Here is a 142,723-nt window from a genome sequence, read left to right as displayed (position 1 = left end):
ACATCCTAGCATCCCGATCCACACACTTAATAAAGCCAAAACCATCACGTATAGCTGCAATCACCCCCTACAAGACGAGATAACAGTTTGTCTGTGAATAGGTCTTCAATTCAATAAATGTGGATGCTGCATCAAGACAGCCATTTCTTTCAGCTCAAAACTTATGCATCAATTACCATTTCACGGGTCTCCTTAGTAAAACTGAAGGTGTCTGGGAGGATGTCGATGTTGGTAGCCCTCTCCAGTTTGTCTCTGCGGTCAGTGGAGATGTTGAAGTGTATGTGGTCTCCCTCCAAAAGGGTCACCTTAGACTTTGTGTCTTTCTCACCAAATGGCAGTTCTTTGTCAGTGAAACCAATCCGAGCACTGATACGACCTGGGAGAGGATCATTCTGTGGAAGCAGGAAGGCAAGACTTGTCCATTATATATATTGTTGGTTAGTGTGTTACTGCTCCATGCCTGCTTTTCTAGCCAAAAGTTCTTCAAAACTATACAAATTCAACTTTATAGACCTATTCCCTACTTGCCTGGTTTTTGGTGGGAACCTTGGGAATGACCTTGACAACTGTGCCTTCAAACTGCTCAATGCTTATATCTTCAAAAATGACCGTTCCTTGGGGAAGCAGCCTCACATCTGTGGCTACTTCTTTACCCTATTGCCACACAAAAATAATGTCAATGTTATATGTACATTCAGTCATAATTTTAAATAATCACTGGTGTCAAAAAGGTGGAGCAACCCAAAGATCAACATGCAGTCAGGTTTTGTTGGATGCTAGAACGTACATTTCTGTCTTTGATGGTGAACTCAACATCATCTCCAGCCTGCAGAGCCTCCAGATCACCCTTGAATTCGCTGTAGTGAAAGAAGATCTCTTTCACTACATCAGCTCTTTCAATGAATCCAAAGGCCTCCTGAAAGACAAATCATGGTTAAAGACCTACCAGTCAAATAGAGTCAGGGCCTATATTGAGAACACTTAAAAAGGAAATAGTGTAGCTATTTTTCCTTGATTATTCTGGATAGCACATTAATGTCACAGAACCATATTATGTCCAATTTCAATAAAGATTTAATTGATGATTCTAGGGGCCCTTACCTTAGTAGCACACACTACACCCTGGCACCTCATTTGCTTTTTCTTCACAAGTTGAATATTACGGGCACTGACTGCTCCAGTACTGAAATGCAAGAGCAATAAATATGAAGTCAAGTACAAGCTAGAAATCAGGAAGAGGATACTAACATGATAAGAAGACTTACTGCTTGTTCGTTTCCATGTAAAAGCTGACTTTGTCACCTGTGTCCAAGTGGATATTACCCTCTACATCATCAGGAGTATAGGTAAGGTAGAATACTTCCTGTAAAAAGTCACTAGTATCAAAGTTTTGAAGGGTTTGGAAAATTAAGTTTTGAGCTATTTTTTTTTTTGTAATAACGTAAAACTGCGCACGCACACACACACACACTACAGATAAAAAAAAGAATGAACAAATAAATATGTTAGTGTTGTCTGCACAAAAATCTTCAAAAGTGAATGGGTGTAATTACATTAACTTTTTTAGATTTTTAGAAGCAACAAATATTGTAAATCAATGTCATTTCTTACCCCATTTCTCTCATAACAAACACTTCCAGTAGGCACTTGGCCAGGAGCAGACTTTCCATCCAAGTGCACTGGGATTGCTGAGACAACCTACAGAAAAGAAGGGACATTAACACAATGCTTTGCTAATTCTAGGTTCATTATAATGAAATTGTCCAGTTAAACCATTCCCAGAAATGCAATAAATGAAAGAGCTGAATTTCAAATGTCACAGTAACAGGTATATCAAGTGTCACCCACAGGTTAGCAGAAGTAGACGTGCATGACTTGTCTTCAGTGTGCAATCTATATACACTCTCATGCCTCATGTTTATATCGTGTTAACCTGATGTGATTGTCTCTTTGTAGCTGGCTTTATTATATATATTTATGCATAACCAGCCGCACCAATCATTGTACAGACTACGTGCTAATAAGCACATCAGTCTAGCATGGCACATTTCTGCACTTCCATGCTGAGCTCAACTTAATGATGTATAAATCAGGTTCACCGATTCTTTACAGCCCTGTACCAGAATGACACACCAGATTTTTTTTTTTTTTTTTAAGTTTGTCACAGTGGCTGAGCTATACTAGTTGCTGTGAGCATAGAAAGAAATTAATCCCACTGGGCAATAATCACTTGACTTAATTTGTTTTGCAGTTTAAACAACCTGCAAACATGGATGATGGCAACATCAAGCCAATATGAAAATCAAATATATTTTAACAATGCTACTTCTTTAAAATGCAGGATTAGAAAAGGATTGAATTGTATAAAACAAACTAAGAATAAAATCCCCTGCCCCAAAACACAACAGGCTATACAGAGTTAAGCTGACAGACAAGGACAGAACCAAAAATAAAATGGTGTTCCTTAACTGGATGAATATAACCATGCAGCACAGTAAATGGATAGGCGTGCAGGTCTGGCCCCACCTGGCCCAAGATGCGCTCCTCTGGCAGCACCTCTGGCTTTATCTTTAGCAGCTTCACTGCTATGGGCTTGCCAGTGCGCCTGTCAGAGGATACCTCAAACTCTACATCATCTGAGGAGAGAGAAGCAGGAGAAAACCAAACAGGATATTTCAAATGATTCACAGACAACTTAGATTTCAGTTTTTCTTTTGAACATTTATGACTTTGTACACAAGCTTCAGGCCTCTCACCTCCTATTTTTAGCTCCTGCAGGTTGCCATTGTATTGGGAACAGTGAAAGAAGAGACGAGCCTGACGTTCAGAGCACTGGATGAACCCATAGGAAGTCAGGAGCTTCTCCACCACACCAGTCTCTCTAATACCAGGGGCTGTGCCATTGGCGTATGCAGTGTGCCCATTATTATGGAGCATACCTGGGTCAAAACTCATCTGTGGAAGAGCAGAAGCAAATGTTAAAATGCATCTAGTAGTGGATCAAATGAAACGAACACACCAAAAATTAGCTGCAGTTCAAGGCAGTGTCTTGATGCGCAAAACAAAAACAAAAATAAATAAAGCATACATGCAGGTACAGCACACTTTCAAGTGGGGAGGAAAAAGCAGAAAAGTGAAGCTACATCAGTGTGTTCTAAGTCTATCTGGTCATCAGCATAGGGGACCACACACTGATAATACAATAATTTCCTAATAATTTGTTCCATTGACTGAAAATAATACATAACTTCTTTCCTTACTTAGTTTCATGCACTCAAATATACAATTCACACAATTTATCAAGCAATATCAGGACCAAATTATGAAACTTTACAGAAATTCCATGCAAACCTGGCTAGACACAGCAAAAACCGTTTACGTCCCTGCTCCAACAAACCAGTTCTTATAATGCAAAGCAATTAAAAAGTCACTTCTCAAACCTGCCATCATCAAAATTGTTTTTGACAACTACAAACCGTGCTGTTAGCTAAAATCACATGACAACAGCAGCCCAAATGGCTGGTGGGTTACTGTGGGCACACATGAACACATCCTCTTACTGATCTCCGATACAAGGGAGTTCGCTTGTGTTTTTTGCTTCCTGGGTGGGGATGACAAGAAACTGAGGAGGAGCGAGGGATGGGCATGGGACCAGTAGAAGTAGATGGGGCAGAGTCAGTGGAGCGAGCCACTGGAGGTTCTGAGGAGCCTCTTTCCATTTCTGACACTGAAGAAAGGACTTGAATGTGCTGTTGGGAGGAGGTCACAATTTTTTTTTTTTTTTTTTTTTGTTACAAGAAGCATAGTAATAGTGTTTGTTTTACTTACTCTGTTACACAGATATAAATTGAGGCATTATACAAAACCAGTTGTTATACTTTATAACAACATAACTGCCGTATCCTCTAATCGGCCTTGCTCAGCAGTTGATATTAAGATACCCAGTGTTTGCCCATTCACCAATATACACATTTCACACCAATTACAACAATATTCTACTAATGTACAAAAATGACATTTTATTATACAACCACCAACATGAAACCCACATGAGAAATCCTCATACCAAAATATCACACAACTATAGGTCCATTCAATAACAGATCTGCTACCATGAGAACCTCAAGTCACAGGGTCAATAAACAGCACTACCAATTGGAAAACGCTTGTGCATTCAAACGAGAATAGCTCTACAGAAAAGAGGCTTCAACGAAAGGGATGGCTTAAATTCTTAAAACTAGTTAACACCAAGTACTTAAGTGAAATGTTGCATGTCACCTAAGAGTAAAATGGAACTACTGAAAACTGACAATCAGAAAATGCAAAAGACAGGTCAAATAGCAGTGCATCTACAGTGGACAGAGTTGGTGATGGGTTATGGGTTATGAGAGGGGTCCCAGAGCAGCCTCTTCTGGCAGGTCTTGTACTATAAAATGAGCTACTCCTAACAAGACAACATATATAGAGTTCTTTTACCTTTATACCCTTTAAGACAACATTAAAAATCTCAGTACATACCTTTAGTTGCCCTATACAGTGGTCACTCAGATATGCAAGCAAAACACATTTGTCTCCAAAATAATGAAAGTTTTTAGTTCAATGTTGTTGTCTAAGACTTCAAATATGATCCTTTTAATAGCTATTCTTAATGTAGTCCAACATGATTTGCCATTCTGAAAGCCCAACTATGGTTTTACAAAACTGGGACGCAAAGGAAAAATAAGGGGCAAAAAAGGGAGGGGGAAAAAAAAAAAAAAAAAAAAGGGCTCAATTTGATTTGTAAAAAGAGCCAAACTTCTGCAGCCTAATCAGCAGAACACCCCTTACCCTGCAATCATATAACTGAGTAGAGGCTAATCTTGGGAGCCCGAAAAGGATGAAAGAGGTTAGGCCATTCACAGCAGAGAGATGCAGGGCAAGGTGGGTGGATGGGTGTTCGATGGGGTGGGGCACGTAGAAAAGAGGTGGGGAGGTGAAACTTACAGATCGGCCATATGGCGACAGGCTGAGTCCAACAGGGGAGGTGCTGCTCAGGTCAGCGCTAACAAACGCGGTGGGTGGTGACGCAGGCAAGGTAAACTCAACAAAGCCTTTCCAGGGGCTGCCCATATTTTCCCATAAACTTGGACCAAACTTGCTTGAGCACTTGCTGAACTTGATTAAGTAATTAATTGTTTTGCTTGATTGTTAAATACTACTGTTATGAAACCACCCAAAGATACACCGCTGGATGTCTGCAATGGTGAAGAAAGGAACAAACATAACGGGTAAGGCAAACAGGTCAGCCACTGTGCCAAGTGTCACAAACAAGGAACATAGCTGTGGGCTTCTATCTCCCAGGGTGGGAGTTGAAAAGGCAAACAGGGAGTATACGACTTAAAAACAAAATAGCAAAAGGTGCGGGCTGGGTGTGGAAATGCAATCAAATCATTCTCTAAACTGAAAACCCAATTTAACTGCTTGGAGGTAGTGGTGGTTTAGTTCAGCTGACTTATCTTCAGCAAATGAAAATGTAAAGGTCAATGGCCTGACGGAATTACAACTTCAATCCAGACAGCAAAATGTGCGATGATGTGCAAAGAGCAATATGTAACTTTGCATTTCTAAACAAGCAATGCAGCAGCTACTTTTCTCTGACATCTCTTCGGTTGATGGTGACACCAAGTGCTGCAAACAATCACTCATGACGCTAAAGATCCAAAAGTTTCAATGAAATCCTGTTTTTTTTTGTTGTTGTTTTTTTTAATATACAGTTGCACATGTGCTTGTCAAAAAAGGATGCTGGTCAAGATAAGGAGGACAGATGCACAGTTACGTTTTCAGCAGTTACAAGAAGAAAACCTCTGCATTGCTTCCCAAAAATCAGCAGTCGGCAAACTGAATCAGAATTGAGTGTTACACAACTTGTATTTGTACAACTGCACATTGGAGTAATGTATACAAACAGAATTTACCACCTATTGTCTGAACTGAACTAGCTGTTTTTTTTTTTTTTTAAATCTGTACTCAACCCCTAACATTTTGAAAACATTTTGTCAGTATATTACGGGGGTGAAATTCTTCAAAACGTGATGTATGACGTAAGTGACTAAGCAATCAAAAAACACAATTAACATTCACAATACAGACTTCACGATATAAAGGGACTACACCCACCTTTATTTGTTGTCTTGGCTCTTGTAATTCTCTGGACCTCTGACTATGCAGTTCCTGCAGATCTCTTCACTCACACAGTTGAACACACACACACTTGTTACAGGTTTCTGGCACAAGTTCTAGATGGTTGCATAAAGCAAAAAAAAAAAAAAGGGGGGGGGGGGGGGGGAGAAATCTAGCGCAAAAAAAAAGAAAAAAGAAAAAAAAAAAGAGCCAACACAGGTGCAATAACACTGCTTAGAAAAAATTACAATGAATACAGTGGGAGGAGAAGAGTGAGGGAAAGATGGGGTACTATGGGGGGGAAGAACACAACTAGCAAATAGCAGCCCACACCACACCCCAGTGGTGAGTCGGTGGTGTGGTGAGGATGAGGAGGGCTAGGAGCAGCGTTGGGACGTGTGCTTTGTCAAAGCTGTTGAGTAGGCACAAACTTCTGGTTTCAGATCAGTTATTGTCTTCTCAGAATATGTCTGGGTATAAGATTGTTTCTTTTCTGCTTTTCAGTTGGGCTGATGTGCGTCGTCTTTGGTCATTTCAGGATTTGGTTACTTCTTGTGTTCTAAACCCTTGAAGTGATCCTTTTTTCCCTGCACATCTACAGTGTTGCAACTTTGCTTGTTTTGGGAGGCTTATCTTCAGTTTCTTTATGATGATCTGAACTTGAAGCAGTTGCGGATGGTACAAAAATTCAGTTCCGTTTCACTTCATACTGTTGAGAAAAAGCAGATTAGGTTGCCTGAGCAAAATTGATCACTTTAACTTCATTTTTTGTTATTGTCACAGAAAAAAAATTAAGATTAGATTAACACAAGACAGGCTGAATGAAGCACTCCAGGGATTTGCAGTGAGGCAGCGAAATGTAATTGCAGCTATTAAGAATTACACATTTTTTGACACTTTTGTGACACACAAAAAAAACAAAAAACAAATAACCACCCTTAGGATGAGATTTTTTTTTGTGGGGGGGGGGACACGACAACACTAGATTCTTTGACACCAGGCACAAGGAATAAAAATAGATTTTCCTCTGATGCCTCTGGATATAGCCCATAATGCCAGACAGCTGACTAGCAAACAAGAGCTGTGGATCAACAAGTCCCTGCACATACCTTCAGCACAGGCAATGATATCCATGGCACAATTTCTGACCAAGGCCCTGGTTCTGTCATTTAACCCACAACTGTCTTGCACAGGGTCCAACCTGGCAACCGTGACAAAATTGTGTGTGTGTAAAATTTGCTAAATTTAGTTATAACCCAGTGATCTGATCTCCATCAGCAGGTTAGAACATAAGTATCGTTGACCTAAATACACTTCTTTGAAAACAAGCTGTGTGAGCCAACCTGGGACATATGATATCTACTCTATGTTGCAATGACTTACTTCCCAAGTGCTTCCTGGTAGTTTAAATAAAACATAACAATGCTCCAAAAGTAGTGAGGGTTCTTTTTTTTTGGTTTTGTTTTAAATGTGCCTACTTGGTATTCATAGCTAAATGTAAAATCCAGATTGACCAACAAGCATACTGTGATGAATACTAGAGCCACAGGAACTAAAGCGGTAAAGCCTAGGGGTAGAGCAAACAAAGAAGTCAGTTATCACGGGACGGACTGGGCAAGTGTGTTAAAGGTTATGAGCAATGAACAGATGAATGCTAAGTGAAAACAACCTTGGAGGAGAAGGGCTTTTCGGCTTGTGGTGACGCAGAAAGAAAAAAAAAAGTCCACACACAAGCAACAAACACCAGGACAGATTGGCCATTTCAGTACTTTCTAATCAGAGTTAAACTGTACTTTATTCTCGATAATCATGACACGAACCAAACTGGGAGCCAAGCAGTTACGACTGAATAGCTAATAAACCTGCGATAACATTTACACTCGACGGTCCTACTCCGGTCTGGGTCCAACAACTGCCGTGACAGGACCGACCATGTGACTTCCTAGCAATCCGTCAACCTCAGCTGCAACTGCTAATATGGCCTGGTCCAACACGTTGCGGCATGTAACGCTGTCGGAAACGTAACAGCTGGGCTAGCCAGTTAATTTAGAACACGTCAGACTCTCTAATATGTGCCGAAAATCACTTACGTGTTTCCTCTCCCTGTTTTACAGCGTGTACGCCTGAATAACGCACATGTTACCAGTTTAACAAATCTTAATCGTCTTAATGACCTTGTGTGGACAAAGCGAGCCATGAGATGAGCCGCTCGCTAACGGTGAAACCGTAAACAGCCAAGACCCAGGACGTGTCCGGCTCTTGTCATGGAAAATAATTCACTGTAATTGTTCATACTTAGCTCAAATAGTTAGCACATCAGGCGTTCACAAAGTAAGCGCCCAACCAGGCCATTAAAGACCACCGAAACACAAACAAACACACACGCATACTAAACTCCTTCCGAAAACGGAATTCCTTTTATTTCGTGGGTTTATTGTAGGGAGTAACGTTATACACTTGGTAGGAACTTATTTGAAGGCTTTTACAACGCAAACGGGACTCCAGACCGATTCGGCACCCATGTGATGAACGAATGACACTGGGTAAGGTAACGCTAATAGTGGTAGACCTCGACCTGACAGTTGAAATCAGGACTTGCCTTCGACAGAAATACCACCCGTTAACTATCCCTTTTAATAAGCGGTGGCAATGATGTGCGTTACACTTGCGGCTCATCAAGGTCAAAATACCGAGTGTTTTCTCGTCATTCAACGACCACGACAAATCAACGTTATCGGAGCTAACGGCACGAGGACGGGACAACAAAGAAGCTAACTGTTAAGTAAAAGCATTCAGAAGCCCGCAGCTAATTCTACTAAATAATCGCGTCTTTAATTAGTCTCTACGACAGAAACTCCACACAAGTGCCATCGCTTTGATATATCGGAACACCTTTTATAAAAACACAGATGTTTATTCGGTTAATTTAGCTAGGCCGTTCAACGTGCTATAGTGCTAATAGCGGCTACGGTTAGCTAGCATGCTGGTAGTAATTTATGAAGAGGAAAAACACGGCTGCCCCCACCCAGGCCCGAGCTCTGCGTATGTCTAAGCGCTGGCAAAAGTGTCAACTTCTAAATGTCTAAAGAATAACAAAGACATCATGTGTTACTAACACATTACAAACAAATATTTGAACTGTTATTGGAAAAGGGAAAATTATAAAAACTCACCCCAACAGCTTTCAGCACTGTCACCAGCGCCGCTAGAAGCAGCACGGCACATTACGTAGTGACTAGGGAGGCGGCTATCGCGATATTTGGCAACACTAGGTTTGTATCAGAGAGCATGAAAGAAAGAGTGGCCACAGCTGCGCAATTGCTTATGAGTAACCGCTATTGTGGTATCGCAATGAACTATGGGAGACCTAAATATACTGGAGATAAAGTATCCAGGCTCCAAATTCGATTATCTGTATTTCTTCTTAAGTTTATTGTATGTATTGTTTGATTTTTAGGTATTTTATAGACGTCCCCTAATCGCTTCGTTAGGGAATAAAGTTGGATGATGGTGAAGACGATGTCAGTCATAAAAACACTTAGCTCAACATTTGCTCCCTATTTAACTCCCCGATAGTGACGTTTCTTCTCTTCAAGTAGAGTTTCTGAGGCTACACGTTGCAGTTTGGGGGTATATCCAAGAATCAAATCGATTGTATGGGAAATGTTACATGATTCTTATTTGATTCCTCTTATGTTTATTAATTTTATTGTTTAAACCTATGGACCTTATAGCCTTATATAGTAAGCTCTGTACATGCGGATTAGTTCTGATCAAAGTGAACACTCAAAATTTTAATGCACATAAAGTGTGTTGGTGGGAAATAAAACATCATCATGGTAGGGACTAAATTCATTATGACTCGAGGAAAATTACAAAGCGAGGTTTAAAACCCAGGTCTCTGGTGTCAATTACAACATTTGAGGGGCTCATTGTTGTCTACAAGTCGTTAAGTTTTTACTGCTTTCCAGACAGGATTCTTACAAACTACCCTGGGTTTATTGTGCTGCTGCTTAGTTTTGTTGTTGCTGTTTGAATAATGACATTTGTTTGGCACAACTACTAAAATATCTTAGTTGCTACAACCAAACTCCTCTAGGTGGCGGTGTCCACCTCATGGTTTACAATTTGTGATATACATCCAGAGAAGAGGATACGGAAGTGACGTTATTTTTTAGTCTCACACGGAAATGACAACCTTGACAACAAAATAGTGACATTTTTTTTAAATTCATACCTTAAGTACTTTTCTTATATAGCGTGCACACTTTGCTATAAAGGCATTGAAGCTGTGTCGGCTAGGTAGCCTACGAAGGCTAACACTGCGAGGCATTTCTTACCTAGCTGGGACAGTGAAGCAGTTCGTTTCCGCTGACGACAGGAGTTGTCACTTTCCAGTAAATGGCCTGCACTTTAGAAAAAGTGTTGGGCGATGCTCGGACCCTTCTGGAGAGGCTGAAAGAGCACGACACAGCCGCCGAGGGACTTATAGAGCAGTCCGGGGCCCTCAGCCAGAGAGTGCAGAGCATGAGAGAGGTGGGAAATGCCCTCCCAGACAAGGTAGGACCAAGAATCTAAACACTGAAGTAGCTAATACTGAAATATATATTATTGTGTGTTGGGTCTCTTTACCAGAGAGATCAGAGTGTATGAAACTGTCCAGTTTATCCTTTAGTTTATGGCTTACATATGATGAAATACGTTTTATAAAAACATTATGGTGTTTTTTTTTTAATGGAAATTAAAAAAAAAAAGTCAATTGCTTGCCTCATGCCTTTGTAGCACAATTGTCCATTAATTGTTCCTCATTCAGAAGCATACTTTAAAATGTTAAAGTACACATCTACACATCATGGTTGATTTGCTATTCAAATAGAGAATGCAGTCTTTGTATCCCTTATTTTTTCTTTACCCTGCTCTTTATTTGTTTTCTCTCCTCAGCACACAGAAGACAGTTCAGAAATTCAGGAGCTGACCAAATACAAACCTCATGTCCTCCTGACTCAGGAAAACACTCAAATTAAGGAATTACAGCAGGAGAATAAAGGTAAATCCCTCACTCTACTCTGTTGTTAGTGAGGCTGGTGTTTTCAATCTTTGCTAACACTTTTCGCCTCTGCTCTTTGCAGAATTATGGTTGTCTCTTGAAGAACATCAGTATGCATTAGAGTTGATCATGGGTCGATACCGCAAGCAGATGCTTCAGTTAATGATGGCAAAGAAGGAGTTAGACACCAAACCTGTGCTCAGCCTCCATGAAGATCATGCAAAAGTACACATTTTTAAAATGCTCAGTCATTTATTGGATAGATTACACAGTAGTAGATGTATATATGTCTTGCTTTCTGATTTTCCAGGAATTGCAGAGCCAGGTGGAGCGGATATGTGAGATGGGCCAAGTGATGAGAAGAGCAGTGCAGGTGGATGATCAGCATTACTGCTCTGTTCGAGAGAGGCTAGCTCAACTAGAGGTGAGCTGTCTTATCTGAGTCTGTTCACAGAAACAACAACAATCTAGTTTTTCTCTTGCCTCTAGTGATATCTAGTCATGTAAAACATTTTGCTGTATATCCCCTGGTTGTGTGATCCCTAGCTCTGATTTCTAGTGCCATGGAATTACATTCACAGCACTGAAAAATGTCCTTACATGTATGTTTACTCCATCATGTTAAGATTGAGAACAAGGAGCTGAGAGACCTCCTGTCAATTAGCAAGGCTTCTGTGAAGACAATGAGAGAAGAAACCCACCAGCCAGCAACAGCAACACAGGCCCCTCAGACAGGGTCCAATGAATAACCAGAACAGCTTCAGTGTGGACTGTGATTGGGGAAACAAGTCCCCCAGGACCAGGAGACAGGGTTGATGATCTCTTCACCCCCTGTTCACTACACCACATTATTTTTTTTCTTAAGATGGAATGCATTCAGGCCACAGCATATGTTTTGTAGTGAAGGCCACTTAACACAACATTCTGACTGTCTGACATATTCACCTGTGAGTATATCTAGATAGTAGCTGTTTTAGTACAGTACTATACATTATCACTGCAGTTGTGTTGGAGTGAATTCCATGACTTTTAATGAAGTATCTTGGTTGTCACTGACATGAATTCAGTGTGAGCCAAGGTGTGCATGTACTGGTGTCAACGTAAGCAAAGCAAGATTTATTTTGTTTCTGGCCAAAGATACATTTACTCTTCAAGGACACCATTTCTACCTCTTTGGTGCCCCTTTGCTGTTCACACACACTCACAGTGAGTAAAATGCTCATAACCACCCCTTGTGTGAGTTCACTTGAAGTCTAATAAAAAGCTAACTCATAGGTAGCACCATTTTAAGAGTTTGTGCTTGATAATCATTTTGCCAACATGATAAACTTTGGCAGTTTGAAACAGTTTGTGTTATCATTTATATTTGATTGTCATTTTATGAATTCCAAACATTTGTCTGTTTATACTATTCATATGTAACATGATTTCCTTGTCCTGGTCTCTTGATTGCTTGTATTTAACCTTGGTTTTCTAGATCAGATTTGGATGGAGAATAACCAAGTGTCCTAGTTGATGACACATCTTTATTTAATGGTAAAAGTTTCAAAATATGCCAAATTTTTGTGTAATGGATATAAAATGTCAGAAAATGTCATCTCAGGAAATGATAAGGTAAACATGCTGTAATAACTTCATGGCAGTGTACTGATTTGTGTCAAAGGTTATTGAGAAAAATAAATTTGCAGTTAAAATTGTGTTTTTGTACTATGCTGGACATAAACACTAGGTAGCACTGGCAAACTAATGTGGTAACAATCCTGCAATAAATATTGTCTCCATAAAGATGTTTTTGTTGAAACCTTTAGGGCTATTGTTTTGATGGATTACATGGCTGTTGAACTGTATTACATTATACTATTCTTTAACCTAGCCTCAGTGATATAAATGATGTGGACAAAATAATGGAAACACTAAACAATTCAGCAGCACCACAAGCTATATTTCCCAAAATGACCATACCCTTGAATCAGTACCTTTCTAACAGGGTACTATTGCAGGATTGCTGTGTTAGACTGCTTTTAGTTGTATACCGAAAAAAAAACCGCCAACTGTGTCTATACCCTACACTGTTGCATATTCTGCGTACTGTTTAGATTATTTTAGTTTTCCACATGATGGCAGCATTAAACGCGCTGAGGTGCCGCAACGCGAGATTTACAAGTTTGGCTTTTTGTTGCGTTCATGTAAAATGGAATAAGCAAGCTTTGACCTGTTGGGCCGTTTTCCCCACATACCTTATGTCAACAACACTGAGCTGATATAATAACATTTTAAATTAAGTCGGCAGAAAATTCACTGTACTTAGTTATATGGTGGTTTCCGTTCCATTCAACTTGTCATAGTTATGCATGTCCGACAGCACTTGAAAGTAGCACCAGACCTGCCTTTGACAGTTACCTTCTTCCAGCTAGCCTGACACAAACTAACGCTAATGTTCAGCATGTCTGAGAAGGAGCTTGGGAAAAAGTGGGACCGGTGCCTGGCAGATGGTGCCATTAAACTCGGTAAATACCCCAAATTCTTCAGCACATAAATAGACTGTAATTCCCAGATTAAGGACCACAGTTTTACTGTAGCTATTCTACAGTTAATTGGGCGAGAGGCTAACTAGTTAGCTAGCTAGCCACAAAGGTTAAAGGACAACTGAATGAACGGTCAGATTATCTGTCATTTACGTGTTTTTGTAGGTGAAATTGGGATTAATGCGCTTGTTTAATTAAAGAACACGACTTTCAGTATGTTTGCAGTAAAGATACTCTAGTTTTTTGCGTTTCTCTTTGTCGTAGGAAAGAACATAGATGGAACTTCATTGAAGAAAATACTAATTTTATGCTTTTTTCCTCTTTCCGATATGTAATACCTCTGCTAGGTTATTAATTAAGATATTTTATGACAAAGTATTGTCATTTTCTGAGTTCGGCCTACATACTAAACACCAGCAAATATTCGTTTTCATGCCATATGAACTTTCCATTGACTCGGCTTAAAGTACAATGCCATAGACAGTTGTCCAGAATGAACATAGTTAGCTAGATATTAGGTTAATGGTGGTAGGGAGCAGGACAACGTTAAGTTAAATCATTGAAATAATGTAATGTTATTGCTTAATTAATTACTGGTCCTGTAAATCAGTTGATTCAGTAATATTACAAGACGTATAGTCGTGTACTTACAGCTCATAAGCAACACGTCATAAAAATTTCAAATGTTTTAATCGAGTTTGGTTCTTGGTCATTGATATATAGGATCAGTAACTGGAGCAATATAACAGGTCCACATTTATCGAAGGGGGCTGTGCATTAAGTGTACATGTGTTTTTTGAAACAGGAAATCACTCCTCTTTTAAACTAGCGAATGATATGGGCAAATTAACTGCCCTGCTGTATGAATGTGTTTGTGTGAAAGAACTGTATCAGAATACAGTAAAAAGCTTGCACTTTTGCTTCATGAAAAAAATATTCAGTACATAATATAAATACACATAAGTCAGAGGCCGTATAAGACAGCATGTGCACACAATAAATACATATAAACAACTTTCTATATTAATTACATTCAAATTGCTTGTGATCTTTGTAATTTTGTCCTCTTTTTTTTCAGGCACTGGACTAGGGTTGGGAATCGTGTTTTCTGTTTTGTTCTTCAAACGTAAGTAAATGGATGGATTGTTGCTGCACTGCATCTTGAACCTTAGATTTAGCTCAGATGTTAAGCTACTGTAAAAGTCATGCTCTGGAGTCACAGCTGCACATACAAGTAGTTATCTACTACTGCTAAAGCTGTGTCTTTTACAGTCACTGGCTTTGAGTGTATTTTGTCTAACTTGATACCTAATTTTTTGTGAAGTTATAATGGAGAGTATTTAGATTTTTGTTCTTAGAAGAGGAGCAACAACATCCATCCTTTAAAACACAAAAAGGAACAAGAATATTCAAGTACAGAACATTTTGAAAACTGATTTGAATGTGAAAATGAATTTGTACACCATCTCTTCAATGTTTTTACACCCTTCATGAGATGTTTCTTTTTGCACGTTAGCGTGTGAGAAGAGATAAGGCATGTATTTCATTTGCAGGGCGCACATGGCCAATTTCATTAGGCTCTGGAGCAGGGCTTGGCATGGCATATGCGAACTGTCAGAATGATCTGCGTTCACATTATCTACTGCACAGGACCGAAAAGGTTAGTTTTTAAAATAAACCTGTAAAAGACTGTATATCTCATTATTTCTATTAATAACAAATCACTGTCATCGTTTATGAACATCAGGATTTATATAACTGAATTCTCTTTCCTTCAACAGGAGCAATAGCTGCAAATCATCCTGGGACTGTCTTTATTATTATTTGTTAATTTGTTTTTTTTGTTTGTTTTTTTTTTTGTTTTGTCTTGTCTGTGGGAGTGTCAGCATTTGCACTGTTCCTACAGTTAGAGTCTTCTCTCTCTGTTGAACAACCCTTCTCTAGTATGAGTCTGTATGATTGCCAAATCAAGACAGTCTGTTTATTTAATAAAATAATCATAACACCAAAAATTATGCCCCGATGATTCATTTTTCCTCAGATGCTTTATAATTGATAAAAATAATCTAAATGTGGCAAGAAAAACAACAGGAATATAATTATGCAGCTATATTATATTATATACCTACCAAGCAGTAATGCATTTATTTGAAAAAGTAATAGAAGCTAATTGTTAATGCTGCTATGCCAAGGTGGCTTTTCAGTTTATTTCTGAATGCGTGTGGGAGTGATTTTCTGAACTTTGTCAAAGATGTGGGGGGTTTTGCAATGTAAATGCTGTCTCATAAGGGGGTGGGCTTAGTATTGATTGAGAGGGGGGCAGAAGGTTGGCAACAGCTGATCTTGATATGGCAGATGACTGGGGTATAGTGATGGTGGGAATTAGTCATGAGAGGGCATTAAAACTGAGAGCACTGCATATTATCCTTAGTATTTGACAAGGCTAATTAAATGCTGGAGTACACAGACTTTTAGTCATAAATGCTATTGTGATATGTTTAGTATTCAAGGCTCCTGATGGGAAGTGAATAGTTATTGTCATGTTGCGTTGAGAATGAAGTAGGTATAAAGTGAAGTTACTCTATTGTTAGAACAGGGAATTTTAATTTATCACTAAAACATTTCCATTAACCCTAACATTACTGACAAACTGAATGTGGCAGATTACATATCTTTGACTTAATGAAATATATGCAAAGGCATTTTATTGATTTAAAACAGTTGGTCACAATGAAAGCAATTAGACTTTTTGACATTGGCAACAGAAGAAAGTGAAAGTCTTTGAAATCATGCTCTTTACTTTGGTCTGTCCAAATCATCATGATTCATGCAACTGGTTTAGAGAAGTTTTATGGAGATCACTTGTGTTTAAAAGTAGCCAATAGCAATTTGATGTGAAATACACATGTACCTGAAGGGACCAGCAGCTGCCAGTAACTGCTTCATTAATTCAAATAAGTAGTTTACTGTATAGGCTAATAATGTTTTAAAAACTAACCAAAGAAAAACAAGATTCATATTTTAATACAAATATCAATTGGAGGTAAAATGCACAATTTCAGAGAAATCTTTATCATGTATTACAGGTATACCATTGCTATTGTACCTCAGTAGTTAAAAACACCATGACCAAATATGGAAAAAGACCACCCACACTAATTTCTATGAAGTAGAATTAGCATTTCTTGGCTGTAATTGTGCATGGTTATGCATTAACAGCTCAATGTTTTGACACGCTGTTTTTCACTATCTGTGCGCTCAGGCTGGAAGGCACGCTGGAGTGGCTGGCACAGGGATTAACAGGAGCGAGGGATAAAAAGGCAGCATTATAAGGACCATCATACCTGCATAGCACTTATGAACAGACCCTTGCTTACAAATGCCTTCTGCTCTTTTTTTGTGTTGGTTTCCATCCCCCACACTGTTTCCCAGAATAAAAGGACTTGTGAAAGGCAACAGAGCTGCAGTTCAGCAAAGGACTTACGGAAGCTGTACAAAGCCACTTCTGTGGAGTGAGGTATAATTCTGAGAATGGGTCCTAGATCTCTTCATCTTCAGTTCTTTCTCTCACTGCCACTGCTCTCGTATGCCCAGCCGAAGCTTATCTCTGTGTGCCCTCCTCCACTGACTGTCGTCCTTGTGACATGCTGCTTCAAAACCGTCTTTCAGCAATCGAATGGCACATTCTGGCTCTTAGCTGTGGAGCAGACAGGGATATGCTGGTGAGAATGGAGAGATGAGTGAAAGTCTGTTGGTGATTTTGATCACTGTACTGGTGACAGCAGAAATAAACTCTGGGCACCTGGACGTATTTCTGCCAAAAGGAAAATGGAGATACTTGTTTATGGAAACAGTCCGGTTAATTTGGACAACATTTAGTTGTGCCTTTAGAGGAGACTCTGGAGTTAGATGTTTGGGAAGTGGGCACAATGGCTGACTCTCACTTGTCTGGTTCAGTAGGAAACTACAACAGCAGCTCTTCCATCACCAGCACTTGGAACATTACCGGCAGTGGTCCGTGGTTGTTAGCCTTCATGTTGACTGTCATCATCCTCATGACAGCCTGTGGCAACATGTTGCTTATAGCGTTGGTTTTTGCCCACCGCTCCTTGCGTTGCACCTCAAACTGCTTCTTGGTGTCGTTGTTCCTGTCCGATCTAATGGTGGCACTGGTGGTCATGCCTCCAGCCATGCTCAATATGCTGTGTGGGGCCTGGGTGTTGTGGCCTGCCTTTTGCCCAATTTGGCTTTGTTTTGATGTAATGTGCTGCAGCGCATCCATCCTCAACCTGTGTGTGATCAGCCTGGACCGTTACCTCTTCATTATCTCACCACTGCGCTACAAGCAGAGAATGACCCCACTTCGTGCGTTACTTCTTGTGGGAGCTGCTTGGGGCTTGGCAGCACTGGCTTCCTTCTTGCCAATTGAGATGAGATGGCACAGCTTAGGTCATGGGACTGGACATTCATCAGTATCTGGGGTCAGCAGTGGCAATATCAGCTCCTACTCTGAAACACTGTACCCAGCATCCTACTTCCAGCTGTCACCATCTGGAGGCCTTTCTTTCCAGTGCCGCCTGCGGGTCACCCTCCCTTTCGCCTTGGTGGCATCTGTACTAACCTTTTTTTTGCCCTCCAGTGCCATTTGCTTCACCTACTGCAGGATCCTTCTGGCAGCGCGGAGGCAGGCAAAGAGGGTTGCAGCACTGAGCCACCCACCACACCCACATCCCTCTTTGGGGGAACCTTCCCGGCCACCTTCACCTGGGATTGCAGCAGCACAGGCTCAGCAGAACAGAGATGACTGTAGGTACCAAGAGCCTGCTGGGTCACAAAATGCACCGGTAAGTTTGAGAGCCCAAACAAGTAAAACTGCCCAATCCCAAAATATTGTTGATGATATTCAGTGTGTGATTCCTGACCAAAACATGAAGTGAAATACTGGACAATCTGTGAAACGTGAAAGCTAAACACCAGCTAAATAGTAGATTGGCCTTTGTGTAGAGCAGCTCTTACCTACCAATTTCATGAAGGAAAAGTATGTGTTGAGAGACACTCTTGATGCTTCTGCTGTGCCATAAACATCAATATACAATCTCACAAAACGTCAAATTGTTTTTTTTACCTTTCTGAGATCTTAGTTGAAATCTGGACCCTCTTTTTGTATGACAGTCCAGATGTTCTTTGAGTTCACTTAGCTTGTAAGTGTGTCTGGAAGTCTGACTGCCTTCAAACACTTTTGGTATTTATGTGCAAACTGCACAGTGTTCAGGTGGATGGAATCACAGAGACTTTGCTGTTTTTTTATAGGCTAAAAGAAGGAAGTTCATGAACAATTCACTTGTGTTGTGACAGTCAGATGTGTCTCTCTGAATGAAAGGGACCAGTGTGGAGGTTTACAGCGTTTTTGATGGGGCTGCTGCCATAACGAAGGCCTTGGGGTAATGTTAAAGGATCATGAAAAATATAGCAGATAAACATGAAATTATTATGCACCAAGGAAGGAAATAATGCAATAATCGCTGCAAAATGCATTTTTTATTGGCTGTCTGCAATGAAAGGGAGATAAAGAAACGATTTACTAAATACTAAATGTGTTGAAACATTTATTCACTTTATCAGGCCCTAAAAAAGAATCAGTCAGAAGAGATGCAATCTCATATAAATTGTATAAAAGAAGGGACCCAGAGGGGAAGAGATGTAAAACCTGCCCAGAAATAGAGAGAAAAGTACAGACAGTGTGTCAGATGTGCTGCCCCCATCACACAAGGATCACAGCCACATAGTCTGTCACATTTTCCTGCAGTAAAACCACACAGACTGAGGGCTCTACCCTCAGTTCCAAGTTAAGTCTCTCAGAATTTGCTTATTGGATCTTTAGCTCACTGCTAAATTTAAAGCCAAATTCTGTTGGTTTCAACAGTATTTGGCTGATCAGTGAGTGAGTTTGTGGTCATTTCATTTTTACAAAAATATAAAGTTAAATATAAAGTTTGGTTTTATAGTCCAGAAAACAAGTGCCTCATTATTTGTGATTTTTACACTTCTTTTGTTTTTTTTAATCTTAAACAAATAATAATCTGAGAAAACAAGGCTAAGTTATTCTGCAGCTGGCTCTACCCAAACTGCAAGAGAGTAAACAAGCTTATTCCCCAAAATCATGACCCACTCCTTTAATTTCCTTTCATCCAACTGGGCAGATTTATACAAACTGTTAATCAAATCTATAAAGAAAGCCAGAATGATTAAAATGGTTTAATTTGTTAATGATAATCTGTTTGTTAAAGAGGCCATAAAGAGGTACCTAATGCTAGTGTACCAAACAGAGATTTATGCTGCATCTGTAGTTCTTAAAAATATAATTCATTACAAATTTTCTATTGTTCTTTGCTGTGCAAAGCCATCAGTGAACAGTGAGCGCCATCTGGCTCACAGACAGGGTCGGAGGGCACTGAAGGCAAGTCTGACACTGGGAGTCCTCCTGGGACTCTTCTTCAGTGCTTGGCTACCCTTTTTCATCACCAACATGGCTCAGGTCAGTACAAAGCAATACACACCAACTCTGCCACAGAAATAACAGAAAAGTAGCCAATGAAACCTAAACAAAACAAAAAATGTCAAGTTACATGACATATCATATATCAACCATCTGATCTTGGATGTGAGCAACATGTTCACAGGAGGTGGAAGAAATGAATTTACCTTTGCCTGTAAGATCATGTGCTCATTGTTCAGCCTGCCTATTTCATGTATCTCAGTGATTCAGATGTCTCCTCACAAATGTATATGTGTGTGGTGAGCACATATGGAGTGTGAAATAAATGCAAAGGAAAGAAAGGAAGAAAAAAACACTTAGAGACCGATCTATTTTTGTATTAGCCATCCTTGGCGTCATTGCTTTGCCAAGCTATCCAACAAGGAAATAGATTGGCATTTCAGCTCAGAGTGGCTGACTCATTGCCGAGCTCAGAAAACAACACAACAAAGTACCATTTATAATTAGTATTCTTAAGTTATTGATTTTGATTTGATTATACTGAGCACACCCACTCATGACTGAGTGAACAAAAAGGGAAGGCCATGAAAAACCCCAGCAAGAGTAAATTAATGTCAAAAAACAGCTTAATCTAAATTGGTAATGACACTTGTCCTGTTTTTCAAGCTTTCAATGATCCAGTCATTTTCATTTCCCATCTGTGCCCTCTTCCTTCTCCCCTTCATAACACAGAGCACAGAGACTCGACTGTGTCTTCGCTCTCCTTTCTTTTCACACTCAATGTGGTGTGTGAAACTCACCCCTCCTTTCTGTCCCATTCCCACCGCCTCCCTGTCTCATCTTGATAGTATTGGAAGCTCTCCTCTAACAGCTGTCCCCTCCTTCACTGTCCCTCTCTAAACCTGGTGGTATGTTCAGATTCAAATGTATTTGCAAGCTGCATCCAGGGAAAGTGTGATGTTGTGTAAGTGTGTTGTGGACAGCCATTGTCATTAATTAGTGTGAAAGAACATCTCCTTTATTTTAATTTTACAACTCAGCTATTTTCACAACTATGTGGACCCATATATACAGGAAATAACTGTACCAAATTGACCTAAAAGAAATAAACATGAAAGTTGACAGGAATGATGCAGACACGTAAATGAATGAATGGATAAATATATGGGAAATAAATTCAATAAATAAGCAGGCAGTCGAATTATTATATAATAAAGATACAGCCCAAAATGACAAAAAATGCCTGGCAGAGTAATAGTTTTTCTGTACCTCTTTGTATTTCATTTTTACAAGGTGGCCAGTGGATTTTTTAGTTTAGCAAAGTTATGTTTTAATTTGTGTGTATCCTTGAGGTCTAACAGATGTGATGAAGACATTTTCTTCTTATGCCCAACAGATCTTTTTAAAATATTAATTGTTCATTGTTTATGTCTATATTTTCCTAATACACTCTTGATATTTTTTTTTCAGCGCATTGCAAGATTTAATGGTATTATTCAATATACATTAGGAATATTCTTAGCACTTGTGTGGAAACAACTGCAGGGTGCCTTTACAAACACATTTTTCATTAGATATTCAAATTTTACATTTTACCGTAAATGAACTTATGTCAATCTTTTCACCATTTTCCTTCAGGCAGTATGTGAGTGTGTTCCCCTTGCCCTCTTTGATGCCATTACCTGGCTGGGCTACTGCAACAGCACAATGAACCCAATCATCTACCCACTGTTCATGAGGGACTTCAAGCGAGCTTTGGGGAAGCTCTTGCCCTGCTGTTTCATGCAGTCACCCAGAAGGCCCTCACCTGCTCTCTCCCTCTCGCTACGCAACTCCGGAGAGCCTAATATTGCCAGCAACCCCCACTCTCCCCTGGCCTCTGACCCCACCCACCCCCCTGCCACCGCCACTGATGCTGTCAACCTCATGGATGCTGAGCATGCTGGGATTGACTTGCCTCTGCTTCTGCCCAATCAGGTCGACATATTGGATTGAACAGTAATTACAAACTAAAGCCAGCTAATATGTTCTGTCAGGGTTTATGGTGGAAGTGTGATTCAAGACAAGTATTGGCACTCATAACAATTTATGATTTACTCAGTTACTAGATAGAATAGATAGAACCATATTTCACAGAAAAACATTATGGACATCCAGTGAGGTCCATCGCTGTTCTGTCTTCAGTTGTTTCTTCCCAGTGATGAAATACTGTATGGTTAGAAAGCCAATATAGGTGCACGACTAGAACAAAAAAGGATTAAGACTATTTCCAGTTGTCAGTGCAAATATACAGTATAAGCAATGTAAACTCTTGTTGTAAGCTGTGTTGTATACAGCATTTCACATTAGTATAGCTGGAACAGAGAAAAGACAGATCTTAAAGAACACACATTCAGTGAATTATCGGCAGCATTATGGAAATCAGATTACTGTGATATAGCCATGGCAACCAAGCCAAGAGATGAAAATCTGGGACAAAATGGACAGAGATATAACCTATTTTGTAGCATCCAATAAAACCAGCAAAACACAATGAATATAGGTTTTTGATATTACAATGAGCAGAAAATAAATTATGACTGTTTACAGTATGTAAAATATCTCCTTCATTCACAACATTTAATATGCTTATTGAAATAATGTTTAGAGGTTAAAAGCAGTTAATAAAACTGGGCCTTTGCACTTTCACAAGCCACCATATGTGTGCGTTGTCTCTTGAGGTTTCTCCGGCATGTCAGTGTTTTGAGAATGGAATGAATATTTTGTCCAACAGAACTCTGATGCTGGAAAAAACTTGAGAAGATGAGAGTTAACAAGGAACCAGCTGGTCCTGTAACATGCTCTTTACCAGTTTGGCTGCTTTTGTTTTTGTTTGTGCTCTGCAGTCCAGTGTGTATCATCCCAACTCCATGATATGTGCTCATTATCTGGGTCAGCCTCCACTACAGCATCACACTGGGCACTCACAGCAGATGATCTGTTGTTATTAGTGGCATTCTCCTCAGAAGTAAGTGGTACATCGTTCATGGCTGTGACTTGATTCTCTGATTCTGTGTCGTTCAAAGTGTCCAGCAGGTCTGAAATATCAGGAATATCCCAGCCGTCACCCATGTCCTCCTCTGGCACATTGTTCATGTCTTCACTTTCTTCTGTACAAGTCTCAGCTTTCTCAGCTGTTCTGTCGTGTGTCTCAGTCACTTGTTGCTCATTGATGGTTCTGTCAGGGTTGTCCACTGTCCTCTTTTTAACTGTTACAGGCTGAGAAATAGCAAAAGAGGCTCCAGGGACCTCTTTGGTGGGAACTCCTACTGCCACCAAGATGGTGTCCATCTGACGCATATAGTCCAAGTGACCTTTCACCTGGGGAGCAGAAATATGGCTTTGATGTCTTAATGTCTACAAAAGGGTACAGATTTTAAATTAGAGTATACTTTTAAACACTTTTTTTGTACAGCATTTAACTATCCCACACATTACACGACTAGGGGGTTAATGCATAGGACTTCAGATATGGCAAGTATCTTCGTGTTATTTTTTAATGTTCAGGTGTGTGAAATGTTAAATCTGTGATGCGTTATCTTGTTCAACAAAACAGCCACCTATGTATTATGTTAGTGTTACTGTGCTCCAATCATGTTAATTTAAAGGGTGGCAGAAATGTATACCATTGAAGGGACCATATGTTTTTTTAAAATAATATTTATTATCTTTTATTCTTATTTAAACAACTGTCTCTTTGAAAGTGATAATAAAAGTCTGTATTTAATAATATTGCATCATGATGACAAATGTCTACAGCTAAACTAAAAAAAAAAAAAAACTAACATCAAAAAGTATCAAATCAGAGGCAAAATATTTCTGACTGAATTGTTTGTGTATGACATAATTTGTGACAGATCAGCTGCAGATATATTTTGGAACACTTGGACATTTTGGAGAATTTCTTTCATTGGCAGTGTCATGCAGGAATGTGCCAGTTTTCTTAGACTGCTGCATGTTGCTTTTCTAAAACTTTGAGATGAGAAATGCCTTTCAGCCAATGTGTACTTAAAAAACTATTAAATAAGGAAACTTTAGTGGTCTTAATTCAAATATAAGATCAGACTCACCACAGAGGAAAGATCTACGTTTATTATTCGCTGATCCCGGATGTTGATTGGCTGTAGCCCAGCAACAGACAGCTGTGCAGCAGAACTTCGGTACAAGAACCCCAAAAGCCAGTCCCCTCTGAGGGATGGACAGTTCAGGAAAGTATTTAATCTACATATGCCCTAAATATATATGTCAAATTTTACTGTTAAAATACATAAGGAAACAGTTCTTTTGTACCTGCAGTATCCATTTACTATTTTTCCCGCTACTACTCTAGCCATTCTTTCCCAGGCCTTTTCAGAGCCATCCACTGGGGCCCCCAGGAGGATAACATCTTCCACCATTCCTTCACTACCTGTGGAAACAAAACAGCTCACATTAAAACAGTTCGCTGTTTCAACAAGGATTTAGTAGGTACATAAGCATTTTTCAACAGCATGGCCTTCAGAAGTTATGATTTCAACCCAGGTATGTTTCACACATCATATGGCTTTTAAACTTGTTTTAGCAATTTGCTAATCCATGTAAGGAAAATTTTCTCCATTTTCAATCAAGCATTTTTTTGACTCATCACTTTTTTTGCACAACAAAAGTTTAATACCTTGATCACTGGCAAGCTCCTGTAGACAGTAGTAGATAACTCTGGCCCCAAGACTGAAACCTATAAGACTGACAGGGCGCTTGCCCTTTAAACACAGGAGCAAAGAGAAGAGATGCACAACTCAATCTCTTAGTGTTTATGCCATATAGCAAATTATTTTCTTTAAGCCAATGGTAATATTTCAGATTAATTCATGTTGAATTTAATTTATTGTTCTAATGTTACAGGAGAAGAACAGAAAGATCGTTGTCATAGTTAAACTACTGCATTTAATAATGTCAACACAAAAGAGAATACAGCTAATCATTATTAATTACCGCAAAGTGTGTATAAACAGAGGTTAGTGAAGTGCAATACCTGCTGTCTGCTTCTCAAAACCTGGGCCAGATGTTTCCCCACCTCAGCTGAGCGGTTCAGACAAACACACCAGGGGTGGTCAATAACGCTGGCCGCTGCCAGCAAAGATGCAGGCCATGTCAGAGCTGTCACAATACCTGGACAATATGATGGCATCAGTTAATAATATGGTACGAAACATAGGTCAATACAACAACAGGACAAAGGCTTGATACAATCATTAGCATTGTTAATCAGAAATCAATTCAGTCACAGCACAAACACAGATTGACTCAATATATGAATGGTGTCCTACGTGATCATCCTTCTACCTGAGAGCACTGTGTACTTGAGGGCTTCCTGGGCCACAATGCTGACTAGCCCATCCAACAGAGAAGTCATGGCTGAGCCCAGATCCTTGAGGAAACGTGACTCCCACACTAGGCAGTACTGTTCTCCACACTCACCCAGGCTGCACCATGGGGCCTGGAAGGAACCTGGAAGACAGCAGTTGTGTTTTTATATAAGGCAGTGTAGTAGAGGAAAAGCAGCTCTTGAATGTGAAGTGGGTATCAAGCCTGTTGCTGAGAGTATGTTTTACTAGGGGAAGAGAGCTGCATCGTTTATTGTAAGCGCAAAACTTAAGTGATTTGTTTGCATAATCTCATGCAAACAATCTACTGATACACTTTTAGAACGTTATAGGCAGAACATGTGCAGAATATCATGGCCCTGGCACTGATTTGCATCCTGTACTAATGCATTTTGAGCAATGATGTAACTCAAGGAGCAGAATTGCTTCATGGCAATATTCAACTATCTAGACATTCCTATATGTTTATTTTATCCAGAAACCCCTCTAGAAATTGTACTATAACACATTGCAATATAAAATTACATATTGTAGATCATGATAGAGAACCTTTATGTTTTTAGATATTGATAGTAGTGGTAGTGGGACAGCAGAAGCCATACTTACTGTATTTCCCACTGCAGAGCCAACCTGTCACTGCAATGGTTAGGTGAAGATGCTTCCCAGAGCTTAATGGCAGGAATTCAAATTCCTCTATCGCCCCAACACACTTATTCATCTTATAGCCTGGAGAGACAATGCATGAAAATAAAGAAAGGCAAAGAAGAGAAAAATCAAGTATATGCATTTACCAAGTTCTGACAAAATTCGAAAGATGGTAACTTATTTCTGCCAGCAATCATGATTCATCAAACGCTTTTACCAGTCAATCCAGCCCCTGCTGCTCCAAACAGAGAGGCCATGATTGCAATGCCAGTGGCTGAGCCCAGGGCTGCAGCCCCTCCAGCCCCTAGCACAGCACTGGCCCCTGCTGCCACCAAAGGGGCTGCAAGTCCACCTGTCACACCTACCAAAGAAACAGACACGACAATCAGTACAAAAAAACCCAGACACTTTGTAAGAAAATTAAACTCTACAGAAGGAAATATGCAGCTCGTTTGGTGAAGTGTTGTTACATGCTGCCTATATACATTACACCGAAAATCCAAATGTGCTATGGTAATTTAATTATCATTTCAATAGATTATCAACAGAAGTGTATACTTTAATATACAACATTTCCATTTTAATATTTTAACAGTTGAAGTAGTAATAATCACCAATCACAGTTCCCCCGCCCACAGTCGCCAGTCCAATGAGGAGGTAACGTCGTAACTTTCGCCCTCTTTCTCTCTTCAGCCGCCGAGAGGACTCCTCTCTATAGAAAGCACAGTCAGACAGAGTCATGTATATTGGTTTAAATACTAACTGGCTTAACAATTAAGGATGCCAAGCAACTCCTCGTGCATTCTTGAACGATAACTTGCTTATTTATGCCACACAACCATTTTCGTGCAAACATTCTGGATAGTGTGGCTGTCATGCATACTGTTTATGAATGAAACTACAAAAGAAATGCTTGGATGGAACCTTCCAACCAAATTACACTTACTCGCTCTCTTCTCCTCCTTCCCTTAGCTGCTCTCCCAGTGTTTCTTCAAACTCCCCCAGCTGCTGTGGTGAGACTCGTAGCAGACAGCTGACATGACGGATGAGAACCCGCGCTCTGGCATCATACTGGCCTGAGGTCACAGTGGAGGATGAATATTACAACACATTAGGCTTACAACAACTTTCAATGTTATTTTTAAATCAAAGATTCATACCATCTTTGACAGAAAAAGACACCAGATCCTGTAATACAAAGCAAAAGTTGGTTATAATATGTGTGTTTCTAGAAATCCACACACAATGTGGGTACAATACAATTTAATTACTGTTAGACAAGATATAAGTTTAAATATTCTTTTAGAAAGATCATGAAGTAAAAGCACATAGGACCTTTAATCAATATGAATATGACACGTCTCTCTCTCTCTCTCTCTATATATATATATATATATATATATAATATGTATCTTATATTGTGCACATTTACACTAACCCATAACATCATCTGTTAGTGAAGAACACCTGTGTGAGTGAGGTGGCCCCTGTAGCCAGCAGAGGTTCAGCCTGCAAAATGGAGAGAAAGGTGTCGGAGCCCTCGAAGCCCAGACCTGACAGGAAAGCTCGCATAACGGGCATCACCGACTCATCCAAGTCCAGCCAGTGGACCAAACCCTGCAGGTACTGCTCCCTGAACACGCTGAGAAACACACAAATCTTCATGGCCTCAAGTCAAGTGACAGTTCAGTCAGAGCATTATTTTTAACAGGTTAGTTAAAAATTATTCATTCTTAATAATGGTTATTCACAAGTAAAAATTACCTGTTTTCAGATCCAGCGAATAACTGACCCAAAGAGACACCACAAAGTGCAGCAAAAGCAAACCTGCCCTGTTCAGTCAGCTGCCTGCTTATAATTTTCTCTGGGCTTTGGTCACATGGGACATGTTGTGTTCTGGCCCCTCCTGGGTCTAAAGTGATAAATGGGCAAAGTTTAATGATTAACTTTAAAGTACAATTTTGAACAAGACACAACACTGAGGAAACCAGTACATGACACAATAAGGATGCATTCAAAACACAATAATCCTGGATCGAAATCTCCAATATATGGGGTTGCACTCTGGCGGGTACAGTGACAATATGCACAATAGGTTTCTGTGGATGAGCTGCATGCCGAATTTACCATAAAACACTAATGATTAATTTGTGATCATATGTCATCGTCCATATCGTGCCTTAATGTTACCTAGCATAAAAGCAGCATTAGACTACCCGAGTTTTGAGTGTAGGTTAGTTTGAAGTTTTGCTTTTGCACTGGAATGATAATAGCTCATGAAACTGGGTTACACAGAGTCTAACTTTGTGCTTTTCCTTGTGTCTCTGATGAACTGACCTGAATTCATCATACAGACGCTGCTAAATTCTGACCCAAATAACTTCCAACACTCCTTTTACGTCAAATAAAGCCAGTGTAACTTAAACCAGTGCATTTTATTTCAGGCTTGTGTTAACGTTAGCTGCTGAAAACAGATGGTTGTTAGTGGTAGTCCGGGCTCACCCGGTTAACGGAGCTAACGGGTTCACTTTTCACATCGCCAGTTCAATATTTCTACTCTGGGGTGATAATTAACAAATTCTAGGTGGTACCTGGGTCAAATTTGGTGTCCTTGCTGCTTTGTTTTCCGTCCATGTCCAGAGATGTCACAACTCTGCGGAGTGAACTTTTGTTGCCTTCACGTGTTCCCCATGAGTGACGATAATTACACATTAATACGACAGTCACGCATGAATTATTTATGTTTCCCGCAAAACAGCAATGCAATAAGGCATTTTTGGATCTTTTAATGTTAATGTCAAACCACACGCACTCAACACAGTTTGTACCGTTTGGATGAAACTGAGAAGAAAATTCGTTATTAGACATACATTTGATGATATGAATGATTTATGTAGGGGAATTGTATACGTATATATCACTGTTGCGCCCCCAAATAGTACAGCCTCTACTGTAAACGCTTTTAAACAACGTTTACGTTGTTTAATCATATTATGTATTTATTTCGTGTTATAAGATTGGCATTTACGACTGTTCGTGAAGGCATCATTGGTTTTGCTTTTTTGCAACTTTTGAATGACGTAACTTCCACGTACGCTCAGCAGAGGACAGGGTCTGTTCACGACTGAAAACGTTGGGAAAGTTTCTGTTGGAGAAAATATGTGGATGAATTTGATTTTATATGAATTTTAATTTGTCCTAGCTACTTGGAATTAGTAGGCCCTGATAAATGTAAAAAAAACTACGTATTGCTTTTGAACAGGAAGTAACAATAACGTTACCAGCGTGTAAGAAAGTGTAAAACTGTTTATTTCAATGCCAGAACATGGCTGTGCAAAACAACATCGCAAACACATGCAAAGATTAAAAAAGTTTTAAACAGAGAGAAGGGACGGTCTACCAGTGAACCCTCTATCCTTTTTTGTTGTCTGAAAATCTAAAATAAGAGTTAGTACAAGCACTGGCCAGTAGGTGTGAGTCTAGCATTGGTTTTGTTCCTTCTCCACAACCCTGAGTGGAGCAAGTCATATTGTTAATTTCAGTAAGTGAGTATACTGAAATACAATCTTAATTCCCTGTCAAAATGAACAAAGTTATTAAGATTTTTCACACTATTCCCTTCCCATTTATGCATATTTTAATATGTTCAAAGTCCTGCTAAGGTCCATCAATGATTGTCTGCCCTAGGCAATAATGGTTTGTCTCACATGCTCTATACTGACAGTATATTAGCATGAGGACAATCGCCTGCCAAAAAGCAACTTCACTCAGTCACACTGTTAGAAAAGCACATTGGAATCATTAGATCAGCCGTTACAAGTGGCTAAGAACAGAAAACACCACTGTTCAGTGGTGTGTGGTTAGTAAAAGGATTTTGATGGTGTCAGAGTCACAAGCATAGAACAAGAAACACAGTAGACCAAGCTTCATGTACTTGGACTGACCGGTTTTTATCGGTAATAACTATCTAGTGAGATATAAGCTAATGTGTGTGTCATAATACCATAACCAAGTATGAGGTAGGTTATAGTTATTACAATATTTTTATTGTAACATGTAGTACATAGTACAACAGTACAATACTGTACAGTATTATATCATGAAATAATGTAGTACTGTATATAGTAAACTCTTGTACAGCAAAATACTACAATAAAATAATATTGTGTAAAATGGTGAATGTAGCATCAGTGATAACCTCTGACAGAATGTGAATATGATTAGTTAAGTTGAATTTAATTCAAATAAATTAGAGGTAAGTGCATTTTAACATTGTCTGATTCAGTGCACATTATTGACTTCTTTATTTTCTAATATAGTACAAACAACCTTTTCATATGCAAGCTCTGATCTCGGTTGATCACTGATTTCCTGTCTGGTATTTTCAGACTGTTTGGCTGCTCTTCACCCACTCCCTTCCCATCTGCTTTGTCAGCTCTCATTTACTGTATATACTTGGCAGCACTCAATCCCTTTTCATGTTTTTCAGTCTGCATACTGTGCAATGACAAGAGAGCAAGGCAAACACCGGAAATGTGTGCTAGGGTGGATTAAACTTCCACCAGGTCTTCGTGTGTAGCAACTGTTAGTACAGTGTGGGTTCTTTGTCAAAATAATAGCCTGCCCTTGACATGGAGGAATCCCTTAACCTGCACATGCTGTACTCTATTTGTCTGTCTCTAAAAGGCATCCTGTTTATATTGCCTACTGAACAGTCTCTAGTGTATAATAAACATAGCTTTATATGTAGCAAAGCCACAGTATAATTATAAATGATACAACATTGTGTCTTAATTTGGAATCGTTCTTGCAGAATATAAATAATAATTTATGGATGAAACCCATTTTATTTTATGAAAGCTGTGGTGACATATGAAGTTTCGGTTTCTACAGTCCAAAATGTATTGAAGTGTATTAATATGGTTTACCATTCTGTGCGCCCTGTAAAACTACTTGCATCCTTTTATTGCACGGCTTATCATCGTCATGAAAGATGGAGGATGGATTGGAAAGCTAGACTTTATTCAAATCCTTAAGTAGCTTTCCTGATATACTTCTTCACCTCTGATCCTTTAATGTATTATAGTCTCGAAATGCATGACCTCAAAATATTTAAAACATTTCGCTCATTCATATTATTGCAAAAATAAACATTGGTTATTAAGTCAATTTAAACTAAGCAGCCACCTTCATGGCTCACCCTTCACCAATTGATCTCCCTTGGGCTAAAACTCTTCTCTCTTTGCTCTTGTACTTCAGCAATGTCATATGACCTGTATGTGTGTGTGTGTGTGTGCATGCACTGTGTCTGACAATGGATTACTCACTGAAATACAGACAAGCAGAGATCAAGCCAGACAAGTTTAAACATAACCCCCTCCTCAATACCATATCACTAACAGACAATGTCAAACTTCTTTCTTTCACCTTGACAGAAACCCTGAGAGAAACTGAGACATGGCGGACTGTACGACCTGTAGGGCACCTTTGAGGGTGTGTTATTTGTGCAGGAAGTGGGAAACAGATAACAGGGAAAGGTTGAAATGTTGAGCATGTGCACAACATGCCTGGAAGTGAAAGCCACATACTTAAGTAGAGACAGCAGATGGAAATGACAGGTGATAGTGTCAACAGGCAGGACAGCAAGGTTGCCACCTTTCTGTCAAAGCATAGTAGGTTGTTTATCACACCTGGTGAGGAGTAACAGTTTGTACCACAAAGTTGGATCCTTTGTGTTATTTCTAGGTTGCTGTGTTAGCAGCACAAAATATCCCAGATCTGATTTGATCTGGTGCTGAGAGAAATTAGCTTTGGAGGAAAATATGAGCCTGTACAGTATATTGTTTAGAACTTGTGCACTTCTTTAGGCAGGCAGATACAAAAGCAGGGGTGGTTTGTCTCACTGATAGCTTTGACTGCCAGGTTGCCAGGTCCTCCCAAACTCAACCTGCCCTAACAGATTCCACTGCAGATGCACTTGTAATTACAACATATCCCTGCTTCTTTAAACCTTCAGACATACCTCAAAAGTGACTTCAGCTAGCTTTGTGTAGCTTTTGTGTATGTACCGACTGACCTGTGTGGACATTTTTGTCATATATACATGCATGCATGTGCACTTCTGATTGTACACGTATGTACACTGGTTTGTAGTATCCCGAGGTGTTACTAATTGTGAAGGCAGCTGTGGCTGTGGAGGAGGGAGTATGTGGGGTGAGGAGCAATAAGAGGGTGAGGCATCACAAAGGGAAGAGAAAACTGGGAATCCAGCTGCTATTCACTGCGGCCAAAACACTTTGGAAGGCCAGCTGAGGAAACTGATAAAGACCAAGGACACCAATAGGACTGCTCTAATAAAAACAGTTGGGGACAGTAATGATTAGAAGAAAAATTAGACAAAGCAAAGAAAGGTGTCTACAGAACATGAGGCAGGAACCAAGAATTTATTAGGTGGCCATAGAGACACAGACACATGTCAGTATATGAATTGTGGTCATTTGTGTGTGTGAGAAGTTCCTGTTACATCCAGCCAGCCATCCTCCTTCCCACAAGCTGCATGAATGCAGCAAGCACCCAGAGAACTCTGACTCACAGCCACTGACCTTTCTCATGGGGTTTCTGAATAAGTGGGACATAAGTATTTCTTGGTTTGTAGCAAACATTATAGGTTCTTGGAACAGTTTGTGCTTTTTGACAGACATCCTTCAATTCATACAGTATAAGAGAGCATTTGAGGGCATACTGAGGCTGTGAATGGATTAATTTCCTTTTTATTTTTCTGAGCTATACTCAACAAAGCTGAATTCTTATTCAACAAAGCTGAATTCTTATTTCACAGTTACTCCATTTAGACATTGTGGAAACAACCTTTGGAGAACATCAAGGTCACTGGGGGTTTCTCACATGCCACTGGAGTCAGGCCCTTCTCTGCTTTTAAAATTACCCATAAAATGCTCTTTTTCATAAACTACTGGTCTCTTTATCTCAGCTGATGGATGGAATTAAATCTTTGAAACTAGAGAGGTATCTTTTAAAGTTTTGTCTAACGTGTCTCAGTCAGTTTGTGTTTATACTAAGCCAAAAGATGAGCACATTTATATATATATATATATATATATAAACTTAGCCATCCTGCCAATCCTCAACACAATAAGACCATTGTCTGAGCAGACATCTTGAGGGGAGCCAAGCCAACTATAGTGAGAAACTCCACTGACCCAACTTGGCAGAACCAGAGGCAGCGTGTGACATTTTACTGTGGAAACTTGCAGTGGGTGTTGGCCTCACCAATGTAGAGACTCACTGACTGTCAATTATTGCAAAACAGATGTTCTAACTAGCAAAAAGTTCTAGCTCTACCTAGTTTTACTCGAAGACAGTGAGCAGACACAAGTGCTTCTGTCCAAACTTACATATATACTCTGATTTATTCTGTGAAAACATGCTGCTGCTGCTTGTCAGTTGCTTGTGTTTAATGTAACTTGTCATATTTGTTTAGGAAAAGGCAAAATATTAAGCATTCCTCAGGATGTAGCTAAGTACTGAATGACAGAGACAGCATCTGACTGAACCAACATTTTATTCAAGCTATTTGTTATCAGGTTGCTAAAGCAAAACATATATTTCTAAAACTTGACAGCTAAGGGAATGCCTTCATAGACATTACTTAAAAAAACAAGGTTCATCATGTACATATACAGGATGCTGATCAGTGGCAGCAGGAAAATACCATTGACGCAGGACTGGAGAGTTAGTGCTGCTCAGGAAGACCCTGGGCACTTGATACATCTGGTCTTCGGCACATCCTGTGATGGGAAGTCCCTAAGACTTCCCTGTGTGTATTTTTAGTTTAAAGACTTTTATTTATGTGATTTAATTTTGTGTTTTATTTACTTCTGCTCTCATCTGCATCTCTTGGATTATCTTTTACTGTTTTCCATTTTTCCATCACTTACATACACACATTGTTTGTCTTTTTCTCCCTCATCAGTTTCTAATTGATCATTATTTCTTCTTGCCTCTCTTCTTCTTTTATACAACATTAGCGTTAGAATGCTTTTCTTTCTGCTTTCCTTTCTTAATTCTGCACAGAAGTTGAGGTTTGCTGTAAACCAAATCTTGAATACCATAGTCTGGTAGAAAGGACAACATTGGCAAATATAGATCTGTGGAATTCACTGAACCACTGACAGTGGCATGCCACTGTGTAGCCAAAAACTCTGCAGCTAAATTTTAATGGATAATTACAACTAGACTGCTATTGTGGGCCACAATTACAAGGAGGCAGTAACTCAGACAGTTTAAAGAGTGTTACAGGCATAAACTCTCTATCAAAGAATGTGCTGTTTATGCTCTCACACCCTGTTGTGATGAACAAAATGTTTTAAACTCTTCTACTGCCTCCATGACATAGTGCTGTTTTCTTACTATTACTGCCTCTCCTCCCATTCCTCCCAGTCCCTCTGCTGCTGCCTGGCCCAGAGCTCAGAGGTCAAGTTTACTGTACTCTGGTACTTCTTCCTTCTAAAAATGACATTTAGCTGTGATCCTACCAAGACTGTAATAATAATAGTATGTGAAAATGAGTAAAAACAGATTACCATTCTCATTGCATAATCTGACATACTTAATGTGACAGGAGAGACACGAGCTGACATCAGTCTATGTTGGCTGGAAACAGTGTCTGTGGACTTCAGAGCAGTGTAAAACACTAACATGAGCTGCAGTTTCTATGCTTGACACAGGTCAGTCAGCTTTTGTACAACTTGGTTGGACTGGCATGTTGAATTTCAGTCCCAAATGTGTTCACGTGTGTGCACATGCTCATTTAAAAAATATACACTATACATACACAGTCATTCCAGGGGGGAGTATACACTGTAAGCTAACTGATTTACAGTTCACTGACCAGACACTGGTAAAAAAAAAATCACATGAAGAGAACTCCCATCTGTAGTAATATACAAACAGCACTGTGTCATTGACCATGGACTTCATGGCTGCAAATGTGCATGTGAGAACTTGTTCAGCTTGCAAGGGAGGAACAAAAAACCCACAAAAAAATTAATGTTGCATGTGTGTTGTTCAGTAGCAGCCAAATGTAAATAGATTATGATGCAGCAAGTAGAAAATAAACATGTCATTAATCAGACACAGACTTAAATTTTCATGGTTGCCAAAGTTGCTTTTGTAAATGCCTGATCAAAGCGACTCACCAGCCATATTATGCTATGTAATACAATTAAGCCCTTGTCCCTCTCTCCTATCTCAAGCTCATTACAGACAGTTTTCTGTATGGCTTATTACAATACAGGTTAGAAAGAGCTACACTATCATAACGCTTCCCAATTACTGACTCCACTATAGTGTTTAGTTACCAGGCGTGTACTGGTAAGGGTGTGTTTAATGTCAATGTCTCAGCTTGAACAATAAAAGTATTGGGACAAAATGTGTCACAAAGGAATCCAGACCTTTGTTTGGTCCCACTTGAATGCCTACATCCGCTCCCATTCATGTATTCCCTCCTACCCCCTTGTTTCTTCTTTGTTTCTGTCTCACATACAAACACACACATACACAGCATCAATAATCTTTATGCTGGAGCTGTGTGACTCCACACATCCCAGTCTATATGTCCGCTCACTTCAATCTTTCTTACTTTATATTTAAAGTACGGTAACCCTTCAAAGCTATGCAACAAGAAAAAAACACAACCAAATACGGACAAGCACTTCAGAATGAGAAAACACAACCAAATAGGCTGAGTAGATGACAGCAGAGAATAGCCTACATGCAAAGCTGACCTTATTTCACTCTAGGACTGTGTGCTGTATAATTTCAAGATGCACTCCCTCTGGTTTCGATGCTCAAAGTATGTGTGGTTCTTCTTGGTGAGCCAGAGGTTCCTTAATCTGTTGGATAGCTGAAATTCTTGGTTGCCTTTTCCACACTAAGTACTTAGAAAATAAGTTAAGTGTTAAGGTTTATATATGACTTGCTCTCTCTGTAAACGAAATCAAGTTGGACAACATATTGCAAAAAGAAGGGACAAAGGAATTTGTGAACACAAATTTCAGCAAACATATATTTATAATTAACATTTCCTCTGTAAGTGTGAGACGCCACAGACCAGCTGATATATCCCTATGGTGCATATCCCTCATTTGTCAGCAAAAAATGCAAAGGACGTTTTTTTTGTGGGTTCCCCATTTATAACCCTGCTAACAGGGTAACTGGAAGACTTAAATCTAATTCTGGCTCAGGTTCAAGGTGTTGACGCCGGGATGGTGAACACCCTATTTACTATTCTGAGTTACTGGGGAGACTGGAGGGAGAAGGGAGGAGTGAGGTACACAAGACACTGAGATGTGTCAAGTCAAGTCAAGTAGCCAGAGGGAAGTTAATGAAACTTAACCTTCACAATAGAGGCATGACATCACCAGCCAAGTCAGTGGTGGCTTTTTCTGACTGATTTGTCCGTTTCAAGAACAGAATTCTGCAAACTAGAAGCTGTTCACTGTCTCTATTAGAAGTTTATATAAACAAGCTATGACAAAGTCCCTGAATCTTAAACCCTTATTTAGTTAATTATCAGTCATTCATTCACCTTTATCTTCAGAACACAGAAACACTAGAGTTAACTATCTATACTTAATGAAAAACCAATGTGCAAATCCAAGGTAAAATAATTAGGCTATTTATTATTTAGCTATCTCGTGCTAATTTACACTACAGCTGCATTATGTTCCTGAGGCCAGCCCTATACTTTTTATTCTGCATTTGTCTGACAGCTGCAGTTATTTAATTCTAAAACAAAACATGTGATCTGCTTAAAATATACTAGACATTGCTATAGATTATAGCAGCCAGCGGTAGATAAAGCAGTTAAAAATGACCCTTTTGTAGAACATTAAATCAACTTTAACACCTTTCATAATATAATAGCGTGTTTAATAGAACACGGAGGCAATTTTGCTTAAAATTAGTAGACTAAGCAAACTGTGTTTATAACCTGCTATGAAAACTAAGTTGAGACAACGTCCATGATTGCGTTTTGAAAAGCTATGTTGGCCACGCAGTTTTTAAAAGACAATAATTTATCCCAAGTGAATAAGAATTTTATTTTGAAAGTTTTGATAGGTAAGCTTGTCGTGTGCTTGACTTTGGTGTCCGGGGCGCGAGCAGAGCGCGTTTGCGTTGACGAACAGAGGCCGGACTTTACGCACTCGGACTAAAGTTTTGAGATTAGTTCAAGTTTAATTCCTACAGTCTCCAGTACCGATTGGCTGATCATGTTCAACGAAGAAGAAAGAGAAGAGGCGAAATAAAGCGCTGCTGTCTGTGACTCTTAGAAATAATTCTTCTGTGATTTAGGCTACTGATTGGGAATGCACTCCTCCCGGCTGTGGTGGATATATGGTTGACACAGAACCCAAAACATTTGTGTTACAATTTCCTCTGTGGAACTAAATCAAAACCACTGTGATGAAGGGCCACATGTTGACATGGATGCTGTTGTGTTTGGTCTTGCGGCCATCGGTTGCCCAGAACTCCGTGACTGCAGGAGGTAAGACCCTACATTAATATAAACCATATTCATACAGTGGAATCCAAATTCAGTATTGCAACTTTTAGGATGAACTATAGAAATCAATTTGGAGCTCATGATTGAAAAATGAAAGCAAAGTAAACATGTATAAAATTAATATAAAATGAACTAATATCTGTATTTTCAGGATGAGTAAGTGCTTGGAAGTGAGCTAGAAGTCACAAATTAATAGAAGGTGAAAATAAATGCATTGGTAGCACATTATATGAGATGCAATGATTGTGCTTATAGAACTTAGAAACTGATGCTGCTAAATAGGTGGAGGGACTGTCTGGCTGAGGCTGGATCAGGGTGGGGTTGATATTACACCAGTGAAATGGCATGACTCCTGGTATTGAACTGTTAATTGATGAGATCCCACAGCCTCAGGCAGTGAGTCCCAAAAGCAAAGGGAGACATGCAGGATCCACATAGGAATCCCATAGAAGCTTTCAGGTGCGCAACCAAAGACGGGCCTGAATTCCCAAGTAATTGCCTGGTGATGAAATATCTGACCTTACATAAGTGACTACTAAGGAAAGGACAAAGCTGTCGTCTCAAGATCAGCTAGAAAATGATTCATTTACTGATGATTTTTTTGCATGTATTTGCATCTACTGATATATGTTTCTAATTGTCATCAGATTGATCAGTCACTAACACAGCAAACAGATGTTATGAAAGCAGTTCTTTTATTCTGTGTGATAAAGCTTAAGACCATGAAGTGTCTGAGAGGCTAAACTTGGTAGTGACATGGGTGAGTCTGTTAGTGGGAGCAGCTCTTTATGTGTTAGCATTGTGGTGAGTGACATGCTGTCACTTTTCTATTTTCCAACCTGCAACCTGATGAGATTGAACCAACTTAGCTTACAGTAATTGGGCTTTTTATAGGTGCACTTGTCATCCTTGTTTAATACGGATCTTCTTCCCACAGAAAACATTCGTACATGTTTCCCAATTAATGCATTTATGGATAACTGAAAAGGTAATTGAGGCTCAAGAGCAGGTATTTAAGGAAACACAATTGGTGACTAGTGTATTTTTTACTATTAGATGATTTTTGGTCTGATTATTCTTATTGCGTTGTTGAAATTTCTGTAAGGATATTGTGTAAAAACAATATTAGATAAAACAAGTCATGTTTATATTTTTCTCATGTGTGTCATTGTTAGACAATAGCTTTAGATGTATTTGGCAGGTTACAACACCCACTTTGGGTGTTTTACTTGGGCCACATATTGTTTTAGATTTCCTTTCTCCACTATCACATCAATCAGGTGCCAATAATAGATCTCAGATCTGACTTATTGTGTGTGAGATAACGGAGGGCTGCATATAAACAAACTTTCTTCTCTAGACCGACAGTGAAGCAGCTCTCTCCAGACATAAACATATGTTTCAATACATAAAGACATATCTGCACGAAGGTAGAGGAAAGGTGCTGTGATGTGAAGCAGCCCCTTCACTCCAAAGTCCAAGCGATATGAGAGATGTAAGGAATTCTTTGGGTTGATTTGTGCATACAATCATGCCATCGCTTTCCTTTCAGCTTTCATCCCCTCTAAATCTTATCAACACCTCATCTCAAACTTTCCCATATTTAAAAAAGAGGCATCCCAAGTAAATAAGGTGTCATGTTTCAGTGTTTATACCTGTGCACTAAATTCAGAATTAGTCAGAATAATCAACAAGCAATCTAAGGTCATCATTTCTCACTATATCTCTCACACATTTATTTTTATTTCCTCCTTAATTCTTGCTCTGAGACTTAAACAGTGAGTGTTTTTCTTTAGCAGTAAAAATATGAAGATCTTCAACTAAATGTTGCTTTTAGATTCTGTCTCTATTGCTGCTGCTTCTTCCTTTCTTTCTTTGGTTCTCTCTCTCTCTCTTCTCTGTGTATGGCCGTACAACATTCCTCTTTGTCTCTCACATGGAACTGCCTGCACACTTGCCTCCCCTCAGCTTCAGTCTTCTCATTTTAACGCCTTTTATTTTCCTCATCCCACTGCCTTTCTCAACTCTTCTCCATCAACCACTGTTACAGCTACTGTTTTCACTTGTTTTTCTCCTTCACTCTGTGATTTCGCTCTCAACTGTGTTTCTCTTGGTAAATCCCGGGGAAAAAAAATCCACTGTCGAGCTCAGTGCTTGAAAGCCTTTTAGGTTGCATTCACTTCTGATGTTATCCTAATGCTGGCATCAGTTTGTAGGTCCTCTGTAGTGATTTACCTAGGCTGATTGGTTAGGGAGAGGGTGGATCTGTAGGCTCAGGGCTGGGCGTCTGAAAAACATCAGTGTTTTTAGCAGGTTTTCCTGGGGGCATTTGAAAAATGTTGATATTTTTGCCTGGTTTCACTGGTGGGGCCTCCTGATCTGCAGAATTATTGGTCGGGGAAACACTGGTCTGTTTGTTTTGACTTCTCCTTATCTTCACTGTAATTACTTATTGGTTACTTGCTTCTAAATTTCTGCTGCCTTCATGTATGCAATATCCCTTTAAACACTGTGTTTCTGTGAGACTGTTGTTCCAAGTAGGTATAGAGAGAAGGAAAGGGAAATTCCAAATGTGTGTGTGTGTTTGCAAGTGAAACAGGAGAGGAGACCTGTGGAAAAAGTTGTGGGAGTAAAAAGGAATGATCGCCCTCACATCAACAAGGCAGTATGTGTTTACTTTCCCCATGTGATTTGCACATTAATGACTATATTGATGTCTGTTTTTCCCCCACAGTTCTAAACTGCTGTGAGGGTGATGTCCTCTTCCTACTGGATTCCTCGGGGAGTGTGTCATCCTACGAGCACTCCCGCATGCTTGCCTTCTTATCTGAGCTCATCCTCCCCTTCTCATTGGGAAAGGACCAAGTGAGGGTAGGACTTCTGCAGGTGGGTACCCAACCACGTCTTGAATTCGGATTCGACACCTTTAACACTCAAAGTGACCTCCAGGGGGCTTTGAGGAGCATCAAACCACTCAGGGGTGATACCAACACAGTGGAGGCACTGAGAATGGCAAAGGAGTGGGTGCTGAGGCCCAGCACAGCGCATGGGGCCCGGGCAGACCTTCCAAGAGTGCTGGTGTGGTTGACGGATGGTGTAAAACCAGGGGATGTGATTAGACCAATGGCTGAGCTGAGGGAAGAGGGCGTGGCCGTGCTGGTGGTCTCCACTGGACACAGCAACTACCAGGTGTTGAGACAGGTGGTGAGCCCACCTGCAGAAAACCACCTGTACTTTGTGGACATAGATGACATGAGCATCATCACAGAAGACCTGCGGGATGCCATCATTGGTGAGTGTGGAATGGGTGATTTTTGAGGTTGAAGGTATGACTTTTAAATGTGGCACACTGAAAAAGAAACTTTAACATTACTTTCAGTTTTAATTTAATATTCAGTTTTACTGACAATAATGTAATTGCCAAACTAAATATTAAATGTAATTGATTATGAAAAATACATTTATATAAATGATTATATTTGTATATTTGTATTTTAATTTAATTATGCACTGCATTGCAAATATTGAAAGTTCTTAAGTTCTTGAAAAATCCACCAACTTATAATAGCTTTATCAACAATGTGTTACCACTATGCACAGTGTGAAGCAACATGCTCATTCTCACATGCCTGAAGAAAATAACCGAGGGAGTTAGACTTTTCCTTTTTTTCTACAGAGTAATTTAGCAGTTTATTGTTGTTTTTATTTTAGAGGCCACAGTTTTAATATTTTTACCAAATAACTTCAAGCAATATAAAAACTTAAAAAAGAAAGTGTAATATTTTTCATCTTTTATGATTTGGTAAAACTAAGCCTTTAAAAGCTCATAAGGAGGCTATATAGTAATGCTGAAGCTGCATTAGCATGTGTTTCAGCAGATTGGAGAAACACCCTACATTCATTTCAGATGTATTACATGTCAATGTGCTTCTCCCTAATTCCACACATGCTCCTGAAGACTGAGCCAGGACACTGAAAGTGTCTATGTCTGTGTGTAAGTGTCTCTGTAATGAGATAGGCTGATCTATTAATGGATTAATGAATCAACTTCTCATGCTGCATCCTCCAACACTATGCCAGACATGATACACATATATATTTATATATATATAGACCATGGAGATCACTCATTTCTCTGGCCAGATTAGGTAACTACATAACACTCGCAAGAGACACTTCAGCAATTGCACAGTTCATACTGCAGCTGGAAGACATGGTGCATAGTTTAAATAAGGCTCGTGTACAACGAGGATAATGCACCAGTCATTGCAGAGTGTCTGAGGATCCAACCAAAGATATCAGTGCCCGTGTGGAATTTGTTATTTTGTCATAGGGTCTCACTGGCTTGGCTATTTCAAGTTGTCTTATTGCAAGGGTTATGAATGCATTTAGACAGATAATTGTGGCTGTCTGTGTGGGTGGCCGTCTAAAGTCAGTCCATTTTTTAGCACTCTGTTATGTCATTCTGCCCTCCATTCTGTCTCTCTTTGCAAAATTATAGCTTATTCCTTAATTCTGACAGACCCATGCAAACACACAGGAACTTCATTCTTCTTCATTCTGCGTTCAACAGAAATTATCCGAGCTGAACGACTCCACGTCCGTGACGTCTCCACCAACTCTGCCACACTTCAATGGCGACCTGTTTTGTCTGGTTTGATGGGCTACTATGAAATCCGCTTTAATCCGGTTACAGCAGGAGGTGGTGGAGGAAGTGGAACTGGGACCAGTCCGAGCACCGGCATCAATTATTACCAGAGACTTACCCAATCTGCTGACTCCAGCACTGCTAAATTAATAGACCTGAAGGCTGACACCACCTATAGGGCCACACTGACCCCAACATCCAATGAGCAAGCCTTTAACACCCTTTCTGTCACCTTCACAACAAAGCCAGGTTGGGTTACATTTAAGTTACACACTGTCATAACTCATGACTGTGCTAACTTAATTTGCTGCTTACACTTAATCTATGCACTTAACCTTTGCACATGGTATGTTATAATACAAAAAAGCAAACATTCTACCTATTATTTACTTTTATTCCACAGTTTATAGTTGAACTGTATCCTCCTCAGATTTTTACATTTTGTATGTACAGCTGGCCTCCTGAGCACTGACCTAAAACTTGTAATGCTAGTAAATGAATGGAAAGTAAATAGAAGTGTACCACATGAAGACTACCAGTATGTATTTCTCTCTCTACACCTGTTAAATCTATTTAGGAAATGAATCTTAAATTACAGAGACAAAGCATGAAAATGATCATGGATTGCAGCTTGCAGATTGTGTTTGTCTTTTTTGTCTCCACACATACCAGAGGTGCTAAGTCCAGTTGTGATAACTGTCTCTGAATTGGGACAAACCAGTGCTCGGGTGAGTTGGGGTCCTCTTCAACCGGAGACCATTACAAGTTACTACATTGAGTACTCTGCCCTACCCAGGGGCAAGCTCCATGCTGTCACAGTGGGCAGAATGCAAAACTCTACTCTACTCAGAGACCTTCAACCAGATACCACTTACTTGGTCACCGTTAGTGCCCGGCATGCCTCAGGCAAGGAGAAGGCCATGTCCATCAGAATGTGTACTCAAGAAGGTGAGAAATGCAGCAAAACCTACCAATGTATGCAAATACTAATCCTACACAGCCTAGTCCTTTCTGCATATTGAATTTCAGATAATTACTTGCAGTTGCATTCAGGTTTGACTACTCCAAGAGCAGTTTTGTGCTGTTAGTAGAGCACTTTTTTTTGTGTGTTCTATTAAAGCATTTCTGTAAATCTTTAATTTCTCCCTACTGTTTTTCATTCATATCACTTAGTGCTGTTTTGTTTTGAAGTACACCCTGACTAACTTCTCTGGGGTCTTTATGTCCAGTGACTCCAGCCCTGGCAGACCTCCAGCTGACCACAGTGGGCAGTGACTCACTGCAGGTTGACTGGAAAGGCAATGTGGCTGGTTTGAGGGGCTACTGGCTCACCTGGGAGGGACAGCAAAACACTGTCCCTGGCCAGCGCTCTTCCCTCTATTTGCCACCTGACTCTCTGTCAACACGGCTCACGCACCTCCCCCCATTAACTAGAGTGTGTGTCTCACCCATTTACCGGACAGCACGGGGGGAGGGACTGTGTTGTACAGCACAGTTTCATTCAGGTGAGTTGTGGCAGAAAATGTAGTCATTTCATATCATAAAGTTTAGGTTAAGGGTTATTATTAATAAAATTTATCTTATCTTACATTGAACCTTTAAATGCTCACTTTCTCTAAATTACTAAAAAAAGTACTTTTGCATTTACCTCTAGCAGTACATTATAGTTATGCAAATAGTTTTGGCCTAATAGTTCTACTTTTCAAATATCTGTCTCTGAGATTTCTATAGTATCTCTACCCCATTACAGTGGAAATAAATGAATTTTGGTTTGTGGTGTTCAAAAATTCAGTTAAATCAGTTCCCCTTATAAGGTAACCCACAAACCTCATCATCAAACGATTTTTATTGCCTCCACTGGCCAATATTCCCTATTTCTTTTAAATGTATTATTTCATTCCTGTGAGGCCCACAAGTGACCACTTTCCCTTTTATTGTACTGGGCTGGAGGCAGAAATCATAGACACAGTTTTCTCCAAACATGAGCAAATAAAACCTGTCTCCATGACTAAATATCATCACAACAACAAAGTAAGAAAATGTGAGTTTTTCTAATTTAAGTGAGTTGACACACAGTGAGTTCCAGATTAATTCAATTTGTTATCAGAGGGTAGTAACAGAAATTTAAACTTCTTAACTGCTGCTTTCGCTCTTATTTGTTTAGAAGCTTCAGCATATGGCTACCAATCATAGCACCATTAAACTGCAAGAACACCTTACCTAACATGGAGGGGTGATGTGGAGAAGAATGTCGACTTTCATCCATAATTCCTTCTGTGCCTCTCCCCTCTGTGGACTTCATCCAGGAGAGATATGTGGTTTGGCTTACTGAGCACTAGTTCGTGGAAGCTGTTGACAGAAATGACTGGGACAATATGACTACATGTTGACTGCTATAATCTGGAACACAGAGGACTATTTTCTTTTCCATTTCTGGTTTACACCTGTACTCAATGTATAATGCTTCAGTTAAAAAGATACAAGCTTAAAATAAAGACCTTTCTTTGGTCTTTTATGTAGCTAGAGAGCAAGGCATGCTGGGAATGTTGAATGGAGTTTTGGAGAAAGGCTTTACACCATATATGGGCTTCATGCCCAAATCAGAATTATTTTCAAATCCTGCTAACATACAGAGAACATCTGATTCAGATTTATGATAAACACTGACTTACACTTAAATGACTTAACATTCAGCACATGCTTGAAAACAATGGATACTTGTGCACAAAGTGCAATAAGGGAATGTTAACATGGGATTGCTTTGAACTTTCGAGAAATTATGAACAGGCCAGCAACATTCCCTGAAACTATGATGCTACATATGATAATGATACTGGTATATGTAAAATTGAGTAGTCTGTATTGGTCTCTGGACATAATTCAAAACTGATATTCTTATTTATTAATCAAGAATCATGTAACTATGAGAATTATTAGCATACAGTATTTAAAGACATGCTGTTTACATTTCAGGGTGTTACCTTTTTAAGCCAGTCTTTGTTGCCCCCTACTGAAAGGATCCTTACAGGCTTGCAGCTGAGCTTTACCTGTTATTCTCTGAGAGCAAATGTATTGTTTTATATTTGTTGGCCACGAGCTTGCAATAAAGTCATTTAATAATTTTGTTTATACTAACTGTAGTTTTTACAAATCTAGGACAATAGCTATAAATGACATCAGGGCTAGATATCCTGATGAACAGCCTTTATAATGGGCAATCGACCGATTGCAGATTCAAGAGTACTACTCAGGCAGTGAAAACACTGCCTGAATTTATAGAATTTGATTTAACAAGCAGAGAGGTTTTAATGAAATATATTATTGACCTACAATATGGGGCAGCACGATGCATTGGTGGTTAGCACTGTTGCCTCATAGCAAGAAGGTTCCTGGTTTGAAACCCAGCAGGGGCCTTTCTGTGTGGAGTTTGCATGTTCTCTCTGTGCTTGTGTGGGTTTTCTCCAGGTACTCTGGTTTCCTCCCACAGTCCAAAAACATGTATGTCAGGTTGATTGGTGACTCTAAATTGCCCATAGGAGTGAGTGTGAGTGTGTGAGGTTGTTTGTCTCTATGTGGTCCTGTGATGGACTGGTGACCTGTCCAGGGTGTACCCCTGCCTTTCACCCAAAGAGAGCTGGGATAGGCTCCAGAAGATCCCTGTGACCCTGAATAGGAATAGGTGGGTATGATGGATGACTGTTTAAGAGGCTTGCTGAGTGATAATAAAGACAAGGCTTCCCCCTACTGGTTAAAGAAAGCACCTTCAACTGTCAGCCAGTGTTTTGTCAGTGTAGTATTATTTGTCAGTGTAATATTTTCTGAATTAAAGATTTTTAATGCTGAATTTCATTTTTAAGAATGTGCGTCCTATTACTGGATCTAATACTTGTCCACATGTATTTTCACTGCATCATCTGGTCTTATAAAGACCATTTTAACCAGATAAGCTTTTCAACAATCCAATGCATGGGAAACATATATAAAACATCCTGTATGTGGGTGACTGAAGCTCGGGTGGTAAATGCTGTCAGCCATGAATTGCAGGTATAATGTTAGAGGCTGTGTTAACAAGGCCGTCTTATCAGAGAGCACGTAAACGCAGCATCAGCAGTTACTGTACCAAACAGCAGGGGGCGCCAATGTTTGCGTCCTGTTCGCCGTTAGCGCGTCAAGCTGCAATATCCAAGCTTTGACATTGCGAAGATGGAGGCTGTTATGATCTAGACTGGGATACAAAGAAAGCACAACCTGAGATTCGGAGCTCTGTTATGACAACATTTGCACCTGGTCCAGGTAAATGGAAAACTCCCTGGTTGCTGAGCTAATGAATAACGTTAGCGCCTATGCAAAGTTAGCTAACTTAGCTAATGTCAGCTAATGTCAACGAATGGGCTACAGCGAACAGTAGCTAAGCTAGCGACGGGGGATCAAATACAACGTAGTTCGAGATTACTGATAACTTAGCACACAGAACCACTGGGGTTTCTCAACGACTGCACCGTGTAGCACACAGAAAGACATACTTGTGAAATAGAAGCCAACTGGCAGCTAACTTCAGCAAGATGAGGAAGATGTTTTGGGGTTAATGCTAGCTAACGCTAACAAGCTAGCTAATCATTTTCAGAAACGTTTCCTGGTTGTGATTCCTTGTTACTGAGCGGAGGTTTAGGAGAATATGGGTGGTATTTTTCATTCTTTGACTTCGTTTAGCCTTATAGGACACAAAACCAACTAGTGTTTAATAGAAGCTAAGCAGTGCTATCCTTGATACTTATTTTTTCTGGGAGTGGAGGACGTAACGTTAAGCTTAGTAACGTTAGACACCTAAGCTACTGGATGTTTACTGTCCAACTATAACAACATCAGAGAACATAAGACTCTTCGCAAGTATGCATGACAATTTTAACACAACGCAGTGTTTGGTCGTTGCTAACGTTAACTATGTGTTTAATCCTGCAATTCTCCTTCGACCAGGATGAACTAATAGCTATTTAAGATCAAAGTAAACCAGTTGAAATATTTCATGATGGAGCTATAATCATCGTTCAAGATCAGACCGATTATCAAAAACAACCTGGTTCTGTACGAGCTCTTTGTTTTTCTGTGAGCAGTAAATCACAGTGACTTTATCCTCACAGCTCTATTGTTTTTATAGATTTATCAATTTGCCATTTCCCGATTTCTGTGTGTGCAGGTGGAGGCAGGAGGTGTGAGTGAGAGTGCAGTAGACATCAGCACCATGTACTCCGAGTGGCGCTCGCTGCAGTTGATGGTGCAGAGTGACCAGGGCCACCTCAGTGTACTGCACACCTATCCCACCAGCGTGGGCACAGAGGTGGCAAATGCTGTGGTCAAGCCTTTGGGCACAGCTGTAAGCCCTGTCGCCACGGAGAACATCCTCAAGACAGATAAGGAGGTGAGAAACAGGTCCACATTGCTGTATGCGGGATATCATTTTAATACCCTGGTAGTCTGCCAAGGTACCAGCTCAATCGCCAAGGCGAATAGGCTGACTTGAGAAAAATGTGTTGTAGACAGTGCCATTTAGCAGAGCTCACTGTCTGGTTGTGCTCTAACTGTGTTTAGATAATGTTTTTTGAAAAATTGCTAAGCTGTTAATTAAAAGGTTATGGTCAACATTGTCAAGGCATTGTGTGTTACGGCAACACAGAAAGCACAAAACAATGAGTAGAGCTAAATAAACTAGAAAAACTAGTTAACCTTTAACATTGTCAACATATATAAAGGTGGAATCCAAAATGGGGAAATAGTGACAGCTGGTTTCTGCTCACTGCATTGAGAAAGCATATTCATGGAGCACGATTTATCTAAGGACTTTCTGTACAGCGTTTGACCTCAATTATCATTTGTTTAGTCCTTAGAAATTTTTCATGCTCTCATCGTCATGCTTCACCGTAGGGATGATGTGTATCCCTGATTGACCCTGATGTTAATCATATGTTATGCTTGTCATTAAGGCCAAAGAATAAAATTTTTATGTCAGGTTAGATTCAAAAAGCTCAAAAAGTCCATTTAAATTTTATTGTGAACTCTGTCCTTCTCTTGTATGTCTTGTGCTTCTTGATACAGTTTGGTTGATTATGTATGTTTTTTTTGTCTCTACATGTTTTATGTGGCTTAAGCAAAAAAAAAAAAAAAAAACAATCTGGAAAAAACATCAGCCTTTTTTCATAAGTTAAAGCCTCAAAAGGAATCACTATATACCCAGTGATAAACAATGTTATCTTCTGTAGGATCAAGCCTGATTCAGACAGTTTTTGATGGATTCATTTTGGTTATTAAAAGCCTGATCAGTATCTGATCCTTTTTGCATGTTTTATATACACCAGCTGTCAGAGTTTCCCATTCTCTCTTAAAATGCTGGAATGTCTGCGCACCATCGTGAGCAAGACCTCAAGCAAGGAGTTACGATTAATGATATAACATCAGGAAGTATTGTGAGAGTAGCTGTGTTGGGTTAAAAATATTTCATCAGTGTTTCTCAGGTGCACCATGCAGCTGATGTGCTGCCGTTGCTTTGAACATCACTTCATGCTGAGGATAAAGCTTGGATAAACATTCCTGTTACTACTGATCCGCACTGCCTCTCCCCTCTTCATGAATACAACAGAAAACACTGTAGGAAGTGTCAGGAAAGTGTCTAAGGAGAGCTGTTTTGCAGGCTTTTAATGCAAAGCTATAGCTGTATTATGTAGGGAGCACACACTATGTCTTATTATTATTTATACATGAACACTAATTGACTGTTACATTGCTGAATTCTGTGGTCATTCTTTTGACATAGTGTAGGCTGAAACCAAGGTACAGTTAATCAACATAATGGCAGCAATGGAAATATGTTTTAATAGCTGCTATTCTTTCTGTTTTCTGCAGTAAGATGCTTTATGAATAATATGTTATATTGTGCTGCAAAATAATCAAGTAACCTGTAGCTTACAATATTAAAACATAAATTAATGAGAATGGTTTGACCCCTAGGTGAAGTGGACCATGGAGGTACTGTGTTATGGCCTTACCCTCCCCCTTGAAGGGGACACTGTCAAGCTGTGTGTAGATGTGTACACAGACTGGATGATGGCTCTGGTGTCTCCCAGGGACTCTATGCCTCAGCCTGTGGTCAGGGAGCCCAATATGTATGTGCAAACAATTCTTAAACATCTCTACAACGTCTTTGTACCAAGGTATGTCATAAATGTTCACAGTTGAGGCTGTATCTCCACAATTTTAAATAGCAATTATTCATTTGCTGCAAAATTTATATGCTGTGTGCTGCTCTTTAAGGTCATCCTTAATAAATCTGTAACTGTTGATGCCCCTCATAATGCCTACTGTTTTCTCTACATGTTCTCACTTATTTCTTCTCTTTCTGCTTTGCTCATTTAAACACTACAGGCCTGAACAGCATAGCCTGAACCACATCAGGCTTTGCCAGCAGGTTCTGACTGCAGTCCAGAAACTGGCACGAGAGTCTGTTTCAATGGTGAGGGAAACCTGGGAGGTGCTGCTGCTTTTCCTGCTTCGCATCAATGACACATTGCTTGCCCCACCCACTGTTGGAGGTAAGGCCTATTATACCCTGTTAAACCCCTCTTCCTTTATTTATTTATATTATTTACTTAGTGGATAATTACTAACAGTAAATATTATCTAACTTTTCTCTCTTTTCTAGTTGGAGTGGCTGAGAAACTAGCAGAGAAATTGATGGCAGTGCTGTTTGAAGTGTGGTTGCTGGCATGCGCCCGCTGTTTTCCCACCCCACCATACTGGAAGACAGCAAGGGAGATGCTGGCCAACTGGAGGCACCACCCTCCAGTTGTAGAGCAATGGAGCAGAGTGGCGTGTGCCCTGACCTCCAGGTTCGAAAGGCATTAACTTTATTTATACTTGCAATATTGTTTGAGAGTTGGTAGTTGGTAGTTGGTCACTTGGGGTGTCTAACCTGTTTAACGCCTGTGTCCTGAGAGGAAAAAAAAGTGGCAATCTCTGAATGGGCAAATATATTGCGAGTTGTAATAATGAAAATATGAAAAATAAGATATGTTTTGAGGTAAGATATTTCAGTCTGTGACATTCTGTGCTTTCCTGTATGTTTTCAACAATCCAGACTTTTGCGCTTTACCCACGGACCATCCTTCCCACCTTTTAAAGTTCCTGATGAGGATGCCAACCTTATTCCTTTAGAGATGGACAATGACTGTGTGGCACAGACATGGTACCGCTTTCTTCACATGCTCAGGTGCATAGTCTCTCACTACAGTTGCATTCTCTGGGTTCATGAGGTGCTTTTCCACAAACTGAAACATATGGTTTCTTTTTGTATGTTTTTTAAGGGTCAGAGGAGTTGTTGCATAGAGTAGAAATATAATACCTCATATCACCATGTTCTCATCAAACATTTCCCTTCTATGTAGTCTATTTCATTTCTAAAATAATCCCAATTTCAGAGAGCAGATTCCATTCTATGCAAGCCAGATATAAGATACATCCAAACAAGCTTCACCAGTGTTTGTGTGCTCTGTTTTATTCATGGAATTGCTCTCTTGTTTGTTTACAGCAACCCAGTTGACCTGAGCAACCCAGCAGTAGTGAGCACCACTCCAAAATTTCAAGAACAGTTTCTCAACTCCAGCGGTATCCCTCATGAAGTGGTGCTGCATCCGTGTTTAAAACAGCTACCCCAGATCTTCTTCAGAGCCATGAGGGGTGTTAGCTGCTTAGTTGATGCTTTCTTAGGTAAGAGTTCTTTCATGGGGCAGCCAGACTTGATGTAAAAGTTCAGACAAACAGGGTGACACATTTCAGAATGAAATGGTGAAGGATCAGGATCCTATCAAGTTTACATTAGTGCAAACAATAAACATACTAGTTTATGATGTATGTATGATTTGATGTTTTAGACTTTCAAAAGGTGTTGTCCTACCTTCTGTGCACACATTGGAGTTCATTTATGTCACCATTATGTCTGTTTTCAGAGTTGTCAAATGTTATGGTGCTAAAAGTACTAAAGGTTTTGTCCTGTGTTCATGTCTTTAGTCACCAATAACTGCTAGTAGGTGTGAAAAATATATTCAAAGCACAAACATGGTGTTTGAAAAACGGTAGCAGAAATTTGTGTGAAGGGTGGTGAAAAAGGTAAAATATTGAAGAATTAGCATTCCAAGGTCTTGTAACAACTTTTATTCCTTTCCAGATGTTATTCAGGCACAATATTTGAGTAAAATCAAGATGGAGGATGTTAGTCAGCTATATCTGTTTACCCATTTGAATAGAAATATGCCATGTGTATTTTTCTCTTTACACTGTAGGTGTCTCTGTTGAAAAGAGAGATGTACGGGAGAGGGTGTTCTCTTTTTGTCCAGTGCTGCTCTCTCATGGTACAGACATCTGCTGATATAGCACATAAATGATGTGGGCATATGATACGGTGGTCTGTTCATTGGTGGTTATGATATTAACAACAGGAATTAGTTTTGCTGTAACAAAATGATAGATGCCAGACACTCAGAGTAAACGACAAGATTATCAACAAGAGGTTGCCTATGGTCATAAGAATTCAATCAAGCTGGATGGAGATCAATTACGGGTGATTTGTATCTAACCAATATCTTGCATGGGTACCAATGAATATTGTCCATGATATGATCAACTCACAGGCTCTTCTTCTTTCTCTCATAACATTATTAATGAAGAAATGCGCTCAAGTGATTGTATTTCCCCAAAACAACCTCTGTTGGCTGGAGAATTGGGAAGATGATTTTTTTTTTTTTTTGAGACTAATCTGAACCCTCCCTACCCCCCCACCCTTCGCTATGAAGGAAAAACATTAACTTTAGTCCCTTGCTCCTGTCACCTTCCTATCAACAGGTATATCACGTCCTAGAGCTGACAGTGCTCCACCCACCCCAGTCAACCGAATCAGCATGTCTCCACCCCCCTCCATCACCAACACAACGCCCCCTCACAGTCGCAAGCAACGGCATACAGTGGTCACCAAAACCACAAGCAAGAGTTCAACTGTAAGTCCCACTGTTAAATTACACTATAATGAATAGGGTCATCTTTTCGACTTAGTTTTTCAATGTGTGATCTATTAAATACTTTAGTCATGTTATGATCAGCCTGATCGGATGTTTTCTTCTTTCCCTCTACACCTCGTAGGGCAGTGGTAGTCAACCAAACAAAGCATCCCAGCAGCAACAGCAGCAGCAAACTTCATCCTCCCCGACTCTGCTGTCCAGTCCCAACCAGAGCAGTTGGGAGTCTCGGCCCCTGCCGGCCCCGACACGCCCTAAGGTCAACAGCATTCTCAACCTGTTCGGCCAATGGCTTTTTGATGCAGCTCTGGTCCACTGTAAGCTCCACAGCGGCCTCAGTCGAGACCCTAGCATGACTGGTAAGAAGTGAGATGATGGCTAATAGCATTTCCATTAATGCATGGGCAGGTGGGTGTTTTGTTTCTGTTTGTTAGTGTCTGTTTTTGTGGAGGTTTATGTGTTTTTGGTGTTTTTATTTACTGTATATCCTTTCCTTTTTTCACCATTTTCTCTGAAACTTTGTTGTGCTTTTCTGTGTGTGGAGGGCTTGGTTAGAAGTGGCCTTGTATGGGATTTCCATCTGATTCTAATTCATTCATTTACCAACTATTTAAACATGGCTAAAACTGCATACAGATAGTAACGATTGCTAAGGGCTTCCTACAGATTTTATTAGTAAAATTGTTTCTTGATAAACCAATGACAGCACATACAATGCACTTAATATTTATTAAATACATTTGGCATATCATTGGCTTTCCATTTATTTTTCTCTTTTTGGTGAAGTGTCCTGCACGTGTCTACCATGTCTGATTAATGTTGTAATGGGTAAAAAGTCATGTATTGAGGAGAACAAAAAAGCAATTCATGCCTGATATGAATTGATCCCAAAATATTGGATCTGCTTTGATTTTGTGTCTCTCCACTATTTCTGTTATCTTGCAGCCTCTTTTATCCAAATTCTCCTTTCTTATAAATCTTGTAAGTAGGAACGGCAGCTTTTTTTCCTCACTTGATTTGCGTTTCTTGACAAATCTTCCTGCTTTTTAGTTGACTTCCTCATGATCATCGCCATTATCGCCATTATTTTCTGTTCCCACTCCTTGTCATAAATAAAAGTTCACCAGTGTTCTCTCAGCGTTTCTCCAAAGGTGATGGAATGGGTTTCACCAACTGACCACTTGTCTCATAACGTTGCCAGTTTGTGACGCCACCCAGTTTTATGTTCTCATTTTCTTTTGTTTGGGTCACACTAATCCTTATTATATAGTTTCAGACCCCCCTCAAATTCAGCATTACTGTTTTGTTTTGTGTAATTTACTTTTGTGTTGTCAGTTAACTTGAATTTTGATTTTATTGGTTTGGTGCCTCAATGCATGAAAGTGAATGTTCTGTACCTGGAGTGACAGTCATGTAATTGCAACAGCAAGGGAGCTGACACATGGATTTTGCTTTGTGGGCTTGCAGCAGTATGAATGACTCATTTTATTACCAGCACACTACACTTGATCTTGCTTTGTGCTCGTAATAGGTGGAACTTGTATGGCAAACTCTTTGTGTCAGAGTTCTCTTTATTGAATGCTTTTAAATGATGTGAGCGTGTGTTTGCAGTCATTGAAATCTTTGTTCTCTGTTGTTGTGATAGCAATTAAATGTCTGCTTTGTGACGCTTTTGTACTTCCAATTTTTAATATTTACTTTTGTTGTACTGTGCCTATAGTAGATACACATATATGTTTGCTTCTGTTTCATACATGCATGAATACCAATGATAACATTACAATTCAGGGTCCTTTCATTCTTTTGTCTCTTCCCACTCTCTACAGCGATAGCCACTCAAGTAGGTCTGGAGCTCAGAAGGAAGGGTTCCCAAATGTCCACCGACTCCATGGTGTCTAATCCCATGTTTGATGCCAATGAGTTCCCAGAGAGCTACGAGGCAGGTCGAGCCGAAGCCTGCGGAACACTCTGCCGCATCTTTTGTAGCAAGAAAACTGGAGAAGAAATTCTGCCTGTTTATCTGTCTAGGTAACATATTTTTGTGACTAAGCTTAATTTAAAAGAACATCAGCCTAATTGTTGGACGTCATTTTGATGTCAGCTCTTAAGATTTAAAACGTACAGAAATGTAAGCTTGTATAGTATATTATATGGTACTCCTCTTTCTCTTTCTGTAGGTTCTACATGGTCCTGATCCAGGGGCTCCAGATCTCTGATTTCATCTGTAGACCAGTTCTGGCTTCTATCATATTGAACTCTTCCTCGCTCTTTTGTACTGATATAAAAGGCATCAATGTGGTGGTTCCCTATTTCATAGCTGCTCTGGAAACTATTGTACCAGACAGGTTAGACTTGTAGTACATATTTTGGATCAGCTAATAAAAAAATTAGAATATTTTAGTTACATAACATGTTCATGAATCTGTTATCTGCTCAATTTCATAGAAAAGCATGGAATTTTAGTCAGGTTTCTCCTATTTTGAGGATATTGTCCGAAGTGATTCTTTTTTTGATTCATTTGATGTACTTTTCCAGAGAGCTGTCCAAATTCAAGATGTATGTAAATCCTACTGACCTCAGAAGAGCCTCTATCAACATCCTACTTGCCATGTTGCCATTGCCGCATCACTTTGGCAATATCAAATCAGAGGTAACAGTTTTAGTATCTGTCTCCCTTCACTGACAGTTTACTATTGTCATGTTATTGGTTTCTTTTCAGCCGTGTTGGTAAAGTATTTAGCTTAGGTTTGAAATAATCTTCTCTCATTAGCTCATTTATCCTTTTCTCTTGCTATATTTGAAGGCAATGGGATGTGGACACTTCTTTCTTTAAATTTTCAGCTTCACACTTGATAACTGTTTGTTTTTGTTTGCAATTTTGTCAGATAAACAAGGTTGTTACTTAGATTGACTTGTTGTGCTTCAGGTTCTGCTGGAGGGAAAGTTCAATGAGGAGGATGGATGGCCTCATGACCAGCCTGTGTCTTTCCTGTCCCTGAGGCTACGTCTTGTCAATGTCCTGATAGGAGCGCTGCAGACAGAGACTGACCCCACTAACACGCAGCTTATTCTGGGTATTTGCTGGTTTCTTTATATCTTCATCCATTTATTTTTCCTCTCCTCATTATATGTTTTCTATTTATGCTGACTTATATTGACTGACTTTATGTTTTTATAGTGTTTTGTTGTTAAATCTTTTCTCCCCTCTCAGGTGCAATGCTAAATATTGTTCAAGACTCAGCCCTATTAGAGTCCATAGGTGCACAGACTGAAACAGTAAGGCTCAGATTTGCTTTTTCTGCTGATTAACAATTAATATTTTATGATGCTCATAGTAGTGGGATGGTCTGGATGTCAATATTGCTGTGTTTTTGTGGTGGAAGGAGAGTATTGATGGGAGCCACATTACAGTGAAGAGTCAGAGTCACAGCCGTACCAACAGTGGCATTAGTTTCACCAGTGGAGGCAGCACAGAGACCACCAGTCCTGATTCTGAACGTCCTGCCCAGGCCCTGCTCCGAGACTATGGTAAGAAACATGGCTGCTACAACAGTGATTTCTTTGTGTTTGATAAATTTGACAAAATATTGGCAGCTTTGGTTAGAAAATGCATAACTGTTTGCTCAAACATTATTGCGTCCGATTAATACATGCATGCTGATCAGTGTAAAACACCTAACTTATTTTATTAACACCTTTGTTCTTTATAGCTAACGTGGTTAAAGTAGTATACAGAATTAAGAAGCGTTGGGTAAAATGTCATTGTAAGTGCTACAGAGTGATTTGTGGCTGTGCTGTGTGCTGTTGGCATTTTCTTGACATTTGGTGCATTTTATTCTCTAACTGATTGGTTGCAACGGTGTTGCCTAATCAAAAGCATTTCCAAGATTTGTTTTGTTTCTTCCAGTGGGGGCTGAGTGGTGTTTGACTGAATTCATGTATTAGATTTTAATGCAACAATGTGAAGTCAATTAAATGTGATAGCTCCCCTTTTGATTTGGCTACAAGTTGTATGTCTTTTCACCGAACACTGTGCTGCTTATGGACAACTTTGTCCAGCAGGAAATGAGGGGGGGCTGTTGTTCCTCAGGGTTCCTGTGGGACAGGATGGTCGACTGTTACATTGTGTTGTGTGGTTCCGTACTGGGCAGGAAAAACAAAGCTTATGAACTGGCAGGAGTCTGGAGACAGTTATTTTGCAGCCAGTTCAACATGATTCTTGTTTTTTTTGCTCATCATTCAAATTCAGGAAATCAAATTTCTAAAACTGGTGCTGCATCTTAGTGCTTATTGCTGCTCAGTGATTAAGAATTGACATAATTACTGAACATTACATGGTATGTTTGGCCCTTCTGGGTTTTTTTAGCAGAAACTCTGAAATGGATAGTCACCAGGAGAACTGATTACTCTTAATCTTAGAACAAATTCAACCGCACAAGTCCTGGGACAGAGGGGAATGTGAAGAAAGAAAATAGAACTAAAATAGAAAATGATTTTAGAGTTTTGTAAATTGTGGATTTAACTGGGAACATGTATGGTACTGTGCACTCCATGATGAAGTTAATAATTCGGTAGGAATTTATTTTTAATAACGCCATGGCATGTCAACAGTATATTTATGTTTCATCAATATGTAAATTAATGAAATTAATTTACTTTTATTTAGTTGTTTTGGCCAATTATACCATATATATGTTAGTCATTCAAAGAAATCATGATGTCAAAATGTTGACATCCCTCAGCTCTGTGCATCTGCACTTTACTTGCTATATATTCTTCAGTCGAGCCAAATTTTGCTCAACTTTGTGTACTCTGCTAAATTTCAATCTCTCAAAAGCATGTTTTCACATTTCCAGACATATCTACTAAATTGAGTGTCCAGGACATTTTTTTCTATAATCCAGTGTTCTTCAGCTTTGTTGCCTGAATTGCTTTGCTCTATTCTTTGCGGTGTTTGGTATTTGCGGGTGTTATATGGTTTAGCTCTTCCAGATACGGCGGCAGGCCTGTTGGTGCGCAGCATCCACCTGGTCACTCAGAGACTCAACTCCCAGTGGAGGCAAGACATGAGTATTTCACTGGCTGCCTTGGAGCTGCTGGCTGGGCTTGCTAAGGTAACACCACAGAGACTCTACAGTTACTTAGCAGTCTTTACTAGCCTTGTAACTGATGACCTAAAACTAACTTGTTATATGGCATGATAACTTGATCTTAACTCCTGGGCCTAAGCACCTCCTTCCCAAATGAGTCATTTAGAACAGAATTAAAGGTGCATTTGGGTGGTTCCCTTTAACTTCTGAGTCAGAATTTTGCTTACAAGGGAGTTACAAGGAAGTTGCCAGAAATGTGTTATGAAAACACCCAGAAATATCAGAATAAGAGAAGTTCTTTGCCTTGTAATAGTTGTATCATTTATTTTAAATGGCATTCTTCCTACTTTTATATTTCAATATCTTACACTTAGTATCACACAAATGGAGAGAGCTGAGGAGCGGAGGCCAACTGTGTTGTGGGGGTTATGTAGTATGTGTCTTAATCATTAGGCCACCGTGGTCTTCCTAAAATGTTGTAATACCTAAAATGTACTACATTTTTCTATACTTTCTGTTTTTGTAAACCAGGTAAAAGTGGGTGTAGACTCTGCAGACCGTAAACGTGCTGTCAGCTCTATATGTGGATACATTGTGTACCAGTGTAGCCGTCCAGCTCCCCTTCAATCCCGAGACCTTCACTCCATGATTGTAGCTGCTTTTCAGTTTCTCTGTGTGTGGCTCACAGAGCACCCTGACATGCTGGATGAGAAGGTTTCTAAAGTTTAGATTTCAAATTTCTTTCCTGATGTAGTTTAGATGTATTAGTATTCTGTTAAATAAACTGTTGTCTTTTGCATCAGGATTGTTTGGTGGAAGTGTTGGAGATTGTGGAGTTGGGCATCTCTGGCAGCAAATCCCGACAGGAACAGGAAGTCCGACATAAAGGGGAGAAGGAGCACAACCCAGCTTCAATGAGGGTGAAGGATGCTGCTGAGGCGACTTTGTCCTGGTAAGACTCCTAAGTGTTCATATAGAGTAGATTAGAACTACAGTTAGTGATAGAGTTAGAGTTGCAACGAACTACAAACTTTTTTTAAACACTGAAATCAAAGCGATTTTCCCATATACTAATCTACTCTGAACTATATCTACTGGCTCATCTTTTCATCAGTGGAGAAAAATCAAAACATCCTTCATCTGACACTGACTCCAAAGAGTTTGAACTGTGAACTGCAGCAAACACTTTCTAGCTGTAATCTCTCCTTCCTATTTACAGATATGTATCTTGTTTTGCACCTTGCTTTGTTGACAAGCTAGCAAAACAAATATAAAAGTGCATGAGAAGTGCTTAAGTTGCTTTGCCTGCTGCATAGCCTGCACACTGACAGTATGCCAACTGACTAGTCAGCTGCAACAGTTAGAACAACTTATGATGTTCAGTTTCACACTACGAGGCCTTACTTACACCATGGAAAATAATGGGAAACAAATATGCATTCATGCTGAAGGAGCATATCTGAAAATTCAACAGTAAAATAATATTGATTTTCTGCTGTGCATCCATAATGATGGCTTTTAGAAAGTGCAGTGTGTTGTACCTATTGACCCAGATTTTTTATAACACCGTTCCTGCGTTTCTGTGGTGTTCTCTAGTATCATGCAGGTACTGGGGGCCTTCCCTTCTCCCAGCGGGCCAGCGTCCACCTGCAGCCTGCTGAATGAAGACACCCTGATTCGCTATGCTAGACTCAGTGCCACAGGAGCCAGCAACTTCCGCTACTTTGTCCTGGACAACTCAGTCATACTTGCCATGCTGGAACAACCTCTCGGCAATGAACAGAGTGAGTAGCTTACTGTTCATCTTATGAATGATATTGTACCAGTTGATTGGGAAACCTGGGGGAATTAAGCACTGGCCTTTTAAATTTACAATTAGAGATAGTATCAAGTACTGGTGAATTAAAATGATCAGTCCTATTTTTCTCTTAATAAGGGCATCTCATTCTTAACAGATCCTAGTCCATCAGTGACAGTTTTGATCCGAGGGACGGCTGGCAGACATGCCTGGACCATGCAGCTCTTTCACCAACCCAGAGGAGCCCGGGCCAATCAGAGGGTGAGATTACATTGTAGATTGAAGTAACGATGCTATAACAGTATCCCTTTAGAAATAATTTAATGTGACGTGCTGTAGTTGATGATTTGTAAAACTTGTAACTTACATCCAATAACACAACTGCATATCTGTCTGCTTCTCTCCTTCCACAGCAGGTGTTTGTTCCTGAGGGCCGTCCAACACCCAACAATGATATCGGGAACAAGTACAACGTCAAGCAGAGGCCTTTTCCTGAAGAGGTGGATAAGATTCCTCTTGTCAAAGCTGATGTCAGTATTCCTGACCTGGATGACATAGTTAGTAAAGAGGTGAGTTTAGCTCCTTGTTGAACCTTGTTATGAATCTTTTCCTCACACTAAACTAATTACATGCAAGTAAAATTATTCTACTCTGGGTATAAACTAAATCAAGAATTTTTTTGTTATCATAGTTAAAATAGTCATGAAATAATTTAATCAGTCATATTATTTGTTATTATACAAACTCAGGAGTGTTGTATGGGCTGGCAGGATGATTCGAGAGCTACAAATGCACTGAGTAATTACCCACATGTGAGTTGTTGAAGAGATGAAATTTCACTTGGGTGTTTTTTGGAAGAAAAGGGTCAAATCATCTGGTTTGGTGACAAATATGAGCTGATTGTTTTGTCCTGTTTCTCACTCCAGTACAGTACCATTGCATTAATATGTAGCTTATGATGCAATTCATAACCACTGCTAGCCATGGTCTAAAATATTACAACAGCATAGGTTTCACAAAGACTGGGTTTATTGAAGGGCTTTTGTGCAGGATTGGATTAGACTGCTCAAATTTAGCTGAAAAAATGTTAACTCTTTCCCTGAATAAATGTTTGATACTTTTAAAGCAACACTATGTAACTTTTGCTCACAGTTTCCACCATCTGGTTGAAAAGCGCAATTATCTGTTACCAGTGTCCTAAATACTGTCGCTGTAGAAACTTCCCTGTGGGCTTCGCAATACATTGAATTTGTTGACTAAGCTGACCAGTGAACCAGTGAATCCAGAGTGTAAGCCCGTCCGATATTGATTCGTGTTCGGGCTCGTGTCTGATCACTCTCTCTCTTTCTTTTTTCCATGGCTTTTGAGAATTCTGTGTTAGATTGTTTTGTCAGGCTACGAGTAAAACATGTGCTGTATGCCGTAAAACAGGTCACACTCTTACTCTGGCAGCAGGCTGAGTGATCCTACCCGAAGACGAAAGTTACATAGTGCTGTTGCAGCCGATGTGAGCCCACTCAGGCTACAGCGGCGGTACAATTCATACGGTTAAGGTCGAAAAACTACACAGTGTTGCTTTAAAGAATGGGTACACATCAGTGATTCTCTTCACAATAACTTTGGGAAGTGGTACCTCTGTATCTGAACTGTGGGTCTTGCCCTTTCTGGGTTTATGCTGGATTTATGAAATGGAGTGGCATTCTTCAGCATCTGGAAATTTTATTTTTAATAAACATCCCATCAACATCACCTTTACAGCTGGAACTTCAGCATGACAAGCTTCGTGTTCTGATGACAAAGCAAATCGAGTATGAGAACGCCTTGGAACGGCACACTGAAGAAATCTGGAAGTCCAAGCGTTTCCCTGACCCACAGATAGACTGCAAACCTCCTCCCCCCTCACAGGAGTTCCAGACAGCACGACTCTTTCTCTCTCATTTTGGCTTTCTGTCTCTGGAGGCACTCAAGGTTGGTAAAGGTTGTCTGATTTTTTTTTTTTTTTTTTTTTCTTTTAATGGCTGATGAGAAAATCTTTTGGATTTCAATCGTGAAAAACATTTTCTGCCAGTATCAAACACTATATGCAAGCCTTCTAGATTCTTGTGCTTTAATTGGTAGTTTTCTGTTGTGATTCTGTTGAACTGAAATGAATAACAGTAATAGATAATGTCACTGATGTAAATCTGTTTCTACTATGCGTATCTCATATATTTCTCCTGTTAATACAGTTTATTTATAATGTAATTCAATTCACTTATTATTTATAGGAGCCCAACAATAGTCGTCTACCTCCTCACCTGATTGGTCTGGAGTCATCCTTGCCAGGGTTTTTTGATGATATCAGCTACCTGGACCTGCTTCCCTGCAGACCATTTGACACTGTCTTTATTTTCTATGTGAGAGCTGGACAGAAAAGCAGCCCCGAGGTGAGAGAGACCAGGCTGGCTATTTGCAGCAAAACACAACAGATCCCAAATATAATAATAAAGTGTATTATACAGTATTGTGATTTAAATGTTGGGCTTTTTATTTAATACAAACTACAATGAGGATATAGCTGTACAGATCTTGAGCTTGTTAGTTCATTCACAATATGTGTATCAAAAATCTCTCTAAAAATAGATCTGTACTTGTTCTTCATGAGCAGATCCTGAGAAATGTGGAGTCGTCATCCAGCGTGCAGCCCCACTTTTTGGAGTTCCTGCTGTCGTTGGGCTGGCCTGTGAATGTGGGACGGCACCCAGGGTGGACAGGACACTTGGACACTAGCTGGTCCCTCAACTCCTGCTGTGACAGCAGTGATGTACAACAAACAGGTAGGATACTAAACTAATTCCTGCAATTGATATGAAGATGACTTTTAATGAATGTCCCTCTGTTAATCTACATGTTGCATATCAATATTAATTAAAGCAATGCTGAACATTGTTTTTTTTAAAAATCATTTTACTTCAGAGGAAACAGGGACTCCTGAGGACACGGGAGGTTCTGTGTTCAACGGGGAGAAGAAAGTTTTGTACTATGCTGATGCTCTGACAGAGATTGCCTTTGTTGTTCCATCGTTATCAGAAAATTCTGGTCAGTATAAATTAACTTGACTATGAACTGATGAAAACCTAGTGGGGGATTCAGGGCTGACAGTTGCCATTTTTTGTTGTTTCTCAGAGGAGTCATCAGTGCACAGTGACTCAACAGTGGAAGCAGAGACCAACCCAGACCCCATGTCTGGTTTGCTCAAGCAAACCAGTCTCACACTGGATCTGTTCCCCAACCATTCTGAAAACCTGGAGTCTTCCAAAAAGGTGAAGCTTAGCTTATGTGAATACATATAACCTGTATGTTGACAGTGGTGATGATGACTTCTAGTAGTTTAGGTAGCATTGACATATACTCACTGTATATTGTAATATTTCTTTAGCTGAGTCCTTTGGTGAAGACAAAGAGGTCATCGACTGGAAAGTCTTTTCCAGCACTGGGTCCTGAGACAAAGGTGTTTGTGGTCTGGGTAGAGCGCTTTGATGATATTGGTAGGCACATGTTTGCCCCTTGTCCCGTAATATGTGACTATTTGTGGTGTGAAAAATGTTGTCTGTAAATTTCTTTCTTTTCCTAATATTTTCTATTCTATTCTAAGCTGCTCCACCCAATACTCAGCTGCTGTAGTGTTAAAATGGGACTGTAACAGGTGTTTTCTTCTTTCTGTGCTGGATGTGGGTGGCATGAATGTCATTGTTCCTGTGTTTTTAGAGACCTTCCCCTTGTCTGATCTGTTGGCGGAAACCAGCACGGGTTTGGAGGCCAGCATGAGCAACAGCACTTCCTGCAGGTATTCAGAAGTTTGCACAACAAGTTTACACACTAAACACTTTGCTGCCAGTTTGAAGAATGTACGGTTCATAAATTTGCTTTGGTCAGGGGCAAAAATGAAGAAAAAATTCTGCAAAGCGTCAAATGTTCTGATATGCAGAATAACAAACGATGCATAAATACCAAGTACAAAACAGGAAGTACAACATGCAGTGTGTGCAAGGTCAAGCAGAGAAAAGGAACTGCAACAACACTGAACTGAAAACAATGTGAGGCAGCTTAAAGGAAACCTTAGTGTTTGTGAAGTATGATGCTTATGTTTGTTGTTTTGGATCCCTTTTATAAGGTTGAGATAACATGCTGCTCAGCAGCTGCTGTATGGTTTGAAGACTGGAGAGATTGATAGGAACTTTAAACAGATTGAAATAATGTATTTAACCAAATTAATAATGCCACGTTAGAAATGATGTTGCCTGACGTTGTGTCATTTGATACAACGTGACAACTCCTAATTAGTAACATGACCAATTTCAAAACAAAAAAGAAGCTATTTTGGGTGAAGACAGACGCACTCTCTCCTAACTCATTTTTTCTGTGTGGACTAAAACTCAACATTTACACTTATTTTCAGTCGAGTGTGGTTATTTTGGTCTCTAATGCCATGTGAGTGTACACTGGGAAAAATGCTCCTGTATGTTAGAAGGAGACATTACAGTCCTGTACTGCGTACTACTGTTATGAAGCTTTGTTTACACTTTTCTATGATAGTTGTTAGACCTCTCAGTCATATTAAATTGTAATATGGTTTATAAGAATATTATTTTTGCCCACTGCATAACTCTGTATGTCAAAAGCTTGAAACATTGTCAGGATAGATTTAATGTATTGTTATATAATGCCACTGTTTGAATCAAATGTACACAGTAATTGAAACAACAAATGCATAGTATAAGCTAACTTAGCATCATCTTATTCAAATTTTGTTCTTTCTAATTGGTGTTCCTGCTGCAGGTCCGGGTTACTTGAGAAAGACGTTCCTCTGATCTTCATCCATCCTCTCAAGACTGGACTCTTCAGGATCCGGCTGCATGGAGCTGTGGGCAAATTTGGCATGGTGATTCCCCTGGTGGATGGCATGGTGGTCAGCCGCAGAGCTCTAGGTAATAGCTCATATGGCTTACTCTGACTTAACTTGTCCCTCTGTACCACACTTCCTATTGGCTTTGCCAACAAGTCTTAATGCATCACACAGAATGTGTTAGGAGCCATACTGACCTTACTGAATAGTAATGTGAACACAATGTGTTATGGTTGTAATTTGTGGAAATGTCATGGGTTAGTAATATGTTCAAGAAAATCATTTCAAATCATTTTTATCGCTTGTACACTGGTAGATAAGTTCACGTTGAAAAACACAAATCTCACTCTGCCTTTCAGTGCATGAAATGTCATCTCATGTCTAGATGACACAGGTAGAAACTGTCTGACAGGTGCTTTGCTTTTGTAGGATCAGCTGTAACTGTCACATTTGAGTACTGATCTCATGTTTTTGCATCATCTTCTCAGGGTTTCTTGTGCGTCAAACGGTCATCAATGTGTGTCGAAGAAAGCGTCTGGAAAGTGACTTGTACAGTCCACCTCACGTGAGACGGAAGCAGAAAATAACAGAGATTGTCCAGCGTTACCGCAACAAACAACTGGAGCCTGAGTTTTATACCTCGCTCTTCCACGAGGTGGGGGAGGGAAGGCCTCACCTTTAACGCCCCTGCCCTGTCCTAACACTGGCTCACAAGCGCACACGACGACACACACTCTTACCCTATATGCATACACCATCTGCAACTGAGCATACAGACACACACACACTCATACACACACACACAGAATCTTTATATTTATACTGTACTATTTTGTTATTTATATGAATACATATATCAACACTGTCTGCCTTTGACTCCGAGAGCAAAGTGTCAAAAACCATGCCAAGGTGAAACAGCTACATTTCTATGTCACAGCCACTCGTGGAAGATTTGAATGGCTGAAGATTTAACAGTGACTGCCTCTGCTCATTTAGGTTCATGCTTTGTGGCAAAAGAGTTTCTGCTTGTCTTTAACTGCAATACAATAGTTACACTGTTGGCCTTTCTGAACTTGTAAAAAAGTGTATCCTTTAAACCCTGTGATGCGAGTGAATTTCATAAAGGTTTGGTAATACAGAGCTGTGTCCAAAATCCAGATTTGCATATCTGGGTTTAATTAAACAAATTTATGGATGGATTTTTGCCAAGGAGATAAACATGTAAGCGTCATGAAATGTTTTGTAATATACACTGCTGCTGATTCAAGGCAGGTGGCTTCACAACAACAATGAATGATGGACAGCATTGACCCATAATTTAATTTTACAACAAATTGTCATCTACAGACACCTGTAAACGTCTTCCTAGTGCAAACACATTTGGCTATTGCAGCAGCTGAGCACAAAGATATTGCTGTTTATAGTTTTGTTTTTTGTTTTTTTTTTTTTTTCCCAAAAGATTTGCAGGACTCCTGTGTGTTACTGTATGTTATCATTTTGGACACCTGCACTGCCTGTGCCAGTCAAAAAATCCTCCCATCTCACAACCACTGCACTGTTTGTGTGAGTGCGCGCGTGTGCGTGCGTGTGTGTTTGTGTTCGCATGTGCGTGTGTATGTGGCCACATTGATGCTGATTCAACCAAATTATCGACACTACAAGGAGTCATAGTTGTGACCCCTCACCCTATCCATGGCATTTAAAGATGTGTTAAGTCACTTAAATGAGAATCTCAGTACAGTTTTGGAATGTTCATTTTTCCAGACAGAACTCTAGATCGGTCTACTCTTCATATTTTGTAACACCTGAGTTTACTGATGAGAAAAGTTACAGGGCTTCCTGGAGTTTGCACTTGATGATTGCAGGGCTAATACAAAATGACTATAAAGACATTTTCGTTTTGAAGTCTGCCAACACCAAACAGAAGCATAGCACAGTTCAAGTATCTCATCCAAACAAAATCTGTGGTGATGGATTCAAAGGCCAAAACACTCATTGTAGCTAACTTGCATTTTGGCTGCAAAAAGCTGTATCTTTTTTTTTTTTTTTTTTTTTTAAATCTAAACCTAGAAAGAAAATATTTAGCTGTTCTGTTCTATAGCGTTTGGCTTACAGGGGTTTGTGGTTTTTCTTTCACAAATGTTTTAGTAACTTTTTTTGCTTCACAATTTCACTTTTGTTTACTCACTGTACCTTCCAAGCCCTCTCACCGTCTGCCTGTGACAATGTGAATTTATTTATCACAGAGATGGAACAGGGCAAACACCTCCATTTTCTTTGTTATATTGGAAAGTCTTAATGCACTGAGCACATTTAATGTTTATTTTCTATTCCCTTTGGTTACCTTTCAGTCTTTTCTACTTGTGCATTTTGAAAGAAATCCCTGCTGAAGGAAGAGTTTTATCTTGTGAAATATGAATGAAGAAGAGGCGTTGAGTCGAGTTTTTAACCTATCATGTCTAATTGTGTGACTCACTTTTTATGACTGTGCTTTATGCACATGCCTTTTTTGGAAGGAAAAGTACATTAAATACGCATCAAAGAAACTACATACAATCAGTCATACATCGTATTCTATGTTACTCTGATGTTTGGTCATATTTAAGGATTTGTGATGTACAGAAGCGGAGGATAATATGTAAATATATGATGGTGTAAGGCATTTACAAGTTGTCTGTTGTATTCGCCTGAGATGTGTGTGCGCATTTATGTGTGGGAGGACCATAATGGGTTCTTGAATGTAACATGCATCAATTAAAACTATTATTGACCTTTTAATTTCTCCCATTCCTAATATTTGACTTTTTTTTAATGAGGAATAAAATGAAGTTCCACTTGTACGTTTTAAAATTTAACCTTTTTCTTTCCAGAAGCAACGTAGGCTTTCAATTCCTCCTCTAATTAGTCATAGCCAAAATTTCATCAGAAAAAGCAGACACTTCAGTTATTCTGTTATGAATATTTGCACCACAAACTGAAAGTAGTCTGAGGTGTTAACGATAGTCTGCTAAGATTACAGGTTCCAGGTCAGTCGTGTCAGTAGGTGTGCCTTCACGCCATCAAGCTTTATTTAAGATATAATTTGTAATTGATCTACTGTAATGATAGATGTTTATGCAAAATTCATAGGTAAAGCTGTTCTGTATTCTAAACATGCATAAACCACCAAATACAGATCCCTGTGCTTTAGTGTCCACAGAACTGGCTGAAAATGAACCATTTGCAATAGTTGAATCTTTATTGTGTAGCAAAAAGGTCCTCCATGACTTCATGTTGAAGAGGACCAGTCAAGACGACACATTTTCAAAAATTATAACTGACTCATAAAATACTGACTGAGGCCGCAGTTAGCAGATTATATGAGAATATGACAGAGACATTACAAAGTGGTTTGTAAAACTCAAAGTGAGTTAACGCGCCATCTGTTCATTCACAAATTGAAGGTTGCATTTATATCTGTTTCCACCAGAGGGCGCTTTTCTCCTAAATTTGCCACCCACCTCTGGGCAGATAGATCATTCTTTAAATATTTGATCTCATTGTAGACGATGGTTCTCGACTAAAAGACTCACTTTTAAAAATATTTGTGCATGTTTTATAAAACCTGGTAATTTCTCTGACCTTTCTTTCCAGCTGACAGCTCATTTTATTTCACTGTGGAATTAAACATTTTAAAATATATAGATATGGGGCTGTACATCCGTCTTTTATTATTATTTTATTGTCTTTGACATATTTAAATGGACTTAGAATATGGTTTAGGTGTTCCCTGGTGAGCATGCAGGCAGTGCATGTGCGTGTGCGTGTGGCACTGGGTGCCTCCACCTCCTCCTCCGTGTAGACTGAACGGATCCAGTGTTGCCTCGCTGCTCAGCTGGTGTTGCGGACACTCAGCCAGGCTCCGCTCGCTCTTCGGTACTTTGGATGAACTTTATTTCCACTTGTGGTGCGTTGCGCATCACGGCTCTTGGGGATTTTGGAAAAGTCGTTGCTGCAAAATGGACTGAAGCAACAACTCAGTCGAGTGTGGGTACTTTAGAAAAAGAAGCGTGTTTGTGCAAAGAGCGACCTTTCTGAGGGTTGAATTAGCACCATGGAAGAGGACGACGGGCATCTGGATAACGGTGTCCACGCCACCAAGGACTCGGACCGACAACAGCGGCTCAGACTTTGTGTTTTAAAAGAAATACTGAACACCGAGAAGGATTACGTCCAAACACTGCTTTTCCTTCAGTCGGTAAGTTTGACTTCATGTTTCATGTTGCCTGTGCTGCTGTCTCTGACACGGGCAGGACAATACGCCAAACACCAGTAGTAAATCTTCTAGTTTGACGTTGTCGTCCTTTTTTGTCAAAGTGCACGGTCCTTTGCACGTCTGGTGGCGTTTTATCAAATGTCAGACTACACTCTTTAATTCGGCCTACATACACTGCATTAGGTGGCACACCGTGCAAGAAAATGAACTTAATACCTTCCCCCGGTGTAGCTTTCGGCCTGGATACGAAGACCAACCTTCGTATCAATTCGTATTGAGTTTGGCGTGACTTTCTGTTCCCATCAGCTTGGTCCGTGTTATGGTTAGACGCGGTTTGTAGTTCCTGACAGCTCTCACAAAGGGCAGCCAGCTGAGCATGTTGTATTCAAACATTGTCATGTTGTTTGCTACACTTGTTGTGCTTTAATGCTGGGGGTCGTCACTCACCCCTCTGTTGTGTGTTAAAGCTCAGGTTGGAAACATTCAAAGCAGAGCTGACTTTGCAAATAAATAGGTATCCATGGGTGTTCAGCACCACCACGCCTCAGTGCTGCAGACAGTGAGAGGTGTCCTTACAGCTCTGTCACTGTGCCCTCACCCCTCACCCCCCACCCCTCACCTGTGCCACAGGCCTCACACAGTGCAGGTGCTTTCTGCTTGGAGCTGACTGTGTCATGCGAGGTTTTCTCCAAACTGGCTTCATTTACTGTGACAGTAATACTGCAGGCCTGACTGTCTGACTGTGCTTTTTGTTCACTGTAGGGAAGTCCCCTCTTTTGCCCCCCCCCCCCCCCCCAACACAAGGTCAAAGGTCAGGGTCAGCTTCAAAGCATCTCTGGCCCTTGTAGGGATGTGAGCTATCTGCTTACTCCCTTTGATTGTTATAGTGAATTGTTGTTTTTTTTTTAATAATCTGATAGAAGGTTTCAACATCTGGCACACATTTGGTCACGGTTTCCTCTTTCCCTTGTGCTGTCACATGTTTAGAAACTTCCTCAAAGTTCTCAATAATTCATTTCATCTGCAGGGACGGCTCGCTGTCGCCTGGCATAACAAAGATACTAAATAATTCTACAGGCATCACGATCAGCCCAACCCTGGACCACTTTACTGAATAGATTTCAATTCTACACTTGTTTAAAAAGCATCCTTTAGTCATCATTTGTGGACAGATCTCTGTGACACTGCTTCCTTTCTCTGTTACACAAGGCTGTCATGGTTTATCTTCAGTTACACAGCAGACCAGGCAGCACAGAGACATGCTTTGACCCCCCCCCCCCCCGTCCAAAAGAGTGGTAATGATAAAGACAAAGCCGCAGTGATTTATCGGAGAAGTCTGCAAGCTTTTTCCTGTGGACATCTGAAAGCTGTCAGTGCCACCGCGCTCGCACGCACGATTTAGGCTATGCAGTGTAAAGCCAGGGTGGAGTGATATGCTCAGACTTGTGGAAACCTATATTTTAATTTGTGTCTTTGCATAGATAGCAGTCAATGCAACATCCTAATAGAGTGTCAGGATACTCCCCACATTGTGTTTAGCCCTGATAAGCCAGTGGGGTGTCTATAAGGAGTGACAGTAAGCTGCAGATGCTGGTCCTCTATGTGGGGAAGGTTGTTGCATCAGGGCTCAGTAGCTTAGATTGTTAAATGGTTACATGGACATTCAATACAAAAAGAGAAAAGAAACATCCGTCCACCAGCAGTGGACCTCTACTCCTCTGCAAATCTCCCCAATCCTCTCTATCCAGGATCCAGCTGAGCCTGCTCCCAGTCTCTCAGTGGGAGCCAAGCTTTGTCACCATGCTGCTCACTATGGTGCTGATAAGGAAAGTCTGGCTGTGGGAGCCCAGAACATATGGTTTCAGTAAAGATTTATAATGGGGGGTAGGTTGGTTCTTCTTAGAATGGATTCAGTGAAAAATGTACTACATCAAGTGATGTTTTTCACATTTTTTCAGTGTCTGCTTTTTCTCAAACTGCCTCATCTGGTTCAGTTAGATAGCTCCTACATTTCCCAGAATGCTCCCTTGACAGCTCCCTAAGAATATTTGGCATTTTTCTGCATCTTATGTGACTTACACATGTCCACAGAGACAGGAATAGAGATAATGTGGGATTCAGACAGTGCTTAGGTGTTTTCCCTAGTCAAGAAAAGTGAGCTGCACCTACCACTGAAAACACAACATGGTTTCAGGTTCCACTGCTTTCTAGGCTACTGAGGCCACTGTCCTGTCCTGTATGTGGAACGTCTGTGCAGATAAATGTTTGGATTCTGTAAAAAGACAAAGCAATGTGAAACTAAAAAAGATGTTCATCTGTGAGATTCCATTGTATTTACGGGGATATCAGGGATGTTGACACTGAAGTGTGTAAATCCACAATACATCCGCCAACCTGAAAGCCCTCAGTTGTTTTTTATATTCACTCACTTATCTTTTTGTTGTCTGAAAGAACTTCATGATTTAGTTTTTCTCTCTCACTGGGCTTTCTTCTGTCATGTCCATGGTAGAAACTGAACAGTATTCAACTGAATGACATCTCACTATTGACTGTGCACATCAGCCTTATCACTGATTTATTTTCCACCCACTTTTGTGTTCTTCCTCAAACCTCCTGGATCTTTAGCCTCTGTGCAGCATCGCTTATCAACCGTAATTATTGCGGTGACACACAAAAGAGATGGTTATCAGGCTTTGGCATCTTAGCCTTTCTGAATGTCACTCATCCCCTGGCAATTATCAGCACCATCGCGCTCATCCGACGTGCTGGAGTAAAGCATGTTGGGATGATGTGAGGAGAAGAGGTGAGAAGGGGGTTGGGGGTGTGAAAGGAGGGATTAGGGAATTCATTTTGCTCAACATTATCTATTGCCTCTTCGAGTGGTGTGGCTGCCGTCTCTTTTTAACAAGCTAGCCTAATTCCAATTCCAAGTTTATGGTGATGACTACTCTTTTCAAGATTTTCTGCTACCAAATGCCTTTGCTAGCGTCTAAATTGATCTTCTCATAGTACAATAGACGGGTGGAGATTTTCTCCAAGGTAGAGCTTTGTTGATTTAATCCAGGCAACTAGATTTTCCCTGCCATGACCCACCAAAATGTAAGGTATCCATGACAGTAATATGGTCATACCCAACAGACTTGTGGGATTTTCCTTCCAAACCATAAAAACAGGGCTGAGCCTTTCTGAAAGTTGTTGACCATGCTGACCAGCGTCTTAGTAAATTTTGTACAGTAATGTCAACAACAGAATCGTATGGTCAATGAATTAGTCAGCTTTGGACCTTCCCTTTTGATTCTGAGAATGGTGACCAGAAAGGTCTCATCAGTGCTGCAGGATAATGGGAAACATCTGGAAATCCTGTGTTCTGTGACCCTTGTTTAGGCCACACAGAAGTGAGAGTGCATGTCTAATACTGATGTGGTTGTGAGGCTGTGAGGATGATGATGATGTGTGACTGCATGTAGCTGCAGTTTTTTCACACCTTTCTGTGCCTTTGCTGTGGCTGATTTTTTTTTTTTTATTTGTTTGGTTTTTTTGTATGTCCCCCTTTAGTTACTGTTTACAAGACTTGCTAAACAAGCAGGATGACAAGTGTACATGCTCAGAAACACACATCACATTCACCAGTGCCCAGGAAGACAGACATGCAGGAAGCTTGAGCTTCCTCTTGAAACCTCTTGTACCTCGTCTTTTCTTTTTCCTTTTTTTTCTCCACTCCTTCTCCCTAGCCCTCCCCACTTGGTGGGAAAGACCAGCATCGAGTTTCTCTGGGCTGGGGGGTATAAATAACTCCAGATTCTAACTCTCATCTTGGCCACAACGCTGGTGGTTTCAGCTCACTGCAACCTCAGCCTTGCTGAAGTCATACAAACACAGGCAGAAATCACATATATAGCAAGAGTGAAGCAGGGAAACAGCCCATGGAGCCCTAGCAGCAGGTACAACAGTTACTGTCACGGACTGCTGGGGTTTTGTGAGGGTTTTAATTTTTACTGAGCTTTTAACTCCACTGCTTTCTAATACTTGAGAGCCGGGACGGTCTCAAGTAGTTTGGAACTCGCAGATTAATCAGACCTCGATAATGCTGAAGGTGGTATTCAGTTGTAAGTAAGCAATGTTTAGAGAGAGAGAGAGAGAGAGAGAGAGAGAGAGAGAGATGTTGCTGTTCAAATGATGCAAAAGAGAAGAAGCATAATATTTGTCTTTGAAGTCTTGTACTTAACTAGATTTGTGGTTTATGTGTGCAAAGACCCATGGCACTACTGGGCATATGACATTAATCTTTAATTTTCTGTACATGTTTTCATCCAGCACTGGACACTTGGTACCGCACCCTACATCCATTGTTTCAGCTTAAGTTGCAGCTTGTTGCATTAATGGGGATAAATGCCAATTCCAGCTCAAGCTTAATGTTTATTTTTAGTCATGGATGTTGTGATGCCATTTATTTGAGGTACAGGGCTGCAGCAGGAATTTTAAGACTTCAAGTCTAACACCAGGAGGCATGATGGTAAAACAAACAAAACAAAAGACCTTCACAAATGCTTAAGGGCTTTTGTAGATGATAAAAATGATTTCACACGGTTAATATGCATCTTTGGAGCCCTGTGATTTTGCATTAATTATTTTCTTTGAGCAGTTCTGTCTTTGAGCTTATGCATTAAGACACATGAATTTATTTCAGGTGTGTGTACTGTGGAATCTCAGATGTGTGGAGGTAGGACAGTTAATAAATCAGAGGTCAATCAAGCAATGAGTCAGTTTACTGATTTCTCTGTCAAATACCAGCTAATGTCTGGTATGTGAAGAATGCAACATAGTGACCGGAGTGGACCTTCAGTAAGAGACAGTATAACTGTGCCTGACCAGCACTGTAAAGTGCTTTTCAACAGGTCGCTGTATGAAACAATAGCTAATCTGGACTAAATTATTAAACCTGGCAACATGAGGTCTCCAGTGCCCCCTTGGAGGCTGTGACCCGGACAGAGTTGGGAAAAGTACTTTCTCAGGGTGGATACTGGGTGCAATAACTGCTGTTCAGCTCTGAGAACACTCTTGAAGGGAGAATGAAAAAGATGGAGGGTTACCTGAAAAATGATTTGGCATACACTCTCCTTTGGGATCTTCCTGTTTGGTTTACAGACTTTGGCAGCAGGCTTACAATGTTTGTTTGGATTCTCAAATACCACCAGATGTGTGGCTTCTTTTTGGGGTCAGAGGTCATTTGCCTGGTGGAAAACCTCTGGACAAAACCAGTTTTCCACAACACTTTTTGAATTTAGAGAACATGACAAAGATATTTGATAAAGTCTGACTGTTGGATTAAACAGGGCGGGTCAGAGTAAATGCCTGGTCTGCATGCTGTCCACCAGGAAGACATTTGTATGACACAATGGGACAAAGAAGGAGCGTCACACCCAACACACTTCCAAGTAGTTCTGTTGTTTTTGTTCTGTGGTATAAGAGAACTTTCACAAATTGACTTTGAAATCAAAGTTAACATGAGTGAAACCTTTCACTATGTTTAAGATGCACACCTAAATGAACTGATCCCAACAATTACATTTTGGATGTATTCCTCCAAATACAGTTGGTGACCAGCTGCACAGTATGCACACAGGTGGATGATGAAAGCCTGCAGGAGTATGTCTTGTGACAGAACCGAATGCAAAGTGTCTGTTGATGCCTTGTTCAGGACATGAATGCCAGTGGAGCGCAGTGTGTGACAGCCTGAATGAGAGGAAGATGCATCACTGGATTAACTTTTCAAGGCAACTGCCACAAATACAAACAGAACATTTACACAGCTGATGCTGTAATTCTTTTGTTATGACTGTCATTTTGTTAAATATGAACTCTGAGACAAATGATTTCATATTACCAATGAGTGGAGATGTTTTTGCTTGTGTTGTTCTAATTAGTTGTTACAGCTGCTGGTGAATACATGTGCCTGGTTTCTGAAGAGCTTAAATCTTGGCTTTTAATATTATTTTATTTTGCCAACTAACATGCCACAATTATAAAGGCTTTTGGTTTTGTTTGCACGTGCTGACAGAAAAAGGGACTACATTTTGACATATGATAAATTACCACAGACAATTTTGGGGAATTTTGGCATACGCCAGTGATTTACATAACTCTTTACACAATGGATCTGGGTCAGAAAAAAAAAACACTACAGAGAGAATTTAGCTCTTGTCTTAATGGGGATTTTACTAGGACTGTCTCTTTTCATCATATAGTTACATGTGATTTAATTATCTTTCTGTTGTGCTTTTGCTCGCACTGAGATGGAGTACTGTGAATCAGACTGACCCAGCATGATGTTCAGAAGTGGAAACTAAGATGAGTGTTAGCTACATTAGTGACTGCTAAAGGAGAAGTTCCATGAATGTAGGTCAGTTGCATCAGTGGTTTCAGAGCTAAAAACATACTTTTCCAGACAGAAGAGCTTTGATTTGCTGCTGTCTGTCAATCCATGAAAAAACTGTTTTCTGTGAGGTTGGGAAACACTGTCAGAACCAGTGGGTGTTGTTGATAAGATCCTCAGATTTGCCAAATGACCATTATTGTGTAATGTGCCCACGACACTGTTTACGTCTGCCCACCTGAATGCCAGGTGTTCAGTTTGTTTTTCCTTGGTTAAAGCACATGCTTTTGCTCTGTGTGCTATTGCAAATACAGGAAATCACTATCTTTTTCTGTAGCTTGTGTTTGGTCTGGTTGGAAGCGTCACAGGTCTCTGATGGCTCACTCAACACCGCACTCTCCACGCTCCGATCCAGCCTGTGATCACAAAGTCTGTCACCACCAAAAACACATGTCCAAAGGTCCAGATGGCCTCTGCAATCTGGACCACGATGTTATCTCCAGATCACCACATGTCAACCTTCAACAGGAAAGACACAGTCCAGAAACAAACCTGCACCAAGTACCGGGTTAAAATAAAATGAACTGATTATTTAGTTGAGATGAAAACAGACTGCAATTTAAAGAGTGTAGAAATAAACCTAAATAGACAAATAAACCTAAATAGACAAATAAATCTAAATAGACATGTCAAACAGATAAAGGTAGATCATGTTGATACTTTTACATGTTAAAGCAGCAGATCAGAATTGCTGTCTGTCAACACTGAGTTTACAAAATGTGGAAACAAATATAGGAACATGTCTTCAGCTCACTAATGCATTACAAGCTAATTCTTGCCCCCTTATCACAAGTGGCCTTTGTGAATGTTGTCTGCTTCTGTCTTTTGTTCCTATAGATGTGTGATCAGTGACAGAAGCTGAGACATCATGGAAGATATTTATAGCACAATAATCTAACTAAATGAGCTGTTGAAAAGGCCCTCACCTTTAAATACTTACTGCCAACTTCACCAATAATAAGAAGGCATGGGCAGAAGTTAGAATTTTTGCGGAAGTGAAACATTTTGAAAGACGAATTTGCTGTAAAGATTTGCTAATCCATGTCAAGTTTCACTGAAATTTTTTACTTCACATAGTCTGCATGTACATCATCTGTTCATTAATGCAACAGAGCTGATGTGGGTTTGATGAGTAGGCAGGAAATCCCTGGTCCAGCACTTTCTGTCAGTCTTCTCTGGTCTCATCCCCTGTAGTGTTTAGCTTCCACCCATGTGAGCAGCTCAAAGAGCCCTGAAGTTTAAAGTCCTTCAAAGCGGAAGTGAGCGAGGGGGAGGAAGAAAAAATTGGACAAGACTCAAAGAAGACTTTGTGTTTTGGTGATTGGCTCTGCCAACAAGGGTTTCTCTTGGAAGACAGCGAGGGGCTGGTTGGAGGGTAAAGGGGGAACTGAGGGAGTTTCTGGAGGGTTTGGGAGAGATGTGAATTACGGCTTCAGAGAGAAAGAAGTCTGCTAAGGTTGGGGTCCCTCATTGTGGCAACGCCACGGGCCATTCTCTGGCTCTGCTGCACTCAGGCCACAAAGAGAGGATTTCTTCATTTATTTATTCAATTTCATGCCATGTCGACCCCAAAATGGCCCCAATTCCCCCTCCAAAACTTCCCAGTCCCCTATTGTGGCTGGCTACCCCAATCCTCTCTCTAAAAAAGACAGACCCTTAATGGCAGCATTGTTTTTAGCTTGTTGTTGTTTTCTGTTGCATGAGGAGGGGTAGAGAGTTTGAGGCTGGTGACCTGAGAACTTGCATAGAAAAGTCTTGAATCTGTGGATCTGTGTTTCGGTTTGAGGGTTTTTTTCAGTAGGTGTGGGAACCGAAGCAAATTGAAAAGGGGCTCTCAGGGCCTGCTGGAAAAACTTTGACAAGTGTTAGAGCTTGTTCTTGATATACAGGGTCTCTTTTGAGATACCTGAATTGAGTGAGATGGTCCAGCATTGTAGATGAATGCTGATGCAGCCATTAGCAAACAGTTTTGTCCCCGTTTACACCATCTTGACATATTATTGTGGAGACACTGTTGGAATGAAAGGAATCTGCTCTCAGAGGCAATAATAAGATTGATATTTAAAAATCAAGGCGGTGACGTGTCCAAGATGGTGCAGTTTTATTGACCCACTAATAAACAAACAAATGCATTTATAAAGCCTTTCAGGGTGTCATGTGGTCATGTTCACACAGACATCTCATTGCCAACTCATTAATCTCATTCATCCACATTTAATACAGATAACCTTAACTGAAGGTAAACATACAAATTAAAAGGATTTTCTGCTCCTGACTCTGAGTGACCCTTGAGTCAACATCCCCTGCCAGCTCCAGCAGCTCTGACCCTGACTGTACATCTGACTCTGCTGTTGCAACTTGACCCAGTTTGACAATCATGGCATTTCTTTTTCTTCACTTCAGTTATTACAGATTTTTACTGTTGTGGTTATGGCTGTTTAGAGTTAAATTCTTTTTAATTAACATATGAACCTTGTTAAGATAGAATTTGTGTGCCAGCTAATTTAAAGGCTTCTAGACTAAAGCAAAGACGAAAAAATGTTAAATCGAGTTTTGGGTCTTGTTGCATGTTTAGCTTGGCTGCAGGTAGAAAGCTTTGGTCAGAGGCAGACAAGGCAGACGTGAAGGCAGCAGGCCCCTTACTCACTGTCCAGTGGAGCGAACACTGAGCCTGAACCAGCATATGGTCCATCTGCATCTTCACACCTTGCTGTCTGGCCCCTCTTCGCTCTGTTAATCCTCAACATTTAGCTAACCCCCTCACCCAACCCACATCTGACCCTTTGGCTGTCTGTCATGTGAGATGATGCCTGATGCTTCATATGACACAAGACCAGTTACTAGTGTTAAACAGGGGTCGTATTGTCTAGCCTGGCAGGTAATGATAAATGCTGGGTTAGATATGGCCTCAGGCCACCAGGCCTCCCGGTGCAATGTTAGCTGTGTAAATAACGAATGTCACTTCCTTTTAATTCATAAGAGTAAACAACATGATCTTCTTCTCATTTTATGATAGTCGACGCCTTAAAACACAGACAATTCAATTTCATTACAGTGTGGGTGCTGTGCCACAAAGTTGAGGGTTACCTCTATGATTCATATCATTTCACTTTGTATTATTTAAAGTGTTTAGAGCACAGTATGATTGACCACAGTTTGGGTGCATACTAATACAAAACTGTTTTTACTTAGAAGACAGTTGAGTTAGTGGGCAGTCACACATGTCATATACTTCCTTTTTTGCAAAAGCCAAATGTCAAGTCCAGAATTTACATCTGTTACTTTTCTGTGAAAGGACACCGTTTCATTTTTTTTTTCTCTTTTGGCTGAGGTGAAACACCGCCTGCTTGAATAGAAACAAAATTCTTGCCAGTGGTGTGGATTTCTGAAAAAAATGGAGGCTTTTGTATAGTGTGATTGCTCTGTGTTTTCACTTCCTGTTTGCATGCCACACACACAAACACCCCAGCAGAAGCATGCGTGCACACTTCTTCTGTTGCAGTTTGGGGTTTTTCATGTCTTAAGTTTCCTGCACAGAAATTGTTGCAATAAAGTGGACACGGACTCAGCTTGGTGGGATCCCCCAGCCTTACTTCAACCTGTTCACGTGCCCATTTAGGAAGTGTCTGTTTACAGTTTAATGTCGCTGCTATAAGGGCAGTTTCACACTCACTCCACCTGCGTATGGAGTCTGGCTGGTTTCTTCCGTTATTTGGGAGGGGGTGATGTCTGTTTTTGTGTGAGACCTCAGATTGCTTTTCTGAACTGTACCCGACTCCACTCTTAAATGAACTCTTGGCCAAACAGTGGGTGCAGAAAAGTCTCTTGATGGCTAAAGTCTGAAAACACCCAGATTCCACAGTTGCAAAAGAGGGTAGAGCAAAGACTGTTGTGCTGTGAAAATGCTGACAAAAATGAATATATTATATAAAACAGGCTTGTTTCTGGGAACTGAAGGTGATCTAGAACAGTGTCCTAGGGTTTAAATTAGGTCATGTTAGCAAATTAAATGTGCTCTATTGGCAGGTCTATAAATAACAACGAAATGCAGTGAATGGGTGCTAAACAGATACAATGATGCACAAAAGAGTGTAAAAACAACCCAAAAAATGAAAAATCTCACAAAAAAAGGAACAAGTTAATGTATGTGCAAGATAACTATGAAGAAATACAGAACAAGTCAAAATGGGCACAAAATGTCTAAAAAAAATAAAAAAAAAACAAAAACAAAACAGGGGCCTTCAATATGTCTGTGCCAAGGGGCCCATTTTCTCATGATCTGTTCATGAAAACAGAGGCTCTGTAGTTATTGAATACCAATTAAAATACTGAGCATTAAAATGTTGAAGATTGTGATGTGTAAAGCTTTTTTACTTCTAACTTTTATTGTGTTTCGTTCTTCACCTGATAAATGCTACTTCAGCGGGTCTTTTGGAGCATTAGTTTTGAGTGTTTAATGACTTTTGACCGTTTTCTTTGTGGTGGATGTTGAACAATGGACTTATGGCTTTGCTGAAATATCCATGGTACTCTTCTGCATTAGTGTTGTACTCAGCAGCTACTTTGTGGTCTATAAAGGAGCTTCATGGTTTTGTTATTCGTCTCCTGTGGGATTGCATCATAAGCAGTTTCCCCTAACAGCCCATCATCCCTGTGGCAAGAGACCATCATCTGCAATATCTGTGTTTTGCTCTGTGCTGCAGCTGAGACCCCTCTGTGCAGCCGTTCTGACTCATTATTATGAGTTGAAGGTATCAAAAAATGAATTTGTGTCCCAGCTGACCACCTATTATTAACACATTAATTGATGCCAACACTATTTTTAGGTACTGGACAGTAATTAGGCATCTTCTGCAAACAATGTAATGTGAACTGCTCTGGGAAACCATTGCAGAAAAGGAATATTTGCCCAAGGGGCTCTATGATCTGTATTTTTAAGGACCACCTTTTATTTTAGACAGTGAACCTTTAAAACATAACCATCTCTGTCAGTTCAGCTCCATTAAATTTAAAGTCAGTGTGGGTCAAGAGGCATCGATGTCTGATCCTGCACTTATGGTTATATATCCTCGGCTCACTGATAATGGTGTGCTGATGTCAGGAAACATGCAGAAAGGTCACCTGAGATGGAGATAGGAAGGTAAACAAGAACAGGTCTTCATTACAGAAATTGCCACTATAGTCACTGCTGCCCCTCAACATTAAGAAGTAATGAGCTCAATGACTGCGGCCAGTGTGTAGAGTTATGTTCATCATGATTACTGTGCTGTTTTTGATGATTCAATTTTTTCCAATAACAACTGGCTTAGGTATGTGCTGTGGAGAGGGTGGTTCTTTCAGTATTCATCTCTTAGCTTAATTTATGTGTGTGCGTGTGTGTGCATGTATGTATAATGCTCTGAGCTATTGTCCTCTGTATGCAAATGATGCATGAACAACAATATGCTGAGGGTTATCAGCTTCATTTCCATCATCCAAACCAGACTGGAAAATTGGAAAATATTGACTTTTGTATTTTTGCATTTTGTTCAAAGCCAATCTGTATTTATTAACGACAATGGAATTTAACTTGATTGAGAATTGGTAACCTGTCATCTTGCCGAGTTACATTTAGACTGGGGAGGATGTCAAAGCCAAAATGATTCCATGCGTCTGTGACTTGACTGACTTGTCTATTATCTTTAGTGGTTCAAAAAAAGCTACATATGAAAATCAGTCAAGGTTGTTGTTTGACTTCTGGTGATCCTTGGCTTTCCAAGCACAATGAACCACTGTCCATCAGAAGTCAACATCCTACCTACCCATAATACTTCTTTTGTGAACATTTCTTGTTGTTTATTCTAACAAGGCACTCAAAAAATTACAGTCTAGATTGTAAAAATCCTGAAATTGAGTACACATGCTTGACGTGCATGCCCAGTATATGCTCAGAGTAGACAACTACTCTGCTGAAGCCAGTGTCTCAGTCATGATGGTGGACAGAGAAAGCTTCCAATTTTCTCTCCAAATAAACCTGTGTGCTTTGTGATGGAACAGTGAAGACAGCCAATACTACCCTGGTGAGAATGTGGCGAGATCTGGACTGAAAGGATCTCTTTGTTTGCTCCTCCCCACCATCCTCATCACTGATCCCACCATCACCACATCTGTGTGGCACATTTTGTGCAAGGAGTGAATCCTGCCTTGATGGCAGTTGTCTAAGATGTCAATAAGGAATGACTCTTAAGTCTGAAGGTTTTAGTTTTTACTTCACACATTATGTCCCAATTGTCCCTTCCCCTTTTTTATTCTTATCATTTGCCCCCTGTGCTCTCTCCAGCACCCACCCTGCCTTCTTTAATCTGAAAACAACCAGGGAAAGGCCTTGTTTCCTGCCTTTTCTTGTCTCCTCTGCCAGGAAGCAATGTCTCACTTGAGTGATTCCTCCAATGTGGACACGATACAAGTTGCCATATGGGAGATTTAATTAGTGTATGCCTCAAGCACAATCAGCTCCCTCCCAAAACCAGTCAACAACATAACTTCTGCTTCCCTTTAATACCAGTCTTAATTAACAAGCTTACAGCTCACTGCTAAAGGCATTTTCTTTATATTTTGGTTCTACGTATGCAAAAGCTAGTAAAGACATAAAAAAAATCCCCAGGACAATCCTTCAAAAGGGTTTGGTCTCTGAAGAAATAATATGATTGCTGCTTGACTCCCTGTTTGGTTGGGTTCTATCTTTAGAGCAAATGTGTGATTACAAGTGTCAGTCTTTAATTATAGGAAAGTGACTTACTGTACTTACATGTAGTAGGCTGACATTATGTTGGACTGCAAAAAGCATGCCAGGGTTCTCAATAAAGGATCAGTTCACCCAAATTACAAGTAAATTCGTTTCATTCACCTCTAGTAGTTGGTAGCTGTGCAGATTGTTTTGGCTGCAGAATCCAGTGTCTGCTTTTTAATTAGTGGTCCTTGGTGAAAAGTAGTTCCAGAGAATTTACTGAGGTAGATTTTAACCTGGATATGTTTTGAACACAGACCTACCAAAGCAGCATCAAAAAGCTTAGTTTCATTAATAGCTAAGTATCAATAGTTTGTGTTAAATGCTTGACCAAATTCTTATGCTTGGCTATTTCAGTTCTTTGACTGAATATTTCCTGGTTTGAACTGAAAAACTATATTTTAATTTCTTTGAGGAATGTTGGAGCATATTTTGGTAATACAAATGGTTTCACCAATGGCTGATTATTTACAGATTATTGTGCTGCCTCTCTTATCATAGCAGCTTTGACGTGACCAGTGTAAATCATTTTTGAGTTTAGAGAAACATCAGGAAACATCAGTAATATTTCAAATCACTGTTGATTCATCATTGAGCTCTAAACTTTGATCCCTTTGTAGCACCCTTCATCCATGCAGCAAGCTTCTGGAAATACAGGGCACAAGAGACTTCAGGAGCAGAGTTTTGTTTGGTGGTTTGAGGATACAAATCTCCTCTGCTCTATCCCTTTTCTTTTCAAGACAGTATTGGTGTCTGGAGATGAGGCAGACAGTCTGAGACAGGTGAAGCCAGTCTGACACAAGGCGATAGACTGAGAAATGAGGAAGAGAGAATAAAGGAAACTTGATGATTCACTTCCCCTCTCTTCACCATTCTTATTTTTGTGATGGACAGGCATATGCACACTGTCACTTTAAAAGTCAGTTTTTCATGTAGTAGGTGAATGTGCACGAATAGTGATGTAGGTTTTTTCAGAGATACATACATATTAAAGCAACATTATTTTTGACCTTGAAGTAATGTCTCTGAAATTATTTCAGTGGTAGAACAACTCTTAGCCGGATGAATTCTACCTCCGCTGCAGCCTGAGTGGGCTCACATCAGCTGCAGCAGCACTATGTAACTTTCATGTTCGGGTAGGATCACTCAGCCTGCTGCCAGCGGAAGAGTGTGACCTGCTTTATAGCATACAGCACATGTTTTACTCGTAGCCTGGGTGGAGTTAGCCAACAGCTAACTATATTACAAAACTATCTAACACAGAATTCTCAAAATTAAGGCCATGGCAGAGCCAGTGAAGAAACCAAAGAGGGTTTTGTCAGAGGAAGCAAAGAAAAGAAAGAGAGTGATCAGACACCAGCCTGAACACGACTCAATATCGGACGGGCCAACACTGTGGATTCACTGGTTCCGTCAGCTTAGTCAACAAATTCAATGTATTGCAAAGTCCACAGAGAAGGTAGCAGACAATTGTGCTTCTCAAACAGATGGTGGAAACTGTGAGCAATAGTGATATAGTGTTGCTTTAACTTATAATTATCAGTAGAAGGAAGCTGCACTTCACCTTTCACACCACTTTTGTGTGCATTTTGTTCTGAATGAAACTTCTTTTTTTTTTTTTTTATCAGACAGGATGTTCAAAACCCCTCATGCGTGTTCTCTTAGATGTGTGTCAGTAAAGAACAGCACTTTTCTCTAAAACCTGCTTTGTCTCTCTTTCATCTTCAGGCATTTTTGCACAGAATCAGACAAACTGCAGATGACCAGCAGTGTCTCTCACCTGAACATGTTAAGGTATGGCTGAATTGTGTCATGTCCAAATATCTAAAATTGATTTCCTCATACAGATGCTGAGATAGAACATTGAATGACTGATTTACCTTCTTTTCCCACATCTCTGTCCATCTGTTGGTCACTTCCTTGCTCTTTTCCATCTCTTCCTACCACCCTACCTCTTTATCTCTTCCTTCCTTTGTATTCTTTCCTTTTACATCATCCTTCTGTTTATAGATTCTGTTTTCAAACATTGAGGACATCCTGGAGTTGCACAAAGAAGTGTTGTCTGCTGTGGAGACCAGTCTGCAGCCTGAACCCCAGCCCCACCATGCACTGGGACACGTGTTCCTCCAGTTTGTAAGTGCATGACACATACAAGAAAACACCTAAATCAGCAGACAGTCACTTGCATATACACGCACATCGACATGAACACAGGGGCGCATGCATGCGTGAATTCCTCTTCCATGCAAAAACTCACTCACAAACCCTTTTCACGGACTACCCGTAACCACAGATGCAGGGAAAGCGTACAAAGCCTGCTGTGAAAATACCCCTTAATTCTCTTTTTTTTCTCACATGAACACCCCTCCCGTCTCCTGGACTTCCCATTCACAGACACACACAGACTACCTCCACCCCTTTGCCTTTCCTCACTTTCCAAACAGGCAGGCATCCTGTCAGGCAAAATACACTCTTTTCCCTCCATCTCTTTTCATCAGTCTGTGCAAGTCACACTCTGGCATCTTTCTTTTTCTCCTACATCCCTTCATCCAAAGACCCCCCCTACACTCTCCCCTCTGTTTGAACTCATTTGGCCCCGGGGGACAAAGAAGTGTCTGTGTCCGGGGAGGAAGAGGTGGTGTGTCACTCAGCGAGGGGACAATGCTTTTGCTGGTAGCACTAAATCTCAAGCTCCTTCTCTGTCTCTCTGTTTGTCTCTCTGATAAACTATCTTCAGCTCACTTTCACTAAGGCACAAAACACCCCAGTGAGGTATCAGCCTATAAGATAATGCTGTAGAAATTAAACTATTTCTGGTCCCGAATCATCTCTGATAAATGTCTATATAGCTATAAAATCCAACGTGCATGCCTTTTTATGAACTATAACACTTCTGTGTATGTTCACATAGAATCTATCCAGTGTCATCCATGATTGTGGTATGGATGACGTTTGTGAAATGGTTCATCAAATTGTGCCTTCACGCATATGTGAGCCGTCTTGGTCATTGAGCTTGTCAGAACAAATGACAAGGCGGAGAATTGATTAAAGCTTTTACTTTTATTTCCTCCGCTCTATGGTTTTAGAGGTCAGACTGGATGGGTAATAGGAAAGCTGCAGGTGAAAGGTTTAAAACACACAGCTTCAATCTCTTCAGTTTTTCAGCAGCAAAGAAACCTTTGTGACTCAAACCAGTAATCAACATTGCTTTCAGTTGTTGAGTCATGGCGATAAGCAAGATTGTACCAGTGACATTTATTTACTTAGTCATACAATATGAGAAATAGCATTTATTACATTTTATCAGTGTCAGGGGACACTTTATATATCAAAGTGAAAAAGGTACATATTTTACGAGGGGTTATGTGCTGGATTACAGTAGTTCTTGGCAGCACATGGTTTGTGCTGGTTGCCAGGCAACCTCATGGTGATGACAAGACTCCAGGGAGTGTACTTGGCCAGAAAAGGTTCACTACAGAACCCTCATAAAAGCACAACATGTCATCTTGATAAAATGTTGTACATATCAAACACCAGGATCTGATGAGTTCATGTAAGGTTAATGTGATGTGGTAACCGGCAGTTAGCTTTGAGCAGAGCCTGGCTTACTCCGTCCCTCTGCGTTCAGTCTTTACGCTAAACTATGTTAATCCGAGGCTGCTTGCATCACTTATATATATATTTACTGGTATTGGTGTTGATCTCAGGTAACTGAGCAAATAACAGTTATGTATATGTCCTAGAATGTTCAACCGCTTCTTTAACGTGTTTCTCACATGCTTTTATCATGGTGTCATCTTCCATCTTTGTGTACATATGTGTGCACCTCTGTGTTGTGGGTCGTGCAGTTGGGCTATTGAGCTTCCCACACACACCACCTTTGTTACTGCATATCTATTACACTTCCCTCTCCAAACCATGACCTTTGTCTCCTTCAGCACTAACATCTCTCAGCCAATCGGCTGGCCCTGTCTGGCACCCTCCAGCCATAGCCCTTGACCTCGGGCAAAGGTCAACACCATGACTGGGATTTGATTAACCTCCTGCATTGTTGCACAAGGCTGTCTGTCACTCACTGTTAGGGACGAAAAATTGGAAGATTCATTACTATTTAAAGTCAGATGTTGCCAAGATGGCCAGGAGGCCTAAGATGTAAAAAGTAACACTCTGTGATTTTGAATTAAAATAACCATAATAAATACTATAAAACCCCTCTGTATTAATGATTACAGTTAATTTTTAATAATAATAATATTTTCTTTTGGAAGTTCAGTCAAAAATGTAATGTACCTATAAATCTGGTTTCTCTAACCCCTCACACATGCACACACTCAGTGCGCTCACTTCATGCTTAGTATTATTTAAACTCTGCTGAAACAGTGACTCATGTTAGAGGAGAAATCAGAGACATCAATATTTGCTCTTTCTCTGGGAGTGTATATATGAGCCCTGTGCAAGAAGCAACAGTCGTGTCATTATGTGCTTTCTGAACTACACCCATTTAGCTTTGACTCGCTGGGATTCCTCAGTGTGTGATACTCACTCATCTAACCCCCGGAAAAACATTCCAGTGATGAAGAATTTAAATAGAGACCTGTGTTTATTAAAGGGACAACCTAAGTCTTGGAGCTATTCTAGGTACAACTGATGTCTTTCAGTCTTTCAGCGTAATCCTGATGATTAAAATTGTGCCAGGTGGAAGTTGACATTTTGACCCCGGCTTCTTTAGTGTGTCTAACTATGTAGTTTTCACCTGAGGAAAGGAAATACCCCAGTGTTTGTTTGGGTTGCAGATGTGAGGCATGCTGTCTGTGAGCAGTAGGACTTAATCACAGATTGTGGAGAACTGAAATGTTTATTTCTATTTGAGTAAAGTTCTACTGTTGTCAGTGTACATGTAGACTGACATAGAGTGGCTGCATATAGAACATCCACTTAATATTCATAATTGTGAACTGGACTGGGTATTTTGTAAAACTCTATAACTTGGAGCAGTTTTATCTGAGGCACAACAATCCTCAGGATACTTGGATTCTGTTTGGAATACTGATGCTTGGAAACACACATGCAAAGTGTAATAGTCCATCCTGGTAAAATAACTGGAGAGAGCAGACAGTCAGAGGATGTTCTATTTATTTTACTGGTTTTATAAATAGCATGCTATTAAAGCTGAGTTTAAAATGTCTTTATTTTGCTTAGTCTTTCTAGAAGAATACTTTCATGGACTGGGTTGTGGGTCTTCCAGGAAAACACAACTCTGCATTTCATATTGTCATGCTATTGCTAATTTACTGACAGAGCGGTCTCACTGAAAATAATATGGAAGCCTGCAATTTATAACAAATGGTTAGATCCCACTAGCCCAGTCCATCAGCAAAGACTGCTTATTAGGTGTAATACTATACTAATACTATAAAATATCTGTGTTTTTGGGTAGATGGGCAGAAGAAAGCAATACCTGTTTAGCCAGAGTAGAGCTTTTTGCCATTGGGAGACAAGTACAAAAACAAATAATTAATCTCTACCTGCATTCAGTAACAAATAGGCCATGAAGTGCTACATGTACTGTAGATTTACAAGTCTGGTCCCTCCCGTGCTCACTTCTTCTAGCTGTGTATGAACTGAGTCTGACAGTATGTGGGCTTTCACACCATATGGCAACCCAGCTGTTGCTCCCAGTGGTGCTTTGTACCGGGATCCCCTGCCAAGCCCAACTTTGGGTGTGTTTGTGTTCCTGCCTGCCTGTGTGGTAGAAGCTGGCCACAGTTTACATTGTGCTGTTCAGCTCACTTGTGTTATACATCTATGAAAGATCATTAAAGTCAACTGAATGGGAGATTTTCAGGTCCTTCTGGTTAAGAGAACAGGATAAAGTAGAAACACAGAGTTCTATAAAAAGCTGTGTGTTGTTTGGCTTCCTCTGTTACCACTACTGGGATATCATTTAAAATACATGTGCCCTCATACCCTACACAGTGACATTCTGAATGTAGTTAAGTGTGTGCATGTGTGGGGGAGTAAAACCACATATATAATTCTTTTGCACATCCGTGCCTATATAGGATGCTTCCTTTGTAACCATTTGTTTTTTAAATGTGTTGTCATAGATGGTGGTTATTTGGAACCCATAGAGTTATTTGAAGATGCTATCAAACCTTTTAGCCGGATTGTTCTCAAGAACTGAATATTGATTTTTCCTTTGTGGTATTATGACCCGGGCATCTTTAAATGCAAAGTTTTTGGGCAGAAGCGTTTCAGTTGCGGTTAAAGGCTTTGTCCAAGCACCTGCAGTTTTGGATTTCACTTACTAGGCTGTTTCATATGGCAGTTTCAGTGTGTAGAAGTCAAACACAGGCCCCACTCTGCACACGGTTTCACATCCCAATTACTGTAGCACAGTTAAGAATACACAATGGGCTTTGATAAGCTTCAGGGTGTAAATTTAGCTGGAGCTGTGCTGCAGTATATACATTGTGATCTACGTTATGCTCCATGAATAATGCATTTCAAGCTCTAATGTCTTCACTTGCCCAGGTATTGTATTACTTACTGTGATGAAACCTAAATGGCAGCTTGACAAAAGCTTCTGTACTAGTGGTACAGCATGGTTGTTTTGTTTTTGCTCAGTGTCATGCTGTCACCTTGGAAAAAGAGGAAATGGTGTGTTGGCATGCCTTTTCCACTATGATGTACATGTACTTTGAAAATGGGAAATGTGACGAATGATGTAGTTCGATGACGGGACATAATGATTTCAAAAGTTTTCTTTCAGTAGTTTTGCCTAATCATTGCTGCAGTTATTCTCCTTTGCATTGCAAATTCTGTTGCTACTGCTACCAGTAATTATAAGAACTGGCAGCTTCGGAAAGTGCAGTTATCTATTTGTTATAGTACAACAGAATCTCATTAGACTATAGTATTGAAGGCATCTCCCCAATTCTTGCTCAGTACTGTCAATCTTCCTCCTGTCAGCTGCCTCAGTTTAATCCTCAGTACTGCTAACCAGCCAGTGAAACATGACATCTAGTCCTCAGTGTACTATTCTGACCTGTGTTTTTCCTCTTTTTTGCAGAAGGAGAGTTTCTCAGTATATGGCGAATACTGCAGTAACCACGAGAAGGCTTTAAGACTTCTCATGGAGCTAAACAAGATCCCCAACATCAGGCTTTTTCTGCTGGTAAGAGAGCTTTGCTTCACTCCTTGTCTTTTCTTTGCACTGCTTCTCCACAGTTCAGCTCGTTTAATCTGTTTTTCTTCTGCATTTTACAAACTTCCTTCCTCTTCTTACAGTGACTCTCTGGTGCTTAATTACGTATAAAAAAAATCTCCATGTTTCCAATATGTCACATGAGCCTTTTAAATTTTTTTGTTTAATTGTGATTGGATTGATGTTTGTCCATATAAACCTCTCCACTTGTTTTCTTCCTGCCTTCTTCCTTTGCCCTACATTTCTTTCCTCTGTTGCTTATCGCTTTTTCTGTCATCTCTCCAACCTCCTCTTCCTTTTGACTTCCATCATATCACCTCTGTTCCCATGTTAACACTTGAATAAAGGGCAGAAATCATAACAAGGTCAGAGAGTTCTTCCTGCCTGGACAGGATGCAACAGCCAACATGGTCACTTTTTATGTTGCTCTTGTCGTGTTTCCTCTGCCAGCTGTTTCCGTGTTTTGACACCTGAAGCTTAGGGCTCTGGAAAATGAACTTAGAATGGCAGTGGGACCTTTGAGAGGGGGCCCAACCAGTGAAATGCTGTGCATGTTCTGGGCCAGCCAGCTGTGGATTGTTGGCAGCCTTTTTGGGATTGGCGAAGAGATCTGTGGCCCTGAGCTTGTCGCTGCCTGATGGTTTGCTTCAATGGCATTGTTGTGACGAGCTGAACTGGAAATAGTAGGATCAGAATGTTGCTCTTTGCTTTGGCTTTGTCCTTTTTATGGCTAAATTGCTTAGGTTGTATGTGACATTAGTGCTTCCAAATAAAAATCACTATAACTGGTTATGTGTTGAATCAGCTGTCAGAGGTGCTCACTTTATTCTCAAATATTGAATGAGTTCATGTGTTTATTAAAATTCAGAGTATGCCCAAAGTGATCTAGTGACTTGGTATATAAATATACGTTTTTTAATTTTTTAAAGTATCTAAAATAAATTGTTCAGTATTTAGAGTGTTGTCCGTTATAAAACACTCTCATAGCGATTAATGGCAGGTGTTTTGGCTTCTTTAAGTGGAGTTTTTTTCTGGATTGAATAATTTCTGTTTTAACTGAATCACACACCGAAGGGGGCCTCTGAGATTGTATGTAGAAAGGAAATGTTAATTTCACTGGAAGTGAAAGAAAAAGGAGGTCATAGTGAAGAGTGGAGGGAGTTCTGGCTTTGGGCTGAACAGATTACAAACAAGCAGAGGATGAGAGAGAAAGGAAGCTCGTGAAAATCTCAACAGAAATGAGATTGAGATGAATACATTAGACGTCTGTGTGCTCTGAGGTTATATTATTGATTTTTCTTCTATAAAATGTGATGCACATCCCCTACTATCCTCTCTTGCTCTCTGTAGAGTTGAAAGAAACAGGCGTATGGTTACAATGCTCTATACTGATCTTCTGCTCTCTTTCCCACTGGAGCGCACTCAACTGGTTTATCTGCATGGCTTCTTTTGATCTTTCATCTCATCCAATGAGCTCACAGCATACTGACAGTTCCTGCAAAATACAAGGCGTAGAGAAACCATGACTGTAACTGTAACTTCCCACTTCTGAAGAAAAGCCCTTTTTTCAGCTGGTTCTGGGGGAAGATTCTTAAAGCTCTAATCTTCTGGGGAATAAGGGGACATTTTATTGGTTTGCCAGTGATCCTTTTGTTGAAAAACATGGACAATTTGGAGAGTTTTTAAGTGGCACAGCAGAAGAAATGCAGAATATTATAGTCGTGGTCATAGAGTTTGTCTTACCTTTAAATGATTGATATGGATTTGATGTTCATAAAATACTGTTACTGAACCAACGTAATACATGCATTCCTACAAATTAAAGTAGGATAAGTGCCAGTAATCAACAATGAATTGCTTTTGCTGCTGTGGACTTGCATTGTATTCGGACTGCATGGAGGTCAGGGATCAGGTCACAGTGTAATTAAATGAATCAACAGAAGTAAGAATGGTAATTCTGTTTACAGTTATTTTAATGGTAAAATGCTAAATGTTGAAATGGTAGAGGGGAAATATAAAGTAGAAAAAATAAGAAAAGACTATGACAATTCATGTTGAATATCATACATTGTAATGCTTGTAAGAGATTAAATATACAAATGCCATTCAAGTGACTGCAAATGCTCCACAACTGCAGCTGTATTTTCTGAGCATGTCTTGATCTGCATACAGGTTTTTAAACTTCCTAATAAAAGCTGAAGACATATGAGAAATGTACCAAGCCTGAGGGAGCGCTTCCACACAAACAGACGGAGAGATTATTCTGCACCTGGATCTGTTACAGGCCTGCTGCCAGTGCAGCAGTCTGTGACTGAATGGAAATGACAACAATAGTCAATTAAATTCTATTTATTGCTGAAATAATACAAAAGGCATGAGACAGCAATGAAAACTGCTGCAGATGCATGAAAATAAATTTCCAGACAGGTGTTGTCTTATACAGTAGGAGTGGAAAAAGCTTTTTTTCCTAATTAATATTTAGTTAGTTTCTTTGTTAATATGACACAGGGTTAGGGTGGAAACTCATCTCCTAGCAGGATGTAAACTAAGAAAGTCTTTTGTCATAATATGGCTGGACCTACCAGCACTTTTATTTATTTGTGTTTTGGTTTTCTGTTTTGTACACAAGCATTTTAAACTGGCTGGGTTAGTAAATGTAAGTGTAGTATGTGCAGTTGCTATGCATTTTTTTGTGGGTATTTATGGCCTTTTGATTTCTCTTACTGTATACCTGTTACATTTTAGGCAATTTAACATGTAAAAATTTGATGTATCTTATTGTATATCAGTGTGTTTTTTTTTTTTTTTTTTTCATTTCTTCTTCAGCACTGCATGTTACTGGGTGGGAAGAAAAGCACTGATGTTCCCCTGGAAGGCTACCTTCTCAGTCCCATTCAGAGGATCTGCAAGTACCCTCTGCTGCTGAAGGTACTGCACAGCTACTTCAATGATGTTATGGTTCATTATGATCCAGTGATAACACTTTCTTTGTTTCAGTGAGAAAATCTTAGCTATGGTAGCTACCACCAGAAACCTTGTTACAACAAAATACTTGTTGTACAGATCATAATGAATCTGTGCTTACTCATTTTATATTATTTGGCCAGACACGTCAGAGCAAGAACTTCATATGCTCTGGTGTTTTGAGCCATCCTGTCTTCCCCATGCAATTTGTGAACTCATGTAGAAGGAGTTGTTGTTAGTAAAGGTCACAGACTTCTTTAAATGAGTGTTTATTTTTTACATCTCAGCCCACCTCCTCTTTTCTCACTGTAGGAACTGCTGAAGAGGACCCCTAAAAAGCACGCTGACTATCCAGCAGTAGAGGAGGCTCTGCAGGCCATGAAGGCAGTTTGCTCCAACATCAATGAGACCAAGAGGCAGATGGAGAAACTGGAAGCTCTGGAACAGCTGCAGTCCCGCATTGAAGGCTGGGAGGTGAGAGGAAGAGTTAGGAAAAGAAAAGACAGGTTCTGGTTGAAGAGTGAAGACAATAGTGACGAGGAGTCTGGGGATAGTAGCTTGACATTTAGAGGGTAAACACTGAAGGAAAGAGAGAGAGAGATAGAGAGAAAGGGCATTATCTTGATCAATACACTTTTATTATAGCAGATTTAAATGCAACTCAAGCATGATTCTCTGAAGATAACACAAGAAATGAACATCGTGTAAGCTGCGACACAAACAGCCTGACTTATTTTAAAAAGACGTCAGTGACCATAGTCGACATCTGTTTTAAGAGTTAACTGCTATTGTAGCCAAATCACTGCTCTGAGTCCAGGGGCCATGGATGGGGCTTGGGACCCCAGCACAGGGTCCAGTGAAATTTTCACGCCTCCTCTCACCCATCACAACAGAAGCCTTGTCTAAGTGAGCACCAATGGGACAATCCACCCACACAGGGTGCCAAAGGGATGCCAGCAGGCATACTGCCCAATCAGAAGAGAACTAGGAAGTAAAGTGCCAGTCTCTCATGCAGTGGGGAGGGTTACAATAGGAAGCCACGGGAGGGAAGGAGGGACTTGTGCATATGTGTCCACTGTCCTTTATTTAATGTCAATTTTAAATGCAACAGCTTTCAGTGTGGACGGTGTTGGCTAATCCATACAGTGAATTTGAAGATGTGACTTTAGAATCTGAAAGTGTGGCATTTTTCATCAGTTTCTGACATTATTTAGACAATAAGCATTAAAAGGAATTATTGTTGAGACACAATTGGTTGTGAGCACCTTAAATTGCATTAATATGAATGATGACTGAGCTTAAGTGATCACACCCATCATGTAAGAACAGGGGTATAAAATCCAGCTGTTTCTAAAATGGATTTATTACTGACTCAGAAGAGGAAGTTTTGCAGGCTAAGAGTGTCAATCTGCCTGTTTTTCTGAACATCTTGGTAGAAGCTTGGAAAGGCACTTCACCTCGAACCCTACCCTCCCAGAGAGCTTTCAGCCTAATAGCATTAGTCTTGCTCTTCCTTCCTCTCTCCAGCCACTCTCCAGGCTAATCACCTCCAGGCCTAATGCAAGATGTCACCAGTAGTGCCAAAAAACACACATTATGTCTGTTCAGCTTTATGGTGCATACACACACCATGCGCCACCATGTACTTGTGCATTTTTGTACACTTATACACACATTATAAATGCAGATACATGAAGATATACCTGCAAACACACAATGAAATGCATCATGTGCAGATGTAGGTACAGGCGTGCATGATGAATTCTCATACACGCACGCATAGAACATGCTTGCCCCCACCTCCATTGCCTGTAATACGATTCCCCCTCTCCAGACATGGTCATATGGCAAGGCAAGACAAGTTTATTTGCATAGCACAGTTCATACAGAGTAAGTGAAAGTGCTTTACAGAAATAAAAGACAAGTTAAAAGTGCATAGTCAAAAATTAAAATAAGAAACAGCAAATTGTAAAGAAAATTAACTTGAAATAAAAATTAAGGAGAACATGCACTTTACGAAGTTTAGAGAATCAGTTTCTTTTTATGATGTCTGGAGAGGAGAATATCCATCAGAAATATAAACTCATGGGAATCAATTATGGATGCTTGAGAGTGGGTGTGCATGGCAGGGGGTTTCCACAGGCCTCTGGTCAACCCATGTCAGAAAGATCAAAGACAACAGTAAAGTCCAAATCTGATGTATATATGTGCTTGTGGGGATGTGGGGGTGGGAGTACTTTACAAGTCATAGGGGGAAGGTTGTCTTAAGTCCACACATGGGTATATTTAGTTCCGGATGATTAGGAATAGAATGATCCGTTTAACACCAAGTAATGAGATGTCTCTTAACTTCATTGTTTTATCTTTTGGTAGCCTAGTTTTGACAGTTTGTATCCTCATTTCTGCTCGTAGACTTTAGAAATGTGTTCACATTAAGATTTAAATAAATAAAATAAATCATGAAGGAGGAGGCCCCGAGGAAGACCCAGGACATGCTGGAGGGACGATGTCTCTTGGCTGGCCTGGGAACGCCTCGGTGTCCCCCCGGAAGAGCTGGAGGAAGTGTCCAGGGAAAAGAAGGAAGTCTGGGCATCCCTGCTTAGGCTGCTGCCCACGCAACCCAGCCCCAGATAAGCAGAAGAGGATGGATGGATGGAAAATAAATCATTTACTCTCTCTGTCTCATTTTCAGCTTGGATAGGGACGTGTGAGTGCATGGCTGCTCATGCTTGCATCTATATCTGTGAAAGGGGTTTCTGTTCCCTAGTTGGAAATGTGAAAACAGTGAAAATGATTTTGTAAAAAAAAAAAAAGAAAGAAGCCTAAAATAACTAGTAATTGGTCCTGAAGTTCATCCACTTTGTGGAAAGGTTAATAAGACACCATGCTGCGATCACTTTTTAAAAAAAAAAACAAGTCTACATTAACATGAACAACGTCATTACCAAAGTTTGAAAGGTGCACAGATCATGCTTTAAATATTAATTTTAGAAATTTTAGTAATGAGTAATTTGAGTAATGAAAGAAAACACTAACAAACCTCTTGGTCTTTGGTTAATAAAATTTAGACAATACATAGTGTGGCATGTTGAATGGTAAAATGTTGTGTTATCTTGTGTTGTGTCGAGAAGACTGAGGTCTGTGGTTTTTGTCATTGTCCTGTGCACTGCTTCATAAAGAGGACAGTTTCATGTTGTGGTGTATATGATAGCTGACGAGAAAGGCCTGATTACATCCTGTGAAGATGGCAGGCTGCAGAGTAACAATACTGAATAGCTTGACAGAAGTACGAAGCAGGTTTCACTGCAGGGATCAGAATAAGGCTTAAAAACATCCACCTACAGTCTCTACTATATTTTTTCCTTATTTCCTCCACGTATATACAGCTGTGTTTTTTGACTGTATGCATTAATTTGCAGCTCTCATGTTCATGTATTTGCATCTTGTCAAGACAAAAATGTTGCATGTTCCTAAAACAAGAGTCTAACAGGAAACTACTGTGCTGTAATGTTTTTTTGAGACTGCTACTCTACCACTGGTGATGTAGAAGTTTCCTTATTGACTAATGAGAAGCTACTAATATTTTTGCAGTTTTGTAATGGCTCTTTTGAAGTCAGGCAGGGCTGTGTCTACTCTTTCCTGTTTTGTTGTAGATGAAAAATTGCTCAGTGTCAACTTTGAATTTCATATTCTTTCACTGCGGTTGTGAACTTTCTAAGTTTAAATATAGACACTGTTTTTGTTGCAAATACCTGTTTTAGATTGCAGTGCTATTAGATACCAAATAAACCAAAGAAAATGTGGCTGCAGTGCATGACCATGAAGACCTTTCAATAATTATCCTGTACTTGATGAATGGAAATACCTTTGTTAGTTACATAACACCTTGATCTAGTAATACTGTTCATCTGTTCTTATGTCAGTAGATGAGTCAGTCTTCCATTTCAATCTCTTCTTTTTCTTCCTCAGGGAACTAACCTGACAGATATCTGCACAGAGTTGCTGCTTCATGGAAATCTCCTTAAAATCTCAGCAGGCAACATCCAGGAACGAGTATTCTTCCTATTTGACAACCTCTTGGTTTACTGCAAGAGGAAATCCAGGTGAGTTCACACAAATTCAACATCTGGGCAACTATACTGTAGCTGTCACAACAACATGTCACAAGGGAAGGTACAAGAAGGTTTGCAGAAATATTTGTATTGACTGACAACTGAAAGGAATCCAGACTTGAAATATTGTCCACATTGCTGTTTTTTGTATATGCATTTGTTTTAATGTGAGCAAGCCAAAAGTACTTACATGTGAACACCTACTTATGTCTGTATGAGTACATGTGTTACAAACACACACAGTTTTATGGCACCGGTATTAATGGATGTTTTCCACCTGAATTTAACCCGTGTTGTCCCATTTGCTAGGGTTTCTGGAAAGAAGTCAACCAAGAGGACTAAGTCTATTAATGGGCCCCTCTATGTATTCAGAGGTCGAATCAACACCGAGGTGATGGAGGTGGAAAATGTTGAAGATGGAACAGGTTTGTGTTTGCCCAGCAAAGTTACCTTTGGAGACTGTCTGTCTGTTCATTCATAGAACTCCCCTAGAGCTTTTGTGCAAATTATTATGAGCTTTTACTGATAAAATGCAAAGGACCTAAGCTCTGTGTAATAACAAAAATAATTACTGCACTGCATTACTGGGCTCATTCTTATTTCAGGTCGTAGTTCATCATTTAAAAAGTAGGGGTTGGATATGAATCTGGTTCTTGTTGAGAGTTAAGGTGGAGTATCGTACTTGCACCTAGTTTCAAACAGGATGTAGCTTGCAAACTCATGTACCACCTTTTGATGTCAGCTATTCAGTAATGGCATCGGGTGTTGATACAAATCTGAAGTGCAAAAGCAATACGAGCTAGGTGATAAACTTGATATGCTCTCGTATGAGTTGAGATAATGTGCCATAGATAAACGACTCATCCGTAGGCTGGTAGCGTTACAGTCCTCACTCAGCTCGGTTTGCTGTTGTGGTTTGTTGCGAGACAGCGCTCTGGGCTTGGTATGTGTTGTCCGCTTGTGTAGAAACACTTTATCTTCCTCTCTCTCACATGTTTCCTCTTTTTTTCCTCCTCTGCAGTGCAGACAATTTTGCAAGCTCACATGACATCTTTTCTGCATATTGGTTGACACATTTAGGCCTCTGAAGGGGAAACCACAAAGAAAAACATGCCTTATTTTCAGAATTTGGGGGGTCTCTGAAATACATACATATCTGAACTCCCAGAGCACAGACTGATCTGATTGCTAAATATACATATAAAATGTCGCAATATAGGGGCTTATCTGCTGAAAGCTTGAATCAGAACAGAGTTTGATCTTGATTTCTTAAAACATACACAGCAGACTTAAATATCAACCTTTTTGAATAAATGATTGTGAACTGAGGTGTAAAGCTGTTCAGCTGTGCCACTTTGCCAGATCTGCACTTCTGTAAGATTTTACTAGAATCCATTATTTCTATCACAGTGGCTGGAAAGACACATTTTCATGTCTCAAGCCAGTTCCCTGTTCTCCCAGAACAGTGGCTCCCTGTGGGGCCCAAAGTAACAGATCTATTTATATGACCTTTAGGTGGGTGACTAATGTGGCCCATTATCAGTGGACATTCATTATTCAGTAGCTGCTCACCTGCAGCTGAATGGACGATAATATTAGAAAGGGGTACGCGCAGAGATTTTGTTGAGTCAGTGCAAAGATGTTCTTCTAGTGCCCTCACAGTGCCTCATGTTTATCTTTCTAATTGACTTGTAAATATTCTATTAAGTAGTAAATCCTTTTTATAACATCAACCTATACAATATATGGTTTATTTACATGCTGTGTGTGTGTGTGTGTGTGTGTGTGTGTGTGTGTGTGTGCGTGTGTGCGTGTGTGTGTGTGTGTGTGTTTTGTCCCATTAGAGGAGAAAGAAAAACAAGCTAGACAAAAAAAGCACCAGAAAGATCACTTGCAGCAATAGATGACTTGTTTTACATCCCTAAACCCTAAAGGTTATTTCAGTATAGACTCACTCTACTGAAAAAATAATAGTTCTCCCCACTTTATAATAAACTCTTTTGATGTTATTCACAATGACCCATTTTAAACTTTGATTTGATGAATTTTGCCTTGCAGCGGATTACCACAGCAACAACTACACAGTGACTAATGGCTGGAAGATCCACAATACAGCTAAAAACAAGTGGTTTGTCTGCATGGCCAAAAATGCAGAGGACAAACAGAAGTGGCTGGATGCCATCCTGAGGGAACGGGAGCAGAGAGAGAGTGAGTTACATTTCTTTTAATTTATATGAAATATGTTTCACAATTTAGTTGTATAAATGGTAGGTGTGCCTACTGCTGATTTTGTAGGCACTGTCTTTGCTCGGTCTCTGTGTCGGTCTCATATGTTATGTGTTGCCCTTCATGTTTCTGAGTTGCCCAAACCATCCCTCAGATGGCACACGGTGATGACTAGATATGTTTATGACCTAGATACAGTGTTTGTGTTATGTTCCACCTTGAACACTCTGTGTGCTGTTGTTTCGTAAACAGAGGCTTAGGTAACATGACGTTAACAGTTGGTCCATTTGACCTGTGCATCAAGCAGAGGCTGCAACAAAAATCTATTCTTCACTTTCAAACAATCAATGCAGTGGAGGTTGTTGACTAATCAAAGCTCTGGTTGGGAAGTGACTGTTAAATCAAGTGTCTCAATCACAGACAGCAAGTCTGCTAAAATCAGCACCTTGGTCAGATGCGTAAAATAGAAATGAGGAACAGTTAATAAAGAGGCATCATCTTTTATTAATCAAAATTAACACAGTATTGCATCAGTTTCAGCAGTTTGCCTTGCAGCCATACAATCTGAAGTGTAGGTAGTCTGATCCCAAAACATCCACCAAGGGATACTGTTTTTGGCATTGATGGTAAAAGTCCCAGAACCACTCCCGCTGATTTGGGATTAGTGATGAAAACTGATATTCCTGTTGCTCCTTAAGTTGTTTTCCATTCATTGTGCGACTCTTTTGCTTTAAAATGTGTTCCCACCTGTTCAGCACTGGCCATCTGTCTTTGTTATGCTGTGTGCATTACGCAGTGTGAGGGGCTTTAATCAGCCTTAAGAACTACACAATGGGACACCAGATAGCATTTATGGCTAAAGACCTAAATTGGATCCCCAAAGCTATTGGAGCTTGATTTGGATAACACCAAATTTTTGAGAGCTAAGCTGCACCTTTACTTAAACGGAGCACAAATGTCAACATATATATTTGTATTTGTGGATGTTAGCCATTTAGATTTAGGTTTAGTATTCATCCGTGGCAGATTCTGTGATGAAAGTGTTTTTAAGGTACAAAAAAAGTATGCAGGAGTTTGCTACAGCCTGTGGTGTTATGTTTCAAACTGGCGGAAATCGACCTGGGGCTAGCAGATGCCAGATCAGTCACAGTGCCCAATTTCCCCACACTCTTGACAGTATACTCTGCTCTCAGTGTGCTTGCCTTTCCTCTTTACTCCTGTCTAGACAGCCACAAGATAATGTTTTGCTGCAATAAATCTTGGCAATGATTTTTTTTCCCCCCTTCATGCATTATTGCTTTTCCTGAACCCACTTGTTTAATTTGACCTTTTATGTGTATTGCTGTGGCCCTACCCTGTGTTAGACATGTGACTCTCCTCAACCCTCCCAGAGGACGTTCATTGTTGAACAACTGCCAGCTGGAGGTGTTTTGTCTTATCAGTTTTAATGGAAGTTTAGTTTACTGTGTGTGTCAGATACTGCAGCAGGCTATTAGCTCACACCAATGAGCGCAGGAAGACGAGGAGTAGCACAAGATGAACTTAGACAGCTGGACTAGAAGCTGAGGGGCCTCTGTTCTGGACAAACGCCTTCTGTTGTTCAATGACAGTCATTGTTTAAGTCTACTCCAGCTGCTGTCAAATGTAATAGAAACCCACCTCCATCACAGGCACCACCACCACTGAAGCTCAAAGATTCAATGGGAAAATTGGACCTGTGTAATTTTTCGCATTGTTTGACCCTGCCCTCTCTCTTTCAGCTAGTCAGACTCCACCCCCAACACTTGTCACTCAACTTTCTACCTTTAAATAGTTTTAGCCGCATAATGCATTTTAAAATATACAGTGTTTGGTTTTCTATACATTGTGTAGTTTGTGCTGCACTGTACAGAGAAGTCAGAAAGTATTAAGCGCTCTGACACGTCAAGCTGAGCTCAAAATACTAACGACAAAGCACGACTGGTCAAATGCATCACAGTGATCTCACATATTCTGCTAAAATTTGCACTTGAACACATTGGAAGGACTAAAGCCAAATGCCAACTGACTCGCCAGTGTGCACATTCAGTCTTTATCTGCATCAGAAGAAACAGCTAGTCAGGAGTAGCTGTAGACCAGAAACATCACATTAATTTGATCGTATGCAAATGATCTTTTGTAATTTTATTTTATTTTTTTTTTTTAATTTGAAAATATTACTCTTGTTTTCTGACAGGCAACATAGACACTAAGGTAGGCTTATTTCCAGGTGTCAGAGATATATGTCATGTACTTTATCCAGCATACTGCAGCCTGTAAATCAGAAAACTTCATAGTTAAGTTTAGCAGCTTAATGTTCCTCTCAGTACAATTAAGCAGCTTAGGGAGTCAGTGCAACAGAGTTGAGTCTGGTCGGAAAGTCTCAGTGTTCAGAAGTTCATCAAACCCTACGGTGATGTTAAGCAGCTCAAACTGTGTACTCACTGGAGAGGTTTTACTTAGGCAGCAGGCCTTACAATGGCCCCTCTTATGTTCTGCTTTTTAAAAGACGAATCGTAGTTACCAGGCACAAAAACAAGATCAAGATCACGCTACCCTCCTGAACTTTACTTGCTCTAAAGAGAGCTTGTCTAGGAGAGATTAACATCTGGGTTTGTTACGGAAGGTTGTGGCAGACCTGAACAGCCATGCTCTGATCCTGGCTTCAATCCATATGCACAATGCCAGAGCACCAGGCCCGTCCAGGCAAAGGCTCGTTTGTCTCCTCTAACAACACCATGACAGGCTCTGCTTTTTGGGCCTGATACAGGATGTAGATTAGTGTAGAAAGCTTGTGTGAAATTTGTGTCCTGTAATGGGTCTGTTGTATTTTTCTTGGCGTTATGATAGCGTCACTGTGTTAGACTAAGATTTTGCTTGTTCATTTATTTTCCTTCCCACATCTTTTGTCAACTCTCAGTCACTTTTGTCAGTTCTCAGTCCAACAGCTTTTCACACCACTGATGATAAGGGCATTGAACGTGACAAATCCTCATGAATCACATTTTTCTTTCTCTGTTGTTTAAAGGTCTCAAACTAGGAATGGAGCGGGATGCCTATGTGATGATTGCAGAGAAGGGGGAAAAGCTGTACCACATGATGATGACCAAGAGCCGGCACCTGATTAAGGATAGACGCAGGAAGCTCAGCATTGTGCCTAAGTGCTTCATGGGAAAGTGAGTTACTTTGTTTCCTCAGTGCCTGGTTTCTTCGGGTTCCAAGAAATGAGACTGCAATGCAGTGCTGTTCACAAGGGGATCTTTACAAAACGCTGTTACATAAGATCAGCAGGATTTCAAAAGAGCTGGTATCCAGTCTTCCCAAGTCCTGGCAAAAGGCCTAAACTGTTTTATTCCTACATCCTTTTCTCTGTATTAAGTCCCCACTCCTGCCTTTGTAGGTTATAGAAAGAGTCAAGTTGCTCCCCACACATTCATATTATTGAGCACACACACTGACTTTCATTAGCAGAGGATCTTTAACTATGTCTCTGCAACAAGCTATTCGCCTTTCTGTCCCCTTGATGTTTCCGTGCAATGAATAGACAATGACATGCTTGCTCAAGTTTTTCTTAGTTGCTGTACATCCACACCAGTTTTTGAGAGATCCTGAGCAGCAATTAAAATTCTTTCTGGCACCATCTTGGGGAAACAAAATAAAAACTCTAGGATAGGGACCGATTGATCTTGTAAAGAAAAACCGGGGAGCAACCATTAATGTTAGACTTCAGTATGTTAGAAATCATTAAATGGGCCTCTCTAATGATGTTTTTTCTTCAGGTAAATGTAGTGGACAATAACATTGACTAGTGTCACATCAACCACTGCAAAGATGTGAGTTTAATGGGCTGCTAAATAATGTGATGATGTTTCTGGCAGACATGTTCAATTTTAGTGGTGATATGTGAAGTTCTTGTCTGGGACTTTCATCTGTCTGATGTACTTCACTAGACAATTCTTGATCCCTCAACCCTCCAGAAATTACACTCAGCTATGCTGTATGTGTCTGCATGTGCACGTGTGTGTGTGTGTGTGTGTGTATTCATTATGTCTTTTTATGGTCACGTCAAAGCCGATGGGTGTTAGTTGACATTGACAAGGGGACTCAAGTGAATGTGAGGGGATGTTGGATGTCTATGTGGGTGTTATGTAATATGATAATTTTGGACACTGAGCTGTTATGGAAATTAATATTATGAGCAGGAATATGTATATGTGCACTCACGACGAAGGGAGAGCATGTCAATGCCTTCAGGATGAGAGGGAACACAATCATGGATTTGGAAACGTCCGCTGATCTTTGGCTTAGCTTTTGAAGTTTTTTATTCTAGTACCCAACAGACAACTTCCTACCCTTCTTTCAAGTGTTTCCCTGTCCTTGTAGGGTAGGCAATATATACAAAAAGTCAACTTTCTGTTTCATAATAACAGAAAATGATGTATGGGTTCCATTGCGCATCAGTCAAACTGCTACAGAATGACACAAATTAAACTTCACCAAGAGAAAGCAAAACATCTTGGAGCTGTTGTTTTTTTTTTTTAATTTGTTCCAGCTCCATTCCTTTTTTGCACTGCAGTGTGAGACTTAAATTCATCATGTTTACACTGAAGACACTGCTGCATTTAAATCTGCTTAGGAATAATGCATAGCATGGAATTGGGACACAGAACAATGTGTTTTTCCAAAGAGGGCTACGAAATCCATTGAGAACCAAAACGCTGGTGGGACAGAAGCTAATCCAGAAATTGTGCTAAAAGATTTTTTGGAGTCAGCAAATGAAACTGAATTCCATCTCATCCCAGTTTGAGCTTTCTTAAAACAAACAATAGAAGACATTTAAGGTATGATGTCTCATCACTTGAAATAGCCATAATAATGCTATGCAAGCACTGGCACAACCCAAAAAACCCAGAAACTATCCAATAAGAAAATGTAAAGCATGTTAACTAGCCATTTTCCAAAGTGGATAGCAGACCAACAATGGAACTATTCCATCGAGACATCAGGGTGCTATCACACCGGCAGTCAGCATCTCTGTTTAATGTAATAAGCACTCAAACTGTGCATGCTGTTAATTTCATCAGAAAGACAAATGCAGCACTAATGCAGGTTGCACTCATTGGCAGGAAATGACTGATTGATAAAGTGAGGAAAGTGGGAGATAGTAGGGAAATGGAAACAATAGCACCCAGGCTGATAAAATATTACTTCCCTGTGAGAATACTAATAACACACTACTCTTAATACAGTAATGTCTGATAGGGGAGGAGCTGACTGCTGACGCACACACACACACACACACACACACACACACACACACACACACACACACACACACACATACACATACACACATATATATGATTGCCTGAAAGCAAATCAACACATAAGGACAGATTTCATGGATCAAATGAATAGTTGCTGGCGTCTTCAGTATCTGAATTAATGAACATACATAGACACACACACAGCTATGTCAAGTTCACTGCTCATCATTATCTGGGAAAGTCATTTCACTCAGCAGCATGAAAGACCAAGGAGAGGAAATGTAATTTTCTCCTTCAAACATTTGCTCAGTGGACACTGGGTGCGAAAAGACCCGAGCAGAGCCAAAGTGTTTAAATTTGAATGTTTAATGCATGTATGAAAATAGGCCTGAGGGATCCTGTAGCAAAGGAGAAACAGATAAACTTGTGCAGTGTGTGTCTCTGTGGCCAAAGTATTTTATTAAAACTGGAACCATTATACCTTTCATACTGACATAATAAACAGCCCCTTGCTCTAAAACCAACATTACCACCATGTTACATTGCACAAGGCTCTGAGAACATAAAGGCCAGCCTAGCTTCCAAATGGAGACTGGTTGCACCACATGAGCCTGCTGAAAACAATAGACCCTTGTAAGATGTACACGTAAACACTGAATGCTATGCAGACAGTGAAGTACAATGCCTGTAGTTGGCAGTGTATGTACAAGTCTACAATGTTTTTTGTTTTACAGACGTGTTGATTAAAGTTTCTGATTATTTTGGAGGCTGTAATTTGAGCTGCTGTTAAATTGTGCTGCAACATACAGGGAGACGTGGTTCTGTTATATACCTTAGCATCACTGATTTAAACAGGGAGGAAAGAACCATCAGGTGATTTCTGTGAAATTTCTGTGAAATTCCATGCAAAACCAGCAGAACTATCATTCTGCCATTTTAAGAAACCTAACCACATTATATGTGTTTTTTGTCTTGTGTCCTCAGTGAGTTTGTGTCATGGCTGATAGAGAGTGGCGAGATCAGTAAACCGGATGAAGGAGTCAACTTGGGACAAGCCTTATTGGAAAATGGCATCATTCACCATGGTGAGACAAGATAATCTTTTGTTTTATCTTGCTCCCTTCCTTATTTTCTCTGTGTCATCTTTGATACCTATTAAAGCTTTTACTCTCTCTCTCTTTGTAGCGCCCCTTTTTTTTAATATCTTTTATTTTGTTCAGTAACCTTATCCTCTGCTTCTCAGTTTGTTGTTTACCAACTCTTTTCCTCTCTGATTCACATTCTCTGTCTGTAATTATTTGACTCATTCATCTTATAATTGGATCCCCCACTTCCTATTTAATTCACATTTTAGGATAGAAACCACCATGATCCAAAGTCACTGTCTGGCAATGCTGATTCTTCAAATGTCTCTCATTATTTCCCCTTCCTTGATTTTGTCTTGATTATGACATTCACAGGTCCACTAACCTGAATTATGCATTGTGAAGTGAAGGACACCCACACACACACACCCACACACACACACACACACCTATAAATAATGTATGAACACAGTTGTCCAGATTGTCACTGAATGGGGCTCTTGAACATAATAAGTGCAAACCACTGTCACGATTTATACATGCCACCCTCTGAGGGAAATTTACTGAGAGTCCATGTTCATATTCTGTAATACCTGTGGAGAATCCCCTGAAATCCCTCTTAACAATAGCCCACAACCACAGAGAGATACAGTGATGACATGCAGGGCTCTGTGGGCAACCTGGAGAGGCTCATGTCCCGTAGGCAAAGTGAAGGTGACACCAAGTAGGTGATAAGAAATCAGACGCAGAGGCAATGTGACAAAATGGCAAATGGAAGCTGCCTATCCGCTGCTACTGAGTCATTTATTAGTTTTGTGAAGAAACATAAAAAGAGAGACAGTCCAGCACACACTTTGTAGTACAAAATGCAAACTTTATTCAGTCAGCTGTACATGTTTGAGCTTCTTTAACACATCAGTTCATACATGAATGTTTGTAGTTTTGACAGCTCTTTCGTTCCCTTAATAATTCCTGTATTATTCCCACATACTTTAAATTCCACATTTGACACTTCACAGTGGTTGATTTTGTAGTTCATTCCTTTGGTTTTATTAGTGCATTTAAGTCTAGACTGAGAAGATCAGCAGCTTGTTTGAGTCTATGCCAACATGTTGTGGTGGAACCAAACTGCCTCTGTTTGGCAGATTTCACTGTTAGCTTCTCCACCAGGCATCTGTTTTTGTATGTTTTTATCACTCTCCATGTTAGGAGTTGGATTCATTATAAATGCCGACTTGTTTTGGCTGTTTTTAGGTTCATTAGTTTTATTTTATGAGAATTGGCAGTGCTCTTGTTTGAATGTCATGGCTTACCCAACATGGATTTACAACTGTGGGGTTTCCCCAAAATGTTTGCTTCTTGCCTCTGTTCTGTACTCATGCCAGTAGCCTCAGCATATTAAATTCCTACAATTGGCAGCAGAACACAATAAAACCTCAAAGCTCTTCTATACACCAAACTATATGAAAGATGTATGTTTGTAGACAAATATATAATTGGACTTACTGTAACCTACTAGCATAGTTACCAGAAAGCACTGGCAGGTGTCGGCTTCACAGAACGTGAACAATGAGTGGGAACATTGTTGTTCATGCCAGTTTTGAAGTGTACGCTATGAACCTCAAATCACCCAGTATCCCAGCTAGAGCCCAGCTGAGATGGTCTTTTCTCTCTCTGGTGTTGTTACAGTGTCAGACAAGCACCAGTTCAAGAACGAGCAGGTGCTGTACCGCTTCCGCTATGACGATGGTACCTACAAGGCCCGCAGTGAGATGGAGGACATCATGTCTAAGGTAGCTGTGATTCTGTTTGTGATGTACTGAATGGATAGTTATTAAAAAGTATAATATTCAAATAAACATTTCACTGAGATACTTTGTACTGCATAGTTACAGTATTATCGTTGACATTTCTGCTTTGTACTTCAAACAAATATCAATGTAAATTCATCAAAGCACCTTGGTCATTAACAGCTTATGTAAATATTTAGATGCAGTCCCTGAGGACACTAATTACTTCCCACAGTAAACCCAATCAGAAACTGAAGTCCACAAATGGACATGAAGGTTAAAGATAAACTGGTTATGTTGGCCTACATCTTGGCTCAGACCCCATGTATAGACTGTGGGTTTGAAATTTCTGTCCTGAAACGATAGCCTTGGGGTAACTCTTTTCACAGTCAACAGTTCTTTTTTTTTTCTGAAGCTATGCTTGTACTTGTTTACCCAAGGTGTGTATGTTTTATGACTCAGCGGCTCTGTTTTTTCTTCTTATTTAGGGTGTTAGACTCTACTGCCGCCTTCACAGTCTCCACACACCCATCATCAAGTAAGTACCTGCCCTTCACTCCTCTCTCTCCTACTCTCGTATGCTAATGTGCCCACTCTCCAGGTGCGTGAATGCATATTTATGAAGGGTTCATATTTGGCCCAAGTCACCCCGACTGTAATGACTGAACAAACACTGGCACTGCCAACAGTGACAGCCCTTAAACCTCTTCCCTCGCCAACTTGGACACAAGCTTCTGTCTTCAAAATTCAGAACAGGTTGAAGATGCCAGGTTTTATGAGTTGAGGTTTGCATGAGTTAGGATTCAGGGTCAATTACTGTGAGCATTCGTCTTTTAAATGTGATAGTTTTATGGGTTAACAGGATTTATATTATTATTATTATTATATTTTCATTTTTAAACTTACATGATGAGTCCAGATAAAGAGAGAAGACATTTGTAACTTTATTTCTCCTTCATGTTCTCTGCCCCTTTTATGCAAAGAAACACACACTTTCTCAATTTCTTGCTTTCACATGCAGTGCACAATGCAATTAATGCATTTCATAGTTCTAATCTGAATTACTTGACTAAAGACTAAAAAATAAGGGTTAAAATTCTGTCATCTTTTCTTAAATGTAATCTATAAAGCAAAATCATTTCTCTGAAGTTGAAGAATGAGCTCAATTCACAAAGCATTTTTTTATCCAAAGGTCAAAGAAACACACTTTTCCTTACCTCAAACACTCACATGCTCTTTGTCTGCCACAGCCCTTCCCATCATACTCTTCCCCCTCCGTCTCTGTATCTGTCCCTCCATCACTCACCCACTGATTGAAATGCCCAGAGTTGCTGTCAGTGCAAACAAAGAGGACAAATCCTATTAACATACAAAGGCAATCGCTCTGCTTGCCAGTCAATTATGTCATATAGCACAGAGTTTTTAATCCATCACTATATTGGCATTGTAAGTAGCAACCATTAATTATAATGTTTGAGTGATGGATGTACTGCATTCTACGAATCATAAATTCTCATAATGTGCCTCAGTTTTATTAAACTTTGTTGAGTGACATAGCAGCCACTGGTTTCATAACTTTAAAATGTAGCGAATAAAAATAAAACAATAAAATACATATAAAACAATTAAAGGCAATCTTGGGGATACCACAGATGTAGTGTTCTGGAGGAGATGACGTTCACATTGAAAATAACTGAGCAATAAAAATGTCTGGAAGCAGCTCACTTTTTATGTTGTTCTCTGCAGTATCAGTTACTGCATTTGTTGTCTACGTCTCCAATTAGCAGTTATTGTACTTGGCTTTCCTCCTGCATGTGGAAGTTTAGGATATGGATAGTTTAGATAGAGCCCAAGTCTTACTCAACATTGCGATGCTAAAGAAGAGAAGAGAAAATGCCATGTCAGATGGCCCGTCGAGTCACACAGCCAACCACACATCCTCTGTAGCATTTCCTTTTTGACGTTTACATGCTGGGCAGACCAGCCCACTGTGTAATCACCCAACAGCTCAAAGCATCAGAATTAAAAGGACAATGAATTTACAGTGCCCTTCTTCTGGCAGGATTTATGTAACTCCAAAACCAAAGTATTGTTCACATAATTCTTAACATATAGATGTTTCGATAACTGAAAAAATCTAGAAGTTTGTAGGCCTTTCTCTTACTGAGCAGAGGCAATGTTCTTTTTTGTGTGTTATTCAAGAAATGCGTCATCACGTGAATGTAAAGGATACTGCCTAGAGCTGTTATGTAACCACAGAGACGTTTTGTGGTCTGTTAGCCACTTTTTAAGTGTGTGCTTTTATGTGACCTGCACTGTCCTGCAAAAATATATTTTGTTAAATGTTTTTGGGTTTTTAAGGGACAAAGACCACCATCTGAAAACCTTCAAGTCTGTGGTGACTGCTAACAAACTGGTGGACTGGCTACTTTCACAGGTAAAATCAGTGGAACCGAATTTAAACACAAAATACTATACAAAGCACTAAATTGTGTGTATTAGTGTCAGTACTTTTTGTTTTGCATGTAGGGCTTTTCACATTATTTTGTTTTGAATATATGTCCCCAATCAGTGACCTTTAAGAGCACACCCAAGGACTATTATAGCTACAGTTTGGAGTGCCCTCCAAAAATAACACAGAATCCAGCAGCTTCTGTTTCCCAAATTACTAAATCCCATGAAGATAAAACATCAACGATAAAATGATATAAATACATTTTCATATACTAGTTAAAATGTATATTCTAAAAAAAAAGACAAACGTGTATTCTTGCATTTACAGCTGTGCTCTCTTCCCTTTTTAAGGTGCAAGTAAGCTAAATCACAGTCTGTTTATTAAAGTAATGCAGTAACTCTTATCTTAATGGATTGTTTAAAGGCAAAGGCAAAGGCAAATTTATTTGTATAGCACCTTTCATACACTACGCAATTCAAAGTTTACCCAAATAAATGCTGACATCAGATTATTAATGTGTGCTGACTCTGAAACCACCAAAAACACACATAGCTCATGAGAGGGCGTAAACAGACAGTAACTGACCGACTGTGTGCGTCACTGATTTTGTTTCTCAGGGAGACTGCTCGGCCCGGGAGGACGCAGTGATGCTGGGTGTGGGGCTCTGCAACAATGGCTTCATGCACCACGGTTAGTTAAATTCTCAGACATGCATAAAGGAAGCTTCATAATGAGGTTCATAACACTGTTCATGACACATAAATAGTGATTTCTTTTGTCTTTAATAACATAGTGTTGTTGTTTGCTGCAGCTTCAGTTAAATTTCATTAATTTATTTTGCCGTTATTCTCTTTGTGTACTATATAATTACCTCATTCTGCATTTTGCTCTTTGTTTGCCGCCAAATAATTTCTTCTCTTTACCCGCAAAACCTGAATATTAGCCACTCCTCTATCATGCCGCTGTATATTAGCATACTCGGTGTAGCCAAGCTTCACTAACCTCACTGACCACACTGTAGTGGAGTGGCTTTGGTTATAGCCCAGCGTGTTGAATATAAACAGCATTAGCAGTGTACCCTAACCAGAAATGTTTGTCTTCGCTACATGGCTGTCTGGGTCAGGCCACTGAACCATGGTCACTGGTTAAAGCCTAAAATTGAATTGGTTGTCTTTGTTGGCCAAGTGTATTACGTGTAATTTGATAACCACTTAATAGAAGTAGATGGTTTTGGCAGTAACAGTAACAACTACAGTAATAAACAGTGTTTCCTGGTGTTCATAGTGGAGTATGCAAGAAGAATGAAATCTAAGATCAGTCCGACAGTCTCTAACTGGGTAATATATTTAAATATCGGTTGTTTTAAATTCTTTATTGAAATAATTTAAATCCTGAAGATCCTTTGTCAACTACTGTACTGTTGTAGTAGTGATGGTAGCTCTGGCAAGAATCACATTTAAACTTACACATTCTAAGGTAGAGTCACAATCCCTCTATACAATACTCAATTCACCCACCATTATTTTGACAGCAACACTGTTTTGCTCCATATTTAGAAACTGTGTTTCTACGACTGAGATCTCAACAACTGTTTAAAAAGTACACTGGTGCTGCATTTTGCTGTCTTCCTTTGGTTTAGTGTATTAAGGGTCGACTTAATTGCAGCATACTGGGATCTTTGTCTAACAAAAACTATTGAGTGGCTTTCCCTTCCTTTTTAGCTTGTGTCATTGCCACTCAAATGGTCCTACCTTTTAGTGCCATCTGTTGGAAGATGTCACCTGTTAACTTGCACCTCAGCCCCTCCGCCCTTTCCCAGGTTCACAGCCTCTCACTTCTCAGCCTGTCTACATTCTTCACCTCTCAGGTCACTGTCTTTAGTTCACAGTCAGCACATCTGCTGCTCTTCACCTGGGTTCTTTCGAACACGTCTTTTTTTTCTGACCTTGTCAACTCTTTTATTCTTGTCTCTCTGTTTTTTTTTGGGGGTTTTTTTTTGTGGTGTGAGGCTATAAAGCTCCTAGCCAGCAGGAATAATGCAGGAATAATACAGTTAATGTGCCTTTCAACTGTCCTTACCTGCTTCTATTATTCATGTAGATGTCTGTTGTGACCACCTGTTGCATTTTGCCCTTCACACAACTCATTGTACAGAGCACAACACCATATAAGGAAATACAGTTCCTCTATTAGAACTGTGGAAAGGTTGTAAAGCTCCTAATTCACAGTGTCATTTACATGTAATTATCCAGTAGACAGTCTTAATTACAGACTACCAATAATGAATGCAATAGTAATTCATAATGATTTTTTAACCACATTTCCCTTCCTTACTTTTTTGGCAGCATTAACAGTCACAATCACTGCCAAACCAATAAAAATTGACCCTATGTCTCTATTCCTGTGGGGATTCATTTCATTAGAATGTGTTTGGTTCTCACTTCCATTAAATGTTTTGAAAGCCCTGGTTTAAGGTGGCAACACACTCAGATCAGCCAATAATGTATTACACTACGGTATTGTGAGCTTCTCTTAACACTGAAATCGTGATTTAGCAGATTCTTTTTGCATAACTTTGTGTGTTTCCTCAGGATATGACAGTTTCTTGTGCATTACGCCCTCCAGTTGAATGGGTGGTGTTAACACCTATTCCACACAGCTTCTGTGACTCAGAGGAAATAAGTCAAGTTTGAGTTGGCGTAACACCAGTGTGACTGGGTGTGGCATGTGTGTGTAAGCAGCGTGTAAAGGTTTTTGTTCTTCTGAGGGTACCAGATTCTCTCCAAATCTCTGAACAGCTGGGTATCTTTGGCTCTCAGAGTCATACACCTACATACTGTATATCTAATGGAATGTTTTGTTTCTGTAAAAATGTCTGTGAGCTTAGGGCTGCTTGTTACAAATGGCAGCTGCTTTGCGACACATACAAGATGAATGCAGATGTTAAACATCTGCCACTGACATGTACAATGGCCCATCTTCTGTCACTGTACATTCTTGTGTTTTTGTACCTGTTTTTGCATTTATATCCAGTAATTGTGCTTCAACTAAATGCAAATTAAAACTGTGACCCATTTGATTTGAAAATTATGATCTCAAGAAGGTAATAAAATTGGTTTTGAATTGACAGGACCTTTTATGAAGAAAATTGTTAATAGAAGAATAAATGCTTACAAACTGATTTTGGTAGTAACCCCTTAATTGTTGGGGAAGCACTAAAATATTCTTTAGCAGGGCAGTGATGTGGTTTTGGTTCAGGCTGAAAAGAAAACTGGAGATGTGCCTGTAAAGTGTTCCTTATCTGAAGTGTCCCATGTGTTGGAGTGAGGCTTAGCACACGCTGTGATTTACAAACACACTCAGACACGTACAACAGACTGTTTCCCCTATCCTCTGGAGAATCTTTCTAGCCCTGGGTATGACCCAGATGTGGTTTGGCTCCAGATGTTTCTCCTAGCATTGTTAGCTAATGAGCTAATTAACCATTGTTTGTGTGAAGACACATTATGTGGTGGCTTCTTTTCATTCTGTTAGAGCAAATGTGTATCTCCACAGGCCTGTGAAGGGGCAGATGACCCACACAAAGTGTTTGTGCCATTATGTAACACACTTAATAATTACGAGGTCCTGTGTTTAAACAAGACTGTCAGTTTAAGTCGTGTGAGCACAAATACACTTTAATTAATCATTTATTTATGGACAGGCAACAGTGGTCAAAGCTAATGATAAATGCCTTTCTTTGACTTCACTTCTATAATTATCTTGTAACTGGAAAGACTGAGACATAACTCGTTGCTATTTTACTCATTAATGCTTTCTCCAGTGGCTTTCTGCTTATGATTATGTGTTTTTTCAGTCTTGGAAAAGAGCGAGTTCAAAGACGAGTCCCAGTTCTTTCGTTTCTATGCGGACGAGGAGACCGAGGGAACCAGCACGAAGAGCAAACCGCTCCAGCGCAATGACTTTAAACTCATTGAAAACATCCTGGCCAAGTCCTTGGTGGTGAGCTGGAATGTGCACACACTTACATGCAAACATGCATAACCTCTACATAGATACACATATAAGGTTGTGTCAAATTAAATCCTTGGTCATACTCGTACTGTATTAATTGATAATATTAAAAAGGATGTGTAGTACACAAAATATGATGTAGGATAGGAAAGAAGGACTTAATGTTCATGGATTCATATAATGGAGAAAAACATTGAATACTAGCATAGATCTAGCATAGATTTTTTTCCCCTTGACTCCAATTTGTCCTGTGTGTATTTTTGCATGTGTTCTTTGTTAGATGTAATTAACATCACTATAGACACAGAAACACCACCTGCTATTCGGTAGTGGAGGCTGCTTTAATGAAAATAAATACCTTTAAATTTGCTCTGATCTGTATGCATCTTAATGAATATTGTCCCGTGGAAATACAGTATGATCATATTGGCTGGGATGAAGTCCCTTGTGAGCTGCTGCTGAGAAAACAAATAAAACTATAACAGATGACAGAAGACGTCTGGTGCAGTCAGATATAAGGTTCCTTATTTAAAGAGAGCTTTTATTTTTAGTACATATACATTAAATATAGCCTGTTAAATGTTCTTTTCTCCTGTAAATGAAACGTTTACACCTTTCACATTGTTTCAGTCTTGAATCAGTATTTTTACTGACAGGCTGCCTAGTAATTAAAATACAATATAATGTCAGTTTTCTCAGTTCCTTCCCATAAATGCTCTATTTTAATACATGCATATCTAGATTCCGTCTTCCTTTGTAGCCTTGGTCTTATATTGAGATTGTCATTCCTCATTCATGACATGAGGTAACAGGTGCTGGGAGTACTGAGTGAAGATGAGAAACTTCCAAATGGGGCAAAACTAAGAAGTGAAATGTTTCAGCACTGCCAACTTTGTTTTAATTGTTTGCACCACTTCAATAAGAAGTAAAACTGGTGCAGGGTGGCATCAACTCGGTTAAAAACTGTCCAACTGGACATGTTGGCTATTTTATTTCAGACAATGAGCAGGGAAAATAAAACAGATTGTACAATACATCTGGGAACATGCATCTACATGCATGCTGCATATATATGACAACAGATTAACTAAGAGAAAAAACTGTTCACTAGATTAAAGCTCATACATTTTATTGAACTGAGAAGGTATGGGCATCCATAAAAAGTGGGGAAAGGCTTTTGTCCTTGATTAGCAGAAGTAATCCTTCCTCATGGCTAATGAAGTGAAGTGCAGAAACTCTTTATTTACTGCAGCCATGTCCTCTCATGTAACAGCAGAGATCCCTATCTTATCAGGGCCATGCAGCAGGAAGATGGCCCAGGCAGCTTACCTAATGGAAGCCAGCTAATGTGCTGGGTGATGACAGCATTTAACTAAGCCTCACTCCACTGGAGAATGCAAAATGAAAAGCAGAGAACATTATTAGAAACAAGACATGTAGTACGTGATGAAAAGCACAAATTGCAAATGTGCAGCATTTAGACTATGGCAATGTTTGGATAGCTTATATACAAGACCACCCAGAGAGACTGGCGTGTATAACATAAATGTAACATGTAACATAACATGAAATGTTAGTGATTAAGAGGCAGATGTATGAGGTGTAATTAGACAATACTTACTGGATATGCAAAACACACAGAGCGTAGTGAGGCAGATTCACATGAATATGACAATTACTCATGATGCAAAACCAGGGAAAGACCTTTAAGTCATGACAATCAGTCACCAGTGTAAATGTGGGAGTAATTAGGTGATTTTCTCTGTGCTAGATTCACCCTGAGGAGGAGGACTACGGGTTTGAGATTGAGGAGAAAAACAAGGCCATTGTGGTGAAATCTGTCACCAGGGGCTCACATGCTGAGGTAATGGTCAGCAAACACACGCACACGCACACGCACACGCACACGCACACGCACACACACACACACGCACACACACACACACACACACACACACACACAGCATCTCCTTCCTGCCCAAGGGCATTAGTTCCAGTAGGTAACGGCTGTCTACTGTTTGGACGGCTGCTGTCAGTCTGCCTCTGATCCGTTCGGAAAGACTTCACTGTGATTGGCTGTCGAGCCATTAGACATGCTTACTCACATTGCTGCTATGAAAAATAAACACATGCACACATAATTGTACTCGTCCTTAACAGTTTAAAATACAGATAATGTTTAAACTGTGTGATCGAACTTCTTTTTAATAAAGCATGCTGTACTTTTATTTTGTTCAGAAACAGCCAGTAGCTCCTGTCAGCACAGTGACAGGGCTAATGTAAGATTATTTTCCTTTCTTTCCTTTGTGTCACCTTTGTGTCATGTCACCCTAGTGTGGATAGACAGGCGACATACATCTGGCAAATGTGAGCAGCAACTAAAGCATGTGTAATCTTTCCAGCATCTTGGGAATAGAAAATATGCGATGCTGCCTTGGTTGTTTGGAGAATTTTTCTCTTTCACAAGTCCAAAGATAGAAAAATCTTTTCCTCAGCATTTTGGGATTAAGTGTGTTGCTTTCCATGGTTTCATTTACATTCGTTTTTCTTGTCTCCTTCTGGTTGAAGTTTAATTGGTTGCTTTCTGTTATTTTACTTTTTGCAATTCTTTCCCACATTTCTCTTCTTCTCAGTCACTCTCTGGGTGATCTGTCTTACTCTGTTATTTGTCCCCCATGTACCTCTTTCCCCACAGTAACAGGACTGCTAGTTGTGTCAAAGCCCGTGTGCCAGCATAGTGAATGAAGCTCAGCTGATTCCCATGAGGCTCTGAAAAGGGCTCAGAGACTCACACTCACACACAGGGCTCTTTCACTATATGATACTATTATAGAAAGTCACGTGCAGGCTAGCACCCATGCTGTATAATCACACACACACACATATCCATCCTTCCACATTCAGATGGCTCCTCCCAGTTGTTCCTACATGCATCCTGGGCCGATTTCCAGAGTTGGGGCCCGGCTCAGCCAAGGCCACCCCACCGGATCTGTGCCCAGGACACTGGACTCACACAGTGAACAGAAGCAGCATTATTCTCACAACGTGACTGAAGATGTGCAAGATGACTAAGATGACTGCCTTTAATGACAGGCAGCAGGCTGTGATGCAGTGTATCTGTCATTTGAAAAGAGATTTTAAAAGCTCATATCGGATTGTGCAAAGCTGAAGGTGTTTAATACTATGTGAGCATGTACAGTAAATTTGTGCATCTTTTACTGAATTGGCAGATACTTGCATGTGCTGTGGCAGATCATATTGTGTATAGCTCAAGGAAAAAGGCAAGGGTTGATAGCTCTGATAGATAGATACCTCAGAAACATGTCATATGTTGAGAGAGAAATAAATAAAGTGCAATTCTCTGTATTTACATGCAGTGTGTCACAGCAGTGTGTTATCACTAAGCAACATTTCAGTGTGGAAATGTGTGCAAATCCAACAGGCAGGAGACTCAGCTGTAAATATCATGCAGCTTAATCATATCTAGTAGTCAATCTTGATATGCACTCCCTGCATAAAAACACTATTCAGATGCTGGAAAATACATGACAAGACTGAACAAGCTTTACTGAGCAGTACACATTGATTTTCACTCTCTTGTTTTGGTTTGTTTCTGATGTGCTCCTCAGACGCACATATACTGGATAGGGACTTCATTCTAATTAATACACAGTTGTCACTTTAAAAACTTGAGTTATACTTCACTAAAGACTAATGCTGCAGTTTAGTTTTGGTTGTGACCCCCTCCTGAAACAGTTACTGTTCAAATATGGGGTTTATAAGGAGCTGAGACAGCCTGCAACCTAAAAATAACAGCATTCTGTCCCCTGTCTATCCGTCTGTCCATCCAGATGGCTGGTCTGCAGGTGGGCAGGAAGATCTACACCATCAACGAAGACCTGCTGTTCCTCCGGCCTTTCTCCGAGGTGGAAACCATGATCAGCCAGGCCTTCTGCATGCGACGTTCCCTGCGGCTGCTAGTTGCCACAAAGGCCAAGGAGTGAGGGAACACAAACAAAAACACATGTAAACACACACAGAGTGTACACTGGTCTGACTGATCCTCCCTCTCCCAGGATTGTGAAGATTCCTGACAACCCAGACTGCCTTTCCTTCAGACTCTGTGGCTCTGCCCCTCCTCACGTCCATGCTGTCAGGAAAGGTGAGTGACAGATTCAAAGGCAGTGGGTGAAGCATTCCTACTTCATGTGGTGAGGCAGAAAATACACTGGACAGATCACTAGTATATCACAGGGCTGACACACAAAGACACACAACCTTTTACAACACCATACACACCAGTCACCAGTCACCAGTTAACCTAATTGACCTTTGGACTGTGGGATGAAGCTGGAGAACATACAAACCCCACATAGAAAGGCCCCAGTCAGCCATGGGCTTAAACCCAGCACCCTGTTGCTGTGTGGCGACAGTCCACCACTGCCTCAGTGTCCCCCACCAAAACTAAAATGTAATTAAAAATAATCATGTAAACACATATTTTTATATCTTGTTATATTTGAGGTAAGAATTTATAAAAGACTTTATTTGTGTGAAATCTGTTACCAGGGGCTCACATGCTGAGGTAATGGTCAGCACGCACGCACGCACGCACGCACACACACACACACACACACACACACACACACACACACACACACACACAACCAAACAAACATAATGTTCTGTCATCAGAGCTAAAAGTGCAATAGGTATCTGGAAACACACCCACACATTTTCCTTCTACCTTCCCATCCTTCATGCGCTCTACTCAGCAGATGTTTTCTGCAGCACAGACTGACTCAAAATAGAAAAATAACAAGTTGGATCAGGGGTGAATCCCAATGTGTAAACCAGACATGAGTAGGAGAGAACACACACAAAAACACTGAAGAGAGGAGCTGCCGGTTGGCCAAGGAATGTGATCTCATGATTTTGTCTTGCTTTATTATGGCAGAGAGAGAAATAGAGAGAAGCAAACAAAAGCACAGAATTCTTTCTCTCTTACTTAATTTAATTTCTGGATCTGTGCTGGTACATGAGGGGCAGTTTTTTTCCATCTAAAATGATAGTCTCCAGTTTTTTTATATTCCTAAACCAGTCCTCCTATATGCTATCCTTGCCTGGATCAATAGCCCTAAAGCTATGTAATTACTTGCACCCTGGGTAACAGTGATGCAAGCTCTGGTATTTTTAGATGGCAGAGAAAGATGATGGAGGTGTTGATTGGACTTCCAGGCTGTAAAGCCATCAGTAGCTTGGGACAGCATGTTATAACAGTGAACCCAACACAGAGTAATTTTCAGTTTCCCTGGAGGAACAAAATGGTTGAGGTTATGTGCAGATATGAACACTTTACTTTTCTGTTTTCTTGGTTTCATAGTAGTCTTATATAGAGTTCTAATCCTTTGTTGACGTGCTGCAGGCTGGGAGGCGGCCGGAGCAGGTCTTCAGCCTGGCCAGGTCATCCTGAAAGTCAATGGCAACAATGTCAATCACAGTGACTACCAAGAGGTCCTGGAGCACTTCACTGCACAACACACACACCTGGAGCCTCCCCAGATGGTGAGGAGACACATGAAAACAAACAACACACACAATGTTGTCAGAGCAGGGAAAATTATGGAGAGTATCCTAGAGAATATTTTAAAGGAAATGTCCAGCAAGCTTTTACTATTGTGTTTATTGTTATAGCTCTCACAACTCTTTCTCCTTTCACTGAAGCTTTAGTTTTAGCTGTTTTTTCCCCACTCTGACTGACTGTGCACTTTTATTGCATACTACATGGCCGACGTCAAAACTGCAAAAGTCGTGTCTACTTGTTTTGACATTCCTGCAGCATCAGTTCCTGTTTCAAGGCAGTATTTCACAAGACTGCAGACAGAGTGGGATGTTCTGCTCACTGTATGAAGCACAATGTTGTGATGTTTTATTTAGCCTGACCTGCTGATCTGATAAATAAATTATTTTGAACATGTTCCAGTAAATCTTCCAGGACGTTGTTGCTGTGACTGACTACACTGCTCTGTTTAGGGTGGTTCAGTTACTTCTGTCTGTCTTGTCAGCTGAGAAATCCTTAAGATTCCTTCCCTCTAGTATTGTGTATAAATATACATCCATATTTTATATGGCTAAATATATCTCTTCCTCATTTTTTCTGTTTCATAATCTCTCCTTTTATCTGGCCTATACACTACTATTTTTCTTTCTATTTTTTTATAATAATGATCTATTGCACATCACAGTCAATGTGAGTGTTCAGATCTAATCTGTTTGTCCCAGTGTCAGTGGGTGTATCGCACATTTGAGGATATGGAAGACCAACAAAATAAAAGAGATGGTGTTGAGAAGGAGGACAGTCCTTTCAGTCCTTATCCAGTAGAGAACGGTTCTGAGCATGAGGAGGACAATGGCACAAATGGAACAGGTGAAACCTCTAAATGTACATGCTCTTCAATTTAAATGTTTCTGTATGTATTTTAATATTGTGATGGAGGCTTTTTGGGGTCACTGTTCTGTTTAACATGTAAAGCTAGTAAATAGTAAGGTTTATTTGTGATCCATCTGCGAGCGAAGCATATCTGAAGAAGCTTTTACTTGGAAGTGTCCTGTTTTGTAAACTGTAGCTGCTTTGTGTTTGTGTGTGTGATTCTAGATTGACTACAGGCTTGTGGTTTAAAAAAAAAAGCATCTGTTGCTGCCAAAAACATTACATCAAAACATTATGTGCCACCTAGAGAGCTATTTTCAGATAACCCTTGGATCTGGTCATAGTCACTGGGTCAGTAAAAAAATGACTTTAGCAGTTTGAAAATTGCACATGCTTACGCTACACTCATAGGACATCATCTAGTAAGATTAAATGTACCTACTGTGTATACACTAGGTGTCCAAAATCCTACAGCGCCTCCACAGTAAGTGACAGTACATTCTGTACTGTATGGGCCCTTATTAAAAGAATGAATGCTGTCCTTTCTATCCAAGGCTGGTGAAGTTTTTTTTTTTATACAAATAATATTTTCTTTGAATGTGCTAAAAACATTTAAGCTATGACTGATTGAATATGACTTTTTTTTTGGTTTACCCTTAGCTTTTAGTAATTTATATTGTAAATGACTGTGATCCACAGACTACCGGCTGGGCAGAGTGTCCCTTTCTGATGAGCTGCCTCTGGTTAGTCTGACAGTAGATAATGTCCATCTGGAGCATGGCGTGGTCTATGAGTATGTGAGCACAGCTGGGATCAAGAGCCACGTCCTGGAGAAGATTGTGGAGCCCAAAAGCTGCTTCAATCTCACTGCGAAGGTAGATACAGAAAGATTAGGGGAGGAATTTGGATTATTTGGCACGTTAACTATAATATATTTTTATATTTTTGGATCCCAACAAATATGCTAAATATTTCAGTACAACATGTATGGTACAGTCATACTTACGTATTTGTTGTTTTTTTTTTTATTCACAAAATATTGTCATGTTACTTTTAATTTGTGAAACAAAGATGTTTTTTGCGTTGAAAAATATTTCAATATCACAAGATCCCAATTCACTACGTTGTGGGTCACATTGTATTTGTTCCACTTGTATATAGTCACAGGATCTGAATGCAGTAAAAGGATTTTCTGGCCTCACTGGTGGTTTCAGTTGTTATTACTAAAAAAAAAACAAATGTTTGACTAGACCAAAAACACAGTTCTCATGTTGCTATTACTCTGATAGTGATCAACTCAACCAGATTTCTAAAATTGTGTTCTAGAAGTGATCCATCCTTACCGATGCCTCTTGTTTCTACAGATCCTGGAGGCATTTTCTAGTGATGACAGCCTCTTTGTTCGTAACTGCAGCCAGCTCATCTCCCAGAGCGACAGAGTAGTTACCATGCCTCAGTACGAGTTCAGACAAATCTGTGACACCAAGCTGGAGAGTATCCGACGGCGTATCAGCAGCTATCAACAGGTACTAAGACAAACTTTCTCCTGCACACATAGAGCCAGACTATCAGGTCAGATGGGAACTATACCATGCATAATTTCTTTATGTACTTCTTCTTTAAAAGCTTGGTGTAACTTAAAATAAGTTTTCATGCAAGTATCTTCACATTTATACCAAAACAATATATTATCTCTCTTTGTGTCAGTATTTATTAATGGCTCCTGTTTTCCAGACACAGCTAAGATAGGCTTTTCTGTGGGACAGGGAAATATTTGAACATTGCCTTTCTTTCTGAGATCACATCATGCTTTTTCTGTTTATTCACATTTGCCTTTTAAGTCATATGTCAGTGTCAATTAAGGACACGCGGGAACTGTTTAGGTAAAGCAAGGTCTGTAATAAACTTGGGGGGTTACATTATATTATTAATCATTTTGTCTTGCATTATGTGTTGTGTCTCCAGGTCATATTTTGTGTGACCCTATTTTGTGTTGGCAAATGTGAAGCTTACACTACAAATATTAGTGCTGTCAATCATGCAGCATGTCTCACTAAACTTTGTCTTTGCCCTTTTTCCCTTCATTTGTTATTTTGTCCAGTTTTCTCTGGAGCTGAGGAACACTGTGTGGCCTCCCTTTAGGCAGGCCGGTGCTCGCCCTCACCCACTGGGCTGCATGGACTTTGTTCCCACCAACTGTCACATCAACTTGATGCAGGTATCCTACCCCAAGAGCACAACCTCTGCTGGGCGGACTTTCAGCATCCGTTTTGGCCGCAAAAACTCCCTCTTTGGCATGGACCCTGACCAAGGTAGAGATAATACATACATGAAGAGTAGTACAATGTCTGTCAAGTATGCTGCCTAATCTAAGCTTCAATGAAATCTGCTCCTTTTATAATAATACATCCTGCCTCATTTAACGCCAGCTCAGTAATGATTTTGACCAATTACCCTAACCCTTTAAATACACACAGTAGGGAGCACCAACCCCAGTCTCCCACAGCAGCCATATCTCAATAAGGGTTCTCATAATAAATTAGATGAGTGGTGTGTCATTAAGATTGAATTAGCTCCAGGCCATACTTATGTTAAAAGAAATGAATGAATGATGTCAGCAAAGTTGGTGCCTCAAGGCAGCATGGGAATGCGTGCCATTCCCTCACTGGGGCTGTCAAAGGGGAGAGAAAACAAAGTGAGATGTAGAAATAGAAGGTTACTTTCCCAGGGAATATAATTTCAATAAGGCAGAAAAAGATGCTGAAAGTGTTTGTTCATAGATACAAGAATAACTATCCCGTCGTCTGTCTTCGTGGCCTGATTTTAGTTGAGAGTCTTAGACTTAGCTGCTTAACTTCCTCTACTCTCAGCAAAGATGAAAATGCAATACAGCTGTCTAGACAACAGGCAGTTAGCATTGCTTGCATTATTCCAGGATGCCTGGTCCTCATCTTTCCTCTCAGAACCAGCTGCCAGTCGGACATCTGCCTTGCAGTTGTACTGGTGCAAAGTTGAACTCTGATGTTTTTTTGCCATGCATTTGCTCGCTTAGCCATCCAGCATCTATGGCGATGATATTTTCTCCAGTGAGAGTAGTAATTAGTAGTAGGCGGAGTAGTAATCATGCACAGAAAGAAATGATGCAGCTTATGACCTGAGTTGATGAAAAATTTCCTCTTCAATCAGCATTCCTGTGTTTTAACAGAATGTGTGAAATGTATATAAAGTATATAAGGGTGTCTGTATTTAATGTTAATGATCACTGTATACTAATAGTACTAGGGTCTCTGGAAGAATTTATCTGTCTGCAGTTTTGGAACGTCTCAGGTTATTACAGCTTAGTTTGGCCTGCAACCCAAGTAAACAGTTTTGTTCTGGCTGTGCATATCAGTTGCATAAGTGTCCTTTAAAAAGTTGTTTTTCATCATGTCCAAATGTAGAACAGACAACAGTGTCCTTTATTGGTCTGGAACATCTGGGGTAGACAGAATTGTCAGAGAGTATAGTTTTTCATCCAACCACCATTCACCATGTTGTTTAGTCTTTTCCTCTCACCACTTCTTCTCTCGTCTCATGTGTTAAAGCACAACTGAACCCCATGTCCCACACTCAACACTGTGTGACCAGCATGGGGGCTCCCTCCTGGAACTGCTCCGGCCTGGAAGGCAACGAAGTGGATGACAGCGGGGAGGTGACCGTGGATGGAGGCGAGGGGATGGACAGTCGACAAAGTAGTCATGGAGAAGGCGGGTTGAGCTTCCTGCTCAAACAGGAAGATACAGACACCCAGGATGCTTACATTCATTTGTACAGCCGCCTGGATGTTGCTGTGAGGGAAATGCGGCAATATGTTGCTCAGATAGATGTGTGAGTGTTACAGTTCAGATAAACACATTGATCATGTGCCACTGAAGCTTTGAATCTCTTTTAAATATAAGTATGGATGTTATTGTTTCTTGGAGCCTGTTTTATAGTTCAGTCTCATCTCTACCACCATTTACAAATACAAGAAAGGTGTTTAGTCATATGCAACCAGAAAATGTTTTCAACTTTAACAGCTGGTGCTGTTTTCAAATATTGGCAGTCCACTAGAGTTTGTATGGGAGTAGATTATTTTGTAGCCTTCACAGTGACATTTAGGGATCTCTGCATAAAAGCTAGGAGCTGTTATCCATACACCAGCCTCCTGAGGCTGTTTCTCAGTTTCTCTTTGTCTGTCTGACCTTTGCCTTGTTTAAAGCTCAGGATTTACAAAAGGAGCATTTTTCAGGCCCAAAATATTTATGGGCTGAGCCCAGTTCAGGAACAGGGAGTGAGGCCAGAATAACATCAAGAGAAAGAATGTGTCCATGCCGAGAAAGAGGTGTGACAGTGTGAATGAATATATGTGCATGTTCGATTGTGATGGTGTCTATGCACAATGTGTTTACCTCAAATATGCTACATATCACTAAAACTATATGCGTTTAAATATATTTAAATATGCTAAAAACACCACAAAAATAAACAGTACAATATGAGAGTTTAATAGCAGTAGCCATATTTTGTTATAAGTGTATCAAATTTAATTTTGGAATAATACATTTTTTTTTTCTTTTAGTCTGTTATCATCTATTACTGAGCCCACACAACTCCAAGGGGAGGGTGGGGAGCATCCAGTCTACGAGCCAAGTCAGCCACCATCTCTAGCCCCCTGCGAGGATGGATGTGACCAGGACAAAGTGGAGCAAGGCGGCATTAAAAGAGTCTGCTTTAAGGTGAACGAAGAGGACCAGGAGGACTCAGGCCATGACACAATGAGCTACAGGGACTCCTACAGGTAAGTGGTTAAGGACTGTGCCACTAATAAAGCATACAGTCTCTCTTCCAGAAATTAAAATGTAATCAATCCCATCACTGGACACCCTTGTCTCCCACCTGGATTTTCTGACTGAATGTAAACATGAATAACAGTTAAATTCCACCTTTCCTCTATAAACCTATAATGTTGATCATTTCCCTTTCTGGAGGCTACAACTCTTTCCAGATGTTCGCATTTTAATTGAGATTGAGGGCTAAAAATTACTTCAAACTGTTTTGGTCAGGTTTGTTATGTCATTTGCTTGTGAGATCTGGGTGTGTGTGTGTGTGTGTGTGTGTGTGAGAGAGAGAGAGAGTGAGAGAAAGAGAGAGGAACGCTATGTCTGCACACGGTTCACTGGGCAGTGCTCCACTGAGCCCCACCCTCCACCACCCACTAAGATGTAGTTATTGGTTGCTGGTGTGGTGGGCTGGTGTATAATAGTGGCAAAAGTTTGGGGTGCGGCCTCCTCACCCACTCTGTCATTAAAGCCTGGTCACGGCATGCGAGATGTAACTACCTCATCACACTAAAATGTAGAAGAAAATGTTGGCTGTTATGGTGCACACAAACACACAGTGAGGTGTTTACGCAGGTTTTTAAAATCTAATGGGAAAAAACAAGGCATAGTGAATATAGATGAAGTGCTACTGTACAATAGTGTTTCTGTGCTTTAGAGACGGTGATGGGTCCTTATTTTCAGAGTACAGATATTAAAGCCCTAGGTGGTGACAGCACACAACCAAAAAGCTGTTCAGGTCACTGGTCGAGCACAGTCTGTGGTGAACATAATATCAGAACAAGGACAGGAGACATGCGCGCGCGCGCGCACACACACACACACACACACACACACACACACACACACAGTGGGTTAATGTGCCAAAATGAACCAAACCAAAATGTGCAGAAATAATTGACGAGAGATGAAGTGTGCGCGGATAAATCTGTAATGCCTGTTGTGGATCATTGTCATAACTTGTTGGCTCTCGTGTGCGTGCGTGTGTGTGTGCGTGTGTGTGTGTGTGTGTGCATGCATTAAAACCATTGGCCTGCACTAAACGAGAATTTTTAAAATGATATGAATTCTAGTATTTTTTCCAGTGTGAAAACTACATATGCTACAGGTGCTGTGTGTGTGCGCGTGGTTTTATAACTTTTCTTGTGTGGACCAGTATGAGTTTTATTTCTTGGTAGTGCGGATATTTTTAGATATTTTGGCTGGTCCTCACTTTCTAACAGACCTTCTCAAAGGTTGTTTGGGGACTAAAACTTGTTGCAGTTGAGCTTAGGTTAGAGTTACAGTATTTAGTTGTGATGGTCAAGGCTGGAGTAAAAGGCTAGGGAATGCTTTATTTTAATGAATCCACTCACAGCTATAGCAAGACTAACATGTATATGTGTATGTGTTTGGGTTAGGGTTAGGCCAGATCCGCTACTATAAGCACAATAATTGTCACGGCGGTGCTCATAATATTGGCAGGAGGTGTGTGAAGCTAAATTTGGAAATCAGCTTGTGTTCGTGCGTGTGTGAGTGAGTGAGAATTACAGAGACAGAGAGTGTGTCCAAAGACAGCTGGAAAACACATCTTACCATGTAAAAGCAGAGGGCCAGAAGGAAATAATACAGGGCTCATAGGGAGAGAGGAAACTGTGTGTATATTAGGCAGCAAATAAAGTGAAAAGCAATGGGAGGACTGAAGAATGATACGAGGGACTGGACTGAGAGAAACAGTACAAAGATAAGAGCTGTCTTCCAGATTTACTAGTACATACGCATATTACTACAATATTAGACTATGATTATGTGTTTGCTTGAGGGTGTTCATCTCTCTTCCATTCACATATATATTAGGGCCCAAGATAAACCCTGCAGGTGAAAACCAACCCTGCCTCCCCCGTTTTGTCCTCCAGCCAAGTCAGAAACGGTACAGGAAGACAAAGCCAGTGTTTTTGTTGTGTTGCTCAAAGGCCATTTGTCATGGTAATTCAGCTTGTGAATCATTCAGAGCTCCTCTGAGGGGATTGTGCGTGTGCTCACAAGTGATGTATAATTTGAGCCATGTAAATCATCCACATGTTCCCGGCAATCACGTCAAATCACCTCAAATCATCTACACATATGACTATAAATACCAGACAGGGTCATTTTAGAAAAACTGCACACACCAGTATTAAGAAACACAGATAACTGAACCATAACACATTGGCAACATTTGTGTTTAGAAAATGATATGTGTGAATTGGTGAGCTCCATTTCAGTGTTTACTCTGAATGTATACGTTGCATTATCAGTCATATGTTATGGAGCTGCAGTTTACTTCTCTGTGTGAATCAGAGGCAGTTGTTAGTGTGAGAATCGTTTAATTACCTTTGGTCTTGCATACTGTAAATCAGAAAAGGCCTTTACAATCAGTAGGATTATTTGGCAGCTTAATTACAAGACACTGCTTTCCAAATTCTCTTTGTGGCTTTAGAATGGAATTAACCCTTTTTTTATATTGCATTTTAACTGTGTCCATTTGTGTGTATGTGCATTATTGCAGTGAATGCAACAGCAACAGAGATTCAGTCCTGTCCTACACCAGTGTGCGAAGTAACAGCTCATACCTGGGGAGTGATGAGATGGGGTCAGGTAATGGATGGCTTAAAAGGAATTTGTTTTTCTGTGCATCTGTAAATATAGTTGGAATCCATAGTTGTAAAACTCGAAATTTATTTAGATCTCATTTTCTCTTATTTTGGCTCTGAATTTAGAATTTCAAGTGAAACAGTGATCACTCCTAATGTGGAGTGAAGAGCCAGAATAATGAAAAATGTGACACTGTGCAGACGCCACTGTAACTAAGTGAATTCAGAATAAACAATGTAAACTAGACTGAGGCAAATATGCCCTTTTGTAGCATCAAATAAAACCAAGAAATAATGGATGTTAGCATAAGAAGAGATCAGTAGTTGCTAACTTATGATTGTGAGAGTGTTGATCATATGTCATGCTTTCAGAATGCCAGAACAGACAAACACCATAGATCATTTTTGGAGGTGACTGTGGTCAAATATTTTACATATATTTCATAACCCTCATAACCACATTTTTGTACCCTGAGCCAAGTATGTGTCTGCTGCTCTTTATTACATTGTTTTTATCAGCATTAAGTTTTTAGCCTCTCTCTAATTGGATGCTTCAGTTTATTTTAAACCCAATGGATAGAAATCAGTTTTAATAATTGCAGCTTCTCACATAAATATGAACACTGGTGCCCAGACTTGTTCTCTCACCTCACCCTTTCTTTTGCTGTTGTTTTGGACACTAGGGGATGAGCTGCCTTGTGACATGAGGATTCCCTCAGACAAACAGGACAAGCTGCACGGGTGCCTCGAGCACCTTTTCAACCAGGTAACTTCTGGGGTTCAGTTTGGATAAAAAGCTGAATTTGTGCTGTCATGTTTTAGATTTTTTTTTTTTTTTTTTTCAAAGGAAGAAATGTGGCAAACTGATAATACTGAAGTTTAAACACAGTCAAATTATGTACGATTTAAAGATAGGGAAATAAAAACACGTATGTCTCCTGCCTTTATGAAAATAAAAAGATGACTGTAATAGTAAACATTTTGGATCTGGGCTGAGTTGCCTCATGGAGCTCTGGACACAGGCAAGGTTTTCTCTCACATCTGTCATTTGACCTCCTTTCTTTTCTCTTCTTTCCTCCATCTTTCTGTTTCCTCATTGAATGTGTGTGTTTGAACACAGAAAGTAAGTTGGTTGCTGGCACAAGAAAGAAAGAAAAGTATAGAAAAGTCTAATCTTTCTGCATGTGTGCATGCACAGGTTGACTCCATTAATAGCCTGCTCAAAGGACCTGTCATGACTAAGGCCTGTGAGGAAACCAAGCACTTTTCCTCTGACCACAGCCAACCAGGTACATACTGGCTTTTTCTCTGGATGTTTTTGCTCTTTGAAAGGTGAAAGGTGTTTTGACCTATTACTGTTTATACAGTTGTCATACAAGACAAAGACATTTCCTGTGTTTTATGTGTACAGAGTTTCGCCAAACAGAGGACTGGACAGTTCGTTGTCGCTGCATTATTCACAAGAACATCCAGGAGGACCCTTGGAACCTCCCCAACTCTATCAAAACCCTGGTGGAGAGTCTGCAGAGATTTGTGGACGGTTAGTGGAACACACATGCTCACATGTACAGTACACACTACTGGCGTGTGATTGTATACATAAAATCAATCATTCCATCTTGTTTTTCTTATTTACAGATGGGAAGAACCAGCTTCTCCTAGCTCTTCTCAAGTGCACAGGTAGAATAATGTGTCTGTGTGAAACAGAAACCACTTCATATTTAGAGCAAGGTGGCAACATTCAAACCAGACAGAACCAAATTCTGGCTTTCCAGAGACCCACTGTGGAGTCACTCAACAGAATTTGGTTGTTGTGCAGCAGGAAAGGTCTCATAACTGGAGTATTTTAAATTACTCCAACAGTTTAGGGCTATTTGCAAATGAGATCATTCAGTATATGGAATTACAGCCAGTTCGACATCTGCAGGTCCTTAAAGCATTTTCACAGAAATTGACAAAATATTTCTTTGAAATCCATGCCCATAACATATACTGGGCATATACTGTACACATAATAGTGTGTGTAAGAATTTCATTACATCCGCTTTATTACAGAAGGTAAAGCAGATGGTTAAATTTACTTTGTTTCCAGTAAAATCAAATCATTCTAAGAAGTTTCCGTTCATTTCTAGCAACATTTTTATTTTCCAGAGCAGGACCATATGTAGGTTGAGCCCAGTTGTTCTGTATAATTGACAAAAAAGAGGTTTGGTGTCAAAGCATATGATGCTTCAGTCACTTTGAACTAAGCACTGTGGCATATGGTGCTAGTTAATGGGAGCTATCCTCTTGGGGATCTAGGCTAATGGAATAAGGTATAGTTTTTGGAGCAAGTCCAGGACACGTGGGAGGGAGCGATGCTTTATCCTCTGCTACTTATTGACCTTTTCACTTTTTCTTTATGCCTGTCTTTCTGTGTACTCTGCGTTATCATTCTGCTATTTTCATTCCCTTCAACTCTCCTCTGCTCTTCATGACCTCTCCCTTTTGTACCACACTGAACATCCTCCATCATTTTTTAATATCAAATTTTGTCTCCACGCATCCCCCAACACCAGACACCTCTCTGCAGCTGCGGCGGGATGTGATCTTCTGCCAGGCTGCGACAGGCGCCCTGTGCACGTTGGCTGAGCAGCTGCTTGTGGCATTGCGGTTGCGTTTCAACAACGCTGGAGAGTACCAGGAAGACAGCAAGGAGACCAGCCGCAAGTGGCTGGAGCAAATATCTGTCATTGGGGTTCTGCTGAACTTCCAGTCCATGCTAGCACCACACCTGGTAAGGATGGATTTGGTGTTTTCATGTGATAAGTCATAAAAACCAAAAGAGTTTCAAATGTATGATATAAGCTACATTATTTGTTTTTAACTACAAATTTCTGTGCATATCCTGGTGAATCCATTTTTATGCTTGTAACTCTCTAGCCATACAGTTGTCTTTCCGATTATCAAGACTGGTGCAACCTCTGAGCTTTCTTTTTTTTCCTCCATCAGAAGGAGGAGCGGACCATGCTGGAAGACACCAAAGCCGCCCTGTTAGACTTGGACAAAGTCACTGTGTTCTTCAGGCAACTGGAGGAGGAGTGTCTAGTTTCAAGTAAGAGACTCAGCAAAGACTGACTTGGCCCATTCAGACTAGACTTCTGCTAATCAGCAGATGTCTGGTTTGACCAACTCTGAATAAAGTTCCATTATGTGGATGGTTAGAAGCTATCCAGGGTGAAATTGTCATTTTGCCTCTGCAGATTTAATTTTCTTTTCAAGGGGAAAAGAGTGAATAGGGAGCTAAAGCAACACTATAGTGGCTCCATAAATCATCATAAAGAAGGGCAGGGCATGGAGTCTCTTGAAGTCCTCATTGTCCTTGTATTACCAATGACATGGTGCCCCCTGACAGTGTGAAGGGCTTCATTTCAACTTTAAATCTGTTAGAACATATGTGATGGAAGTACGCAAACATAACACTTCAATACAGATACACACTTGATATTTTTTCATTAAAATGCAGCATGTGCTGTAGTACAGAAATATTCATCTGCATGAAAATGACAAATTGATTTTGTGGTTTGCATTGCGTCTGTCCTCCCAAAGTGCTCAGGGTTGGAATATTTATTTCAGAGTAAGCATTCAAATACAATGGGGAACTACAATCATTTCAACTGAGAATGCACTCAAGTTATTCATAGTGGGCATTCATCTTGGCATGACAGTATAGAAAGTTTTAAGACATAGGCATGTTTGTGTGTTTAATAACCTCAGTATTTACCAAAGGTGCTACAGGCCTTAAAGGCAGTAGATACAAAGGATGACTGCATCCTGAATTACCTCTTTTTCAGCAGCATCAGTTGGGCCAGCAGAGATAGCCACTCAAAGGAAAACCACAACATGCACTTTCCATTTAAGGAGGCAAAGCTAAGGATGAGGCAGGGATTCTAGATTCACAAAACTCAGTAGCAGAAAGTATTCAGTGTATATACACACACACAATATACCTTGTATATGATTAATTAGAAACTAGTGTGGCACTGAAACCTACTGGCCTGGTATCAATACTGTACTTATATTCATTACGCTTTAAAGGCATGAAAAGCTCTATAGACTCTACAAACTCAGTCTCCTACACTTTGATAGAAAAAATAGTTTTAACCAAACTGCTTTGAAGAACTTGTTTATTCAGCTCAGACAGCTAGAGTGCATGAAGATGGTTTGTGGCGGCAGCGTACATTGGACAGTATTGATTTGCTAATACTATCTACAGCAAGCAGGGAGCTATAGGAAAGTTAGAGTAAGCAACACAGACTCTGAGGCCCTTGAATTGAGTCTGAAGCATCACGGCTAATTCCCCAGGATTGTGGCTTTATGGGTTCTCTGGAAAGGAGTGCTGTGACCACTGAGGTCACTTAGTAAAGGTCATCTTTACTGAGAGCTGCTCATATGCCAGAGTTGGCAGGAGTCAGTACAAGTCTGCTTCACATCTATAACTTAACACTCATGTATTGTTTATACATGACAAATGAGAAATTATTTTAAACTACAATTAAAACTATTAAAATTGTGATAGACAGTGACATAAAGATCTAAATGGTACTTGTTGATTGAGCCCTGCACAATTATTTGGACACCAATTGTCCAATTTTTAAAAATGGTTTTATTCTTTTCTTTTATTGACATTTCCAGCAGCTGCTGTTTCATACACAATATGTATTATCCAGATATTTATTGCACCACTGTTGTATTTAAATGAACTTTTGTCATTTTTTTGCCATTACTGTGGCAGGTGAAAACTAGCCCAAAGCCAGAGACTCATGGAGTTCTCTATATTCATTTTCAGGAAGGTCTGACCTGCTGACACAACTGCAGTGATTATGGTTTTATTTCATTATGGATGATGTTCATCAATTTAGCAGTGCTGCTTTTATTGGCCCTGGGAAATCTCAGATGAGGTTCTGAGATTCTGTAGTGACTAAATGACTTAAATGTACTACGTTAATAATGACAGAGGAGAATACACGTCTTAATTTGGAATTTTGTATATGTGAAGTGTTTTTTAAAATCAAAACTGATGGTTCACTGTTTACTCTGTAGGCATCTATTAAAACTTCTTAAGGTACTTGAAGGTATCAAACTCCAGCACCTTAAGATTTGCTCATTTTTCCTTTATGGGATTGCTCAGACAGCAGTAAATATGACTGCACAGTCTTCTTAATTGCTGCATTCTTGTGTGCATGTGTTGCAGACACACCAGTGTGTTACCAGGTAGAGGGCAGCCGACAGGCGCTGAGGGTCACCCTGTACCTGGACAGCTGTCACTTCAGTGAGCTGCCCAGTCGGCTGCAAAATGGAGGCAGTCTCAAGCTCCACACCGTCCTGTTCACCAGGGGTAAGACTGGGCCAGATAGGATAGAGGAACTAGAGAAAGTGAGAAAACTGAAGGGGAACAACAACATGTTGTGGATCAGTTGGCAGAACATGAATGTAACAGTGGTAAATAGAGAAGAACCAGCTTCTCCTAGCTCTTCTCAAGTGCACAGGTAGAATAATTAAAAATTACTTTTTTCAGTGTTTAGTATGAAGTATAGAGTATAAAGTTTTCTACAAAACTTGAGCAAAACAACTCCTACATCTCAAATGCATCAATCTGTTAAATCACCTGTACACAGTATACATGTAGAAGTGAATCATAGAAGTACACTTAGTGCTTTATGCAGCCTCTCAACTTCTCAAACATGTACATTTCCTGATAGCACTATGTGCTTTTATTAAGTTAGATTGAAGCCTTTTGTTGGCCATTTAAAATGCTCCACTTTAGCCTCTCCTGTGCTGCCATTCACCTTGTAGTTCTCCATCAGTCTCATCTGGCCTAGAATGGGTGGCTAGAGTTATCCATCTTGCCTCCCTGCCAAATAGCCATTGATTTTCCATAGACAAGTGCCAGTTGGAACACTAACCCAATGAGAGAGCTCATATTGTCCTCATGTACTTCAGCGTTAAAGAAAGTGCTACAACACAGCTTCAAAGCAGTTGAGCAGAGTCAGGCATGTGGATCAACATTGCCCTCTACAGGAACATAGTCTTAGCAGCAGGTTGAGGTGACATATGAGGCACCTTGTGTTATTGCAGATGCTGATGCTATAGATAAAAAATCCTCTAATGTTAGGACATTTGGGGCAATCCTCATATTTTCAAAAAAGTCAGGTTTAAGATTATGTTAGTGGGTGGTTGGACTGGAATAATTTTGTGTTCAGTGGAAATGTCAAAATGAACTTGTTTGTGTTAGAGCAAGGTTAAGTGATTAGGTTTGAAGGAGTGAGACTTTGAGAGTCAATTGCATGAAATAATGTCATCATATAAATGTGCACACATTTGTGCTGATCTAAATGCCTCCTGCCTCTTTTATCCAGCACTGGAGCGTCCAGAGGGAGTGTCCCAACAGGACTGCGCTGCCATGGAGGAGTTCCAGCAGCGCACCAATGCTGTCTCACTAGAGAAGGTCAAGGCCTACTACCGCAGACTCAGGTACGCTATGCTACACTGCATCACAGCCTTCCAGTGGCTTACTCACTAGCACTGGGTATGTTTCACCTTAAAGGGACACTTCACACTATTGTTGTGCATGGCAAAGTATTTTCATGGTCTACAAATTGCAGCATTTATCTAGTCCTGTCCTGAAATCACTCAGTTATCAATCAGTTAAAAGGATTTTGTTGGTCTGTTCATGTAATAAAGCAAAATGACTCCTGCAGGACCAGTGTTTGTCAGACATTAATGTGTGTAGTGAGAACAGTTTCAGGTTCCAGACAGAGTTTTTAATATATTTGCAATACATTCAACAGATTTATCAAACCACCCTTGATATGAATTTGGTATATGTATATATATGCATATAAGCATGTATGTGTTTTAGATTTTAATTTTACTTTAAAAACATAAAAGCCTGGTAATGTGGTTGTCATTTATATCTGCACCAGAATTCTGAGGGAATTACTCGTGCAGCATCAATAAATGATTAAATATGTACTGTAACAGATGCATATCCTACCATAAATAGTGAAGTACATTAGATGCTGGATGACTCAGCTCTCCCACAGAGGGAGTTTGTTGATGAAAATCTGTAGATTTCCAAACCAGATAAAGAGCATTAAAAACTGAACCAGATATGGGTATTTCTCAACAGGGCATTCTATTTGGAGAAGTCCAACCTCCCTACAGACTCAAACACCACAGCTATGAAGATTGACCAGGTAAATATGAACTTATTCAGATGTATACTTTACAGTCTATATGGTCATTTATCATGTAACTTATATCCTGTTCTTGTAACAAACGTCCATTTGTATATAATGCTATGACTGATTATAAATGCAAGCACAGATACTGGGCCTTGAAGTTAGAGACCTTCAACCAAGCGTTTCAAAAGTAAGATGACCTGGCATCCTGTTCCCTCCTCTGGAAACCCCCACTAGCTCTTCAAGACTACCCCATTAACTCCAACTAACCTCAATACATCAACATTATAAACTGTATAAACCATTTGAGCTTCAGCAATGATTAGATTAGAAAGAATTGTATAGTGCCCTAAACTGACCGTATCTGACATAGGTTCCAGTGATTAAAACTGAATGGAATACACAGTAGTTTCCTAGAGCCTTATTCTCAGGTTTTCATTGTCTTTCAAAAGAAAGACTGCAAAGAGTTAAATGTTTTAATTTTTGATGGTTTCCCCTTCCTTTCTGCTGATGCACCATCTCTACAAGTCAGTTAGTCTATCTAGGCTAGTGCTGAGTGTCGAAATATATTAAGTGGTGTGAAATTTAACAGGTTTCTAATACAAATCAACATTTCATCTTATTTTTCTTAAGCTGACTTTACTATATTATATTTAAATACATTTCTTATTTTTTATACTGTCACTTGTTTTGAAAAAGCTGCCACAGCTGGTGAAACCAAAATGAAAGAAGTGGCTTTTTCACCCTCTTCTTTTTTTAAAACACACATTTTCAAGGACTAAATGACTTTATGAGATGGTCACTTCTTTAACATTGTGTTGTGTCACTTTAGTAGCAGTGCATTTAACCACTGACCCCCTCTGACCTTCACTTTCTCCCCTTCAAAGCTGCTGCGACCCCTCAACACACTGGATGACCTCTGTCGACTAATGCAGTCCTATGTCAACGTTCGCACAAGCGCCCAGGGCCACCCATCAGGTGTCAGCGTGCTGTGTGTGTCCTCTGAGCTGTGTAACCGACTGGGGGCTTGCCACATCACCATGTGCAGCACAGGCATGCAGAGGTCAGCCTGGCACGATGCTAGCATTATTATACTGCTTATGCCATATCAATGGCCCGTCTGCCTGAATACAGATTAACACAATGCAGGGAGGATGGCCTGCACCACAGAGCCTTGCATCATTACTCTCTACTTCCATATATCCAGCAGGTTCACATATGGACAACCCCATTACTGCGTGTTTGTTACAGAAGTATACGTTGCTCAATTTAGGCTTTTTTGTTCTTTGCAGATGTACTCTAAGTGTGACACTAGAGCAGGCAATGATCCTAGCCAGGAACCATGGCCTCATGCCACGCTGCATCATGCAAACCATGGACATAATGCGCAAACAGGTAAAGTTCAGGCACAGTTTCAACCAAAGCACTTTAGTTGAAATCTGTAAATTGTGTTACAGAGTAATATATTAGTTAAAGGGGGTGTTCTATTGGATTGATTGGTTCATAAATACAATTTTCTTTGTTATTATTTCTCTGGACATATATATTTTAGAAAAAGATAACATGATATGTTGTCTCACTGTCAACTTTACTGGAAGTGAATAAATAATTATAATTAATCTTTTAGTTAGAATTTGATTATGCATGCAGTAACATCTACAATCGTACATTTCTCTCACCTTACTCCGAAGGCATGGATGCCTTAGAGAAAATCAGATCAACATGACGGTCTCCTCACTTTTGACAAATATTACTACATAGTGTACGATTCTTATGTTTAGCCATTAAGGACCATTCAAGGGCACTGTGGGACTTATAATCTACATGTTCTCTTCTACCAGGGGGCAAGAGTTGAGCTCTCTGCTAAAAATCTCAAGGTAATGGACCAGATGCCCCCATCAGCCCCAAGGTATTGTATAAAACCATTTCCAGCAGGCAATTCTGCTCATGCCGTCAGTACATTGCAAAATTTATAGTCCTACACAGGGCAGACTCCCTTCATTTGATATTCTTGTTTTTTAACAGGCTCTTTAAGCTGTGTTTACCGCCCTCAGATGGAGACCTCTAGGAAAATTGTCACTTAACTCCCTGGAGAAAGTTTGAATGTGGAACTGGTGATCTGATAAGCAATGACAATAATAAAAGAGGGCAGATTTCTTCAAAAGGCACTGCTGATGGAAATACCCCTGGCCCCCAACCCACTGCCCTAGTTACACAGGGCTTATTCCAGCATGGATACCACTTCAGTGGGACGTACAAGTTTACCCAGACTGTACAGAAGACTGATGTCAGTTACCTGGGAGCACCTACCCTGAAGTTCAAGACTAGTCATGTACTATAATACTGTAATATTTTGAAATAACCCAGGAAGAATTACTGTCGTGGCTGTCTGTCTACACAGCTGACATGAATGACTTGACAACTGGTGCAGAATATTCACATCACAAATGATTAAGCGAATTGCCGGTTTGAGGGCCCATAAAGACAACATGCACAGTGATAAAGCTCGTACTGAGCTTCTGTTGTTAACTGGATTAACTAAACTACCTGTAGCTGACTGTCAATCCATTTTGCCTTGGACTGCAACTCCACAGAGCTGCCTTTTCTGTTAGGGCTCGTGTTCCCCAGGGCTCAATGTTTGGACCCCAAGCAAAGCAGAATGCTTGGTATTCATGTATGATAGTACACTGAATAGATGCAGAAAGTCAATAATTAGACAGAGAGATGAAAGTAGGGATTGAGTGACCGATGAAATGACATGATGTGGCAGGGCTGCTCTTTCTTCGGCCTGTTGCATGTGGTTACTGTGCAATTACTGTAGGTTTAGTGTGAGTACTGTATTACTGCACTATATGAAGGATAGTTATTTATTGTGTCCAGAAGGAGCATTTTTATCCCTCACTTAAGCAATTTCAGGTATTAAAGAATCTAAAAGCATTCCAGTCTATGTATTGATCAGTATTCAAAGGACCAATGGCATGCCATGTTTTAGACATAACTGCGTGTGTATTGCATTTTATTTATGTGTACGGAATTTGATTACGTCAGGAAGTGTTAGGTTAATATTCAGGGAGTGCAAAGCAGGAAAGATGAACAGAAGCTAGCTAGTTAGAAACAGGACAAAAGAAGCTACGACAAACTACACAAGGCTGTTTGTCAGTAAGAAGCCAATTGAACAGGTTGGCATTTTGAATCATTGTTAAATTATTAATATATTAATTAAATTGTACTAGTTGAAGGATTGCCTTCAGTTAACCAAGACATTATGTTGATTTTTAAATTGGCTTTTATGTTGTCTTGGCACTGTTGTATTTACTGTAGGTATTAAAAGAAGCACAATGAATGGTCCATACAAGTTGCAGTGTTAACAGAAAGTACTGTAAGCCATTTGCTGTTTATGTGAACAAAGGGAGTAGCTTCAGGACTGAATCACAGTAACATTATTTTAATTGATATTTTAATTTCTTGTACATACAAACTGTAACCATGTCAGAGGAAAAAATAGGATATGTTTTACAACAAAGGGGTAATGCTATAAATTAAAATGCATTATTTTTTATGGAAATAATATAGTATATAAAACATTTTGTATTCATGACTGTGCATTTGAGGAGACGTTTCTCGTTGCTGAGCATAACCTCACTGACAATTTTTATTTTTGACTGTTAAAAAGGTTTGACGTGCAGTTCAAGAATCGTTTGACATGCTGCATTCATTAGGCAGGCAATATAGTCCTTTTATTTATTGGTTCCAAATGCGCATGTTGGAACAGTCTCTGCATTTCCCCCGGCAGTAGCATGGCCACTATAAATTTCTAGCCATTTGCTGGCACATAAGCCTCAGTGGATATTTGCATTATTATCAATTCCCATATCAATTTTGCTCTTAATTTGAGCAGTGTACCTAAGTTCTGGTCTTAAGTGTGTGTTGCCAGTTTAAGTTTGCTGATGACTGCAGCATGTTGGTGTAACTGGAAAACAAAATATGTCACTGATCACACATTACTTATATTATTCTAATCTTTCATTATTGTATATATATTATTTGCAATTTTCTCTGGTTGAAACTGTACAAAGGATGTCTGTTGACTCTTCCTAAAATTATCAATGTAAATGCAATCCTAACAAGCTAGTAAATAAAATGTTCACAGTACAACAATGTTGTTCAATGAAGCGGCAATTCTGGCACATGGTGATAACAGAGAACATGCTGTCCAATGTAAAAATTCTAGTACACACAGCTGAACTGTTTTCCCTGTTGTAAGGTCCTTTGACCTCCTGCTTGTCTTGTCATTTTCCTGCTTCACAGGGTGTCCTACCCATCTCAGTGTGCATTTGGTCTGCTGTATGTTACCACCATTTCACATCAATAACTCAAAACCAGTCAACACTGAAAATGATCCCATCTCTTTGCTACACACCATATCAGCAGAGTGACTAAGTGCTACTGGAAGCGAACAATAAGACTTCTGACTGAAGTGCTTTTTCCCCCAGTCCACTTACTCATACACTTGCTTTATATCACTGCTTATCATAATTGTTGATCCTCTCCTAGGTTCTACCTAACTTGATGCTTATCATGAGTAAATTAGATGGAAGCAGAACCCAGGGCTTATTTTTCAGTTGAATGAAAATGGATCTACATTCAGTTACGGTGGAATGTGCAGTGTCTCTGAAATGTCTTTTTTCTTTGTTTTGCTTCTTACTGATTTGACAGATCCTTACAGATTTTAACAAGCACAAAAAAGAGCCAAAAAACCCTTAAAAACATGGCCTGCCTTAGTTTTAGGTGGCCATTAGGCTGCACATATGAATATTGCATGAATATGCATCATCAAGTGAAAGCCTTCGTTACAGCTTTCTTTTTGGCTGGAGCTGAGAAGATAGAAGGTTATCTCGGGTTAGTTTTTATTAGGTAAAAAACGACAATTAGCCAGGGTAATTGTTTTTACAGAATGATTAAATATAACAGGCCACACCAGATGCTACTGCCATGGAAGAAGGTTGAGTGTATGTTTCATTTAACTTTGCAGTATTTGTGTCATTTCAGGATCATTAAATGATTGCGGATAACCTCTAATGACCAACGTGAATAGACTGGAGTGAAATTCATGTGACTTTTCCTACTTGCTGTGTCTGTCAAATAGCAGGAAGGGGCTAATGTAAAAGCATACAGTGTGCAGTTTCGCGTGGATATTGCAATTGGTCTTCTAGGGGACCGACCGGGACTGCATTCACCACCAGCACACACCCCTCAGCACCGGTGATGCATCCCCGCGGCAAGGGCACGGACAACTCCTCATTAGAGTGGTCTCGACTTTAGAATGGTGCAGAAATCTCTCAACGGCGGGGTTTACCCAACTCAGGCCGGAGAGAAAAAGCACAAAGTCGGGTTTGTTGGCTTGGACCCCGGGGCTCCAGAATCCAGCAGGGATGGGGCGCTGCTCATTGCGGGTTCGGAAAGCACCAAGCGGAGCAGCATCCTCTGCAGACCGAGGTCCAGCATCTCTGCCGGGAGACCCAGACCGTCGAAGAAAAATGCCAGTTATCGGAAACTGCAGAATTTCCTTTATAATGCTCTGGAAAGACCGCGGGGATGGGCGTTTATCTACCACGCTTATGTGTAAGTGATGTTCTGGCTTCAACCATGCATGTTGGTTCTGTCATCATGGCCTTCTCGTTGGGTATGCACTGCTGTTACTGAGTCAAGGTTCTGGGGGGCTGTGATGGAGTTTTTCGGCTTGTGAGTCTGGTTCTGCGCGGCTGATGGCGCATTATAGGGTTAAATGTTGTCATGCCGCCAAGCAGCTACAGTCTGACCATAGGAAGGTTATCACTTCAACTGCATAACTGTTGCTATAAGTCTTAGTGTTGCTACTGCGACTCATGCTTTTGTCATTAGCACATATTTATATGTTCTATCTTTGAGTGTTTCTAGTGATGTCTGACGCTCCTGCAGACTGTGTTTGACATACTACTACACTGCTGTTATTCACTGATCAGAGCCCCCATATGTAACATATGGTACATATGGTACATATGTTGCATATGTTGCGGCTGCCTTCGCTTTCAGCACCGAGGTGTGTGGACAGCTCCGCGCCACGACAGTACTTTGGCTGATTAACGTTGCAGTCTGTGTGCACGCTGATGTGGACTCCACTACGTCCCGTCTGTGTGCAAGAAAAGGGAGTGTTCTGGATAGTACAGTCAGTAACCACACAGTCTGGGAGCTTTAGTGGCTTTAGTGGCTCCAGTGGTGCCACCATAAATATGCAGGCTGATGTGTGACCTCTGGTGAGTAGTGAGCATTAAGGCAAGCAACCACCAGTGAGAGCTACAACCTTTAGAGAAAAGCATTTTCTAATTCTGACATATTAAAGGGTACTGCAGCAGTTTAGTGATGCACTTTTATGAAGTTAGGTCACTTAGAAGACACAGATAGACAGAGAAGAGCCAGTGGCATTGTTGTTTAATATGTATCTTATTGTTTTGTGCATCCTGTTGAGGTTAAAGGTAGTATATATGAGCTACAATGTAAACTCTTTTTCTCAAATGAAATAGTGGACAAACTGTTCTTGGTGGTTTGCCCTCCAGCTATGCCTGAATGATACTGAAGACTTGGTAGTGAGGAGTCGAAATGGCCCTAGCATTAAGGAATTCACCGTGCACAGCATATCAGCTCCCCTGAGAGGCCTAAAGTAAGCCTGTGCTTTAATGTGAAACCACACAGACACTCACACAGGCCTTCAGGATACTTCTGAAATATTAACTGAATACTATACCAGCCATCTCAAACAGTTTCTTCACAATTTGCTTTGCTTTTTAGAACATCTTCATTGACCAATGTTATTCAGGTAGTGCTAGCTTCTTAACTACATTTAGTGCAGGCCGCAGTAATGTTGTTATTGCAGGATAATACAGCACTGGGTGCCAAACAGCAGCATGTGTGCTGTCTAAAATCAGAGCCCTCTAGAACACAAGCTGTAAATGAATGTACATCTCTACCTCAGTAGGAACAAATTTGATTGGAGCATGATGAAGTCATTCTGAAACACCTATAGCTACAGCAAATTCAGAAGTAGTTCACAGTATTGTCTTTGTCTGTGTATAGTAACCATGACTCCGCCTCTGTTCCATTTGACTGTTCTGTGCATTATTCATTTTCACCATGCTTCATTTAATTTTGCAACTCTTTTTACTTCCAGCCAGCCGATTTATAAAGCTATCATGCTGACTGTGGTTAAATCATTTTGCTCCTTCATCATCCTTCTCCTTATCTCTTCTCCAAAAGAAAGCATTTGGTATCTGAAATGACACCACTGCCTTAAACGGAAGAAGACAGCTTTTGCTCTGGAGATGTTAGGCGGGTGTTTTGTTCCGTAGTCTTGTTTGTAATGCATGTGTGACTGATCAATACGTGGAACATGAGTACCTATAGAGTACTCTGTGTCTTGCTGTCTGTATGTCTCTCTCACTTACTCCCTTTCTCCCTGTATCTGTCAAACTGTCTGAGGCCACCCTTCCCCTTCAGTTCTGTCTCTGGCCCAACATCAGTCTAAAGGAAGAGACAGTAATCCTTATTTTTCCAGTCAAGGATATTCCTTCAAAATGCAGCAGAATGTGACTCAGTTTGAAAATCTTAGAAGTGAACAAGAAAACCGTGCAAACTGTTCTGTCATCAGGTGACTAGTTGCTGTCTGTCTGTGTTGTTTCTTGAGACAGCAACTATCATGAGGGTTTGTCAGGCATTTGTCTATAACAACAGCTTTGCATCCTATTTGGATTCATCCAGGCGATACTCATCTCACACTCAGCCTCATTACTATGAGTCCTCTTGTGGGAAGAACCAACAGTGTGAGAAACTTGAAAGGCCACAGCAGCTGTTAAATGGCAAAAAGTGAGTTTTAGTGTGTAATTAGTGAAAACAAAATGTTTGTAAAGTGACTTGGAGTGACAAGTTACATGGTCCTGGTTTTCACTGTTTTGCTGAGTTGGCCAGCTGAAGACAACCTGGAGCAGAAATAATGTGAGGACAGTAGCAGACAGAAGCTGGTGCCAAACTGGTGAGATGTGATTGAGTGGTCTGGTCCAGGAGAAGGGTCTGTAAAGAGGAAGTGGAAGTTTGGATGCTGACTCCAGTACTTGGGTTATGGTGTGTGATGGATAGAGGGGAAGCATTTTATTAGAATCCCTAGAAAACAGATATTTGTATAATTCTTTATGTTGTCCCTCGTGTTTGGCATAAGACTTTTGATAAAATACACCACTGCTTAAAACACTCAGAGGTTACTAGGTCAGCTTTGATTGTGGTTGTTAGTTTTAGCCAGCATTACCAAAGTTGAGATAAATATCACTGTGATGTGAAGCTGACATTACTGAATCGATTTTCGGAGGTTTCACTGGATAGTACATTTTTGATGATATAGTTTTCAGTTGGAAAGTTGATGTAACGCTGCAGGATATAATTTGATGTCACAGAGGCTGCTGTGAATGCTGCATCTAACACCATCATCACCCTCAAACATCCCTTGAGGAGCCCAGAGTGGACACCACAGTGCTGGCACATAGTCTTCATAGGCGCTATTTCTTCAATGAAAAATCCTTTCTCCCTTATTTGCGCTCCTTGAGTTCGTCGCAGTCTAAATTTAGCATGATGAGTATGTCTTGGTAGGCA

At 40.1% G+C, this 142,723-nt stretch overlaps 9 protein-coding genes across 28 annotated transcripts in view; 7 read left to right on the top strand and 2 right to left on the bottom strand.

The window, feature by feature from the left end:
* The window catches only part of csde1 (cold shock domain containing E1, RNA-binding), an 11,823-nt gene extending 5,482 nt beyond the window's left edge, over window positions 1–6,341 (bottom strand). For 4 of the 10 annotated variants that reach the window (XM_026332240.2, XM_026332241.2, XM_026332242.2 and 1 more), the window contains exons 1-11: window positions 6,157–6,341; window positions 3,561–3,749; window positions 2,757–2,955; window positions 2,470–2,636; window positions 1,612–1,698; window positions 1,266–1,363; window positions 1,102–1,183; window positions 788–916; window positions 529–654; window positions 177–392; window positions 1–67 (exon numbers count right to left, since the gene is read on the bottom strand). The exon at window positions 1–67 is cut by the window's left edge. In XM_026332240.2, the coding sequence (XP_026188025.1) occupies window positions 1–67; window positions 177–392; window positions 529–654; window positions 788–916; window positions 1,102–1,183; window positions 1,266–1,363; window positions 1,612–1,698; window positions 2,470–2,636; window positions 2,757–2,955; window positions 3,561–3,719 (1,330 nt within the window). In that variant the 5' untranslated portion in view covers window positions 3,720–3,749; window positions 6,157–6,341. Of the gene's footprint in view, window positions 68–176; window positions 393–528; window positions 655–787; window positions 917–1,101; window positions 1,184–1,265; window positions 1,364–1,611; window positions 1,699–2,469; window positions 2,637–2,756; window positions 2,960–3,560; window positions 3,750–4,983; window positions 5,235–5,599; window positions 5,604–6,156 lie in introns of all 10 variants that reach the window. The other 6 variants (XM_026332243.2, XM_026332247.2, XM_026332245.2 and 3 more) reach the window with 4 other exon arrangements.
* Window positions 6,342–10,321: 3,980 nt separating this feature from the next.
* sike1 (suppressor of IKBKE 1) lies at window positions 10,322–12,903 on the top strand. Its single transcript, XM_026332621.1, has 5 exons — window positions 10,322–10,719; window positions 11,101–11,206; window positions 11,289–11,431; window positions 11,517–11,630; window positions 11,833–12,903. Exons 1-5 carry the CDS (start codon window positions 10,561–10,563, stop codon window positions 11,953–11,955), a joined length of 645 nt encoding a protein of 214 aa, XP_026188406.1. The 5' UTR covers window positions 10,322–10,560; the 3' UTR covers window positions 11,956–12,903.
* A 665-nt stretch (window positions 12,904–13,568) lies between these two features.
* On the top strand, window positions 13,569–15,758 carry micos10 (mitochondrial contact site and cristae organizing system subunit 10). The gene is made up of 4 exons (XM_026332920.1): window positions 13,569–13,713; window positions 14,810–14,857; window positions 15,285–15,391; window positions 15,513–15,758. The coding sequence occupies exons 1-4, from the start codon at window positions 13,641–13,643 to the stop codon at window positions 15,519–15,521; spliced, it is 237 nt and encodes a 78-aa protein (XP_026188705.1). The 5' UTR covers window positions 13,569–13,640; the 3' UTR covers window positions 15,522–15,758.
* Window positions 15,759–17,025: 1,267 nt separating this feature from the next.
* On the top strand, window positions 17,026–22,260 carry htr6 (5-hydroxytryptamine (serotonin) receptor 6). The gene is made up of 3 exons (XM_026333636.2): window positions 17,026–18,575; window positions 20,132–20,266; window positions 21,866–22,260. Exons 1-3 carry the CDS (start codon window positions 17,661–17,663, stop codon window positions 22,220–22,222), a joined length of 1,407 nt encoding a protein of 468 aa, XP_026189421.1. The 5' UTR covers window positions 17,026–17,660; the 3' UTR covers window positions 22,223–22,260.
* A 46-nt stretch (window positions 22,261–22,306) lies between these two features.
* Window positions 22,307–28,957, bottom strand: tmco4 (transmembrane and coiled-coil domains 4). Of its 2 annotated transcripts, XM_026333634.1 has the most exons (14): window positions 28,866–28,957; window positions 28,039–28,186; window positions 27,742–27,916; window positions 27,435–27,462; window positions 27,221–27,350; window positions 26,889–26,986; window positions 26,492–26,635; window positions 26,236–26,355; window positions 25,589–25,753; window positions 25,278–25,414; window positions 24,921–25,005; window positions 24,557–24,674; window positions 24,337–24,454; window positions 22,307–23,587 (listed from the first exon to the last, which is right to left on the bottom strand). In XM_026333634.1, the coding sequence occupies exons 1-14, from the start codon at window positions 28,906–28,908 to the stop codon at window positions 23,072–23,074; spliced, it is 2,025 nt and encodes a 674-aa protein (XP_026189419.1). In that variant the 5' UTR covers window positions 28,909–28,957; the 3' UTR covers window positions 22,307–23,071. The 2 variants fall into 2 exon arrangements, with proteins under 2 accessions (XP_026189419.1, XP_026189420.1); XM_026333635.1 differs by lacking the exons at window positions 28,039–28,186; window positions 28,866–28,957 and having other exon boundaries at window positions 27,713–27,884.
* An 8,484-nt stretch (window positions 28,958–37,441) lies between these two features.
* Window positions 37,442–45,635, top strand: vwa1 (von Willebrand factor A domain containing 1). Its single transcript, XM_026333261.2, has 6 exons — window positions 37,442–37,840; window positions 40,593–41,150; window positions 42,432–42,755; window positions 43,179–43,454; window positions 43,736–44,011; window positions 44,671–45,635. Exons 1-6 carry the CDS (start codon window positions 37,759–37,761, stop codon window positions 44,697–44,699), a joined length of 1,545 nt encoding a protein of 514 aa, XP_026189046.1. The 5' UTR covers window positions 37,442–37,758; the 3' UTR covers window positions 44,700–45,635.
* A 1,028-nt stretch (window positions 45,636–46,663) lies between these two features.
* On the top strand, window positions 46,664–67,116 carry ralgapb (Ral GTPase activating protein non-catalytic subunit beta). 4 transcript variants are annotated; one of them, XM_026332433.1, is made up of 30 exons: window positions 46,664–46,799; window positions 47,701–47,922; window positions 49,506–49,708; window positions 49,920–50,086; window positions 50,197–50,383; window positions 50,632–50,763; window positions 51,082–51,260; window positions 52,392–52,543; window positions 52,686–52,920; window positions 54,388–54,589; window positions 54,739–54,906; window positions 55,097–55,211; window positions 55,488–55,635; window positions 55,773–55,837; window positions 55,945–56,089; window positions 57,554–57,675; window positions 58,183–58,365; window positions 58,455–58,603; window positions 59,248–59,435; window positions 59,607–59,710; window positions 59,866–60,018; window positions 61,208–61,417; window positions 61,717–61,875; window positions 62,097–62,265; window positions 62,405–62,527; window positions 62,615–62,751; window positions 62,868–62,976; window positions 63,197–63,275; window positions 64,268–64,416; window positions 64,823–67,116. In XM_026332433.1, exons 2-30 carry the CDS (start codon window positions 47,746–47,748, stop codon window positions 65,014–65,016), a joined length of 4,503 nt encoding a protein of 1,500 aa, XP_026188218.1. In that variant the 5' UTR covers window positions 46,664–46,799; window positions 47,701–47,745; the 3' UTR covers window positions 65,017–67,116. The 4 variants fall into 4 exon arrangements, with proteins under 4 accessions (XP_026188218.1, XP_026188217.1, XP_026188216.1 ...); XM_026332432.1 differs by having other exon boundaries at window positions 59,863–60,018; XM_026332431.1 differs by having other exon boundaries at window positions 57,545–57,675.
* A 1,050-nt stretch (window positions 67,117–68,166) lies between these two features.
* Window positions 68,167–138,202, top strand: prex1 (phosphatidylinositol-3,4,5-trisphosphate-dependent Rac exchange factor 1). Its single transcript, XM_026331613.2, has 40 exons — window positions 68,167–68,571; window positions 83,517–83,582; window positions 83,799–83,921; window positions 88,861–88,965; window positions 91,822–91,923; window positions 92,272–92,433; window positions 95,929–96,062; window positions 96,381–96,496; window positions 98,130–98,279; window positions 101,344–101,491; window positions 104,567–104,667; window positions 106,357–106,460; window positions 106,946–106,995; window positions 108,819–108,894; window positions 109,530–109,602; window positions 112,769–112,914; window positions 114,698–114,790; window positions 116,778–116,926; window positions 117,003–117,088; window positions 118,352–118,491; window positions 119,209–119,353; window positions 120,056–120,231; window positions 120,721–120,882; window positions 121,458–121,668; window positions 122,941–123,223; window positions 123,957–124,175; window positions 126,743–126,831; window positions 127,511–127,593; window positions 128,026–128,116; window positions 128,239–128,367; window positions 128,466–128,507; window positions 129,386–129,603; window positions 129,819–129,921; window positions 132,061–132,204; window positions 133,226–133,340; window positions 133,999–134,065; window positions 134,938–135,113; window positions 135,343–135,445; window positions 135,892–135,959; window positions 136,076–138,202. Exons 1-40 carry the CDS (start codon window positions 68,428–68,430, stop codon window positions 136,116–136,118), a joined length of 4,935 nt encoding a protein of 1,644 aa, XP_026187398.1. The 5' UTR covers window positions 68,167–68,427; the 3' UTR covers window positions 136,119–138,202.
* A 1,171-nt stretch (window positions 138,203–139,373) lies between these two features.
* LOC113145621 (potassium voltage-gated channel subfamily KQT member 2-like) overlaps window positions 139,374–142,723 on the top strand; it is a 17,620-nt gene continuing 14,270 nt past the window's right edge. For all 7 annotated transcript variants that reach the window (XM_026332564.1, XM_026332563.1, XM_026332559.1 and 4 more), the window contains exon 1: window positions 139,374–139,672. In XM_026332564.1, coding sequence (XP_026188349.1) covers window positions 139,374–139,672 — 299 coding nt within the window. The remainder of the gene's footprint in view (window positions 139,673–142,723) is intronic.

The sequence above is a fragment of the Mastacembelus armatus genome, chromosome 7 (assembly GCF_900324485.2).
Source record: "Mastacembelus armatus chromosome 7, fMasArm1.2, whole genome shotgun sequence".
Taxonomy (NCBI): domain Eukaryota; kingdom Metazoa; phylum Chordata; class Actinopteri; order Synbranchiformes; family Mastacembelidae; genus Mastacembelus; species Mastacembelus armatus.
This window is presented reverse-complemented; position numbering and strand designations above follow the sequence as displayed.

Bases quoted from the DNA above. Each gene is read 5' to 3' on its own strand.
- sike1 (XM_026332621.1), top strand. From the start codon at position 10,561: ATGGCCTGCACTTTAGAAAAAGTGTTGGGCGATGCTCGGACCCTTCTG. The intron at 10,720-11,100 runs GTAGGACCAAGA...TTCTCTCCTCAG, and splicing joins GAAATGCCCTCCCAGACAAG to CACACAGAAGACAGTTCAGA. The intron at 11,207-11,288 runs GTAAATCCCTCA...TGCTCTTTGCAG, and splicing joins ATTACAGCAGGAGAATAAAG to AATTATGGTTGTCTCTTGAA.
- micos10 (XM_026332920.1), top strand. From the start codon at position 13,641: ATGTTCAGCATGTCTGAGAAGGAGCTTGGGAAAAAGTGGGACCGGTGC. The intron at 13,714-14,809 runs GTAAATACCCCA...CTTTTTTTTCAG, and splicing joins AGATGGTGCCATTAAACTCG to GCACTGGACTAGGGTTGGGA. The intron at 14,858-15,284 runs GTAAGTAAATGG...TTTCATTTGCAG, and splicing joins TTCTGTTTTGTTCTTCAAAC to GGCGCACATGGCCAATTTCA.
- htr6 (XM_026333636.2), top strand. From the start codon at position 17,661: ATGGCTGACTCTCACTTGTCTGGTTCAGTAGGAAACTACAACAGCAGC. The intron at 18,576-20,131 runs GTAAGTTTGAGA...TGCTGTGCAAAG, and splicing joins CTGGGTCACAAAATGCACCG to CCATCAGTGAACAGTGAGCG. The intron at 20,267-21,865 runs GTCAGTACAAAG...ATTTTCCTTCAG, and splicing joins TCATCACCAACATGGCTCAG to GCAGTATGTGAGTGTGTTCC.
- tmco4 (XM_026333634.1), bottom strand. From the start codon at position 28,908: ATGGACGGAAAACAAAGCAGCAAGGACACCAAATTTGACCCAG. The intron at 26,636-26,888 runs GTGATTATTACT...TTTCTTTGGTAG, and splicing joins GGGCGGGGGAACTGTGATTG to GTGTGACAGGTGGACTTGCA. The intron at 23,588-24,336 runs GTGAGTCTGATC...TCTGCTCCCCAG, and splicing joins ACGTAGATCTTTCCTCTGTG to GTGAAAGGTCACTTGGACTA.
- vwa1 (XM_026333261.2), top strand. From the start codon at position 37,759: ATGAAGGGCCACATGTTGACATGGATGCTGTTGTGTTTGGTCTTGCGG. The intron at 37,841-40,592 runs GTAAGACCCTAC...TTTCCCCCACAG, and splicing joins GAACTCCGTGACTGCAGGAG to TTCTAAACTGCTGTGAGGGT. The intron at 41,151-42,431 runs GTGAGTGTGGAA...TGCGTTCAACAG, and splicing joins CCTGCGGGATGCCATCATTG to AAATTATCCGAGCTGAACGA.
- ralgapb (XM_026332430.1), top strand. From the start codon at position 47,746: ATGTACTCCGAGTGGCGCTCGCTGCAGTTGATGGTGCAGAGTGACCAG. The intron at 62,977-63,196 runs GTAGGCACATGT...CTGTGTTTTTAG, and splicing joins AGAGCGCTTTGATGATATTG to AGACCTTCCCCTTGTCTGAT. The intron at 63,276-64,267 runs GTATTCAGAAGT...TTCCTGCTGCAG, and splicing joins AGCAACAGCACTTCCTGCAG to GTCCGGGTTACTTGAGAAAG.
- prex1 (XM_026331613.2), top strand. From the start codon at position 68,428: ATGGAAGAGGACGACGGGCATCTGGATAACGGTGTCCACGCCACCAAG. The intron at 98,280-101,343 runs GTGAGTTACATT...TGTTGTTTAAAG, and splicing joins GGAACGGGAGCAGAGAGAGA to GTCTCAAACTAGGAATGGAG. The intron at 121,669-122,940 runs GTAGAGATAATA...CATGTGTTAAAG, and splicing joins TGGCATGGACCCTGACCAAG to CACAACTGAACCCCATGTCC.